Source organism: Barbatula barbatula, assembly GCF_947034865.1.
Source record: "Barbatula barbatula genome assembly, chromosome: 20".
Taxonomy (NCBI): domain Eukaryota; kingdom Metazoa; phylum Chordata; class Actinopteri; order Cypriniformes; family Nemacheilidae; genus Barbatula; species Barbatula barbatula.
The window spans coordinates 2,961,022-3,075,640 of record NC_136783.1 but is presented as its reverse complement, the minus strand read 5'-3'; the positions used below and the strand labels follow the sequence as shown (position 1 = coordinate 3,075,640).

The 114,619-nt window shown below is 39.7% G+C and overlaps 10 protein-coding genes and 1 long non-coding RNA gene across 12 annotated transcripts in view; 5 read left to right on the top strand and 6 right to left on the bottom strand.

Annotated features, from left to right (window-relative positions):
* The first annotated feature begins 3,758 nt into the window (after positions 1–3,758).
* isy1 (ISY1 splicing factor homolog) lies at positions 3,759–8,712 on the top strand. Its single transcript, XM_079482870.1, has 11 exons — positions 3,759–3,856; positions 4,335–4,357; positions 4,452–4,503; positions 5,023–5,088; positions 5,243–5,285; positions 5,376–5,488; positions 5,689–5,806; positions 6,517–6,639; positions 7,774–7,889; positions 8,002–8,091; positions 8,223–8,712. Exons 1-11 carry the CDS (start codon positions 3,854–3,856, stop codon positions 8,328–8,330), a joined length of 855 nt encoding a protein of 284 aa, XP_079338996.1. The 5' UTR covers positions 3,759–3,853; the 3' UTR covers positions 8,331–8,712.
* A 396-nt stretch (positions 8,713–9,108) lies between these two features.
* Positions 9,109–30,307, top strand: nuf2 (UF2 component of NDC80 kinetochore complex). The gene is made up of 18 exons (XM_079482873.1): positions 9,109–9,401; positions 11,630–11,833; positions 12,195–12,307; positions 12,568–12,661; positions 13,613–13,646; positions 24,897–25,024; positions 26,220–26,294; positions 26,379–26,455; positions 26,557–26,618; positions 26,701–26,798; positions 27,013–27,086; positions 27,174–27,267; positions 28,275–28,337; positions 28,436–28,573; positions 28,684–28,824; positions 28,947–29,122; positions 29,506–29,641; positions 29,733–30,307. Exons 1-18 carry the CDS (start codon positions 9,306–9,308, stop codon positions 29,838–29,840), a joined length of 1,911 nt encoding a protein of 636 aa, XP_079338999.1. The 5' UTR covers positions 9,109–9,305; the 3' UTR covers positions 29,841–30,307.
* Positions 19,602–24,027, bottom strand: rab43 (RAB43, member RAS oncogene family). Its single transcript, XM_079482872.1, has 3 exons — positions 23,100–24,027; positions 22,150–22,333; positions 19,602–21,141 (listed from the first exon to the last, which is right to left on the bottom strand). Exons 1-3 carry the CDS (start codon positions 23,286–23,288, stop codon positions 20,888–20,890), a joined length of 627 nt encoding a protein of 208 aa, XP_079338998.1. The 5' UTR covers positions 23,289–24,027; the 3' UTR covers positions 19,602–20,887.
* On the bottom strand, positions 30,194–35,972 carry mybl2b (v-myb avian myeloblastosis viral oncogene homolog-like 2b). The gene is made up of 15 exons (XM_079482866.1): positions 35,662–35,972; positions 34,989–35,085; positions 34,817–34,888; positions 34,623–34,715; positions 33,648–33,868; positions 33,294–33,441; positions 33,147–33,203; positions 32,721–32,921; positions 32,233–32,505; positions 32,001–32,143; positions 31,822–31,921; positions 31,588–31,698; positions 31,204–31,320; positions 30,983–31,120; positions 30,194–30,895 (listed from the first exon to the last, which is right to left on the bottom strand). The coding sequence occupies exons 1-15, from the start codon at positions 35,679–35,681 to the stop codon at positions 30,767–30,769; spliced, it is 1,920 nt and encodes a 639-aa protein (XP_079338992.1). The 5' UTR covers positions 35,682–35,972; the 3' UTR covers positions 30,194–30,766.
* A 1,471-nt stretch (positions 35,973–37,443) lies between these two features.
* Positions 37,444–38,558, top strand: LOC306909311 (uncharacterized protein). Its single transcript, XM_079482871.1, has 3 exons — positions 37,444–37,678; positions 37,758–38,377; positions 38,454–38,558. The coding sequence occupies exons 1-2, from the start codon at positions 37,654–37,656 to the stop codon at positions 38,366–38,368; spliced, it is 636 nt and encodes a 211-aa protein (XP_079338997.1). The 5' UTR covers positions 37,444–37,653; the 3' UTR covers positions 38,369–38,377; positions 38,454–38,558.
* ift52 (intraflagellar transport 52 homolog (Chlamydomonas)) lies at positions 38,552–44,873 on the bottom strand. 2 transcript variants are annotated; one of them, XM_079482867.1, is made up of 14 exons: positions 44,800–44,873; positions 44,294–44,453; positions 43,518–43,605; positions 43,274–43,403; positions 43,060–43,135; positions 42,575–42,646; positions 42,254–42,380; positions 42,076–42,159; positions 41,706–41,774; positions 40,344–40,498; positions 40,178–40,265; positions 39,695–39,803; positions 39,259–39,404; positions 38,552–39,172 (listed from the first exon to the last, which is right to left on the bottom strand). In XM_079482867.1, the coding sequence occupies exons 2-14, from the start codon at positions 44,410–44,412 to the stop codon at positions 39,128–39,130; spliced, it is 1,308 nt and encodes a 435-aa protein (XP_079338993.1). In that variant the 5' UTR covers positions 44,413–44,453; positions 44,800–44,873; the 3' UTR covers positions 38,552–39,127. The 2 variants fall into 2 exon arrangements, with proteins under 2 accessions (XP_079338993.1, XP_079338994.1); XM_079482868.1 differs by lacking the exon at positions 44,800–44,873 and having other exon boundaries at positions 38,724–39,172; positions 41,706–41,759; positions 44,294–44,547.
* Positions 44,874–48,480: 3,607 nt separating this feature from the next.
* srsf6b (serine and arginine rich splicing factor 6b) lies at positions 48,481–52,824 on the bottom strand. Its single transcript, XM_079483097.1, has 6 exons — positions 52,546–52,824; positions 51,666–51,835; positions 50,201–50,349; positions 49,810–50,012; positions 49,653–49,724; positions 48,481–49,575 (listed from the first exon to the last, which is right to left on the bottom strand). The coding sequence occupies exons 1-6, from the start codon at positions 52,650–52,652 to the stop codon at positions 49,041–49,043; spliced, it is 1,236 nt and encodes a 411-aa protein (XP_079339223.1). The 5' UTR covers positions 52,653–52,824; the 3' UTR covers positions 48,481–49,040.
* Positions 52,825–53,079: 255 nt separating this feature from the next.
* On the bottom strand, positions 53,080–55,284 carry acot8 (acyl-CoA thioesterase 8). Its single transcript, XM_079483211.1, has 6 exons — positions 55,125–55,284; positions 54,732–54,868; positions 54,426–54,651; positions 54,177–54,334; positions 53,853–54,044; positions 53,080–53,765 (listed from the first exon to the last, which is right to left on the bottom strand). The coding sequence occupies exons 1-6, from the start codon at positions 55,247–55,249 to the stop codon at positions 53,650–53,652; spliced, it is 954 nt and encodes a 317-aa protein (XP_079339337.1). The 5' UTR covers positions 55,250–55,284; the 3' UTR covers positions 53,080–53,649.
* Positions 55,285–55,301: 17 nt separating this feature from the next.
* On the top strand, positions 55,302–59,843 carry LOC306909480. The gene is made up of 4 exons (XR_013788082.1): positions 55,302–55,557; positions 56,788–56,920; positions 57,276–57,339; positions 57,423–59,843. It is a non-coding gene; the product is annotated as an uncharacterized lncRNA (long non-coding RNA).
* A 424-nt stretch (positions 59,844–60,267) lies between these two features.
* On the top strand, positions 60,268–106,646 carry phactr3b (phosphatase and actin regulator 3b). Its single transcript, XM_079483209.1, has 13 exons — positions 60,268–60,520; positions 76,596–76,757; positions 77,336–77,410; positions 77,564–77,713; positions 78,320–78,523; positions 79,413–79,608; positions 79,735–79,925; positions 83,014–83,167; positions 103,379–103,434; positions 104,899–104,960; positions 105,135–105,275; positions 105,573–105,649; positions 106,095–106,646. The coding sequence occupies exons 1-13, from the start codon at positions 60,415–60,417 to the stop codon at positions 106,108–106,110; spliced, it is 1,590 nt and encodes a 529-aa protein (XP_079339335.1). The 5' UTR covers positions 60,268–60,414; the 3' UTR covers positions 106,111–106,646.
* Positions 106,647–113,636: 6,990 nt separating this feature from the next.
* The window catches only part of ppp1r3db (protein phosphatase 1, regulatory subunit 3Db), a 1,955-nt gene continuing 972 nt past the window's right edge, over positions 113,637–114,619 (bottom strand). The window contains exon 2 of the mRNA XM_079482976.1: positions 113,637–114,619. This exon is cut by the window's right edge and continues 297 nt beyond it. Coding sequence (XP_079339102.1) covers positions 113,998–114,619 — 622 coding nt within the window. The 3' untranslated portion in view covers positions 113,637–113,997.

The following is a 114,619-nucleotide window of genomic DNA, read 5'->3' as shown; positions in this document are numbered from 1 at the left end:
TTTGATTTAGATCCCAATTTTCTACAATCTCGGCGAAAGACTGGTTTCGGTGTATACGTGTTTTAGATGCAAATATGGTTAATATTTAATACGTTAAGCCATTGACTTCCATAAGAATGGTGACGGGACATTTTTTTAAATGCATTGAGTTTCACTGCAATTGACAACTAAGAGTTCTGGAGAATAATATGCGCTTTCTAATCCTGGGGCGTGTTTCAGAAAGGAGGTTTGGTGGAATCTCTGGGTTTTCCGTTTCAGAATGTAAGGTATGTTAAACCCGAGAAAGTGGGGTAACTCAAGCCCGTTTCTAAAAGAGAGGTAACTTATACTCTTGAGTCGGTAACCATAGTAACTTACTCTGTGAACCTAACCTGGTCAGGAGCAGGTTTTCTTTGGTAAACCCAGAGGTTCTTTCCATCTCCTTCCAGTATTTAAAGTGCAAGTGGTTTACCTCATTCATGCAGTCATTCATGGGCTGGCACACATTTTGATCCCACAGGAGACCCGCTCAGTGACTAATATGTAATATGTGTTTCTATAGAGGATCCTGTATGTGAAGAGGCTGCATTCATTCATAGGGATGTACTTTGATTTCAGGAGAGCAATTTAGGACCCGAGTGGAATTTTGTCCTTTCCCTGAGCATTTTTATTTAAACAGTGAATGAGATGTATCAAAATATACATTACATCAAAAACATCAGCCATTGTGGCCGTGTATCACATAAGAGCATATTCTTTCCCTTACATGTTCTCACAAATGAAAGTTTTCTAATGCAGGATGAGAAAGTGTCTAAATAAATTCATAAATACAGACTTAAATGCAGAAATGAAGTGATAAAGGTAATAAACAATTAATTTAGATGTACACCCGTTTCTACCCAAATCTGCTCTGAGCAGGGTTTAAACCGCTGATCAGTCTGACTTTGACATGAGAGTCAGAATCCCTTACAAGTGTCCTACACACCATGACGTCTCACATTTATCACTAGAGCACTGATGGGGTAGTGAGAACATTTCTTTATTATTTCTATTTTATTTCTGTTGTTTCATTCATTTTCTGATTCATTTATTTGTTCATTTGTAGATATATCTATTTATTGATTTAATAAAGTCATTTCAGCACATAAGTAAATCCACTGTGTGCAGAGCTGAAAGTGTGCATCTCTCTCAGGTGTTTTCTGCCGCCATGTTGCCCCAGCTCTCTCAGTAAAAGAGTGTCAAATTAGATCTCATGGGACTATTCTTTGCAAGCTGGGATCAGTTTCAGTTCCAAGCATTCCCTGTAATACCCCAACGTAAATATAGCCAACCTATAAAAAGTCTATGATCTATCATTATTATTTTGCAGCTTTCAAGCTCTTCCCTTTTTAAAAATGTTCAAACATGTACATAGTTCCGAAATGGGACTATTTTTGTATTATGGCATTATTAAAGCATATTATATCATTATATTTGTTTAAAGGGATACTAAACCCAAAAATGATAATTCTGTCACCATTTACTCACCTTGCAGTTGTTCCAAATCTGTATTTGTTCTGATGAACACAGAGAAAGATATTCGGAAGAATGATTGTTATAACCAAACAGATTTTGACTCCCATAGCAGGAAAAAATACTTTTTTTATTATTTTTGGGTTCTGTTAAACAAAAGAAGATATTTTGAAGAATGTTGGACAGCAAACAGTTCCGGGGCACTTTTGACTGCCATTGTAATTTGTCCTTCTATGGGGGGGCAAAGTCTGTCTGGTTATACCTTTCTCTGTTTTCATCAGAACAAAGATTTGGAATAACTGGAAGGTGAGTAAATGATGACAGAATTTTCATTTTTGGGTGAAGTATCCTTTTAACTACAAAAACCATCATTTGACACCCGCCCTGTTTAGCTTATACTTGTTTTATTGAAGAGTAAGACGCTCAATACAGCAGCTGCAGGTATCTGATGAACTTGCAGGAGTTCTTTCTTTAGTAAATTATTGAACTTCAAATAACAAGATTTACGTAGTTATGTCTGTGTGCATGGAAACGGCTATAAATGACATATAATAAAAGTAGATTTCATCTTATTAAAAGATTTTTTTTTGGTGCTGCTTTCATGTGACTCTCATAGAAACTTTATTTTTAGATTTCTTGAAGCCAAATGGGATACCAAAGTAGCGTGAGGGGTGTGGACTATCAGGTTACCATGGATCAATAAGAACAGACCTTACAGAACTAAGCATAGCTTCAGTAACCGGAGCTCTTTCAGTACTGCAGTGTTCCTCTTCTGAAGAGCTGAATGCCCAATAAACAGTATCAAGAGTGATTTGATACTACACAACTGTGGCTGTCAGTGAACGGTTCACAACATACTCAAACTATCACAGGAATTTAAGCAAGTTCAACTGGTATTATCTTTAGTAGCAATATCCGTGTCTTCGGAAGTACTTTAAAATGTCGAGAATGATAACTTGACAAAGGTAGTGCATTTGTTCAGTGCATCTGTATACAGGGCTATCAAAGTTGAAGTAGATGACTGGTACCACATCAGTCTAGACAGTGATGCTTCATGCAAGATGTCTTAAGAAAATTTGATTATGTAAAAAGAGCAATCGACAGCCAAAGTTGCATGACTTCTACAAACCAGGATTTCTGCACTGAAAATTAGTAATTCAACAAAAAACCATCAAGGTATCCATGGACTACAATGAGACCACATATTATGAAAACCACATTATGTTATGTAGAGCAAGGTGCCAGTTAAATATTTCAATAAGAGCTCTGAAAGCAGCTATATGCAAATAGAAATGGGATGCAGTTTACATTTCAAATGCTAGAAGAAAAGGCTACTTCGACATCATCTGTCACCCGACCTTCAACTTTTTCAAATAAAAAAAATGTGCACAGAAACAGAACTTTACAAAGCAGAGCCTAGATCAGACTTTGACAATAGATGTTAATAATGATTAAACAGAAACGGACTGAAAAATAGGATCAGTGATAAATAAAACCAATTTGGGAAATCTTTAATTGAATGACATCACTCATGCTGCTATGGAAAGATCTTTTGTATTCTACATTAAATACAAAATTGCAGAGAACAGAGAAACACGAGGTGTCACTCACGGATTGAGAGGTGTAAAGTTTATAAGATTGTTGAACAAAAAATGTCTCAAAAAATGACCTGAATCCTGATAGGAAAGCACACGGTAGGCTTGCATATATCTTGGTTATGTTTTATTTATAATTGAATGTACCGTGTATATTGATTTCAGTTTAAAAAGATATATATTGACGAAAAGATATATATCATCACGAATTTGATTGTAATTTTGGTTTATTTTCAGTTTTTTCACGGTGTACATTTGATGTTTGTGATGTTGATTTCGCATGCAAGAAAGGAAGACATTAAAATACAGAAGACATCGAAGGCATCAGTTGTAGCGTGGTTTTTCAGCTAAAGGAGAAAACAATCAGGAGCCGTTATAGACTTAATCGGGTTTGACCTGTAAAAATCGCATTAGATAAGCAAATACAGCTTTAGTTTTAGTCTACAGTTGGAAGAGACCGCTGTAATACACAGTATGTAGTTTCATCTCTCACCACTAGAGAGTATAAGGACACAATCTAGGTTTTCGAGAAATCGTTCAATTTGCTTACAATACAAGTTAACATCATTCATATGAATAAATAAATAAATAAATAAATAAATTCACATGGATATATTTCACGTTTGTTTGGTCCGTCAACGCTTATGTTTTCTGTTTTGTTTGTTCAAACGTGATGCGCCGGAAGTTGCCGCAGTCTTACGTCATATTTACGCGACGAGCGCTCTCACCGTTGTGCTCACGCAGGATTCAACTGTTGAACTACAGAAATGGTAAAATGATTATTCTTACAGTTTGTGTTGTTTTACCTGTGTTAATATAAAGGCGAAGAGTCAACGAAAACACCAGAAAAAGAATTAGTTACCGCTGGCTTAATCATCTCACTTAAATATCTTTAATATCAGAGAGCTGTCTATAAAAATGTAAAAAACATGATTACTATAGTTAAACCATCGCAACCACAAATGAACCATGATTTTGCTATAGTGATCATTTTAACGATGCTATTTCTAGTAAAACTGTATAAAACAAAAAATGGTTAGAAAAATCCCGCGGCATTATTGAGATCTGAACTGCACATATATGGTTTTGCGTTAGTATGTTATGTTGAATAGGATATGTTTGATGTATTATGTTGGTTCAGGCGCTAATCTGTGATTCACACTCTTCATAACAATCTATCTGACAGATGACTTTTCATGTGATCACAAAAATGTGCCTTTTTAATGAAACGTTGGTGTTGTTTTTTAGGCTCGAAATGCAGAAAAGGCCATGTAAGTTTCTTTCTTCATTGTTAAGTTTTTGACAAGTTTAAAAATAATTACGTGTTCAGATTTAAACTTATTATGAATTGACTTATTTATACAGGACGGCCTTGGCCAGGTTTCGGCAAGCCCAGCTTGAAGAAGGAAAGGTTAAGGTGAGGTCAATAAACTGCAAAATATCAGGTTAAGAGTTGTCCTGTGATGTGGCCTGCTACACTTGATAAACTGTGAAAACGTAAAGGGATACATCACCCAAAAGCTCACGTTGATTCAAATCCTTTTAGGCAATCATTATACATCGACTTGATCATACAGGATCAGATTATTACTTCTCCGTTATTTTGGCCAAAATAATTGATGCTAAGGGTGTAATCATAATATCTGTTTAAATGTTTATCAGTCAAATGTATCTTTATTTTTGTGTTTTTGCAGTTTTATCCGTTTTTGGCCAACAAATCACACTTAACATTTTAATGTAGGCATTAGAGAGACAGAGAGCGGTTGTATCTATTGTGGCTCTTTAAACGAGTGCTGAATTATAAACAATATTAGTAGAATTACCACAAGATCAACAGTAATCATGGTTTTTAATATCACAGTTATTGCAAGGACCACCTGACATCAACTGCTTGCATAATAATTGTTTTGCTCTGGTCCAATTGATATTTCTGCAGGAAAGAAGACCCTTTCTTGCTTCAGAGTGTAATGAGTTACCCAAAGCAGAGAAGTGGAGACGACAGGTCTGGAAATGAAACAATTGTTTTTGTTCTGACAGATTTTGACAAAATACACTTTTAGTTTGGTGTCGAGTAAAATGTTGTATTAGACAATACGTTTTAATAAACATATAAACATGCTCAGAAGTGACTTTGATTTCACTGCAATTTTGTTTAGATCATCAGTGAGATTTCAAAGAAGGTTGCCCAGATTCAAAATGGTGAGAAAGTGTATGGAATATTGCTGCCAAATCTTAATCCTAACATCAAATGTAGTCTTCCTTTACTAAACTCTTGGATTCATTCTTCAGCTGGTTTAGGGGAATTTAAGATCCGTGATATGAATGATGAAATCAACAAGCTTCTACGAGAGAAAGGTCACTGGGAGATCAGAATTAAAGAGCTCGGAGGACCTGACTATAGGGTAAGTTCTTATTCCATTGATATTTTAGCTAATGTTTTTGTCCTTTTCATCTACAGTGTAAAGTAAAAACATTGTTCTCCACTGTAGTTAGTTACAGTGTTTTCATACTATGTTCTGTGATGTGCAGCAACTTCGATTTATTAAAGTGCTGTTTGAAACTCAACTGCATGGATCATGCCATTTTGTTTTGAAACTATTAGAGATTTGGACCTAGGATGTTGGACCACGAGGGTAAAGAGGTTCCAGGAAACAGAGGGTATAAGTATTTTGGTGCAGCAAAAGATTTGCCCGGAGTCCGAGAGCTGTTTGAAACAGAACGTAAGTTCACTAAATGATATCAGAATAGAAGTATTTAATGAGTCTAAGCTATTAATAACTACCTTTTTATTCAGAACTGTGATTGTGCTCTATATGCTTTGTGTTTTTATGCTAAGAGATCTGAAATGCAGTGAAGGGTGACCACCCGTCCCGCTTTGCATTGTACTGCACAGCATGTTCACCCCTGGTCCCGCATGTCGCATATTGAGACAATGTCCCACATTTTCATCAGTTTTTCACCAGTGTTGGTTTTTAGTTGTCACATTAAGAAAACATGTTCTTTTTCCCAAAACGGACCCGAGACGTTTGTTTGCGCCATTGTTTATTCAACTATTTAAGTTGAATTCAACTATTTAACAGAGCTGTGCCCAGTGTCCAAGAAGCTCATACTAACGTGACTATTTTCTATTTAAGTCTTAAAATTACATAAAACAATATATAAAAATGTTTTCATTCTGTTATTATATCAGTTTTACGCTACCTTTCAGTGGTGTCCCACAAAAAATAAAACATAAAACCTGTCCCACGTTTGGTTTGTTGGATAGTGGTCAGCCTATGCTATGCTATTTCTGTTGAAATATATGTGTTGACATTTTGTTCTGCCCAGTTTCTGCTTGTAATCCAAAATGTGTTGACATCTCGATTTTTAAGGCAAGATTTACTATCATCAGGTTTGTGTCTAAAATGAACGTACATTTTTTTCCTTGCAGCTGTCCAAGCGCCCAGAAAAACACGAGCTGAGCTGATGAAGGACGTTGATGCCGAGTATTATGGTTATAGAGACGAGGATGATGGCATTTTAGTCCCTTTGGAACAAGAATATGAGAAACAAGGTGATGCAAGAGCACTAGAGAGATTAGGGTGTATTTGAAGGGATTAGATTACACAAAAATAAAAATTCCCATCAGCCCATAAAAGAAATGAACAAAATTATTTGGGCTGCTTGTTTATTGACCAAAAGCATGTTAGAATCAGGCTTTGAGGCATTCAAAAGACTTAAAATAGTCTTTACAACTCAATATTGCCATATTACAAGTCCCAATTACAAGTAATTAAGTTATATGTTAGTTTTGTGTGAGTAATAAACGGTAATATCTTTCTTTGATAAAAATCTTCTTAACCACCGTAGCTCTCAAAAATAGCTCTCGAATTTACTTTGCCTTTAGATTTAACAGTAGTTTTGCATTCTTATTTAAGAAGGACAATTTATTCTGCTTAAATGCATTAAATATGTCAGAGATACAGGATTCATCCCTTTGACCCTAATAAAGCAGACTTCTCAATTTAACAGCATCATAAAGCATTAATTTTGTCAAATAGATGACCATTGCACCCTGTAAGATATGGGCTTCTTTTGCCTTCGGATGACACTCGCTGGCAACCATGTGAGTTCCTTAAATTGACAGAATCCTGCCCGACTGTCCTCACATTATTTGGATGAAGCTCTGCATTGTGTGTTTTTACTCTGGTACAGTCGAGGCATTGTGTGATGTTGTATTTTACCAGCGTGTTTCTCATTTGCGTCTGTTTAACTGAATGCTTAACGTGCAGCTGGAGGTTCGATGCGACTTATATGAAGTGCTAGGGTGCACCTGACTGTCCAGTGACTGCGACACATGACTGCTGCATTCCAATATTAATTGTATGACCTACTCTTGAGATTGCGGAAAGCTTTGGTTGCACTTTATTTAACAGTATCTGCACTTACCTAGTATGTATGTACAGTGACTTACCCAACAAGATAAAGGTTGAAACACAGACTAAATATGGGTAAGGGCTGGTAGGTCAACAGGCCATTGTCCCAAAATAAATCGCAACTGGCTGAAAAAGGATCCTGACAAGTTTGCACAGTTTTCTTTGCGGGATTTATTTTACAGTAACGACTGACTGGATGCACATGTTTACATTCATGTTAAAATGTAATAATGTTAATACAATATGTAATGCTTATTTTTTTGATCCTGCAGTTATTGCAGAGGCTGTTGAGAAATGGAAAGCAGATAAAGAGGCTCGATTGGCTGGTGGAGTTGTGAAAGACACTGAAGAAGAGGAGGAATATATTTACGCTGTCAAAGACGATGAGGTAAACATCCACGGGCGCTCTGTCACAGGCTATTTTGAGCCATTCTGTTTTTAACTTATTTCTATTTGATTTATTTCTATTTAATTGATTTGCCCCGACATTTTTCATCCAGCAGTCGGATGATGAAAGCCGAGATCAGATGGAGGGAGAAAATGGTGCCCAAGCATTTATTGCACATGTTCCTGTTCCGTCACAGAAGGAGGTGGGTTGAGTACTTGAAATATGTCAAAGTGTTTGTACACATAAGACGCTGCCCATGAAGTAAAATAGACTTCACCCAAAAATGAACATCCTGTGATTTACCTTTGTCGCTCTTTTCTGTGGTTGTCACAGATTGAAGAAGCTTTGGTCAGACGGAAGAAAATGGAGCTCCTGCAGAAATACGCCAGTGAGAGTTTGATGGCACAAAGCCAAGAGGCCAAAACGTTACTTGGTTTATAGTGTGCTGAACAGCTTGGGATGGGTCCTCTATTTTGTGTACAATCTTAGGGGGTTGTATTGAAAGTACGAGTATTGGATGCGGTTAAAGATGCTCTAATTTTGGGTTCAAATAGAAAACAGGTGAAAATATCTAAAATGCTTAATTTGATAAGGTCACTATGATGCATATTAATTGTACAGTTAACTAAGTTGACAGAATAATAAAGTGTTGTTGCGGGTCAAAAGATGATGGCGATTTTGTGTGTTATAACACCTTTATTGTATGCTTATGGTTTAAAGTTGTGTTCATTCAAGTTATTTGTTCTTCCACAGCACAAACTGCAAAAATGTCTGTAAATATTTTGTATACTGTTTACCTACAAGTAAACTCTCTTTTTTACAACACGTCTTATCTTCTCAGAAATACTTGATGAGACATATGTGCACAATCTCTCAAGCTTAACTCTTGTTTTTTATTTTATTAGTAGAAATAAAAGGTGACGCAGCAATCCTGATGTGACTAGAATCTCTAGTGGCACATATGTGTCGGTGACGTCACCATAGCGTACTTCCACATCTGCTGCATTGGGCAAGTGTCCTTGTCTCGATTCACCCCCTTCCCCCTCAAAACACACCGTTTCTCTAGTAAACATGATCTCAATATAGCAAATATCTGAGCATTCTAAGCCTGTGTCATAATATTCACCGCGAGCGAGCGAGGAGACAAAAGAAAAGCGCTTCCGGACCGTCACATGCACGAGCGCATCCGCTCATCATCACGCCATTCGCTTGCTCCCTTGCGTTCCGGTTCTCTCGCGGGGTGTCCGATTCCCCACTCGCCCCAATAGCGAGGAAGGGTGTTCGTTTCCTGACTCGCGGACCACCTCCTCTGTCGTCACGTCGCACAACTACAAAAGCTACATGGAGGAACCGGTCGCGGTCGAAACCGGCCAGAGAAGCGAAACGGAACGCGCCGCGTGAGCGTCAGACGCCAAAATGAAGGCCTTGAGTGCGCTCGTGCGGTCGGCGAGCTCCGCGTGTTCCCGGCGTGTGGAGCGCGTCGCGTCGGGGCGATGCGGACTGTGCAGTAAGGTACGGGACGCGTTACATTCCTATAGCCGCATCAGCAGCATCATGTGACATCTGCTCCATTGTTAACTAGATTTAAACATGTGAATAACAATATTACTTCTCATTTGTATTTCTGGCTTCTAGTTGTTGTTGCATCCAAGAAATGAACGGTATGAAGAAACACTGACGTTCATTTGCTAATTCTTTCGTTTTTATGTTGTTGTTTATGGGTGATCGAATGGGAACACGTCCTTTAGTGCGGCATCCGTCGCTCCGTTCACTTGATCTCTGTACATCATGTACACAGCTGTAGGCTTATTGATCCAAGTGCTTTCTTGGATTCTGACACAGTCCGCAGTGCTCTCGATTCTCATCAGGCTTTGATGCAGGAGATGTTTCCTCTCATTGAATAGGAAATCCACACGTGTGTTTAAGATGATGTACAACAACAGTGATGTTGTAACTACAATGTTGTTATAATGCGATTTAATGATTAGATGAAGCTAATGAAAGAGACACGTTTGTTATTTAAGACAAGTATTTTGATGGCATACCTCTTTAAAGGATAAATATTAATACATTTATTCGACATAAATATGCATATTGCCTTTAAGATTTTCTGTCATCATTTATTCACCATCATCTGGTTCAATTCCTGCACAGCAAAATCGCCAGTGTTAAAAACGGTCTAATTAACTCTCACAGTGTATATATAATAAACACCATTGGAGTTAATTTGACCACGTTTTTTGACACTTGCAATTTTGCTGTGTGTGTATGACTAGGGACGCACGATAAATTATCGGCCATATCAGTATCGGCTGATAAATTGACATTTTTAATGTTAACGACCAATAATAAAGTTTAGGGCGATTATATTATAGCCGATAAATACTTTTTTGAATCAGCTGCACGCTGCTCACAGTTAAAATACTTTCTGTCGGGATCATTCACTCACTGCTGTTAGCAAAACATTGTTGATGTAGATATTTGACCTGTGTTTTGACTTGCGTAACCATATATGTTTTGCTTAGTCAATAAGTTTTCTTGTACAGCTGCTTTGTAACAATGAAAATTGTCAAAAGAGCTATTTAAATAGACGCGACAGCATTCATGAATGTGTAAGTTATAGGAACTAAAGCATATTGTTTGGATCACACTGCTTTCTGTCTTGAGACCTGTTGGACTTGTGGCTGTTAAGAACACTTTTCTGGGTTGCTCTGGAAGAACGTCTATGATTTGTTGAATAATAATAGACCAGAAAGGTTTGAAGGTTAAATAATGTTTAACTGGTGTAAAGTAGGCTTGGTACAGGATGTTCAGGGGAAAGAAGAGAACTAACTTTTGTTTCAATCTTAGGAAATGTTATATTCATATATTGTATATCGGCCAATATATCGGTTATCGACTTCCTATGTTAAAGAATCATCGGTTATCGATATCGGACAAAATGTACATATGGGTGCATCCCTATATATTACTTTTGTCTATCACAAAAATAAATATATTTTGCGAAAAGTCCCTCTGGATTTCTGTTCATGCAATGGAGGTCAGTCAATAAGGGAGAATTTTGTTGGTTTAAAAAAGATCACAGCAACACAAACCTAGTTTTACGTGTCAAGAACAGAAATATTTGATATTATGGGTCAATGGCGTGTAACGTCTACTTGTCATTTGGTGTAACCAATAATATCCATAAGGAATGAAGGATTCCAAATTCATTTATATTCTGTTCGTTTCCATGTGAAAGTCATTCGATATCAAAAGTTCGCCTGCGGTTTATTTGTCATAAAGTTGTGCTTGTAGGTTCATGTGTGAACGTGTGAAGGTGCGTGACACACATGAGGAAGTGTGAACAAAAAGTCTCGAGTGAACTTACATAACCGTGCCAAGGACCGCAAGAACACACGTCAGGATTTTTGTGAATAAGGTCTTGTGAATGATCTGTATTATACAGAACACTTGGAATTTACCATTTGCATAATTTTAATTGTGTTTATGCGAATGTTTCGAACCCTATTGATTATTTTATCTCATCTTTCTACTTCATTTGCCCATTTGGAACGAAAGATTTGTGCAAAGACCCAATTTACAATTCTAATTTAATTCATGTTTTTAATATAATCCCCATCATCCTGATGAGGTGATGGGCGAATCTTAGTTCATGTGGCACAGGAACACTCAATAGTCATGCAATAGACTTATAGTTATTCAGGTAAGGTTCTCATGTTCTCTCCTTTGACATACAGATCCAGCCAAGCTTTGGATTGTTGTTTGACATCGATGGAGTCCTAGTTCGTGGAAAGACGCCAATCCCAGCGGCAAAGAGAGCTTTCCAGAAGCTGGTGGATTCAAATGGACAGTTTGTGGTTCCAGTCGTCTTTGTCACGAATGCTGGAAACTGCTTACGGCAGAAGAAGGCAGATCAGCTGTCTCACATACTGGGTGTTCCTGTGAGTTTTGTCTTTTTAAAGGAGTAGTTCACCTTCAAAATGACATCATTAACTGCCCCTGTTGTCATTCCAAAACCTTGTGACTTTCTTCTGCAGAACACAAAAGAAGATATTTTGTATAATGTTGGTTACAGGACAGCACAGCCTCCCATTCACTTCTATTGTAACCAATGGGCTGTTAACAACATTCTTTAAAATATCTTCTTTTGTCTTCTGCATACAATTAATTTATTAGTTCACACGATAAGTATTATAAGTATGTTATTTTAACATGTGATCTAAAAATGGAACAGAATATTGTTATACGTGCATGTTTATGCAGTACATGCTTACACATCATATCTGTTTGCTTTGCCTCTAGATAACGCAAGACCAAGTCATGATGTCTCACAGCCCTTTGAGAATGTTTAAGAGATACCATGACAAGTGTGTGCTGGTATCTGGACAAGGTCCTGTGCTTGACATTGCCAAAAAGTATCCTTCCACATTTACTGCAAGATTCTTCCTCCGGTGATCATCTGTGTCGTTATGCGAGACAAACACATCCAATTAAATAGCTTCTTTTTTTATTTGCATTTTACGTTTGCTTACATTTGCTTTTTATGTTTGTATATGACGCTATTATATCAGAGATAATACTTGTTTGGCCCTTTTACACCTTTGATGTGAAGGTATTTTGATAGATTTGAGGAGCTTACAGAATTCGTATGATCTGTCTTAACTCAGTCTGACAGTGTGGGCTTTACAAATGTGGTCAGTGTTGACATGCTCAGAGAATCTTTCCCCCTCCTGGACATGGTGGATCATAACAGACGTCCAAAACTACCGGTACACATCACTTGATGTTCACTTTTGATGTTTTTTTATCTGGACTCATCGTGAAATCTTAATGTTTTATAATGATTCTATACAAAAATACACTGAAGATCTAACACTTTAAAGTCTAATAGATGCTTTCAGCAGCAACAACATGAACAAACATTATGTGGCCCAAACGAATCTTCCAGTAGACCTCCACAAAGAATCAATAACCACAGAGTAGTTTTTATTTAATAAAATATAAATACAATAAAATATTAACATTAATGTGAAACGAATCTAAAATAAGTGGTTGTATTGTAACCAAACACAGACCGGAAGTTAACTTAAGGCCACCTGTGTGCGTCCGATGAAACCGTCTTTAGAATACTGATAAAAACATTGTGGTTTTATGATAGTAGGTTGAAAACATATATTTTATATTAGAAATGAATGTATTAAAACAATCAACACACTTTTATTATTTGAGGAGAATGTCAATGAGATCTAATATTTAGATTCACATTTCACTTCTGATTTAAATATATAGAGATTTTGAAGCTACGTCACGCCGTGTTGAATGTTCTTGGGAGGATCGCTGTTAGTGCTTTCAATGCAGGGTTTTGTTTTTCTTTGTTGATTAGGGAATATAACAATGGTAGGTTGGCCTTGCTGTGTTAAAAACTGAAATAGCATTAGTCGTTCAGGAAAAGCCTAAGGTTCTTTCAATTTCTCCATATATCAAACAAAACAAGTAACGGTTCATATCAAAACAATAACGGCTGTGGAGTATGATCCTTCCAAGATGGCGACGCTTCTGCAACATGACGTCAGCTTCACATTCTCTATTGAGATTGTCTATTATATGCTCTTTTAAATCAGTAATTTTGGAATGAATTCCGAAGGAGTGAAAGTTGTAGTGCGTTCTCAATTAAGATGATGAACAAAGACAGAAACCAGATATTTGTCTTATTGTTTCAGTCTTCTCCCATGATGAACCTCCCTAGAGTTGAAGGTAAGTTGGTCAGCAGATAACTGAATGACATTTTATAATTTCGGTATAATCAAACAGTTAAAAACATGAATATTAGACCGTGTACAAACAGTGTTTCCAAATGCAACAGCTCTAACGGTCCGTGTCCTCTTGTGTAATTGTAGCTGTGGTTCTGTTTGGAGAACCCATCCGATGGGAAACAAACCTACAGCTCATCACAGACGTCCTTCTGACCAATGGGAATCTATGTAACGTGTATGAGAGCACTCACAAATCTCATCTGCCGCTCTTAGCCTGTAACATGGATCTCATGTGGATGGCAGAAGCACATTCACCAAGGTGATCATTACTCTTCTGTAGAACGTTTAAGATGTAGATTCATTTTACTGTTATGAACTCAATGGTATTATGACACAGTTTAAAGCCTGCACAGGCCCATGTGTAGTGCTCTTAATGATGTTTTATACTGCTACGAACACAACGGTTTATAGACACCAAGTTGTCTGTACAGTTTATATGTTTATATAACATATTTGTGCTTTTATCAACTCAGTCTTGAGTTTTGTGTCTAATATGATCTTTATGAGAGTTTTATTGTTGCTGTAGATCCATTTCCTTTTGTCATGTCAGATTTGGTCACGGCACTTTCATGGTGTGTCTGGAGAGCATCTATAAGAAGATCACTGGCAAAGATGTGAAGTATGAGGCCCTTATGGGGAAACCCAGTGAACTGACGTACCATTTTGCCGAGTACCTCATTCGAGAACAAGCTGCAGAAAGAGGCTGGAGGGCACCAATCAAATCTCTCTATGCTGTCGGGTGAGACACTTACACATTTTGACAGGCATCATAGAGTTTGTTATATCTGACAAAGTTTGTAACTAAGGACACATTTGGTTACATCATCAGCTGCTGATCAAGAAATGAACCGATGCATTGCCACATATATGTATAAATGTATCATGTATACAGTATGTATCTGGTCTTGATTTTACTGCTTGTATTTGTCAACGGAATAAATGTGAAGTTTTGTTCATGTTTTGTTTAATAGGGACAACCTGATGACCGATATTTACGGTGCCAACCTCTACAACCGCTACCTTGAAGAACGAGCGGCTAGGAAGCCAAAAAGCAAAGCCGTAGCAAAGGTGGTGACTGGCACAGGGCTGCCCACCACTGTCCCTCAGGAGGTGGATATGGACAATGGTTGGGAAAGCGAGCTCGCTTCGCCCTCCGCCACCTCCTGCAAGTCTATTCTGGTTTGCACAGGAGTCTACAATCCCCACATGGAGTTACCTAAAGATGCAAACCAATGCATCAAAGAGACGGTCTTCCACGGGCATCGCGACTTCCGCTTTGACCCCGCGCTGGTCGAGCCGGAGAAAATAGTTGAGGACGTGGACGCTGCGGTTGAACTTATATTCGAGATGGAGAAATTTCAGACAGCAGTTTAGTTTCTGTTAGTATTAACAGTCTCAACAGTTTCATTTTTAGAACGTGTCCATTGGAGAAACCTCTAAGCACAATTCATAACTGAGAAAACAGGAGACAGTACTCTGTCAGAACAGATTTGTCACATATACATGTGACAAGAATGATACTTAGATGTGCTAGAAAACAGTAAAAACAATGAGTAAAATGAATATTTTGAAAGTGATGTGAAACTACACCATTGCCAACCATGGACGTTAAGGGCTCAGAGCTTGCCTTTAATGCTGTATACATTGTTACTGTTTCTTTTATTATTTTTATACATTACAGTACGTTTACATCTTAGACATCTTAAAGCTAAAATCTTAAACTTATTGTACGTTTTAGTTGTTTCATTGTTATTTTCTGTAGATTGGTTTTTGAAAAATGTTGTACTGCAGATGAATTAAACATGTTTAACTGTATTGTGCCTATACACATGGTTACATTCTCCATCATTTTTTCTACTTTTATGTTGTTGATGTTACATTAGGGTTAGTTTATCTTTTTTTTATCGGGAAGAATACAGTACAGATTTGCACTGAGAGACAAAACAACCGTATTGCTATTGTTTGACGACAAAGGGTGTTAATAAAAGTCTATTACTTCAACATTCATCCTTGAATTATCTGATGCGACAAAATAAGTTATTAGAAAGAAATAATATAGTTAATAAATACTTATTCTCTATATTAATAATATTGATGATTAATACATTCTTCATACAAACATTAAGGGTAATCAAATATGTAATTTGTAATATGTAAAGTGAAAAATAATTACTGAATTACAAAACACTGAATGGGAAAGGTTGATGTCAAAAAGTTAGGTTAAATATATTATATCATTACATACCAATATAAAATTCATACACTACTGTGTTACCTGCCCAAAAGGCAGAGCGGGAGGTGTTGCTGCACTTTACCGTAACTCTTTTAGCATTTCCCAGAAGTCTAATCCTAAATACAATTCTTTTGAAGTCATGGTACTTGATGCATCAATACCTAATACTAAGGACAAAACATCTTTAAAATTTACTCTGGCTATTGTATATAGGCCTCCAGGGTACCACACAGATTTTATTAAAGAATTTGGTGGGTTCTTATCAGAACTAGTACTGTCTGCAGACAGAGTCCTTGTTGCTGGGGACTTTAACATTCATGTAGATAATGATACAGATGCTTTAGGAATGGCTTTTAAAGACACTCTTAACTCCATGGGCTTTAGTCAACATGTGTCAGGACCTACTTACCTTCGTAATCATACTTTAGATTTAATATTGTCTTACGGTATAAACGTGGTCGACGTAAAAATCCTTCAGCAGAGCGAAGACATCTCAGATCATTATCTGGTATCATGCTTGCTTCAATACCCAATGGTGGCAAATCAAACTCCAAGTTACAAATATGGTAGAACAATAACTTCGACTACAAAAGGTGCGTTTCTTGATAATTTGCCTGAATTGTCTCAAATCTCAAGCATGAGTAATAACGTTGAAGATCTTGACTTTACCATTGAAAATATTAATGCCACCTTCTCGGAAACGCAAGACATAGTTGCTCCTCTGCGCTTAAAGAAGATTAAAAGTGACAGACCGACACCGTGGAATAATGAACACACTCAGGCTCTAAAGAAAGCGGCACGAAAAATGGAGCGCAACTTTAAAAAGACTAAATTAGAGGTATTTCGTACTGCCTGGAAGGATAGTATTAAAAAATACAGGAAAGCCCTGAAAACGTCTAGATCCGCCTACATTTCATCATTAATAGAAGAAAACCAAAATAACTCTAGGTTTTTATTTGATACAGTGGCTAAATTAACCAAAAATAAATCGTCAGCGACTTCTGATGCTGTATACCAGCATAGCAGTGATGATTTTATGAACTATTTCACAAATAAAATCCAAGATATTCGAGAGAAAATTATAACTATGCAACCAGATGCTAAACCCGCTGAACATATGACTAACTACAGCACCCCTAAGGAGAAATTATGTTTATTTTCTACTATAGATCACGATGAACTATCGAAAATCATTAGATCATCTAAATCAACTTCATGCATGTTAGACCCTATACCTACAAATCTTCTGAAAGAGATGCTCCCAGAAATTATAGATCCACTACTTAGCATTATTAACTCATCTCTGACATTAGGACATATGCCTAAAGCATATAAGGTGGCTGTTATAAGGCCCCTTGTCAAAAAACCCCATCTGGACCCTGGAGAACTAGTTAACTATAGACCTATTTCGAATCTACCTTTCTTATCTAAAGTTCTGGAAAAAGTAGTCTCAACTCAAATATGTTCCTTCCTCCAAAGGAATGAGATTAATGAAGATTTCCAGTCTGGATTTAGAGCACATCACAGTACAGAGACTGCTCTGATTAGAGTTACAAATGATCTGCTTATGGCGTCTGACCGAGGTTGTATCTCCTTATTGGTGCTGCTAGATCTTAGTGCTGCATTCGACACCATTGACCACAGCATGCTCCTACATAGACTTGAAAATGATGTCGGTATTAAGGAAATAGCTTTGAAATGGCTTAGATCTTATTTATGCGACCGTTTCCAATATGTAAAAATAAACAATGAGGTATCACGCAAATCGCAAGTCCAGTACGGTGTACCACAGGGCTCAGTACTAGGGCCTATACTCTTCGCATTATACATGTTACCCCTAGGAGATATAATAAAGCGACACGGAATAAGCTTTCACTGCTATGCTGATGATACGCAACTTTATATTTCCTCGAAGCCTCACGAAACACAGCAATTCCATCGAATAGTGAAATGCATAGTCGATATAAAAAAGTGGATGAGTAGCAATTTTTTATTACTGAACTCGGACAAAACTGAAGTGCTACTTATCGGACCGAAAACCGCCCTACGTAACAACCAAGAATACTGCTTAACTATTGATGGATGTTCCATAAAACCCTCATCTTCAGCTAAGAATCTTGGCTTTATATTCGATGGTACTCTGTCATTTGAGAACCAGGTCGCCAACACCTGTAAGATTGCGTTTTTCCATCTTAAAAATATATCTAAATTACGTCATATGCTGTCATCATCAGATGCGGAGAAGCTTATACATGCCTTTATGACATCAAGACTAGATTACTGTAATGCACTATTAGGTGGTTGCCCTGCAGGCCTATTACAAAAACTCCAACTGGTCCAAAATAAGGGCAGCTCGAGTTCTTACACGTACAAAAAAGTATGAGCATATTAGCCCGGTTCTGTCAACCTTGCACTGGTTACCTATAAAGCATCGCATAAATTTTAAAATCTTGCTTATTACCTATAAAGCCTTGCATGGTTTAGCTCCTCAATACTTGAGAGAACTTCTTACGTATTATAGTCCATCACGTGCACTACGCTCTCAGGCGTCAGGTCAGTTCAGTTGGCTAGAATTTCAAAATCAAGTGCAGGCGGCAGATCCTTTTCTTATCTAGCGCCTAAACTTTGGAACAGTCTTCCCTGCACTGTCCGGGAGGCGGACACACTCTGTCAGTTTAAATCTAGACTAAAGACGCATCTTTTTAATCTTGCATACACTACATTATCATAATATATGTATTTCAAAGATCTAGGCTGCACTAGTTAGATCAACCGGAACCAGGGACACTTCCAATAACAACTGATGCATTTGTTGCATCAAAGAGTGCAGAACAGTACTCTACTCTCAGCCAGTCTTGTCTCATTGTTCCAAGGTTACAAGAGCGGAGCGGGCAGGGCGCAATCCATTCCTAGACCTGACAAATGCTGGACGAAGGAAGTGACGTCCCTACAAAACTTCAGCCACTATTAGATTATTAATGATAATTTTAAATCTAATTTTTTTTATTTTTGCCTTGTTGTGCGCGCACTGTTGAGCTTGTGCAGAGGCTGCAGTTTTTGCCAGAGGGGAACTGGAATCCCCTGGTTAGGCCTGGTTTCCCTCTGAGGTTTTTTTTCTCCTCCAATGGAGTTTTGGGTTCCTCGCCACCGTTTGCATACTGTTTTGCACTGTTTGCCTGGCCGGGGGGGCTGCTAGAATTTGGTAGTCTTATTTAATTAACACTGCATATAGGAATTTATTGTGTGTCTGATATTTGACCTGTGTTTTGAATTCCATAACCTTTTATGTTTTACTTATAGTCATTTCTTCTTGTACAGCTGCTTTGTAACAATGAAAATTGTAAAAAGCGCTATATAAATAAAGCTGACTTGACTTGACTTACCCCATCTGTGAAGTCCAAACTAAACCTAATAATCAAATTATATGATAAGGAACATAAAAAAGGTAATGCGCGTTTATTGTTGCAATTTTGCCATTATCATATAAATTATACTGAAATTCATTATTTTAATTTATTCTGCATTTCATTATCTTCCACAAATCCTTAAAGTGAGCTTCCTTTCCTAAACATTGATTATTAAAATGTGCTTGTCAACTTAAAGTATTTAAACATTGAAAGAGTCAATCGTTCTTTGAATTTCCTGAAAAACTGTGTCAATATATAAAGTTTAATAAAATAACTTTATTTTGAATCTCCATTTAACACATAATTAATGCTGTGAAAGTTCTTTATCTATTGTTAAAATAATAAAAGAACAATTTATTACCAAGTACAACATTTCAATGATAGACATAATGCATAGTTACATGAAAACAAACTAGAAGGCACTGTTTTTACCTTAAGGAATCCTCATTCAATGTTATTTACCTTCAACAACACATCACACTAAAATACTGTCTCCGTTCCCTCACGCATAACTTTAGGCAAATATCCGGTACAACTACAAAAGAATGTGTGAAACTGTCCTATCATTCCCTACCATATACTGAATATACTGTACATGTTGATTTTATTTATACAACAATTAATGACATACAAATACTGTAAACATACCAAAGATCTTAACCTCAAGAAACGATTGCATGCTAATATAAATACAAGACATTGCATGTAAAATGGCTCTGTTTTTTTATGCCCACTTGAAACGAAACAGCACATTCTGCTATTTCCCAATTCTTCAGTGCAATATTATCATACATTAAACATGGTCCAATATTATCAGAAGATTTTCATCATAGTTTAAAAAGCTTTTTTATTAAATTATTTTATTTGAACAAGGCTTTGTGGTGGTTAAAATGAACCGAAGTGATATAAAATATATGCCCGCGTGGCATCTAACAAAGTGCCTTATAGAGGGTCCCGTAGCGCTCAAAACATTCTCAAACTCTGCTGGTTTATGTGTAGATTATCAAAGGAGTGTGCATGAGTATAGGCATCAAATCACATGACTACACCATTTATTGGCAGCTGTTTGTACAGAACTGTAAAGATTTTTTGAATGCAAATACTGCTGACCCCAACATTTCAATGGCACGAATGAACGCTCTATGTATGATATGCATTACTTATAGTCACACAATGTAATTCAAAGGATCAACTGCATTTTAGTAATAGCTTAATATGCATTTACGAGTCTGTATCGTAACATTACTTACTTTCAAACCAAAAATAATCATCAAGAAAATTAATTGATATACTGATTTTACAAAATAGGTCTGCATTGTGCAACAAGTCATGTGACAACATGAAAACTTTGCCCTTGGAATTGACAACTGCGTCTAGCCAGTGTCTTCACAGTTTAATCACAGTTTTCCTGTCCTGTGCATAATCTGAACCATTTCAGTTTATCCTTCCGGAAATGCATTAAACAAGCACTATGTGATAGTACCTGACTTACATGACTGGATGGTGATGACCAGCTTTTATTGCTTCATGAAAAGGCAGATATCAACAGCCACACCCCCAGCCCTCTCTGCTCACATCTTTGCTGTTCAGTTTGAAGCTGTCCGTCACGGTTTCATTGAACATGGGCCCGCCATGTCTGAGAATGAGCTCGTTGGCCATTTTGTTAAACGCCTCTTCTATATTAACAGAGTCCTTGGCTGAGGTCTCGATGGCGGAAAAGAAATCCAGCTGGTGAGCCATGGTCTGTGCGTCTTCCGATGACACTTCACACATGTCAGTCAAATCTGATTTATTACCTAACGTGCCCCCCCCCAAAAAAAACATTACATTAAATTAAATATAGGTGTCATAATAGTAACAGTCACAATTACATTTAGATTTAAGCATTTAGCAGGCAAACCTTAACCCAACAATCTTTCAAAAAAACGTTATGTTAATTACAGCAAGCAAAAATATCTTATTTAAAGAATGAAGTGATTTGTAGGACTCTCACGATTATGAAATTTGGCTGGTGAGTCATTGCAATTATGCTGATTAATTGTCGAATAAATCATTGCAATTATGCTGATTAATTGTCGAATAAATCATTGCCGTTATGCCGATTAATTGTTTTAGAGTTTTAACATTTAATTCTCATACATTTTTGATTCAGCTTTGAAACAACCATATTGTTCTGTTTTTTTTCTTGGAAATACAAATAATAAAAAAAATATATATATATATATCAAAATATATATTTAAGGTTTATGCTTTAACCTGTCAATAATACAACCGCCAAATACTTGTAAATTAATTAAATTGTTCAGGAGTGAATTAAAGCCACCATTAAAATGCTATCAGTCATAGAAATGCAAGATTACAATAAGATTTGACAAGAATTACTTTACAATAGATACACTAAAATATGCTATATGTAGGCACTACAGCACTTCCCAGTGTCTTTTACAGAGATGCGCAATAATTGCGATGATCTGAAACCAACGCTATGAGGCCAAACAATCTCGATGAGACAATTATTTAATAATCGTGACAGCCCTAGTGATTTGACCGCAAGTCTTGATCATTTTACCCTTTTAATGAAATTGGAAGGTTCATTTATATCGTAAAAGGTCATTAAAAGTTCTAAGATGACAAACACACTGATGAAAAAAAATGTAAAACGACAGAAAATACATCCATTCAAAATGACTTGCAGTGAATTTTATCAGTATGTGTGTTCCTTGGGATGGAACCCTTGACCTTTGCGCTACTAACTGAATGATCCACAGCTGAGCTACAGCACCTCAATACACATTTCCACTCACCGACCAAAAGAGAAACGATGTTGGAACCGCCGTATTTCTTTACATCCTCCATCCACTTGGGCACAGACATAAAGGTGGCTCTTTTTGTGATGTCATAAGTGATGATGGCACCATTGGCACTCCGATAATAACTCTGTGTGATGGTGCGAAACCGCTCCTGTCCAGCTGTGTCCCAAATCTGTAACTATAGCACAAAATATAGGCAAACAAGGCACAGTTAAAATCGAGCATCTCGGTATGAACTGAACAAAGAATACTGGCATGCTCAGAGAACAAAGCCTCAACCCTCACAATAAAAAGTTGCTGAGCGAGTGAAACAGAGACATTTCACAATGGACCAATGGACACACCGGCTGAAAGGCGATTATTTATTTAACAGACATTTGTTGTCGACTACTTATTTAAAGAGTGTTTTAAAGAAACACTATATTATATAGAGCTTTAACCTGTTTTTTAGACATTAACTTGGTTATCTTAATGTGGCTGTCCATTGAAACGGCTGAGAACTTTGAGCCCTACGTCAAACTTTACAATTCTTTTCACTTTTCTTTTCTCCACGTCATGAGTGCCAACGTTAACAGAGCTGACGCTCCATTACACACACTCACTGAACTTACCATAGTATTTTGTGTATACTATTATATTTTGTGAATACCACTATAATGGTATCTTGCCATTACTAGGTTACTTCTGTCATAATAGAAGTATGAAAAATACAAATTTCAATGTTTTGGTGGGGTTTCTTACACTCTTTAAAGAAGACTGTATATAGACATGACGTCTAGTTTACAGTAGTTTGCAATAAACTGTAGGCCTATATATTAAGCAGAATCTCCACCAGTGTCACCAAATATATGCAGATGTATGTATATCTCTGTAATGCAGGCGTACACATAACGAGTATGAAATATCAAGACACACGCGTGACGTGACAGGTAGACGTCACTAACCTTCACTCTCTTCCCCTGAACTTCCAGGGTTTTCATGGTGAAATCCACTCCGATCGTGTTCCCCTGTTTCTCGATGAATATACCGGTCTTAAACCGCTGAACCACACACGTTTTGCCGACACCGACATCACCAACCAGAACGATTTTAAAGACGAAATCGTAGCTGTCCTCAGACTCCTGTAATGACATATCTGTGCAGACTGCGATCACCCGACAACTGAAGCTTATGCGATGATGACGATGATGAAAACAACAACGGCGACTGACGTGGAGAAACACACACAAACACCTGTACGTGCCAATGCGGAAGACGTCAGGTGTTAGACACCATGCGCAGCTGCGCAGACTGTTTGGAGTATTACATAACGTGTCGCGAGAACGATTCAAAAGCACAACGTTCTGATCCCCGTCGCGGTACTTAAAGTCGAACGCTGGTTAGGTTGCGCAGCACCGCATACCGACAGCGCTGTTTTAGGTGTCCCAGAGCAGCGCCTGACTTATTTAACAGGGTAAACACGCAGAGTATGAATGAGATGCTCGTTTCACCGGACGGGGTTTGAGTATTTGTTTTTCTTTTACAATCAGCCGACGAGACACAATTAGAACGTTCCTAACATAATCAACGAAGCGAGTTTGCGTCCTTAAACAGTGACGTCGTCAGCCAACCGACCAATCAGAAACTTTGCTACGCAGGCGACGCGACGCTTCTGACTTTTTAAAGTTTTCAACAAAACCTTCGATCACATATCAGACAGATGTACAGTCAAGAGCTCGTGGAGCACAGCTCGAATTCCAACATATTTACAATTAAAAAATACTAAACAACTAATAAAAGCTAACTAAATAATTATACTATTGTAAATAGTTGTTTAATAAACGTTGAATGAACTTTGAAAGAAAGTGAGCTGTTATGAAGTTGTAAAAGATCAGAACACGAGTAACTTCATGCATGTTTTATTTGATAGAACGAACGCATAGGTTGATCAACAGGGGGCGCTGATGAACACGCATGCGCGGAGGAGCGATGAACGTTTGAGCGGAAGTGACGACGGAGGCGCTAAAGTTTAAATTTGCTTCAGTTGTCGGCGCGGGACGTTAAGTGTAAATCTGGTTAGTCAAATATTTCCTTTTGTTGTCTTTTGAAGATGTCTTACTATCTTCAGTAATGTCGGATCAACACTGTGATAAAGATGGTAACGGAATTTTGAGTCGTTGACTTCTATGATTCTTTAGGTTTTGTTGTTGTTGTTGTTGTTGACAGCACCTTCGCGTCGTCGCTTTTACTGGTGAACCGCACAAAAAACTATTGTTGGTCTCACAAAGTACCTATCGTGTTAATAACCGTAATTTTCTAAGGCGTGTGCTGCATGTTTATTTCACAGGTTTTACCGATAGTATCAAAATAACACCGGCAGGGTTTTGGGCCCATCCCTAATGTACCACACTGTATTCACCCCTTTATTCCCCAAGTGCCATAAGCCAAGTTAGGAATGAGTTGTGTAGTCCTGGATTCACCACACACAGACATTGAGATGTTTATTTATTGAAAGCATCCATTATGATGTGGGTGAAAACCTTGGTTACTGTTGATGGAAAACTAAAGTACAGTGGGAGACTTCAAAAAAGACTTCACTTGACATTTTACTGTAGCTAACACAATAATTCCACTGTCTGTGCTATTATCACCAGTCCTTTTTCAGTTATGTTTGTACCAGTATGAAACCTGCATCAAAAAGGGCATCAAGGTCTGGAAATGGGTTGCGATGTGATTGTAAAAGAAGTGTTTTGTCATTGCAGCAGGGATGAGCGAAAACACTTTCCCTGTGTATAAGGTGGATGTCATCGTGCAGTTCTACCGAACGGAAGTTTTGACGGGACAAGAAGCCAAACATTTTACAAAAAATGACATTACTCCCAACCCAAAGGTACATTATACAACTGGTAAACTGAAATATTTTTGTTACGTGGCATCTCTTCATTTCACTTTTCACTTAATATAATGTGGTCAAAATGGTTTTCTATTTAATATTGCTACCCAAAATGAAAATTCTGTCATCATTGACTCGCCTTGGAGTTTTCTGTATTAATATCTTTGTTGTGATGAACACAGAGAAAGATATTTGGAAGAATGCTTCTAACCAGACAGATCTTGCCCCCCGTTGACTCCCATAGTAGAAGATTAACTTCCTTTTTTGTTCTGTTGATCGAGAATATAGGGCAGCAAACCGTCCTGGGCCACTTTTGACCACCATTGTATTTTTTCTACTATAGGAGTCGACGGGGGTCTAGATCCGTTTGGTTATAAGCATTCTTCTAAATATCTTTCTCCGTGTTCATCACAACAAAGACATTTAGACAGATGATGAGTCACTGATGACAGAAGTATCTCTTTAATTCTCAAAGTTGTATGGTTCAGTCGCATCTGGATATCGCTGCTGTCCTTCTAAAACTTTGTGTATCCATATTTTGTGAAGGCTGTAAATCCTTATTTTTAGTCACCCTTCATATTTCTTACCGGGTTTTACAGATATCGAACCAATTAAAGGAATTAAAAAGTGCATGAAATGTAATCAATTAAAAAGTACCGTTTCAGGAAGACATCGACGATATCTCACCATTTTATTGGCCAATATATATTATAGGAATTCTCTGTATTCTGTACTCTATTGGCTCTTTGCTTAAGCACTGACTTGACAGGATTTGTCGTGATAAATAGAGATCCACCGATACAGATACCAGTATCGGGTCCGTTACCAAGCTTATGTGCGTGTACTCGTACTCGTAAAGAAACACAGATACTTCACGTGACATACCTGACAGAAGTCATTGAAATTTGTGCTTTAAAAGTTTGTGACAAGCACATAAAATTATGTCTTTTTTGACCATGTGTTTGAGGCACATTTGTTCGTATTAAAGAAACAGTTCTATTTTTATTAGTTTTAGAGTTTTGTGCATGGAAAATTGCCACCTCCAAAAAAAATACAGGTACAGGCATCTGTATCGGCGAGTTCCAGAAAAAATATGGGTACTCGTACTCCGTCTTTAAAAATGGTATCGGCGCATCTCTAATGATAAACTACTGTAAGTGGAATATTTACAGATACCTGTTTTCAATTGCAGTCGGAATCTATTCAGAGACTCTACATGAGAATATTACAGCTGCTATTTCGCTTTAAGCCCGAGTGCCATTACATGGTGAGTGATGCCGATCTGTTGACTTGATCAGATTTTTGGCATTTCACATAATTTGTGCATTTGTGAACTGTTGACCTTTCCCAGGTGCCGTTGTCTGAGAATATTCAGTACCCAATGCTTTATGAGTGGGTTACGCCGATCATGAGCGTTTACATGCGCATGTAAGTAACAGAGTTTTTATCCTAAGTTACTTTTTTATTGATGTAGCGAATAAACTGTGAGGTTTCTTGGAACTGAAATGGTTTGTATGTTTTTGTTTCAGGTGTCAGTTCTTACCACTCTGTCATGTGTATGACTTCTCATTGAATGACTTGCTTAACCCCAGTAAGTTGTTTTATGGCAATGTTTCACTACTTTTTCAAATGCATTGTAAACAACGCTAAATCATCTATCATCACTTTTACAGAGGCAAAGAGAACAATCACCATACTGAGTGCAATCCAGAATTTCCTTCACTTCAGAAAGCAGAGGCTGGAATTAACTGCCGCCCATCAGCAGAGTTTTGTAAGATTACCTTTTTCTATTTGAAGAAGCGAATGAATGTTAACAGTTGAGTGAGAGAATAATTTAACCAGTTGGGCTTGTCAGATGATGATTCATCAACCTATAGAATAAATGTATCATCATGTGATGCTGGTGTTGTAAATACTACACAACCGTATATGCTGCCACATTTTTCTCCATTCTTTGCATTTACGCCGTTTATTCCCTTCCCCAGAGGTCAGATATGGACAGACTCCAAGCATACACAAGAGAAATAAAGGAAGCTGAAAAAAAGATTGAAAAACTCTCGTAAGTGCATAATTGTTTTTGCATGTATTGCCTTTATCACAACTGAACCCCAAGTTTATAAGCATGAAACGTGTTCTCTGTGTGCAGCATCATACCACCAGAACAGCAGGCCGAGGCTAAAGAGCTGGCGTCTGCTCTGGCAGAGCTGACAACAAACACACAACATGAGTATCAGGATGTGGTGAGTAATATTTACATCTGTAGAATAAGCGGATTTAGTCAATGTGAATCCTTGTCCATGTGGGGTGAAAAGTAACTAACAATAAGAGTTAAGGGAGTGGAACGCAACAAAGGAAACATACAGGCACTGTACATTTACTCAGACTTTTACTGTGACTGTTTGTCACAGCTGATCTTGGATGCATTTTCGCACATCACACTTGGTGTGGTTTAAATGACACTTTAAATGTCATTTAAAGCCATTATAAGACGAAACAGAACGTAGCTTCAGATGTTCAGAAGCTAAAACGGCCATCATTTAGTTTTATTATAAGCTAAAATATTATTTGTATATAATTAGAGCAAAATAGTTTGGTTACCAATATTAAGAAATACCCTCATGTGGTTTTAAACCCGAATTGAAGATAAGTAAATGTAAATAAGCAGATTACTCGTTTTCTGTTCCAATTCTCAGAAGAATTAAAAAGTGCCGGTGGGTGACGGTAAATGTCATTAATACATTGATTCACTCCAAGAAACTTATTCATTTAGAAATGAAACCACGCGCAACACTTTTCCTGAGGCTTTATAAGTAATATTTTTGTAAAGAATTACAAAAACGGACAATGCTATAAAATATATCGTAAAAGTAATTTCTTATTTATTTAACTGTTGTATGAAATCAAAATGGCATGTGCACTCATAGTTTTCTGAATAAAAATAGCACTTGTATGATTTGTGCTTGTGTGATTGCATAACTAAATACATCTGATTCAGGGTCATAATTTTTGCACAGATATCTTTATTCATTTTAGGTTCTTTCTGACAGTACCCTGTATGTTATATCCCCAGTAAGTTGTTGCAAGCATGGTATTTGTCACCAATCAACTGTATGAAATGAAAGAGAACATACTTGCGCCTTGGGTGGGGTGGGTGCGTTAAATGCGTTGAGATTATTAATCAAGTTAATAATTATTGAGCGCTCATTTTTGTCCATTGTCTGATCCTCGATTTTGACTTTTCTTTTAGAGTGCAATGAATGAAAAGGTTGCACAATGCAAGACAGAAATTGCTGAATTATCACAGAAACTGGTATGTATGAATACAAATGTTTATTAGACTTGCACCCTGCCACTACAGAACTAACGTGAATGTGCGTCTGTGTGTGACACATGTTGTGTACTCTACAGAGTCAGCGGAGAGTGGAAGTGGCCACACTGAAAGATGAGATAGTCAAGCTCAAGTCTCAGATTGTGGAGTCGCCCGAAGAGCTCAGAAATGAGATGGAAAGGATGAAAGAGAACGTGAAAAACATCAAGATGTCCAAAGTATGTGCACCTATTATGCTATATATAACATGAGTGATGGACAAGGTACGCATAATGGGTTTCAGACTGATCTCTAGTAGTGATGGATTGGTTGACGTGTCTTGTGACAGGATCTGGCCGATGAGAGGCTCGTGGAGCTTCAGATGCTGGTGCAGTGTGCAGGTCAGGTGGAGGCAGAGATTCACGTTTTACTCAAACAACTGCAGGACCTGCAGAACAGCATGTGTCAAACCAACCAGCAGAAGGAGAAGGTGCACAGCAAGCATAAGACATACAAAACAGAAAAGCATGAATTCTTCATGATGTTTGCTGGACTGATTTGAATGTTTAATAATGTAAACATTTAATGTAACGCTGTTTACGATCGCTGCAGGTTCAGGATTTAGCAGCTATGAATGAAGCACTGCAGAAAGAGCTGAGGAGTTTGGGTACTGAGGAAGGCCAGCTGAAGAGAGCACTCGCCATGAAATATGACAAAGAGTCCAAGCATCAAATTCGTCGACAGAAGAAGAAAGAAGTGAAAGATCAGCAAGTCAAAAACATATATGGGTAAGAGAACAGTAATCATTTTATTAACTTCGATTTGACATTTCATCTTTGTCCTGTTAAAGTTTGCTTTATTAACTCATGTTTGGCACCTTTGTGTATGTAACATCATTGTTTATGGGTAAATTTAAAGATCTGCATTTTTACTTTAGGCCTAAGGTCCCTGCAGCCATCTAAAACTTCTTGTTTATAATATGCAAGTATTACAGGGTTTGTATAGTCATGAATTAAGACACTTAATTTAAAAATGACCATTTTCTAGTTTTGGGAAAGGATGAGTATTTGTTAAAAATGCCAATGTTACACAAAAAGACTTAACATGCCGTGACTGCATGGGTAGCACGTTTATGAACTCTGTTTTACTCGATGAAATGAACTTTCCTCAGGCAATATGATAAAATCCATGAGAAACGTGAGGAAGTTGTAAAATTAATAGAAGAAACCAACCGTGAAACCAAACAGTTCAAGGAGAAGATGCAAAAGCTAAGAGAGAAGTGTAACCAGCGGAGTCAGAAAGCCCAGGTGAGCTTCATCCTTTACTGTCTTAGTTTTCGGCTCTGTTTAAATGAACTGGTTTGGTGTTAAGGCAATGTTTTGTTTATTTCTTCTTTAGGAGATCTATGAACAGCTCCTTAATACTTTGGAGCAGTATAACAAGCGGATTGAAAGCATTGTACTGGAGACCAATGCTGACATCTCAAAAATGAAATCGCATTTCTAGAATGCTTTATTTTTCGCACCGTACCATTTCAAGGTTGTTGGATGTCAGTTCATCTTAAGTTTCATGTTTATAAATGGCACTTATTTATTAGTTCGGTCACAAATATGTAAAGTTAATGGTTGTTTCCAACTATACTGACAAGTGATATATCTTATCTGAGCGAATAGTTATTGCCTAGCCCCACACTCTATGTGATTTATGAGGTTGTTCTAAGGTGTACAATCTATTATCTGGCATTTGAATGTGCAAATGATTGACAGTAGATTGTTCACAAATAGTTACGCAGCCAACCAACTGTAAACATGTCTAAACAAATGTTTTTACCTAAGGACGACACCTTAACCAGTTTATTTGACAGTCAACAGCCAGTTTATTTCTTTAATTGCATATGAATATTTTTGTCATTAACATTTAGAAAAACATCAACATGTTTGTGCACATTGTAATAAAGCACCAGTTTCACATGCCTTATTCTAAAATTTGTTTTGGAAAGAGGCAAATTGATATTTACTTAACATTTTCTGAATTTAACACAAAGACATAAGAATGTCTACCACATTTAATATACACAAACTGTATATACAGCAAATTGACCACATGAGCTGAAAAATGCCTTATTCTTACAGAAAATGTAAAGAAAACAACCCTCAACCTGATCACACATGCCACTGAGCCGTGGCATTAAAACGTCTACATGTATGATTGCTGCCATACGTGCTGTCAAATACATAAGTTAGAGACACTGATCACACACAAGGTTCATGGAAGGATTGTTTTCTGTATGTGGGAATATATCATTAAGAGCATTATCAGCGTTAAAGTGTCTATTGATGCAAGCCTGGAACTATCGTTTCTTCAACTCGTGAACTCAAAGTTTCCACATTATTTTTGGAAAGATGCCATTTAAGGAAGCTTCATGCGTTGGATCAGGAAAGTATGAGAGCTCTGCTTGGGGCGTGACACTTTAAAGAGCGAAGGTAACGTCTTGCTTTCTCTGTCATGATTAACTGGTCTTTCGTCCGGCCACATACGACAGTTTCCCAGTCTGGAGTCATCTATCAGGAAAAGAACAGTACTTTGTGTAAATGAGTGTGTTAAAATAAATATGAAAACATGCTTTCTGATGATCCAAGGTCACTCACAGGCAAAGGAGAAAGACATTTCAATTCTGCAGACACACATGGGGTGGTCGGCCCGCTCTCATTGGGTCCAACAATAAATCCTTGATCCAAAACGTTTTCCTCTTTTTTCACAAGAGGAAGTGACCGTGCTGCTCGAACCTACAAGGAAATATAAAACTGTCACATAATGCATATAGTGATATTACACAAATGGAGAATTATTATTCGTCTGGTTTCTGTACCGTTTGATTGGCTTGGAACAAGGTTTTACATTGCTGTTTGCGGGCAGCAATGCTCTCGTTGCAGTCAATGACATCGAGAGCCAAAGATTTACGCACTTTCTTCATAGGAGGCCGGTGCTGTACAAGTAAAAAAAAATAGGAAATACAAAATATATCCCAGACTAGAAGCTTTCCTGTAGCTCAGTAGTAAGAGCATTGTGTTAACAACGCAGGGTTGGATTGCAGATACCTATGTAAAATGTATAAGATAATGCTATGTAAGTCGCTTTGGATAAAAGCGTCTGCCAAATGCCTAAATGTAAATGTAGAAGTGGGTACATATAAACTTTTGCCACAAGATCACAGATCTATCAAATCCCAGAGAGCAATGCGAGCATCCCTTACCACTTGTTTACGTTTTTTCTCAGTAGGAGTTTCATCCCCTCCTATCAGCTCGATCCCCGCCTCCTTGCGCAACACTTCTTTAAGGTCCTCCTCCAGATTTGGGGTCTGGGGCTTCAGATGAACAAAATCCAAAACAAAAATGACGTTCATGATAATGTTGGGTCATCGGTAGAATAGCGAACAAAAGATCTACAAAAACGATCAGTTGTGGCAATGTGATTGTATTTTTCTCACCAGTGGCCGCAAGGGGCCGTATTTCTCCATTGCGTTTTTAAAGGGAGTGGGCGTGCGTGGAGTTGTGTCCAAGTCTGACTTGTGATTTGGTGTGATAAACCTACAAGGACAAAAACTCAGACGGTCAGGAAACTGAAGCAAACGAGGTTTAATTGAAAGGGGAGGATTTGAATACGCACAGGGAGTTTTCCTTCTGAGTGAGTGGGGTCTTATCACGGTGAAGAGGTGTCGTGACGAGGGCCTTCTGATTGCACACAGGAGTGGATGTAAGTGAAGGATTCTCCAGGTCTAGAGTGTCTTGCTTGGTCCACATATTAAGGAACTGTGAAGCACATATTACAATAATAAAATATAGTTATAGATAATGAAATACATTTTCAGCTCGAAACACTACTTCAGTGTTGACCGTACCTGTGAAGGAGAGAAGGGCAGGATTTTCACTGGTGTGCTTTTTGGGGTCATGGAGTCGTTGGGGTCTGGGGAAAGGGCGATTCGCCGACGACTGCGTCGATTTAAGATTGACGGAGGTGTGGCTCCGCCCGGTGAGATGGGGATGAGCTCCCCTTTACTGCCCTTGCTGAGCTCCTGCAGGGTGCTTCCCTCCAACCGAAATTGCAGGAGCTCGGGACTCTGACTCTCCTCCGGCAGGTCAAAGTCTGACATCGTACACCAGCCTTCAAGATCCTTGCGAGAGTAAAATCACTTTTATTATCAAGCCTATGACAACACAGCATACCAGGTCCCAAAACACACAGACCCCAAAAGTAGATTCTAACGGATGCTAACAGGAGGACAAAACCATTCCTCTGAGAATGTCGTCAATTCTACCCCAAACCTTTTCACCAGCAAATTACGATTGAAGAACCCAAACCAAGATCACAAGTGTTTTTAAGCCTTACCCCGTCCATAAGTTCCATCACCTCCTTTAGCGTGGGGGCGGCCGAGGGTGAGAGGAAACCCGAGCTGTCCATGACCCAGGTGGACACGTTAGGGTCTCCAGACACATCCGCATCACTTACTGGGGTTTTATGAGCTTTGGGTGTCTTGGGCGATGCAGTTTTGGTAGGAGCAGTACTGGCTTTCTCATGTACGTCGGGAGACTTTAAATGACAAATGGTGTTAGAAAGACCAGTTATCCGTTTGGAGCATCAGACTGAATTTTATAGCAAACTTGATCTAAGTCAGTTATATTTATAAAGTGCTTTTCACAATTTTGCATTACAAATGTCCTCTCCGAACCCATAAGTCACTTCATTTCCTCTCAGGTGTTGTAGTTACATTGAGGAAACATGAACATGCTGGAGATGTGTGATAAATTCTTATACCCGCTTTATAATCTGGACTGGAATTCCCTCATTGGCTCCATCATAACAGTCTTCGACCTACAAAAACACAAATCAAACGTTCAACCAAAAACCTTACAACGGTTTAGATTTACAACATGAACTCATAAGGCATGTGGCTACAAATACCTGTTGTTGACTGGTCTCTTCAGATAACATCTCTTCATTCTCTGTTTGATGGTTCACATTAAGTGTTGTGGCCACCCCAGCATAATAACCCGTCTCAACTTTACGCTTAATGGTAGAGTTCCAGTGGTTTTTCACAGCGTTGTCCGTTCTGAAAAAAGACAACTTACTTAACAACACGTTTGTCCACATGAATTAAATAACTTAAAATATACTTTAAAAAAATACTGTTACAGATACAAGCCGCTTAGCAAAAAGTCACAGTGTACTAAGAGCCATAGAAATAAGCTTTTAAAACTAACAATAGGCAAGAGTACTTGTTAGCATGAATGTTAAGACCCATCCTAATTCAACAACCTTCCAGGAAGTAGTTTGGCAATCTCCGCCCAGCGGTTGCCCAGCACACAGTGAGACTTGAAGATGATGAGATCTTCTTCTGGGGTCCAGGAGGACTTCTTCACGTCTGGATTGAGGTGGTTGTGCCAGCGTTCTCTGCATTGCTTTCCAAGACGACCCTTCAGGTGCTTGGCCACCATCGCCCACTGCTTGTTGCCATACTTTTTCACCAATTCAATCACCTGGACACGTAACACACTCAATTTACATGCAGGGGTTTTAACCAATTATTTATTCATAGACTATAGGGATGCACAATTAATTATCAGCCATATCGGTGTCAGTCGATATTTGGTCATTTTTAATGTTATGGGCCGATAATCAAATTTAGGCCGAATGAGCGACCATCCACGCCTCATTTACGAATGATCGGTATTCATTTACATACACACTTTTTACTTTCAAACCTGACGTTTATGAAGCATTGGTGAATCCGGAGGAGAGTTTTCACGAAGCTTCACACTCAAATTTTTATGATTGTTTACTTTTTCTCTCTTATGCTATGTTGTTTTTATTGTAATTTTTTGTATTTGTCTCATGTATTTGTTGTTGTTGATCATTAATGAAATAAAGCATTAAGCCGTGAAAGCCGCAAGTAAACAGCCACTTTTTCAGTTTGAGTTGTTACATACAGAAGAACTCGTCATTTATTGAAATAATTCGTTCGGAACTGCGTATCACGCCATTACTGAGTTTTTTGACCGGAAGGGTTCAAGCTGACCAATCACAGCGCATGAGGTCCGCGTCGCATTGACTTGCTGTTTTTAATAATCCACCTTAAATTTCCAAGACTTCTCCAAACCATAGACACCAACGTTTTAAACCTTCCTTGGCGACACCGAAAGGGAACTGTGATCCGAAACGGCCCGAAACATTCAATCATGTTTTTGTCTGAAATGTACACATTGCTTTATTGCTTTTGTCTGTCCATCATACCTTCTCGTCCTCTTCTCTAGTCCAAGGTCCTTTGACAAGATCCGGATCCAATACCTTGAACCAGCGATGCTGACACTGATGCTCCGAACGATTCTGAAGAAGCAAGAGTCTGTATTTAAGATAGTTTCTTTGACAGCTGTAATTCACAAATGAGTGTCGATCTTAAATGGATTGTTGTGAAAGGAAAAATTTACAGGTAAAAAGCTCGCGATGTATTTCCAATCATTCGGTCCGACCCTCAGAACCAGTTTTCGCAGCTTGTTGTCCTGAAAAACACACGATAACATTTCTTGTTGGAATATTCAATTGGGAGCGATCAAATAATATGGCAAAACATAACAGAGAGACATCTGTAACTAACAATACCTCCTCTTGCGCCCACTTGACTTTCACTTTCCCACAATCCTTTTGGTCAGCCACATCTGAATCTGTGTCTTGACACATGGCCTCCTCTTCATCCTCGCTGTTAACACAAACACAACAAACTGTATTACGACTGTTGGCCAACACCGGTCATCCAATACTGCCAACAATGTGTCGAGGACACTCCGACACCATTCCTGTTTGCTAAACAATGTTGCTGCACAGGAATCTCGTTTAAACACGATGTAATGATGAATAAATAAGTTACACGGACGAATGTAAACGATCACATGCGTGTAAGACTCGTCATCTTGCGGAGCTGGCTAGTATGTTGCAAATACGTCATCAGAATGTGTTGCATATTTAGTTCTCTATAACGTGCAAACTGCGAGACTTCGCATTAACTCTCTTTACATCAAATCAGCTCTGAAGTTTGAATGATCGTATAATGTTGAAAACAGCGACCGCCGATGTGTCGCAAGCTGTCTTTTTGTTCCCCCGCTAACGTGAACTTAGGCGGGTTCAATGCAACCCATACAAACCGAATGGGTAAAGACCTCTACGGCTCTCTGCGTTGTGTTGAAGTCGCGTTCAGCGGCAACTGTCCCGGCGTGAACCGTGAACAACACGACCCGCATTCGATGTATGAAAAGAAAACATCACTTTGTGTACTTACCCGCGCGCCCACCACGACATTTCCCCCGTGTGTTTATCAATTGCGCCGATAAAACGGATCTTCAAGAGGATGTGATGCACAAGACACACGACGACACAAACATCTGTGATGTTATTAAGAACAGAAAACGCGTTATCATATAAAACCAGCGGCGGAGCTCAACAATATCACCGCCGCTCCTCGGCGCTCAAGTTCCTATCTCGCGCTTCTTTTCACAGCCATTCCCGCGGGTGACGTCAGAGTCCAGTTGGCTGCGCGCGCACGTTCAGAAATGTTACACTTTTCCTCTCCTCTCTGACCAGAGCAGTCGAGCACACACATTTGATCAAACCACATTATATGCCTTCTGTACATTAATCATATTTTTCGTGTTTACTAAAAAATCCGTTATATATATATCCTGTATATTTTCCCCTAAAGCTATGATCTTCTGATTTGTATTTTTTGTATTTAACGCTCCCCTAACGTTAGTACAAAGGTAGGGGAACGTTCCCCGAACCTACAGGGAACGTTCTATTAACGTCAAGAAGGATTTCCTGGAAAACAAACAGGGAACGTTCTGGGAACCAACAATTGTTTGCTGGGAAGCTGCTTGGCAACGTTGCAAAATGCTTGTCATTATAATCCATTTTTATTTAAATACAATTATATTTCTACGTGTTTTATCCAAAGTAACTTGGCTAGTCCAGTCAACTTTATTTATATAGCGCGTTTTACAATTTTCATTGTTACAAAGCAGCTGTACAAGAAACATATCGACTATAAGCAAAACATAAAAGGTTATGCAAGTCAAAACAAAAAAGGCGAAAACACAGACACAGACACACACAAAACACTCCACTCACATAATATGCACACGTACTAACACACGTAGACACACGCACGCGCGCACACAGTGGTTATCACTGAGAATCAGTGCTCGGCTTGAAGGGGGCCTGGGGGACCCCCATAACAAGTAAAAATAGACTTAGGGGTCCCTCAGATATTTTTATTTGAGTAAAAATTATAATGATATTGACAAATGTGATTAAATTCATGCAATGCATTTGGTACATTTTGTGAATTAATTATTTACAATAATTTATATTAAGTTTGTTTATGGGCTAGTCACTTTAAATTTGAAAGGCCAAACAACCGTTCAAATGTCATTTCTGTTCACCAAGCCTGTATTGATTTGATAAAAAAACAGTAAAAGCTTGTTCTTTTATGTAAGCCTGTTTTGAACAAATATAGTTATGCATATTACGAACCCCCACCCCCACCAAAAAAGTATTATGGTCGGGACCCCCCATAAGACTTGATTCAATTCCAGCACTGCTGACAATCGCACATTTAAGACAAAAGAGAGAGAAGCACAGGTCAAATATTAAAAAGACTATTGTAGATTCCTATATGCAGAATTAATTAAGTTCTATTGGATTTGTAACATATGTTCCCGACAGAGTTTTTATAAAAATAAGAATACATCGTAAGCCGTGTTAAGCAAAGTTAGACAAGAGAAATTGGGGTTTGATGAAATGGCCATTATACTAAATTCTCGATTTATGTATTTTACTAACGGTACTGTTTAGCGTGTTGACAAAATGTGATATCCTCTCATATTTCATTAACTTTGGCGTTTGCTAAATGAATAAATGTGAACGTAAACGTTTTCAAAGTTAGCTTTCGTGCGGCGCTGCGCAGACCGATCGACGTTTGACATCATAGTACCGCGATAACGATCTCGCCTTCACTTGATTGCTCTCGCGGTCATTTGATGTCATACGTGGATCGGCCAGAGGCGCAGTCGCAGAAATTGCTTACGGCACATTAAATGGTTACGATGCAGTTGATATTTGTAACGTTATAGCAAAAAACAACAACGTTCATTTAAAAACATATGTGTGTCAAGTGTTTCAAAAAGAGTTATTAGCCCGAAGAATGACCTATTAATGACGTAATCAGGCAGAGCTATAAAAACAAGCTGCATCCAATTAACTCCAAACCTTCCTCATGGATGCGGGACCAGACAGATCTGGTAATGGCTCAATTTATAAAACACTCTTAGTCGTGTATATAAGGTCTAAATGCACTGAATTGAACATTTTATTTTTTAGAACTGACCAGGAGCTATGAGGGCACATCACTGTCTGACCTTGACAAAGGCTTCTATACAGATCAGAGCATATCGCTCTCTGTGGTTTCATCAGATGGTCTCCTCAAACCAAGTAACGGTGTTGTGCTGGAGTATTTAGATCCTAACCCTCCAGTTTTACCGCGACTGAACTACTCCATGAATATTTTGTCACCTCTGGTTGCTGTCAGCAAAAACATTCTCTCCCCGGGCAACACTCTAAATACAGGGCTAAGCAGTCCGGTGGAAGGCAAGTCCTCCACACCCTATGAGAGAGTGAAATTTCAAAAGCCCATGTTGGCAGACTCGCTGGACCTGTCGTGTGTTGACCTGACCACCACGCACCCCTCATGGGAGGTGTCCTTTGTGAAGCCCATCGTGGAGAGTCCAAAGTCATGCTTGGAGTCCTCTTGGAGTCCCATTAACCCTTCGGCACCCCCTGAGGTGTCACTGATATGGTCAGGAACATCGCCTCGTCCACGCGCTTCAGAGGAGCTTCAGCGCTCTTGGAAAGAAATGGTGAGGTCCGGTCAAGTTCCTACGATCTCGGAGCTCCGAGATTTACAGCAGAGTTATTCAAACTTGGCGATTTGATTATTTTAGGTATGTGTGTTCATTTTCTGTCCATAAGTGATCAAATGTTCATCTATGATTTTCATTTTGATCTTTTTTTTGACAGGCAACATGATGTTTTCTTGAATGGTATCTAAATGTATATTAATACTAAATGTATTTATACTGCATGTAAATGTGTTTAAAAATAAAATAAAGTGAAGTGCAATTCAAACATTTGTTTAATGACATTTAAACCGCATGGACTGTACTGGCCACATGGGAATGTTGACACTAAATGGTAGATGTATTTAGCAGTACACGTTTTTTCCATTCCATCTTTGTCAATGTAGGCTGCTGAATACTGTTGGGCCCAAAAATGTGAACATTAAACTTAACAATAATCCAAACGGCATCTTTAATGCATTAATGGAAAAACAATGGAGCAAAAATCGTAAAATGTGTCGATGTTGGATTAGTGACCAAGAAAGTGTTGATTCTTCTTTTTATATATATATAATTCAAATACGTCACAAAAAAATTCAGGTTTAAATGACGTGCACATGTGTATACACTTTTTTTCAACCATAGAAAAATATCGCTTTTGCAAATCTGTATATATTTATTGACAAAACTATCAAAGTAGTTAATATGGCATTTCAGAGACTGAATTCTGATAAACCATGTGACTGTTGTTGCACTTAAACTGCAACTGTGCTAAATGCAAAATAATCACTGCTTTAGTAGCATTTTGCATATGTATATAAACAAAAACTGGTCACCGCCACATGACTACCGACTTCAGAATATGTTGAAGCGCGATTCTGTTGTGTCAATATCATGCTCCTTGAGAAAAGAAAGAAAAAAACAGTTTCAGTTTAAATCTGTCACGTCAGGACCTAATAAATAGACATGGAAGATGTTTGCCTCACTTCGTTGAGCTTCTTGAACTCCACCACCTGGAAGAAGATGTGTTCCAGTATGTGCTTTGCTTCTCTCTTGTCCTTGTCCAAGTTCCCCGTTACTCCCAAGATGTCTCCACATTTACGCACATAGAACTCAAGATCATCATCAGTACCTGAGGGAAAAATAAGATCCATTAATATTATAGGTAATATATAACGGGTGAGAAAGGGACTGTATGGTTGCAAAATACGTATTTTGTGTGGCCTAACTGCGTGCCGTATTCCTCGTGTAAGATACACGTCCAACGCAAGCTGAGAACTGAAAATACTTGTAAATGAAGACCTTTGATGTGACGGGACCTACGTGAAATCCTGTCATTTTTCACAGTAAGTCAATTGCAAACAGTTCTTTAGGCTCTGTACAGTCATTCCGAGATGGAAGACTGCCAAAAAGCAAACTCACATTTATTTGAGAGCTGAGCGAGTCTGACTTTCTCTGAAGAAAAAGTCTCGTCGAGGTCAAAAAGGTCAAGCATGGGTGGTGGCAGGTCCCGAAAAGCCGGTTGAAAGACCTGAACGCAACACAAAGTCTAAGTGAAGGTGGACTGTTTTACATGACAACCGTATAAACACAAAGATTGTATATCAGTGTTATCTACTGAACCTTGTGTTTGCAGCTTATTATACAACGGAAACGCTGCTTGTGCTGTATCACGTTATTCAAGACTCTCAATGAGTTCGTAAGCCTGAGTACCAAGATATTTTTTTACGGTAAAAGGAAAAGCATGGAGATTTGAAACAATGACATCATTTTTTATAATGTGACAACCAAATGAAAAAATATTCCCAGGAAATATAATGAAGGTTAAAACGCTGAAATTAAATACTGACAAACAGACATTCATTTCTTTCGCAAGTGTATGTGCGAGAAGGGAAACAAACTCACGGCCGGTTGCAGAGGGGGCAGAGGGGTTTCAAACTGTGGTGTGATCAGCTGCAAAGGTTCATGTTTGACATTCAACTGCTTGTAAGCACTAAAAATACAAATATAACAATAATTTACAACAGTGCAAAATGTCGACATGTGTTAGTGGCTGAAAGCAGGTTCTCACTCAATGACTGAGGGAAGAGTGTTTGTATGCAGCTTCAGAAGTGACGTGTCGAAGAGAGAGGTGAAATCTCGCGGGTTCTCGTCTCCCTCCTGCAGACACACCCTCAGTCTGTCGGACAGACAACCCGTGTCTGGCAGCATGGTGTAATCTGTGATCTGCTCGAAACAAAGACAAGGCTTCTGTTTCAGACGTGTAGCTCAAAGTGTTATGTTAGCCGTGCACAAACGTCATGGGTTGCCAGACATACTGAACACATTGTAGGTCACTTGGAATAAAACCGGATGCCAAATGCATAATGGTAAATTACCAATAACCTATCTAAAAGCATGTCAAAATGTAAGCGACTACATAGCAAATATTGAATGAAGCATCCAGTTTATGATTGGCTACTGCTAAACTCGCTGTAATGATACTCAAGAAAAAGGAACATATAAAACAAGAGTACAAATTCTCACAAAATGCATGCCATGTGTGTGTATGTGTTTTTCTCCGTCTGAACACAATATTCTCGATTTTTGTAATACTATTCAATGGTGTCCAACATCCAACAAAGCTCTCCCACCTATAAGTAATCTATAAAACAACGTTTTTTTAAGCGAAACGACAGGTTTGTTTAAGAAAGATATTCACGTTTCAAAAATAACAGTTGGCTTCAAGATAACGGTCGTCCATTCACACCCTCACTAGAGATTCGAATGTGCGACCCTTGACCTTTCACAAATATACACATGTTTTCAGCTAAAGAAAGTCTGGAATGACATGGGAATGAGTAATGCTGAGGGAATGTATATCATTCCTTTACCCCACAAAAACAATGCTGATTCTGCTTCATAAGAGACCTGACCTCAAGGTTAAATGATGTTACAATTTGTAAAATAAATAAATAGCAATCCATATATGTGAACCTTAACTCACAATTCATTCCAATATTTTGTAACGATAACTTTCTGGATTTTTTCTTTCTGAGAATTTGACAGAAACATGGCATTCTAGCAGGTCGTATAAATTGCCAAACTTTTGGCACAGCATTTGAATCAAGAATGGACCTATGATGTCTTAAGATGCTCCCTATATAGGCAGTGTACTTGGTTTAAAAACAGAGCAAGTGTCACTCACTAGTAATGTCACTTCAAAGCCCTAAAGCTGTTATGTGTAATAAGACTTTTTTCCAGCATGTATTACTCTTTCTTAATACAAATACAGTTGCTCATTGTTTGTTTATGTTAGTTTATTGTGCATGAACCAAAGTTAGGAAATACAACTTTTGAATAACAGATTCAAGAACAACAGAACAAATGAACTACTGTTAACATATAGAAGTGTACTGTAAAGTGTTAGCCAAGTAAGTCTGCAAATGCCTACCTCTGGGTCTTCTGCATCTATCTGGTTAAGATGAATGTTATCGGTTGTAAGCCACTGGAAAACAACATCCTGTAACATGTCATAGTTTTATTATCACACATTACAATAACAACAAAAGTAACATATATGTTTAAGATTTTTTCAAAGCCAATGTAGGAAGGGTTTGCCTGTGCACAACTGTATTTATTACTGCAGCATGTTATTGTGTGGTTGTTAGGGTGCGGCTAAGGCTTTTTGGGTGGTTGCTAGGGAGCTGATGGTGTGTATATTATCGCTGTCTATTGTGGGTTGATGGTGTATATATTAGGGCAGTTGTAGGACAGCTGTAATACTAATGCCCTAGCTATCCCTTGTTAACTATGAATCTTACCATTATTTTACTATTCTCCTCCTTGTCCAAGTACTGGTCACTGAACATGTGACATGAGCCAAGAACTGCCAACTTGCCAGCATTCTTTGTAGACAAAGTAAAACAAGAAATAAACACAAATGTATGTTAGAAGATTGGGGTCTCAGTTAAGCTACATGATCACACTGCGCGTACACACCTTGGCGTGATGGAAAGCAAGAACAGGCCTGTTGAGTGGAAAACACACGGAGCCGGTGGACAGGATGGCTACAGCAGGCTTTATCACGTTTAATGTAGCTCCATACGGGTATACGAATGTAAGAGCTCTGTTGAATCATACAAAAACAGACTGGGTGAACTTCATGAAATGGATTTCGACCTACCTATTGGAATATGCACACTCACACCACAAACATCTCGGTTACACTTTAAAAATGTGTTGCCAGATAGTAGTTATCTCTACAAACATTCTCAACGACATAAGCAGATACAGTATTTAAGAGGCTCTGCTCAAGCTTACTGTGAATTATTCCCTGTATTTTCTTCATCAATGACCCCTGTGGCCACTTTGCCAGCTGCACGACTTATTTCCCTGAAAAAGAGAAAAGCTACTAGTTTACACTTCTAAAAGGGTCCTTTATAAAAATATTATTGTACAATCAGTAGACATTTTAATGCTATATTGATGAATTGGAAATTTGTTTCTGTATGTGGTTCCATATGAATTTTTCTTGTATTATTTTGTCATTGATACTTGTCTATCTCCTCCTTCTTATGATAATGTTCAATATTTGAATATGTGTTTTTTTGTGTGTATTTTACATTTTTTATTTATTGTTTTTGCAGGTTTCATATTTACTGTCAGGAAAGCGCAAATAACATTAGATTCGATTAGCAATGTTAGGTCACAACATTTTTCAGGTGGATTTGATTGTTTTGTTAACCATACTGTTATTCTACCAAGTGGAAATTGTAACAATACAAGTATAAATGTGAGACACAAACCTGTTCAGAACACCGTTGGACACCAGCGCTTCTTTGGGATGAAAGTATTTGAAATAGGCATTTCTTACTACTGCATCTGCAAATGCAACATTAATCATTAAAGATTGATGATTTTCTTGGTCGGTATGGTACAATTATTGCCGGTTAAATTGTTGGTGGAAAATATGTTGTTTAATACCAAAAGTCCAGAAACTTTGACCATCTATACGCTTACCATTGTTGACCATAATGCCAAACTCTTCCAGGAGAAAATTGATATTCGTGTCATACTTCATTTCTCCTCCTTCTCCGAGCATCACAAGAATACCCCCACCACTGTCTAGATATTGCTTGAGAACCTCCAGCTGAATGAAACAGAACACAGCAGACATGTAGCCATAAAAATCATCTGGATTCATTGAATTGAAGTGATCTAGCTATATGACAGGGGAAATCTTTCCAATCACACACATTCTCACCTCAGCCAAAGTGAACTTTTCCCGAGGACCTGTGGTGATCCACAACTTTACTCCTTGAAGTTTCTCCAATGTGAGCTCCTCTTTGATGCTAAGAGAAAGGTAATGTTATTCATTCACACTGCATTGTTGAAAAAAAGCATATGCTGGTCAGGTAGATTTTAAAGCATGGTAGCTGCTTTGTGCTGGTCCTTAGCTGGTCATGTGCTGGTTTAAGATGGTCCTGAACTGGTTTAAGCTGCTCCAAACCTGCTCAGGACCAGTTTAAACCAGCTGATGCCCAGTTTAGGACCATCATAAACCAGCACATGACCAGTTTAAACCAGCACATGACCAGTTTAAACCAGCACATGACCAGTTTAAACCAGCACATGACCAGCTTAAACCAGCACATGAACAGCTTAGACCAGCACATGACCAGCTTAAACCAGTAAATTACCATCTTAATTACATGTTCAACATACCCAAGTGTGTATAAAGTTTAATATAAAGGTCTGTGGCTATAATGTCACCATTATAATGTGATATCTGCTGATCTATTTTAGAAATATGTATAGGATTTGTATTAAATCTATAATCATTGACTGGAATCGGTACATCAGAATCGATGCCGACCCTAGTGTGTGCATCTTACTGTACGATGACATACCCACGACAATCCATTAGTTTCTTTATGTCAAAAGGACGCTGACATGAACGACAAGATTTATTGTTATATAAATGGCCACAGCAGATTATTGCTTTACATATGTACACATGACTCGAGCGAGACGTTTCACCTTTGAATCTTCCATTGAGATCTTAGTTTCTTCTGCATGGACTTGTATCCAGAGTTGACTGTAAAGAGCTCTCGTTTGGATGCGTTGAAAATAATAATACTTCGCTGTTCTTTGTCCATGCTGGTATACAGGTCTGGATACACTATCTACACGTCACAGCCTGATGATGATGAAGAGACTGTCAGTGATGCAAAATCCATGTTTCTTTTCTTTTTTCTTACTATTGCCCAATATATATAAAGACAATTGAGTAAATGTTGTATTTGCTCGCAACAATCTGAACTATAGTAGCAGTAGCAAACACTTAAACATCCTATATTTCACTGGTAAAAGTGGCTAAGCTAGCAAGCTAACGATATCCGATAACACTCGAGGATCAGCTGTTTTCATCGGCTCGGACAGCCACAGAACTCCGTTTAATGAGGTTAATGACGTGACCCCATTAATAAAATGTAAATGCATCTAAACGGACAAACGTTACGGTAAAACTCAACATGTTTACGTGCCTGCTCACGGTGCATTGTGGGTATTCTTTGACAACACAACCGTAACCAGGGGCGCTTCCTCCATGGCAACGATCGGAGAGTTTTTTTTATTAACGCTTAATATACATTATTAGACGTAAAATAACTAAGCGATTAAATTGCCTTGCAGGGGTCCATATACAAAATATATCCAGTCATTTACACCTTTAATGCACTTTGTGTTTAAATATTTCAGATACAAAAATGTAAATTAAAACTTGTAATCAACATAATAGATGCGCCTGGAACTGTCCACTGACGTCACTTAAAGTTTGCCAAGGTACCAAACCGGCATATTCAATATTTTCATTGCCCTTCATGATTGCGCATTAATGTAAAACGTCGTCATATTGTAATTGCAATTATGTCTGCCTTAGAGAATTGTCAATTGTTAATATTGTTTGTTCAATGCCTATTTTTTATGTACACTTGTTTATTTGCTATTAATACAAATAAAACTGCATACTCAAGAAAGATTGCAATACATTAATAATCGATCGAATTGACCGTCAAGTAGCCTACATTTATGCATTTGGCAGATGCTTTTATCCAAAGCGACTTGCATTGTATAGTCCTATACATCATTTTTTATTCTAGGTATGCGCAACCCCCTGGGATCTCCTGGGACCCAACCCACTACCTTGGCAGTGCCAGTGCCATGCTCTTACCACTGAGCTACAGGAAAGCTTTTAAGTCAAATAAAAATGCTCAATTTTATATCCATAAATGCAAATATAGTAAAAGTAAAACTTGAAAAAGATATTTAAATGTACATGAACACTCAACTAATAAGGAAACCATTAAAACCTCTGTTATATGTGATTCTTTAACTATATTTGTGTGATGCCACACTGACTCTGCATGGGTTTTCTTCTGCATATATTGTAGTTTTGACTGTAGGCCTTTGACTCTGTCTATATTGTTTAATAAATAAAATACGGACGGGGGAGTTTTTCGGACTTGGATGCAGAATCACATTTACATTTCTTAACTGTTTATCCATAACATTTCTCCATCTGCATGGAGTAGGTTTGTAGGTAGGTTTTTATGTACACTTGTTTATCATTCGCTTTTTTGTGCTGCCTGCCTTGTTCATCTTGTTCTTCTCAGACAATGAATTTGGTTATCAGTGGCTGTCATAAAAATAGAAATAAAAAATACGTATAAGCCTAAGTCATATACTGTATTTGTCTTTTGGCAAGACATAAACACTGATGGTCTAGAAACACTTCTAATAATGTGAAGCTGATGTTTGTCTAAAACAAAGTCTTAAAGATGTTTGATTTATATTTCGACGATATTTTGATGGATTTGTTCAAAAGTAATGTTAAAATATTAAAACAGAAAGTGCTTCTGGACCTGTGTTGTTTCAATAGCAAAAATGGTCTTTGTGACACACTGAAATTTCCTTCTTGTACGTACATAGTCAGATATTTCTTGACTTGAAACCTTGTGTGCATGGTGCACTTGTGGTATGAAAATGTGTGTTCAACGTTAAAAGTTACAGTCTTGAAAGACATGAATAAGTTATAAAAATGTTCACATAATGTGACTTTGGATAACACTGTTTGTCTTTTTCTTTCAGGTGCCTGTAAAATAAGAGACAATGACTGACACTATTGAGGAAACGGTCTTCAGGCTTCTCTATCATAGTCTTGTTTATAACAGGAGAAACCAGCATCATTAAAACATAACCTAAGTAGTGCACATTTAAGGTGGAGAGTGAAATTGTGGAGAGCTCCACCTCATTGAACGAAGTGGGCGGGGTCTGAAAGGCTGTCACTGAGCTACAGTGATGTGAATGGTCAATCCCTGTTGACGGGCGGGGAGGATGGCCAGCTGCTGCAGTAAATGGCGAGATCCGAGCGGCATACTCTGAAAAACATTTCCTCCATTCAACTACAAATAAACCCCAAAGAAAACATGCTGCAAGGAAACACTGCACCAAGCTTTTATATGATCACGAAAAACATCAAATTCCATAAAACTGGATTTGTGAGCAACAATGTGACTGTTGATGACCAGACAGATTCGACTTTACTTGCTTTTAAATGAAAGATTGTATTTTTTAACCTTAAGTTTTGAAAACAGTCAGCAAGAAATATATGAAAATAACAAAAATACATGAAAATATTTGTATGGGGTCAATATTACCCTAAATAATTTATTTGACTAAAATTAGCAAATAACAGAAGGGTTAAACTATGAATTATATTCTGCATATCTGAAGTTATGCGGATCACTTATTCACATTGACTGTAGTTCAATTGTGAATCTTATAATGTTAGTTGATATCAGCATAAAGTGGATGAATATTTGAGCATTTAAAACAGCGCTTTTTTCCTTAATAATATAAAGTTTTAGAAATAAATCATTTGTGTTAATAAAACATTCATTTAGTTAAAAAATAACTCATCTGATTTTTTTTTCATGTTTGTACACTGGTACACTGTCCACTGGTGTTAAATGGTGCTCGTTCTTTTAAAGAAAATTATTTCAAGAGTCCTTCAAAGCGAAGGTCCTTCTAACCTGCCGGTTAACAAGCAACATATGCATACGTTAGAACCGTTTCATTCAACAACCCCTTTAGGCTCAGGCTTTAAGACTTGAAACAAGATTAACCGCCAAGATTGAATTTAGAACGTGCGTTGATGTCTTCCTGTTTGGAATGCATCGTCCAGAAGCAGCACTTTACAACTTTTGAACACAGCTGTTATGTTCAGCCTCATTTAATTTCACATTATGGGCTTCAATTTGATTTTACTTTATATTTTATTATATATTATTTCCAGAAGCCGATCCAACGAGAAGTGCAGGAAAAGTCTAAAGGAGAAAGGAAATGGAGAGCGAGCCAACCAGCTTCATCATATCGTAAAGAGCAAACTGTGAAATTCTTTAATGCCTTCAATTTTCAAATACAATCTACTTAACCTTTCAACAGTTTCATATGACAATAGCTCATAAAATTAACTCAACACTGACTTGTAAAGCCTAGTAAGATTTTTTGGGCTTGAATTGATTGCATGAAATTTTTGTCTTTGTAATTTATTAACTGTAATGTAGCATCTTCAGTTTTGAAATTTTAATAAATTATTAACATTTTGCAATTTAAGATCGAAGGTAAAAAACACAGCAGCCAGGATTATAATCTAGTTAAATTAAGATATTTGCAGCTTTAAAAAAATACATTACTGGTCTGCATCTCGAGACAAAACAATGGCACTGATATATTTGAAGAAATTTTGATGTCACATTCAATTTAGTCTGGGACTAGAAAGCTGTCTGGAAACTAGAGTTGCTGGATTTCTGTGAAAATACTTTTCTTTCCAAATATTTATAATTGGAGAAAGGCTTATTTTTGATTAAGTCAATGTGGTTGTCGAGTTCACTTCATGTAAACAAATAAATGATTAAACAACCTGAATGATTCATGTGTTGAAGTAGCAGTATAGAAACTTGGCAGAGTATTTCCAGTTCCAAGTTAAGTGCTATTAACTTTCAGTTACTGACAGAATTGTTTGGTTGAAAGATATACATTAATGCAAATACTACGACACTTAAAAGTACTTTATGACGACAAGTGAATTCAGGAACTGTCGAGTTTGTCAATCAACAGTTCAAGATTTGATTAAATATTTTGCAAAAAAGACAAAGGCAGCAAGATTGAAAACCAATTAAATGTTTATTCAACTAAAACAGTGGAAAATATTCAAAAACTCATTTAAAAATGAGATCAATCCTGGACGAAGAAATTAGGCTGAAAGTGCAGTAATGTGTTACACTTTATAAAACCTCAAGTAACATCACTAAGACCATTCAAGATTAAGCAGAAGCACTAACAGAAAGCTCTCGGGTAAAGAAAAAATGACTATACAGTGAGGAAGCATTGGTAGCCAACCACTCAATCGCATCTTAAACATGTGAACACATCACAGACAGCTGCTAAAGTTGACACTTATCCAATCAAGTCTAGTAATGTCATATCCTCCTCAAACCACACACTACAGCAACAAGCAATGGGTCTTTACAGACTCACAGGGAGGTGTGGGGGGTCTGGTTCGTAATCGTTTTCATGCAATGATACAATGCGAAAGAGCATGATAATCAATATTACATTGGGGTGCATCCTTTAGCATTTGCTGAATGCTCACACGCCGTGAATGACCAATTTAACACTGAGCTGTGAATTACAAACCATTTCCTGGAAACTAATCTGCGACAAGCTAGTCTTGCGAGGCAGACCTGGAACGTGACTTTGATCGAGAAGGGGACCTAGATGGGGAACGCTTGCCGGGTGATTCTGACTGACGACGATCCGCTTTAGGAGACGGCGAACGTGAAGCCGACTTTGCTCGCTCTCCATTTCCATTCTCCATCGGAGAGACGGAGCGGCTTCGAGACTTCTCCTTGGATCGGCTTCTGGAATCTCTCTCAGACTTTGCTTTGGAGCGGCTCTTAGATCGAGACTTGGAGCGGGACTTTGATCGACTCTTGGATCGAGACTTGGAACGGGACTTTGATCGACTCTTGGATCGAGACTTGGAACGGGACTTTGATCGACTCTTGGATCGAGACTTGGATCGAGACTTGCGAGCATCAGAACGAGAGCGGGACTTGTGGCTAGCAGAACGGCTGCGGGACTTGGACTTTCTGGAGCGGGATTTCTCAGGGGACTTGGAGTGGGACTTTCTCCTTGATCGAGAACGAGACTTGCGGCCGGATCTGGAGCGAGAGCGGTTCTTGCTTCGGGACCTTGACCTGAAACAGATGAACACCGTTAGATACGGCATACAAACTCATATTTGAGCCAAAGAAAAAATAAAAAGGCAACTCACCGTGATCTGGACCTTGAGCGGCTTTGTGAACTCCTGCGGCTCCTGCTGCGTGAGCGACGTCTGCTACGAGACCTGCGTTTCGAAAAGGCCGTTAGAGAACTTCCAGATCTCAGAAACAAGATTACCACAAATAAATGTGCTCAACCCAGTGGCTCACCTTGACCTGCTCCCAGAGTAAGAACGACGACGTCTAGGCTTGTCCTCTACAAGACGAATCTTCCTCCCGTTGATATCGGTGCCATCCAATTTATCCAAGGCTCTCTTCATATCAGAGTAAGAGCGAAACTCAATGACTCCTTCATTCGTCCGTTCTTTGTGGGCATCAGCATAGGTCACCTCTCCAGCCTGACGCATAAAGTCCTTTGGAAAAAAGGGAAGCAATCTTTCACCTGATGTCTTAAGTGTATAAAACTCCCATTAAGTACAAGTGAAACTCAAGGAAACCGAGCCAATATGACTGCATACACTAAATGTTTGCACAACAACACACTTTGATGTGATTATGTATTTTAAAGCCCAGAGTAGTTTTCGAAAGGGAAATGTGTTACCTTGAGGTCCTGCCAGCTACAGCGACTGGACAGGTTCTCCACGACGAGACGATACTCTGTGCGGACCGGAGGTCCGTATTTGTCTCTTCCAGTTCCACGGTTCCTGCTGCTGCTGCTGCTACTGCTGCTGTTGTTGTAACCACTACTGCCTTCAGACAAAAGCCAAGAGACAAAAAAACATCAGTACAAAATATAAGAGGCATTGCAAAGAGCGCACAGACCTCTTCAGACATCAAACAAGTCAGAAAATAATTTATTTTAGTTTTTTCCTTCCCATCCTATCCCATTGACCCTATCCTTAACCCCACCCCCAAAGAAAAGACCTCAGCACCACATAGTTATAATAGGAACAGTTAGCTTGGCTTTATAAAACCAATTCTTGGCAAATCGCCACCAATTTGTTTAATCAGTCCCTCTGAAAGGGGTCAAAGGTCGCATTGCTGGTCTTCACTCGACGGCACAAGAACAGCAATGCTGTGAACTGGAATACTGCTCCAGAGACACAGGAGGCAGGAATTTTAAAGATGGCGAACAGTGCCCTTTCCAAAACAAACAGAAGGAAAGTTACAAAAAAAACATAACCAGGATCACTTACAGTAGATGCTGCTGACACGTTACCTGTCTACTGACAGAACAGCGACAGCACACACACATAGCAAGGGAAGCCCATTGCTCTTTTTAATAAAGAAAAAGAAAAGGAAACTAGCGGGCAGCTACATGAATTCGTTTAACCTGTCCAATATTTCGTTCAACATAAAAACCAATGGGTTTCCTCACCATCACCCTGGTCTATTGGCAAAAGGCAGCTGTCATCATGGCTTCCGGTTAGGTCAGCCAAGGGTCAAAGGGCAAAGGTCACACACACATTGTAAGGTGAAAGCCAAGGCCAAACGGGACAGGCAGTCATCTTAGCCTCAATGGACTCGGACTCAGCCCGCACCGGACTCTTTTAAATTGAAACATCAAGGACTTTTGTTAATGTTGAATTCAAATGTAAACACAAGTCTCATGGTCACACGTCATACTGTTTACATGCCAGTTGAGGCTTCAGGATCACTAAATCTAACGGCTAGAATAGATGCAGTCTGGCCCAAAAAAAGACAGAAAAAAACAGCCCACCATCTGACATGTAAACATCTATAGGTCAAGTCTCCCTAACCATTGAAGATTACAAACATATTGCACATTGTCATGAGCCTATTTTTAATGGGCCAAAACTACAAAGCAAAGGCGTCTTTTAAGAGGAATCCCCGTTTAACGGGTCAGACAGTCAAGGACCACCTGTATTACATCAAAACCACGTCCTTCGATACCTCAGGCGCTGCAGCTTTTAACAAGAGAAGACGTGTTAGTCACTGGATGCCTGTGCACCTCGGTCTGTCCACTGCAAATAAGAGTTATTATAAAGCACCATCATCTCCACCTGTAAAAAGAAAGTGCCCGAGAGAGTGATGAGTGTACTTACTGCGGCCGCCTCCCCCATAACCTCCCCCACCATATCCGTCTCTGTCCCGATCTCGCCGGGGTCCTCTCGCGTGTTCCACGATCACACGCTCCCCGCACAGCTCTTTACCGTTCAACTCGTAGACGGCATCGTCTGCATCACGGGTGTCTTCGAACTCCACAAAGCCGTACCTGAGGAAACAAATGGTACATTGTATGCGTGAGTGATAAATAGCACACGGTACAAGGAAACCACTGAGAAAAACAGAAGGAAAAGAAACTTTGCTGTTGACATAAATGTGTATTTTGAAAGAAACGAATGGCTGGAAATGAAAAGCATCTTTTGTGCACTTTAGCGCCCCTATTGGCAACGCTGAGAAACGACCCGCACTTATCCTGCAATAAATACACGCAGACATTAGAAAGCACGTGAAATGCATTGCTTTGTGTGAACTCTGTCGGACTCGAAAACACTACACGTGCAAGGAAGTGTAAGAAACGATGCGCTAACTTACACAAAACGCTATTAATTGGCAAGCGTCAATAAAGCAATTAAGTGAAATAAACGATACAGGTGTGCAAATAGAAACGGTCATTCGTATTGATTATCGGTTTAGACGTGAACTTAAACGGTCTCTTTGTCATATTTAACAGTTAAATGCGCTGAACACAAAACCCCTCCGCCATTTTGAGCACGCGGCAAGCACCGCTGCATGTACGACACATTTCATCTTAAACTTGTCACACCAGCAGACAGAGAATCGGAGATTAACACGATGAAAGCACCACAGCAATGCGCATGCAATGAAAGAGTTACAATTCCATCACGCGCAAATTTAAACAGCTTGTGCGCGTTGTTCTCGAGGCCGCGGTGGCACAGCGCGCTAACCCTACAAACTCACCCGTTCTTCAGATCGATCTCTAAAAGCTTCCCGTAGCCGCTGAAAAACCTCTGGATGTCCTTCTCCCTCACGTGATAACTCAGTCTGCCCACGTACACGCGCGGCATGTTTCGTTTTTAGTGGGTAACGTTAACTGTAAACGTGCGGACTCTCGCAGCTTCAAACGCTGTCGGTCTCCGAATGGCCACGGCGCGATTATAACAGCTACGTCGCCGACGTCACTTCCGGCGTGCTAAAGACTTCCAAAGTCCTGTCAGTGGGGTTACAGATTTCGCGCGCACGCACAGACACACGAAGTGCTACATAAATTAAACAGAACGAACACATTTCTTATATTTCTTATTAGTTTATAAAATATACGTCTTGTAAACTTGAGGAAATTGAATGAGAGAAGTGTCTAAATGCTTGTAAGCGTTTCATCTAGGATGTCACAATTTCAAAGAATGTTGTAATTTTGTAAAATGTGAGAAATTAAGGTAAAAGGAGTGTGTGCGCAAAATGAAAGCATGTTTAAAACTAGCTACTAGTAATTCTGGGTTAATTTAATGTTTTAATAAAAATGTCAAGTACTGTATTCATGCCACCTGCACTTCATAAGTTATGTGTAACATGCATGTTCAGATGCTGACCAAATGAGTCACACACAACACAACACAACTGTTGGTAAATATTTATTAACAACTTAAAAAAAAAAATTATTAAGACTTAAAAAAGATTGGTTCAGAATATTACTTTACATGAGTCCTTACAAACTTACAATTGCACTTTTGTTTCATAAAAAAAGAGCAAGGCATTCTTAATTTAAAACACTAAATCACAGTCTTCAAATAAAAGTCATTACACTTTTACCTGTTAGTGCAAGTGACAAACAAGTACATAAGTGCTGTTTTTGTCATAATCATATGACACTGCAAGCCAATGTGCAATACAGCAGACATCATGACCTCTGGGAGGTCATTGCCAGTATTAGTTCATTTTCAAACAACTTATACAATGACATTGTGCATTTTAACATGACAAGCAAAAACATGAATTACAAAACGGTTACCAGACATCTCAGTTAGTCACTGCAGTATTATTTAAAATGAATATATGTTAGGTCCTTTATAATTTACTTTGAGACATGGCCTTGACTCTCATAACACCTTCCTGAGCGCAGGAAACTGCAAGCACACCATCCTGTCTCCACATGCGGCCCTGAACGAAACCTCTGCTGCCTCCTGATGTGGAATAAAACAAGAAAGATTATGAGAACTAAATAGATGGATCAGAACGTATGCAGGAATAGAAGAAAAACAGGTGCTGACCTGCCCAGGGGCTCTCACATTCATACAGCATCCATTCATCTGCTCTGAACGTGCTGTGAAACCACATGGCATGATCCAGAGAGGCTGAAAACTGAGCCCTGTACTTTGGGTAAGGTAACAACGCTGTGCCCAGCAAAAAATAGTCGGAAACATACGCCGCTACACAACAGTGCAGTTTCATGTCACCCTTTCCTAAAATACAAGACGATAAAAAGTCAAATAACAAGACAAATCTACAAAGTCGGGTTGTTACACGAACATATTTGGTGCTGAATGGCAGCGACTGATCATAAAGTATTTTTTCAATAAATTAATTGTTTTTACCAATATGTCCTCTCGCTCGTACCCAAAACAGTTTCTTTGGTTCCATGGCAGTGCGTCTGTAAAAATCAGGTGGATTGATGGGTTTGATCTCAATAGGAACTTCGTCAGCCAGTATTTTATTTAGTCCCTGTCGTGCATTGTCTGCCAGATTTGGGTCACTGTAAAACAAAAAACAACGGCGTTATTAACGCACGATAGAAACAATCATTCAGTCATTGTATAGTGAACACATCTGTGCTGCGACGACACCTGAGGTAACGCTGAATAAGTTCCTCTATAGTAAGTAGTGAATCGGGCGGGGGGACGGTGGGCATGATGAACTGATGCTCAAGTGGACTGGGCTGGATCATGTGAAAGGACGCCTGACAGATCAGTATGGGCTGACCGTGCTGAATGGCTTTAACGGATCGCACGCAGAAACTTCGGCCATCGCGAGTCCTCTCCACTTGATACAGCACAGGCACCGACGGGTCTCCTGGAACAAAGTCAAGAAGCAACATTTACACGCATATACACACTGTATATGGTTTTAAGTGATTGTTGGACTGCTCTTACCTGCCCTAACAAAGTAACAGTGCAGTGAATGAGCATAGACATTTTCACTGACAGATTTGGCTGCAGCCACCAGAGCCTGTCCAACAATCTGGCCTCCGAAAAGACGTCTGGTGCGAGGAATCCAGTGATGGGTCCCTCTTTATCCAAAAAGAATGCATACGTCAAAGAGTGGTATTACAAAGAATGTCATTGTACAGTAAGGTCCACTGTTTCATATATGGGCCATGTAAGCGTTGTTTAAACATTAGTTAAAAGGAATGATGAAAACCGTTGCCTTGGATGGTAAAATGAACATTAGTTAAGGATTACAGGCATTATGATCCACTAAGTACACATGGAAAACTCGTGGGGCAGGAGCACATTGACATACATTTTGAAAACGGAACTCTTTACCTGTATAGGTCGGTGTCGAGTTTGTCTAAATTTAAGACACTTGTAACTAGTACACTTCTGAGGTCAGCAGCCGAAGACTCAAGTTGCGGCTTTTCAGTTTGTGTTTCTTTACAGCTGTCAGCCATATTGAAAGACCACGTGACTCTGAGTCTGAGAAGACCCCGCCCCGTTCAACCTGAGACGGGGCGAATTTCAATCGGAAGTGAGCACACTTCTCGTGCCCTAGCAGTGCTCACTGCGAGTTCAGAGATCCAGAAGAAGAAACTCTGTAGGGACAAAGGCTATAGAATACCAACAGGCGAAACTCTGGTGCGTTTTGGGAAACAGCGCGGCCGCCATTTTGGGGTGAAAATGCTTGATAACTGACATGGTTTCTGGCGAGCCAAGGCTTTTGCTATTTTTGGCAAAGCAGCTGATATTGTCATGGCGACAGGTAAAAGCTATATAACACTACCTCTACTTTCAATATGATCCTTTTCCACAAGTGTACATACAATCTGTTACTATGTATATTCTAATACGTACTACACTGTACAATGTCTCTTATATGTAATTATCCCCCGTTTTCTGTACAATAGTCTTTTATTTTATATATGCATATTTTAGAATTTTTAAAAAGATTTTTACTGTAAATCTTATTATATTTGTATTGTCATTGTGTTGAATGTCTGTATTAGAAGCTTCCAACACCAAAGAATAGGCCTACTCTATGTGTGCAAGCACACTTGGCAATAAAGCTCTAGTCTTGTTAACTTATAAAGTATTGGTGCTACCTCTTTGTGTCTTGTCTTTGTGTTCCCAGATCTGCAGAAAATTCTCTCATAACATCCAAGCTATGATGATTCGATATAAAGGGTGTTCCAAAACACAGAAAGAAACTTAGGGCGTGTTCACTTGTAGTACGTTTCGTTTGGACCAAAAAAATCCTTGTTCGCTTAGCGTTCACACTGGCATTTTAACAGCGAACCAAAGATATCGAACCCGCTTACGTGTAAATAAGTCGCAACGTGATTAGACAGCTTTTATCATTTACATTTTAAAACAGAATTTACCAGACATCCAAAACAATGCTGTATATATTTTAGACAATATCTTTAGCACATCTCTTCATATTTCAACTTTTCCTGACGTAAATTACACATGTTTTCATTGTACACTATTTGCAGTTGCTCAAACAACAAAAAATGAGATGAAGTTATTTCGGATACCAGATGATGGTGTTTTTAGGTGCATACCTGCCCTGCCCCAGGGTGGCCTGCGGGCAAATGCCATGAAGGCGATAAGTGGGCCAGAGAAAGTTCCTTTTCTCATGCCGCCTTATTTGCATAGCTCTGGCAGTATGGTTAATTTGTTATGGACATAGTACGATGCATGCATCAGATCATACGATAGGGAATTAAGAGAGGAGTAGTTACATAATAAACACGCTATGCCGTGAATTATGTTAAACTGTGAATCATCCCAACGTATGAGTACAACAAAGCCTAAACTTGCATCATTACTGGTTACAGGCAACTTCAGATGGCAAGAACGCCAACACACAACAAAGATATTTACTTATATTTATAAAAAGGACAGTTTAGTGTAGTTTTGTCACAGAAGTTCCTCTGGCTAGCATCAGAAGGGGAACTGTGTGATATGTTCTTTAACGGCTTACTTCTAGCAAAAGGGCCTCTGGAACCCCTGGAGAGATGATGGTCATAAAACTTTGGAGAAGCACCAGGTATCTGGCTATTTGAAGCCGACTTCTCTCTCTGTGATCTAGGCGACCCCCAAGCAAGGTCTGCAAAACTCTGGTGAGGGGCACGTTTTATGACATGATATGATATAGCATTTGGCAATACCAGGCTCTACAATACTCAAAGGCACACTCCTTTCGACCTGTATACTGTGTTGTTATATCCAGATTCTATTTAAATTTTTTACATAAAATGTACTTTGATTTAACTTTGAGCAATTTTGGACCCAATTGGAATTTTGTCATTTCCCTGTGCATTTTATTTTAAATTAACCATTTTTCTTTACAGTGAATTAGATATATCATGCTGTATGTACACTCACCTAAAGGATTATTAGGAAGACCTGTTCATTTTCTCATTAATGCAATTATCTAATCAACCAATAACATGGCAGTTGCTTCAATGCATTTAGGGGTGTGGTCCTGGTCAAGAAAATCTCTTGAACTCCAAACTGAATGTCAGAATGGGAAAGAAAGGTGATTTAAGCACTTTTGAGCTTGGCATGGTTGTTGGTGCCAGAGGGGCCGGTCTGAGTATTTCACAATTTCACCATTTCTAGGGTTTACAAAGAACGGTGTGAAAAGGAAAAAACATCCAGTATGCGGCAGTCCTGTGGGCGAAAATGCCTTGTTGATGCTAGAGGTCAGAGGAGAATGGGCCGACTGATTCAAGCTGATAGAAGAGCAACTTTGACTGAAATATCCACTCGTTACAACCGAGGTATGCAGCAAAGCATTTGTGAAGCCACAACACGCAAAACCTTGAGGCGGATGGGCTACAACAGCAGAAGACCCCACCGGGTACCACTCATCTCCACTACAAATAGGAAAAAGAGCCTACAATTTGCACGAGCTCACCAAAATTGGACAGTTGAAGACTGGAAAAATGTTGCCTGGTCTGATGAGTCTCGATTTCTGTTGAGACATTCAGATGGTAGAGTCAGAATTTGGCGTAAACAGAATGAGAACATGCATCCATCATGCCTTGTTACCAATGTACAGGCTGGTGGTGGTGTAATGGTGTGGGGGATGTTTTCTTGGCACACTTTAGGCCCCTTAGTACCAATTGGGGATCGTTTGAACGCCACGGCCTACCTGAGCATTGTTTCTGACCATGTCCATCCCTTTATGACCCCCATGTACCCATCCTCTGATGGCTACTTCCAGCAGGATAATGCACCATGTCACAAAGCTCGAATAATTTCAAATTGGTTTCTTGAACATGACTATGAGTTCACTGTACTAAAATGGCCCCCACAGTCACCAGATCTCAACCCAATAGAACATCTTTGGGATGTGGTGGAACAGGAGCTTCGTGCCCTGGATGTGAATCCCACAAATCTCCATCAACTGCAAGATGTTATCCTATCAATATGGGCCAACATTTCTAAAGAATGCTTTCAGCACCTTGTTGAATCAATCCCATCTAGAATTAAGGCAGTTCTGAAGGCAAAAGGGGGTCAAACACACTATTAGTGTGGTGTTCCTAATAATCCTTTAGGTGAGTGTATGTGTTGTATGTAACCAGCTCTCATCCTTTCTCACCCAGAACAACCTCCTGGATAGCAACCAGTCTGGTTTCAAGAGCGGCCATTCCACTTAGTCTGCACTGCTCTCGCTCATTGAAGCCCTGAGACTGGAAAGAAGCGCCTCTAATTCATTCTTATCCTACTGGATCTAACCTTGCAAAAACAGAACTGCTTGTAATCCCGGCCGAGACAAAGACTCATCACAACTTCTCCTGTAGAGCCCTCATCTACAATATTAGGGAAATTAGACCTTTCCTATCAGAGCGTGCAACGCAAGTCCTAGTCCAGGCTCTGGTTCTGTCCAGACTGGACTATTCCAATGCGCAACTGGCTGGACTTCCAACTTGCACAACCAAACCTCTAGAGATGGTCAAGAATGCAGCAGCAAGAATGGTCTTCAGTGAACAGAAGAGAGCACACGCCACTGCTCTCTTCATTAAGTTACATTGGCTCCCTATAGTGGCACGCATCAAATTCAAGACTCTGCTCTTGGCCTTCAAGACCACCACTGGTTCGAAACCCCCATATCTTCTCTCGCTAATGCATTCCAGCCTTCCAACTTAGCTCTGTATACTTTGGTAGGCTATACGAGACCACTTATGCTTTTTGTTGTCCTTATGTTGTTCCAATTGCTTCCCTTGTTTACCTCATCTGTAAGTATCATAACATCTCATCCACCCAGATATTTTGAATAACGTATTTTGGGGCACTTTAGACCACTATTGTAATTTTTCCGATACTATGGTACTATGGAACAATCCCTTTAAGGCAAACTTGCACTTTACGTTCATCTTGCCACTGCATATTTGATGTATTCATAAAGTAAGTGTTGAATTTGTTAGACCTGTCTGCCTTTAATGTCATTGTCACTTTTCTCTCAAAATACTATGATTTAAATGTGTATCTTATTTTTTTTATGTGACCCCTATCCTCTATCACTTTGATCCACGTGCTCCTCATTATTTCCTTTGTTCAGTTCATTTTAATTTCAGCATTCGAAAGAATGTATCTATACAGTAACATACAGTATCCTACATTACCAGCTGAGGTATCACGATACCAAGTAGTAGGCCTTTATAATGCAGTGCAATGTTCATAATTCTACCCAAAGTAAACCAAACTTTCCTAAATACAAATATCTACATTAAAACACACGATGTACCACAGTAAATTGTATTATCCTGTAATATATTACCACTGTAAACATTTTGCAGAATGAATTCTATATGATCAATATACCGCATATATAACAAATTAAATGTATGCAGTATTAAATGAAGGGAAACATTAGGGTTGCTTGTAAATGTGAACCTGAAACGGCCAGTAGGTGGAGTCAGTGATTCATTCAAAACGGCCAGTATTGGGAAATTTAGTATCGCGGTGTTACCGGTATACCGTGCAGGTCTAAATCTCATGTTAGCTATTGATGTTAATAAAGTAATCTTTTCCAGTATATCTGATCTTTATCTGCATACTTAATACTTAACCTTATAGGCTACCGGCCAAAGGTGGAGGCAACATCAATATCATGATAAATATGTCCCCTATCAGTTAAAGCTCATTATTGCCCCCAAGTGGTGGCTTTTGTAGTATACAGTACACAACATAAGATTGGCACCTGTATATTAATAATGGCCCCACGCATGTGCCCACCAGAGGAAAAAATCGTAGAATCGCTCCGGTTACAGTATCGACACCTAATAGAAAACCACGAGGTTCACGTTGAATGTGTGTAATGTGCATGTCAAAAAAAGACAAACCAGACCACCACGATCGATACGTTTTATTACTCCAGATACTTGAGATAATCTTCCCTTTTCATGTGAGGTACATCAGTGTGGGCTCTCCATCAACACGCTCGCTCGCGCGCTCGCTCACACACGCACGCGCACACGCACCCGGGTCGTCCTCCTCCAGTGCGGCTGTCTCTGTCCGGCTGAATAACATCCATCGCTGCCGTACGGTCTCCGCTCATATATTTTAACAGGCAGATCGGTGTTTTATATTCCGTCCTCTCATCTCCATGGCCGCATCGGATGGTTTAGAGGATTGCATTGTGCAGAGAGGGAGATCTCAAAGTGACCCGAGCATCCTCACCGACACGCTTGTCATTTATACGAACAGCACAGGTGAGTGACACTCTTATACGTTGAAGAGAAATCATTGTTAAATCAACGCCATACTGTATATAAGTGCGATTTTCTCCTTGAGACAAGGTTTAGGGATAGACTGCGGTATGGAGACGCGCAACAGCCTCTGTTATACTAAAAATAAAATGTATTGCAAAAGACCGGCAAGACAGCAAGATGCAGAAAATGCATCACATATGTCGTTGATGATGTTGACGGACGGTGGAGGAATATGAAACGCAACTGTGCGACATTTATCGTTTCGTTATGGATAATGTGTTGAGTGTTGGTGCTGATGCTGATGCTGCTGTGACGCGCTGGGCTTCCCCGTGACTGATGAATGCTCTGAGACGCAGTATGTCCAGCATGATGACTTTATTCCCGTAAAGACCTTAAATGTCTCACATGATATAACAGATATGCATCTCTGTTTCACACTGACCTTGTTTCTATTGAGGAATAGACTGTGATTCGTCTAGAAGACGAGGGATGAGCCATCATTACTTCAACTTCTAAAAACACAGGACTCGTTGTGTCCATCACAAAGGCAGTCCGTTTCTTTCTCAGCTTTAATTGTTGAATGCTTATATATTTCATTGTATGTTGAGCTATTTGTTTAACTATTTACTGTAATGCACATGTATGTGAAGCAATGTCCAGTGACACTGTCATTTTTTGCTGCAGTTATGCAGCTAGTTGCCAATAACTTACTTTAGATTTAGATTTATCTCATTTATTGGCAACAGTTTGTTCAAAGATAAATGAACATTTAACATTAACACGTCTTTATCTTTACAGAAACAAACTAACAAATAACAGCTTTATCCATAGCATTCTGCAAACCAGAGATCCTCATAAATCTTTTTCAGTTGTTTTTTTCTAAATGTGGTTCCCAGAATGCTTTGCATGAGGCTGTAATTTATAGTTTTTTCTCTATGAAAAAAGACTAATGTTCATTTCTCTTTGAACAAACTGCTGCCAGTAATACTATAATTTCTACAGAATTTGTTTACAGTGTATGATTGTAATCGTGAATTACCAATAGTAAGAGCTGTTGACTTTGTCGAAACAGTCATTTACTTTGGTGTTATTTTCCATGCCAGTAAAACAGATTCAAGTATTTATTAGTGGAAACTCTCTCACCGTGGAAGGCTAATGTGGAATAAGAGATTGAAATGTGTTAAAAGCTCTTTGTTTGTACACAGACAGCTGGTGAACATTTATCCTTGGATTCAGAGTTGATGGCACTGTCCCGATAATGTACCGATGACACAAAATGTGTTGACGTAGTTACTTCACTAAGCTAACTGAAGCATGACTGGTATAGAAACTTTGAATTGAAGTGGTCTAATGTACTGCATACTTCACAGTTCTGAAGTGCGCAAAGCAAAGTCTGAATGTTATTTATGTCCTCTTGTCGGCAAGAAATGTATATTCGCTATCGTAGTGTAAACGAAAGAGAATGATGGCTATAGACTGCTGGATTGCAAACAAAACTGGCAAGTACTTTTTCAATCTGAAAAGTTGTATTGGCTGGTTTGTACGTGTGTAGAATGCATTGTAAATCGTGTTAAAATAATAAATTATATTATAACCTTACTAACACAGTGCATTCGTAACCGTTTAAATGACCTCTGTTAGTTTGCCATTAGTTGAGATGCTAAGAGCATCACTTGTCATTGTTGAAGTGTATGTAGTTCGCAAAGGTTCAAGGATTTGAGGAGATTTCTTTCCAAAAAGACACATAAAATGAGAGCAGGTCTAAATATTAACTGCATTCTGCATAAGATCATGCGTCACAGCACTGACTGTCATTGACTAGGCCTTTCTCTTGTGTTTTGCTGGTGAGACGGAACCCTTTCATCTCCGCAGCAAACCCTCCTCAGCTTTGTTCTCTCCTCTTGAGCCCGTACTTAAGAAACAGAGCCAAAAACCCTCATTCGGAAGAAAACAGAACAGATACAGGGAGAAGGAGAGGACATGTATGGAGTTACCTAACTAGACAGAGCATCAGCTGTACAGACTTGAATGAACCAAACAGAAAAAGGTGCGACGCAGAATGCTGTTTTACCATTGAGCTTGAAGAGGACTGCAAAAAATCTTTATAATTTCTTTTAAATAAAGAGTATTGTAAATTATAAAGAAAATTTAAGGGAGCCTGTAAAATATGGGGTGAAAGACAATAAGGTTTCTTAAGATAAATTCAAAGGAGAAGCCTGTTTTCACCTTAAGCCAAACACAGTATAATGTAATTGCAATTCAAGCTTAAATCGAACAATAATGAGTGAAGTTTATGTTTAAAACAAAAAAAATGCGATTTGCTAATCCCATACATATTCTATCAATTTAATCAGGTTAGTTTTGGTTGCCTTATGATGTTTTTTACTGCAAAACCGATCAAAAATCCTGAATCAGAAAAGGTTTTCTTCTGCACAGCCCACACTGACTGATCATTGACCTGTTCGTTGCACTGTTAGTTCTCTCAAACATTCATCACCGCTGACCGTACAGGTGCATATTAAGAGCCCTTCTTCCACACTGTGGTGGGCATCAATAAGCCGTTGAAGGGTCTTCAGTGGCAGCTCTGTTATGTACTCGACTCAATGTGGATCCTGACTCATCCTCTGTTCTTTCAGGTTGGTGGAGCAATACTTTGTGCAGGCCATGAGCTGTAATTTCCACTGAAATCCTCACACGTAATGGATTCTCTGAACAGGCTCATATTGTAATGATTTCTGTATTTGATATTCTAACCAGCACACGTCTACATAAATGGTGATACGGTATAGTGGTAAAACTCAGCTGACTGGAAACCCTGAGCTTACGGTTTGGATGGTCTCTCTAGATAACGTTGTTTAATAAGGCATCACAATTGCGTGCAGTATAGCGTGCAGTAGCCCCTCCCACTTTTACAGGAATGTTTTTAATCTGAACAAAAATTGCAGGATGCAGAAAGAAACATTTGTGACTGTCCGATGGCTCTAACTATAACCACACATATGTTGAACCACACAATTTTTATTGAACCGTTTAAAAATGTCGACATGACAAATTGGGCAGCTCATTCGTTAACTCCTCCCCTTCAACTGTCAATCAACTGTAAATTTGATTTCTAACTGAAACTCCCACTATTGTAGATCCTACCAATCTGGAGTGACAAGCACAATGGGGGAATACGAGACCTTGGAATGGTGCGACTAGACAATCAGATTGAAGTATTCCAGAGCGCCGTGTCATTTTAAACAATTCCTGTTGTTTTAAACAATAGCATTTATCTATCAACTACATGGCAACCTGGACTCCCTGGTAGAAGAGATATTTTATCTCAACGGGACCTTCCTGGTTTAAATAAATAAATAAAATCGAGCACCCTAGAAACCACATAGTATTACCCCAGCAACGACATTGTGGTGGTGACTTTGGTATGGACAGCCAACATTGTTCTTTCACTGTATACTGATGTGAGACCAGTACATCCACATTTGAAGGGTCCGAATGAGTCAAGTTATGAAGCTTTCCATGCTGACCGTGTTGCTCCAGGATGTCGTGATCTAGATTAGCGATCTCCTCTAATCCTCACGAACCCATTGGATCAGTTTCAGTCAAAACAAAGAAGACTTCCCCACTTTTACTCGCAGTTCTGTCTTGAAATGATCCACTTATTTTAGGACTGTTGGTTCGAGTAAGAATAAAGATAAGAATGTCAACCCTACAGTCTGAATCATCAGTATAAATGTTTCATTAATAAGGTGTCTATATTTAGCCGTTGTATGGTTCTGGTTAATATTCAGGGCAGTGATTAATTCAGGGCATGAGAAGAATGAGCTCCTCAAAGAGAACAGTAACCCTGGTGTCTGCACTTCACACGTCTAGTATGTATGTTAAGGCAAAAGTATAGTTCTGGCGGGACATGTACAACAGCGCATGCGTGAAAACATGTTGAATCAGCTGAGTCCATTCAGTGACATACTGCGCATGGGTCGAACTTGTCTAATTCATTCCCTGACTCCTTATACATTTGAACAGGTCCATGTTCTTAGTATTCATATACATTTTACATTATATAACTGAAAAAGACTAATAAACTAACATTAATTCAATGATATTATTAAATATTTGAAAGATTTTTATTTAGTTATGGTGAATGAAATGATGACTATTATACCGCCTGAATTATTATTGTGTAACTTTAACATTTGCATCCAAGGAAATTTCTAAATTTAACAAAATATGCTTTATTTTGATCATATTGTAAATATTATTCAAATTTTAAGACAAGTTTCATACTGTTAGGACACTTTAGAAGTCCAGCCGTCTTAGGTAAGCTTATAATAATATTCGATCATATATTATTTATTAATTTAGCAGACTTACAATTGAAGAAGTATTTAACATTTAGCTTTAAGAGCCAACTAGGTATAAACTGCATACAGAACTATGTTGTAGCATCACTATATTTTGCATTTTTTGTGCGCTGTATATGCATTCATTTTATGTAGCGGTACAGCTGGATATCAGGACATTAATAAATGAGAGTCATTTGACATTATCTGAGTCACACTGCGAAGTGTTATAAAAAAGCGACGGGTCTATAAAAAGGCACCTGCCTGTCCGTTCCCTTGAGGATTAAAATAATGGTGCTAAAGAGTGAGGTTAAGAGTGGAGTAACTCTGCCAGATAGATCTGCAGGGAGGAAAATGTCTACACAGCCTCTGTGGAAGTACTGCTGAGATGACAATTCATTCAGTTTGTCTACGCTGTGGAAAGCCAGAGAACAAACATGGTGTATGTACATGAGTTTTTGGTACCATCCCAAAACAAGTCGGACCTCGAACTTCAGAGGAATATGTGAAATCCGATTAGTCGTGAGGGAATTACGTCGTGTCATCCAGACTGTAACTACGGAGCATGATATCAAGGGCAATTGTTACCTGGCCACCTGGCTGACAGCAGGGGGTTATGGGTGTACTGTGCTTTGGGCAAGGTCACTGATGACCCATCAATCTTCAGTGACCTTCAGTGTAACTGTACGTGTGTGGGGAGCTTAAAGAGCAAGAGATAAATAGAGATATACCTTCACTTGTCACTTTGTGATTTAAGACAGCATAACTGTGCATTCACACCACCGGTGACTGTGTCGCTGAGTCACCAGTCATGTCATTACATGGCGTTAGAGACGGATGACCCCAGCTTCACTGCTTTACTCGCATTGGTAGTTGCTTCCGAAAATCGCAGATCATTTGCATAAAGAACAAAATCTGTATACATTTCTTTGTTCTGATGAACACTGTGTTCTCTGTGTTTAACCAAACAAATGAATTGATACAGATTTGGAACAACTAAAGAGTGAGTAATTCATGACAGAATATTCCTTTTTGGGTGAACTATCTCTTTAAATTCTAATGCGATGTGGCCAATTCAAGGATTAATACCATATTTATAGTAATAAATTATTTAAATAATGAACAATTAAATGAATCTTCCTTCATTTGGCGGTGATGGCCCGGCCTCCTTTACAGGGTGCTCCCCTGCCCCCTGCCTGACATGACTTGTTTTGTTAGTGGTGTTACTGTATATTCACTACATGAATAATACAGTTCTGTAATATAATAAAACCATATATTGCAAATTAACAATAAAAATAAAATGATATTAATCTTTAATCTTACTGATCTCTACAAGTTGGCTAACCAAAATGTAAGTCTGGCCTGAACATTTAGTATTTTGCTACATCACAGCGTGTGCTTAAAGGGCTTTATTCTCCAATGAGTTGTAATGGTTGTAATCTTTCACACTGACAGCTTGGACCCATATACTGGTGGCATGCAAAGATAACCCCACAAGTTCAACCTCACAGACAACCACAAGAGAATGATGCTGTCACTGATATGCGGTCATCGCCAGAACACAGATAAACCTCACTCACTCATTTCAAGCGGTTTGCTTTAGTGACAGTGAAAAGGGGCATCTAGAGAAAGTGGGAGTGTCTGTTTTATGGTGACCAGCTTGAAAAAGCAGACTTGAGAGAGTAGAGAGATTATCAACTGTATCTGTCACTCAAGTCTGTATCTGCCGCTCCTACACCCCTTGTATTGCCTTCACAAAAGGACAGTAAATCGCTTTCCTCTCATTGTCCTTCACAACTCCTTCCTGGTGGAACATTCTTCCTTACTCAATCCGGTCAACCACATCTTTCACAACCTTCAAAAAACGACTTAAAACCCATCTCTTCTGTGAAGACTTGACAGACAGATGAAAAAATACTCTCTCTTCTCTCAACATGTATCGGTCTGGCTGCTAACAGTAACCTGTTATTAGCACCTATTTTATTACTGCTCCTGTATGGCATATCGTTTATTGCTCCCTGAACTCTCTGTAAGTCACTTTGGATAAAAGCGTCTGCTAAATGACTAAATGTAAATGTCAAGTCTCTCTACACTTCATTAAATCGGCATCTGTGCACGCCGCCAGAAAGTCAAGTAGCTCAAAGAGATCCAGAGAAAGGACAGAAGATATGTTCTCTCTTTCTAGGACGCTGGTGGATATAACCGTCATAAAATTGCACTAATAGGGTCAACAAACCCCAATGATCAGTCAATGTTTGTCGGGGGAAAGACTTAGATTGCGGATAGCAGAAATTGTAGAAATGTTGGGTTGTTTCAACCTACCATTGTAACTTTGGTTTGAGAAGTGGGGGGGACACAAAATGAGGGAAAATGTTTTTTAATTGAATCCCATTTCCTGCATTTACATGCATTTAGGTACTACGGTGATACAAAATTCATGAAATAATGGATTTCCTGCATGAAATGAGCGAAGTGTGGATGGAGGGATTTTCTCCATATGGAATTCACTATTACAAACTCAAAATGCCTGTGTTTTGCATCGTTTTTGATTGTTTAAATTGATTAAATCATGAAACCGTGAACCGTGCACGTTGTTTTTATCGTGTAGCGAAAGTTGATGTTTATGAAAGGGGAAATGCGAGTATTGACTGAGAAACGGAGGAAAATTGCTTGTCACACAAGTTTCGTTAACCTCAAGGAGTTTTGTCAACTATGTCACGCTTATTTTTTTCTACATCTCCATAGCAATTTAACATTACCCTTAGGGAGTCCACTCAAAGACCATCATCCATGCAATCATGACTTTGTAAATGTTTCACGCACTGACCTAAATGCTTACAGAACTGAATATGCACATTTAAAATCCCACCCACCTGATCCTGCTCGATTATTCTGTATGAGAAACTCTTCACTGCACGAATTTATCAGAAAAGATGTGATTATTATAATGAATCGAGCCTAAAAAAGAGAGACGCTTTACATTTGCAATAGAGAGATTTTTCCTTTGTTTGGGAGATAATTGGGGCAGCATGCTGATGCCCAGCAGGGCGGATGTAACTGCTGCTCACCCACACATCAAAGAAAGCGTGAGAATGAGAGATTAAAACATTACGGAGCACGCTCATGGAGAGAGAGAAAGAGACAGAAAGAGTTCATGAGTCAAGACACATCATCATCATCATCATCATCATCATCCAATGATTGTGCCCAAATTTACACATAATTGAAAAACATCAGCATGCTACAGCAAGATGTTTGCCGGTTCAAATATATCTTCAATATTTTAGCTCCAGGAGGTCCCGTGTATATTGTTTAACTTTAATAATTATTTAAAAGTATTTTTAGCACACGTCTATACATGTCATTTATATCATGTTGTTTACATACAGGTTATAGCAGGTGTATTCTTCAGAAATGTGGAAAAACCATTCAGTTTCTCTCTCCAAATCAGGGATTTCTATTTCACACTTTTTGAAAAAGTTTTTCCTTTGCGTCTTTGAAATGTTTCACGTACACACGACAGAGTTATCAAAATGATCTGAATTCACATGGATCTGGGAAAACGAGTAAAAATGCTGTAGTGTGCATGCCAGGCCAATGGATGGTGCTGTTGCGCTATAAAGAAACCCTTTTCACACCCCTTTTTTAAGCTAAAAGCGTTTTTGGCTGCGTGTATGTGCGTTTATAGTTTGTGTATATAATACTATGTGTCTGCTTATTGTAGTGGTGCAGTAAATATATTTTTTGCTCTAGAATTGATAATAAGTATCTCACGCAGTAGAAACATATAGCATGGAGGCCGCCATTACTGTTTGGGGAATACTCGTGCATGGCTCTAGACTGATAGAATCAAAAACTTGCACTTTGAAACCCCTTTTCAAAAGTTTGTGTTTTCAGTCCCCCAAAAACGCTGTTGTCGTGTAAATGAAAAAGTTTTCATTCTCGTGTAAACAGCCTCTAAATAGACTACATTTACATGCGCACCAATAATGCAGAGTATAAACGTGTTGACATGACATGAGAACACCTCTTTGCTCCCTTTTACATGAATGCTTTATTAGTCTGATTATTAGCTATAATAAAGAGCACAAACATTGATCTCAGAAACAGTAGGTCTGTGTTACTAGCTGTCGTTTTAGTTTATTCGCGTCACATGCAAAACACCGTTATGTGGACGAAAAGTTTATGGTTATTCGGCAGCGTGATATAGAAATGTGATGGAAAATACCTCCGCAAAAGAGTGGTAGCCTACGCTGTTTCTGTTTGAAAATAAGTAGGCCTTAGCAAGTTGTGTTGACGGTAAAACTTCATACTGTCATGTTTACCATGAATTTGCGCATAAGGTGCATGACAGAAGCACACGCGCACCTTGATAAGAGCAACATAAATGCGATTAAGGTGTTAACATGCCTTAATATCGTGATTAAAAGCGTATAGCAAATTCGTTACTTCGATTATGCTCACTGTGAGCTCAATAGCGTTACTTAAATCTAATGAATTGCGTTTACATGAGTTAAAGTGTAATCGCAGTATTGCCAAAATCCTATTATAGTCGCATTATGAGGGTGCATGTAAATGTGTTATTAAGGGCTTCTGTACCACAACAATAGTTCCAGAACTATTTAAACTAAATATAAAGTCTCTCCTTCAAAAGATCTGAACAAACAAACCTGAATTGGCCTTTTCGTAATCACTGTTTAAACGTTTCCATTACACATTGTTTTAATCATTCCTTGGGTTAGGGGTTTAAAGGAAGAGTTTACTCAAATCATTTACTCACCCTCATGTCGTCCCATTTGTACATGACATGTTACAATATAAAAAATGTGATTGTACAATTCAATATGTGGGTGATCTGATGATCTTAAATCGAATCGTGTGGATCATGATCTTGTCTGTTGTCTTAAACAAGAGGTGTGTTGGACATCATTCAGCGCTGCAGAGATCCATTGGCGTATGACATTGAAGCACCGCTAGAGCAGAGAGCTCTGTATGCTTTACAATCACTTTTACAGTTTTGCAAGTACATTAGACAAGAACGGCTTGTTTGTGTGACGTTAATCGATGGCGCGTCGCTAATTTACATAGTTTTAGTCTATTTTGTGATTGAAACTTGTTTCCCGGCTGCATTGAGTTCATATAGCCTATATCTGGAGCCCACAGTGATTTCTGTGATGCAGACGCAGAGTCGTTGTAAATTGATCAACTGTAGTAATATTTAGTATAGTAAGTTTCAAACACACTATATTATAGTAATTTTACTGCAGTTTACTATAGGCCAAGTAAATTCTACAGTATAGGCTACTACAGTATTTGGATGTGGACAAATATACTACTATTGTATAGTAACAACACAGACCAATAAGACATTGGTGAACACATAAATTATATGGCCCCAATTGACCCATTTGCATATAACATGAATGTCCTTTGTTGTTAACCAGTCTATTATGTTATGATCTGTGCATTTGTGTTTATTAAAGATGATAACAGACGTTTTATACTTTTATACTGTTTGGCCTGTGCTACAAACCTTCAAACCTCTGTAGCACCAGTGCAATGGGCAACAAACTTAATGTACAGCCCTGGATTTCAATTCAGATTTTTGGATCGAGAATCTTTATTATGAAGATCGTGATATGCTTTTTTGGAAAGATCGCTCAGCCCTATTTACAATACATCGGCACGTAAAAGCCTTATCTTATATGAATTTATAGTCCGTCTGATATTTGATCTGTGTTTTGACTTGCGTAACCATATGTGTTTTGCTTATAGTTTACTTGTACATCTGCTTTGTAACAATGAAAATTGTAAAAAGCGCTATATAAATAAAGTTGACTTGACTTATCAACCACCACAACAGCCTAATATTGTGCCTTTGAGACAGTCACCCGCATTGGCTATTTGATCCAAAGGACTGTCCGGATTTATAAATACACTCACTCAAAGGTCAGGTCTGTGCTTCAGAAGATATTAACACTTTAACTCATGAAGAAAGTCACAGGATGGCATACTGTGTGGAGGAGTGAAACATGTTATGTACATTAGCTCACCAACAGTTCTTTCATCTCTTATTTTGACTTCAGCAAAGACCACACGCTACAAGAAATTGACTTTTTCTTTTGCATATTTAATGAGACGTGTAAACACTGTCGCGGTTGTGTTTGGACTTACACTCCTGAGCCATAAATATGTTGTATTCTGTAAGGTTTCAGCGTGGTTTATCTCAGAGTAAAATCAATCATAAAGCACTTTGTATTGCGCAGATAAAGTGCACTGTCCAGTACATGTTTGAGGGTTTGATTCATGCAGTTCATCTACGTCTATTCCCATAGGCACGTCAACTAATGAAGACTTTAAACAGTATTCATGTTACTCTGACCGCAATCGATCGTGCCTGTAATACAATATTTCCAAATATTGACTGATCTCCATCACACGTCTTTAGGGAAAGACATACCACTGTATCTGTCTGTGATATGGTTGTACTGTCACAGTGTCGCTGTGGTTCTTTAGTATAAATTTTCAGTTTAGAGGATTTTAATTGTATTAAACAATTACTCATTCCAGAGGAGACTTGGTACAAGCAACCACCATTAAATGGCAATTATGAACACGGATCAATGTGATGAAACATTTATAAAACAGACCACAACAAATAAATTTTACATCATTATCTATGTACTTCATGTCTACAATTTGTTAACAAACCCATGAGGTCACGTGAGCATCAGGAAACAAACAAACCTCTTGACATTTTCCTGTATACCATCAACCACTCAAAGATCTGCTCTCTTGTGTGCTTTTACTCTAATAACAAGACCTCCAATTGTCATGATGATGCCACAACGTAACTGGGGTGTTTTCAGACTATTACATTTATTAAAGATCAACATTGTTTTTATTTTTCACCCTTATTTTTCTGTTTTGGTAGCTACCGCTTAGTACATGCTTATGAACTTGTCTTCTGTATTTGATGTCGGAAAAAATACATAGCGTCTTTTCTGTTATTTTCACCGTTTATATTTCCTGCAAATAAATGCAAATAGAAACTTTTTTTATTTGAAATTTGGAAGAGGAATTGTACATCTTTTCACCTTAACACACACCTATAAAAAGTACATTTATAAAAACCGAAAATAATTTTGAAATGGTCTCTTAATTTGCTCTGCGGCTGTATATCGACTGTGAAGGATGAAAAATATTCCTCCGATCATTTCATTCGGTCTTGTTTCCTGTCAACGAACCTGTTTTTCAATGCTAGCAGGCTAATGTTAACATTTTTAAATCCCCTATTCCAATTTTAATAGTCAGCTCATTTGCATTTGATTCATTACTGTCTATTTTGAGATGTGAAATGAGTCAAATGTTGCTAATATGACATTTCAAACAATGTCTCGCAGTGTGACGTGTTATAGTTCATGTCAAACAATTTTTCGATTGAACTTTATTTTACAGTACATGTGTACTTATAGTGTACTTACCCAACAAAATACTAGTTAACATGGGTTAGGTTTAGATTCAGGGCTGATATCTTGTAGCATAATTATATAGATACAAAGAACATAGTACATTTACAGTAATATATGGAAAATACATGGAACATTTTAATATATAAAAATGTTTTTGTTATACATCAGGAGCAAACTAACTGTATAATTGGAGCCAATTTGCTAAAATGCATGTACACAAGTTTTGTTTTCTTTGGCAGTGGTTTTGTATGTTGGTTTCAAACAGCTTGTTAAAAACAGAGAGGTTTGGATATGCATCAGACGGCACTAATACACGTGTGCTGCTGTGGGTCACCGTAGGACAGCAGATGATGCGGTAGATACACGAGTGGTCGTGCTGACGGGATGCTGATGCTTCAGCTTGTGTCCATGCCGCTTTTGCACTGATCATTTTTGTTCTCATATACGTTGATAGTCACTATAACTATGCACTACACTGGAGCTACTGGAGTTACTGGAAGTTTCAGAAGTTACACGTAAGTGCGTTTGCTGTTCAATGTGCATGAGGACTCAAAGTTTGCTGACAGAGCTTGTCTGAGGTCTGGAATGCATTGCCTACACTTTCTTATCAATTGAGTTTTGTGTTGCAGAGGTGATTGAACACGTTTAACAACTGTGACAATTTAGTGATACTTGTCAAAAAATAAAACTGAAATAAGTTTATTGAAATTAAGGAAAATATCTTAATTTTGGTCAGTATTAAAAACTGTATACTTAAAGCCTGGGTCTCTCTCGGTTTCATAACAGAATTGACAGGTGTGGAAAACAGTTCAACTGGTCGCCTTGGAAATTATTCAGGGAATATTTCGTGAAAAGCCCCATGTGGGGTTCAATCCTGGGAGGTTTTGAGTCATGCATTTCCTATTTGCACCACGTTTAATATATATAGTTAAAAATGACACTTCATCTCCTACTATATTTTTAAAAACAACATCTAGAATAAATAGAGAGATGCCTGGTCTCTGTTCTGCATCACTCGCCTCTGATTGGCTATCGTGGGTTTCTAGTCGCTCTGCGTGGCAACAGCCTCCCCATCCACCCTGATGCTGTGCCTCTGAGGGGCTGTGCTGCAGCATCCGGAGGAGTAGCCATGGCAACGGCGCTCTGACCCTGGGTTGTGCTTTAGCTGCAGTACTTAAACGGCTTGACCTGGATTCGCACTACAGGTTTAGTAAGATGTAAACAAATGACCTTCTTCTTAATGTATGGAGTCTGTCTGACGGCATACTCGCAGATGTTTGGGAGACACAGCACAACGGCTTCATCCTTTTCGCTCTGGATAATCTGATAATGATATGCTGAGGTGTTCGCGTAATTACATTTCACAAAGGCACCAAGAATGCATGGTATAATATGAACATGTGTAGATGAACACAGATGATCGTGTCGTAAAGAACAGCTGTGGTGAGTGTGAATCAAGAGAGGAGTGAGGAGAGCTGAGCTGGAGGAGGAGTGGTCGCATCCACCACTAATATTACACTGACGCTTTATCCCATCACCCACATGCTGTCAGGCTAACCACATACTGTGCCTCATAATACATGCCATGGATTGGCAGAAAAGCACTTTTTGGATACTGATTTTGTTTGTTTCATTACTCATTTTTTTCTGATCCGGTACATTACATATATTGTTTGTCATTTTCTTTGATATTTCCTTGTAGCCGCTTGTGACTTGGTCTTGTGACTGCTTCTGATTGATCTTGGTGCAAGATGTTTGATAAGTGATTCACTATCATGGTAAAAATGTGCATCAGTATTTGTTTTATCAAAGCACGCATCACAATTACTATTGCTGCACATTTCTGTTTGTTGAAATCAAATCAAATACAGCCCTAAATAAGATGATAAGAAGATGATAATCAGATGATAATAATAATAACAAAACAATAATAATAATAATTAATAAAACAATAGAACCCGGCCCAAAACACAGAAATGTAACAGATTTATTGGTTTTAATTGACACCTAAATGATGTCTACTGTTATGTGATGGATGTGGGGTGTTATCTGGCAGAATAATGCTAGTGGAATAATGACCAAAACACACTACAAAAATGAATTTTGTAAAGGTTTTAACGGGAAAAGCCACTTGTTCATAATGACATTAATGTTGAAACCATTAGAATTTCCGTGTTGGTTTTTATTGTGCTGCATGTCAAAAGCCCAAAATTGCTACAAATGAAACAAAATGTAATATGATAACGAATGAAAATACACAATATTAATAAAACTACAGAAACGATGCTGTTAAACACAGGGAACACAAGGCAGATAGAACGAAAAGAAGATGCTATAGAAGAAACTTGAAAAGTTGAATATACAAAGGCTTTAAAAGGCAGATAATGCTGTTTTTATTCATTTTCATAAATAATGTTTTTCGTGTACATGAATGCAAAAAAGAAAAGAAATATGATCAAATCAGTTGTGAACTCTTCACATTCTGCCTTGCTCAATCAATATAGATGTTATACATTCACCTCCATCTTTCTTATTCCCTTTGTATGTCTCAGCTATAGACAGGTGTTTTTTATTTCATGGGGCTTTAGGTGCGATAATCAGAAGAAACCGACTGAGACAGAAGCTCTCAGCACTGCCCACGGTTCATCTGCAGTCTCCCTGAGGTGTCAACTCTCCATCTCAACCAGACTGTGTGGGAGAGACTATTTCTGTTCTCTCTCTCTTTCTTCCTTTCTGTCATCATTTACTCACCCTTAGGTTGTTTCAAACCTGTATGAATGTCTTTGTTCCGATGAACACAGAAAGATATTTGGAAGAATGTTAGCCATTGTAGTACATAGTGTATTTTTTTTCTGTTGAACACATAATGAGATATTTTGAAGGATTTCGGAAAACAAAGAGTTCTCGAGCGCCTTTGATACCATTTGACTACCGGGCTCTTAGTTCAAATGCAGAGTCATGTTTTTGATGGGGACGGATGGATTGACATATGGAAGCTGGTGTGGATTAGAAGTTAATCTGCAGGCTTCATTCAGCTGTCGGTGCACCGGAGAGCTCTTCATGCCTTGAGTTGCAGGAGCTGAACTGAAACGACTTGATTTCTGTATTTCAGGACCGCCTTTTAAAACAATCCATCGCTGTATGTCAGAGAAGACTGTCTGGTCTTCACCAACGTACTGGGGTTCAGTTCATACATGACAACATAGACGATATTTTTTATAATAACCTAACAACATTGACTTCTATTGTATGGACACAAAACACTGAAACATTTCTCAAAATATCTTTATTGTGTTCCATTGAAGAAAGAGTTAGGTCAGGTTTTCACGAGCAGTACTGTTGTTTTGGTGTGAGCAACAGCCTGATATGTATCGTTCACTAGTAAACTAACATTGAATAGTTTATTTCACATTGTCACAAGCTGCGGCATCGCTGTTGGTCACATGTCTTGTAAGAACCAAGAGTTTACGGCATCATTTTGATTTGATAACCACAGCAGATGCCTTCGCACCACTCGAAATAAAGAGTAGAAGAGTAGTTTATACTTTGTGTAGGATGAAAGTGGTTTCAGTTTTGGTTCAGTACAAATAACAGAGGAGATGGGAAAGCTTTGCTTAGACTGTTTTTCAGGCATTCTGTTGTTCTTTTAAATGAAGACTAATGTTTTGCCACCAAGGAGCGGCCCATATGCTGTTATACAGTACGTTGATATGCAAATTCTGTTGGCACAGCAAATGCTCACCTGTTTCTCCTGACATTCAGCAAAGACTTTCCTATAAAATATCATTGGCGCTCACAGGCTATATGTATTGACATCCGTCTGATCACTGTATTGACACTTGTATTTACAGCAGTACATCATGTTTTATGATCAAAATACTCACACTTTATTTTCTGAGTATTTTAAAACATGAGCTTGTTGTTACAAGAATAATCAAATCGATCAATCAATATTTATCTAAATGCCATTACAGTACACGAACAAGACTGATACCAAGATTCAGAAAACTCTTTTGCATAGAAAAACTAATAACAACTGCATGTACAGTACATCGTTTTTACTTTACTAAGGAGCAAGACAAATGGATATCACAGGTCGATAGAAATGAACTTTTATTTACCCTAAAATAGTGCTTTAATAGCAGGTATACCGCCATATAACGGCAGACCACATCACTTGTTTGTGATGTTAATATCAGTAAACCGGGTAACCACCAGCATTCTTTGAGAGCGTTTCTGTTTGTCTTTACGTTTCAGATGTGATGGATCATCAGAGAAATCTTCATTCCGGCTGTCTGGTGTCCGGTGTTCGCACTCCCCCCATCCGCCGCAACAGTAAACTGGCCAGCCTGGGCCGTATCTTCAAGCCCTGGAAGTGGAGGAAAAAGAAAAATGAGAAACTAAGGCAGGGATCAACAGGTAAGGTCGAACACATCACTACAACTAAACCACACCTCTTGTTTGTCGCCTGTGGTGTGCTCACTGGGGAGACCTACGTGCATATATATTCGTATTATTATTATGTAATAAATTATGTTCACAGTTGGAAACATGTGAAATAACATTCATGTGCTATGTTAGCATTTCTGTAAAGCAGCTTTGCAATTGAACATAACGTTGTCATAAAAATAGATATTTCCGTTATATAGCAATTTCCGTTATATAGCAACTCTTTAATAAAGTAATTAGGACTTTCATAAAGTCCTAATTCTCTTCCCTTTCCTTCTTTATAAAAAAATTAAATAAAAAAAATTACTAACCTGACTATTCTTAGCTTTTTATACTGTGCTAGGCTTTAACGGACTTGTTTGATGCACTTATGTATTTTGTTGCCTATTTTGTTATAATTGCTTCCAATGTTTCCTCATCTGTAAGTCGCTTTGGATAAAAGCGTCTGCTAAATGACTAAATGTAAAATGTAAATGTAATGTAAATGGATGTGATTTTGTAGGTTTGGTGTAGTGTTCAATGAAGTTTATATCTAACTCTATCATCAGCACTGGAGAGGAAAGTGGCCGGCAGGCAGAATCGTGATGATGGTGTCAGGAAGGGCCTGGCAGAAACCTGCACTGGTAAGAAAAGCTGCCGCATCACTCTTTTCACTGTGCCAACATCCGCTCTCTGTTACATTAACAGAGGCATACAGCATGTACAGTATCACCAAAGGCTTTATGAGGAAGTGATGAGAGCAGTTAAGACCGGCTGTTTTTGTCTCGCGTTCACAGAAATGGGCCTGGCCTGTGGGGGGAATACAGATGAGCCAGGAACCCCCACGCAGGAGTACTCTGATGAAGAAGAGAGAGAGGACGTGCCAATGGCGCCGCTGGTCAGTACTGTGAAGGATCTCGGCTCTGGTGAGGAAACTACATCTACAGGTGAGCCCCCTGAAATAGAGTATTAGAGACACTACTGTTATGAATTGTATTCTTTTACAGTTTCTTTTATTATATCATTTACTGTAGTTACTGCTAAACTTTATTTTGTTTCAGTGAAAATCATATATTATAAATCAAAAATCATATATGTGACCCTGGATCACAAAACCAGTCTAGAGTAGCACAGGGACATTTGGGGGAAAAGCAAAAAATGCATTGTGTGGGTCAAAATGGTTGATTTTTCTTTTATGCCAAAAATCATCAGGATTTAAATGAAAGGAAAAAACTTCAAAGGCAATTTTCTCAATATTTTGATATGTTTTATAAACCCTTTTCCCAGATTCCAGAGTTGATGTATTTTCATCAATAGAAAGCTTGTTCATTTAACTTTGGGATGATGTAAAAATCTAAATTTAGAAAAATTAACCCATCAGATTTTTTGTCATCAGGGTCACTTATTATACTTAATAATGTTATTTTAAAAATAACATTAAAGATCAGTTGTAGTCTGAGTCATAAAGTTGCTGCAAGGATGAGGATGTTTAGTTGGCACTAGGTGGAGACAGAGAACACAGGACCCACTTTTCTGTCCTCATTGGTTTTCAGTGCGGGACACTACAGATGTGACAGAAACAGCAGGGGAGGTCAGTCGTAGTGAGGATGAGGATAAAGATGCTTTGAGCAGAAGGGTCGGCGCTGAAGCCCCTGAGAGCCGTGAGGAGAGAAAAGAAGAACCAGTACACAAAGAAGTGCACACTCCTCCGGCCAAAACACATGCAAAGATGCTCACTAGACCAGGCAGTCTGGAAAGTCAGTATTTTATATTTCATATAAAACATTGTTCTGACGGGTCCAGTATTTGTTTAAAGTTTTTGGAAATAAGAAATCGTTGGCCAATTTAAGAACATTTAAAAAAATGTTTGTTGTGGAAATAACCTATTTAGTGCTGTATGTTATGGCAAGCGTCACTTTTATGAATATATATAATTATGATAAAACGTATAGTAGGTTAATATTATTACACACAGTATAAAATGTAACAATAAATTCAAAATAACTCAACAGAAACAAACCAGCAATTTTTAAGTGAAGCGGTTTGGTTTGTCCATATTTTATCCAACCAGGTTGATACAACCCAGCATTTTTTAGAGAGTAATGACTAAACTTTGGTGAATAACTCACACTATTTTGTTTATGGATTCATTGAAGACAATTGTGTTACCACTTTTATTAGTGATCATATTTATTTACAATTTTATTAAAACCTTAACATTTATGGTGAATAAAACATTTTTGACAACCATTTAGCAACCATAGAGTGTTTCCATAGCAACCAACTAGAGCGCTCTAGCAACTGCACAGCAGCATCCAAAATGTGGCTATTATCAGGCCAAACACTTTTATTGCCTTTATCAACAGCTCTTATTGTGAGTTACATCATTTTTCTGAAAATTTAAACAATTTCCATTGCAAACATTGTATTTCACATAACATTGATTAACCAAAGTTACCCATAAGTGCTATAGTTAAAAACCATAGTAAATTTGTTGTTACCATGACTTAACTCTATAGTAACCATATTTTTGTATCGTTTATAGTAAAAACATAGTTAACTTTCATATGGGTCTATTTATAAATAGTCTGAAAAATTATTGAAAAAAAAAGGCCAAGCTAAGAGAAGTGTTTTTATGTCCGCCAGGTACTCGATCACACCAGACTCGGCCTGCTCCAGCCACACTGCCCAGAAACTTCACCCTCCCCAAAGATGCCCTGAGGGGCCGGATGTCCACCCCCACCGGTTCCCCACACTTTGGTGTCATGCACCCACAGCTGCCCCCTAGCTGCATCATAGAGGAACTGCATCGAGCCCTAGCCTCCAAACACCGCCAGGACAGGTGACATTCGACAGACATTATTTCTCTTACACGAAAAATAGATTACAAACCAATACATCCAACACCTCAGATGCGTTCCCATTTATTTATCAGGCATTCTTTCTCATGTATATTCCTTTCATATAGTTTACGTGGTAAGGAGATCCGGAGTTCCCCCAAAAGGCGTTCGGATGGGCGGCTCTCCCGCGCGGCCAGCACTGAGAATGATCAGCGTGGAGAGGTGGAGAATAAGAAAGAGGCTGAGGAGAACAAGGAGAACATGCGTCTGGACGAGTATTTCAGCGACCAGGACAGTTGGAACGAGTCGGTCATCTCCGGTGCGTTTCTTACAGCAAATAATGCACCTTGTTCACATTATGTCAGATGTTGATTGTGAACATCAGCATTAAGCTGTAATAATTTGGTTAACATGTTATCCTTTTACCCTAGACACATTTGACAGACGCTTTCATCCAGTACTGGTTTTACATTGGATTTTCATTGAGCTACATAGAACAAATAGACTTAAAGAACAGCTCAGCAACTCATTATCAACATGCTAGAAACACCGTACCAACTTCACAGTAACTGTATATTCATCAGAAAGTGTGACAATGTATTAGATCAGATATTGGTCCTGGTAACTGCCTGTTATTATTGTTGCACTCAAAGTACTCATAGCAGCAATGAAGAGGTTGATTTGTCAGCAACATCTGGTGTCCTACTTCTAGTGCTGTCTGCCGAGAGAGAGAGAGAGAGAGAGAGAGAGAGAGAGAGAGAGAGAGAGAGAGAGAGAGACTTTTTTTTTACTTTTACATCTCTTTTATTTACAGTCACTTTTACATAATAAACATTAATTAAATATTAAAAGAAAAAGAAAGAGTAAGAGTAAAAAAAGGAGACTTAAAAATAGTTGGTCGCGCATCAGAAAAGTGCAGCTTTACAGAAGTTTGACTCTCAGACAAGAACTTGCAAACAACCGTCATAATCTATCTCACAAATACATTGGTTTACACACCATTTGAATCTGAACCCATCCAAGTCATCAATGGACTTGTAAAAAGCGTACTCTATATTAATGCGGGATTTTATCAATCCCCTAAAAACCAAGACAACATCTGTTAGTCCTGAGCCCAGTAGTTTCCTTTTTCGTGACAACCAAATTGCTAATTTTGCTTGCCCAAATAAAAAATTAAGTAAAACATGAGCTAGCATCCTGGTCTTTTTGTATTTAGGTCCATAAATGAAAAAGATAGGCGTAAAAACCTCCCCCAGCGTTTGACAGTATCCTTCCATTTGAAGCAAGAAAAGCTGCAGTCTTGAACAATTAAGAAAAAGGTGAAACACAGTCTCTTGCAACCCACAAAAAGGGCACCCCTCCCCTGTGGATCAAGGTGTGCTCTGTGTCTGTTTGTGGCTATTATACCGTGCACGATCCTCCACTGAAGGTCTGCGGACCTTTTCTCAATGGGCGGTTTGTACAGGGTCCTCATGCAACCTTTAAGGGAAGCACCTGAGCCAAAAATGTCCTGCCACTTGGACTCCCTCAGGTTTTCCAGCATCCGAAAATATGTCACTTTGATGCACAGAACATAGAAAACCTTTTTTTCCTGTGTCACTCAAAAAGCCTATAGCTGAGGTGTCGTGAAAGAGAGCAGTCCACCTTCCATTTCCTGCCATTCTCCCGTATCAGCTGAAAGAGTCAGTTCTGGAAAAGCTGTATTATCCACATCCGATACCTGTAGAGATAGTCCATAGTCCTCTGGAAAGAAATCTCTTATTTGAGTAATCAGTCTCTCTGCTACTCGAACCGACCTCATTCCCAGTTTTAAGGCTAAGGCCTTTGCAGGTATCCATCCATCTTCAGAGATTAAATGTCCAACTTTGGTGATACCTCCAGACCACAAGGTTTCTCTGAGGGAATCTGATTTTAAAATGTCCAAGTCCAATGAGGGTCTCAAAAAAACAACGGTTCTTCCTTCAACCAAAATCTCTGTACACCATTGGCTTCTCTAGAGAACTTAATAAGTGACCATGTTTTTAGCATTGACCTATAGAAGGATGTTAATCCTGTTAGGTTCATCTTATTTATGTTCAAGAGGAAAAAGGTGACGGTCCAGCCCCATGTTGCCTGCTCTCCATAAAAGGGCACAGGCTACTCCAGACCAACTTACATCCTCCCCATAGAGTAGTCTCTGAGCTGTCACTTCTGTACAAGTTTTCATAAAAATGAACTGCTCTTTTGCGTATGTCTGAAGGCTCAGTCAAAAGAAACCCAGACTCAGAACGTAAGGCATGTATAACTCTGCTCTGACCATTCTTTCTTTCCAAATTGAAAAAAAACTTGAATCTTGAGAGAGAGAGAGAGAGAGAGAGAGAGAGAGAGAGAGAGAGAGAGAGAGAGAGAGAGAGAGAGAGAGACAGAGACAGAGACATCAGACAGAGAGAGAGAGAGAGAGAGAGAGAGAGAGAGAGAGAGAGAGAGAGAGAGAGAGAGAGAGAGAGAGAGAGAGAGAGACATCAGACAGAGAGAGAGAGAGAGAGAGAGAGAGACATCAGACAGAGAGAGACATCAGACAGAGAGAGAGAGAGAGAGAGAGAGAGAGAGAGACATCAGACAGAGAGAGAGAGAGGCACAAGTTTACAATTGTAAAAACCCACCTTCATATTTTATGATTTTTACAAGAATCTACACACTTAGTAAGCTTTTAAAGTACCTGTGAAATAAAAAATGACAATGCCTATTTTTGCCTATGCCTCTATTCTCTTTTTAAAAATCGTGTGCCCTCATAATCTTTAGTTAAAATCTGTAAATGCACTTCCTTCCTGTAATGACTATCCATCTTAAAGGCGGTTTGTCCAATTTCTCTTAGCCGTTGTTGATGTTCAAGTCCCCAAAACAAACACACCCCTTGGCCATCTTTCTCTTTCGTCAGCGCTCGACTTGATTAATGTCCGTACTGTGCATCTCACAGCTGATTGGCTACAAGGTTGTTTTGGTACTCGGCCAGACTTTGTTTAAACAAGCGTAATTCGGAAATCGTACTCCCCGCCTTTGACTGATGCATGTTAGGTTAGACGGCTTGGGCGGAGCATCCGTTAACTCCTCCCCTTTAACTGTCTGTCTGCTGCCGATTCCGTTTCAAAATGCAACGGCTGTTTTTATACATCCAATCAAATCGTAGAGAAATATGAAAGCCACGCCCACTATTTGTCTTATTCAAAACTCACTCGAAAATGCGTCAAAATACGGAAGCACAAACAATCTCAACTTACGTTTCACGTTTTTCTAGGCATCGCTGGGAAGGGATTTCATGCATGCAAAGACATAAAATCACTCAATAAAATGTTTGTGAGTATGTTGTAACGTGTTGATTTGTCGTCGGGCATCAGTGTTGATGTTTGTGTGTTTTGGGGTCTGTACAGGGACACTTCCACGGCGAATGAGAAAAGAGCTTCTGGCGGTGAAGCTGCGTAACAGGCCCAGTAAACAGGAACTGGAGGACAGAAACATCTTCCCTGTGCGTAGCGACCAGGAGCGACAGGAGATCCGCCAACAGATAGAAACGAAACTTGCCAAGTGAGTCTCATTTATTTCTATATTAATGACTTGGCGGTTTGCTCCCAAATGGTGTCGTTTCAAAAGGTGTTTTGTATTTGGAGCAGTGTAGAGCAAACAGCTTTGGGTGTAGTTCAGGTCAGTTATTTCAGTCTGTTATAAATTGTCAAGTTTGTAATTAAATAAAAATGATCATAACCTGTGTTGGACACCGGTCAGGTCAGGTCACACAGTTTTGTTTGCAGGCTGGGTTTGCATGTATACCTTCACTGTGTGTGTTTAGTGCACTTCAACCAGTAGGGGGAGTCAGAATACATTTTTTCTCTGTTTTGAACGGCAGAAATGTTAGTGCACATTTCATGTAAACAAAAATGATGTCGACAATTTGTACTAAATGTTTTGGTAAATGTTGTACATATTTAGGGTGCTACAGATTTACAATGTGAAACCCAGATAAACCTCTTTATTTATTTCCTTTTTGTTAGCAACTTTAAAAGCGTTCGGGAGGATTTTAGGGTAGCCAGATGTCAGGACATCTGGTCAACCTACAGTAAGTGGTTTGCATAGAGAGCAAAAAACAATCATTCTTACAATGCTATTCGTGCATCTGCGGTACTTTATTTTTAATTTTCAGTTTCTTGCCACAGAGCTAGATTCCAGTGATTCAGGTGGTTGCATAAGCTCATGAATGCAGTGCAGCTTTCAAGTGTACGTTTGAAAACGGCTCATTATTTGACACTGTTCCTTGTGAGCTGAAGTCATCATCTGCGTCCTCAGTGACTGCATGGGTAATAAACAACGGTTCGTGGCGATGTCTCCAGCGCTCTCCTCTACTGCTGTGATTATCAGTGAGCTAATAAAATATTCATGCAGAGCATTGTGGGTAATCCAGGAGGCTTTAAATAACTGGAGAGTTGCAGGAGTAAGTGGAGCTGAGCAAAGACAGAACTGAAGACTGCTGAAGCATAGAACCGACTGATGTCTTGTGGATGTGTGCTTTGCTAATTTTCACTACATTTTACCGTATGATGAGCATCCCCATCTGCTGCTAGTCATCCACATGTTTAATCTGTTTTCTGTCTTAGACTCTTTTTCATAGATTCATAGATATTTAGGCTCACATTCAAAAAGAAAACCAATAATTGAGTCAATCATTTCTATAATAGATTTCTGACGTGACACTGTAAAAAAATTGAGCGGAAATACAGACATTTTCTTGCCCTTTTTTTCTTGTAAATTTGTCGTTTTTTACTGTTTTTCAGAAGTAGACTGTAAAAAAATCCTGTAAAAACAGACATTTTCTGGCAGCTGGGGCACCAGAAACATACCATGAATTTTTTATTTGCAGTCTTCTGTAATTTTTTTAACGTATTTCCAAAATCTGTAAAAAAAAACAGTAATATTCTGCACAAAACTAATTTTGTGTTGAATTTTCTAAATGATTCAAAAAAGTTGCAAAACATAAAAAAATTACGTGAACAAATATGTTCAGAATTCCCTTACATAATCTGAAGATTTAAAGAGGAAAAATCACTTGCAGTTACGTGCAGATAGCTAACCAATTTAAAATAGCTATTATATACACGTATAATGAATAAAACTGACATATTTGTGTCTTCCTAAGTATGATTTCTATCATTCATACGTGCATATTAATGGCCTGTCTATGTTGTAATATCTATATAATGACACCCAGCACTGGTTGCTGACTGTAAAGGTGGTTTCTAGGTTTCTTCTAAGATGTGTTTTTTTACCGTCCATATAAATCCACCCCATAGTCACCACAGCTCAATTCTCTGAATTCTGTTCACAAAAGTGGCAGTACATTTATAAGCCAGCCTACACAGAACACATTCTTCTTTCATTTTTGATGCCTTCATATAATCTTTTGTCCATCAATGACCTGGAATTTGAACGTTCAGTACTGAAATGTTTTCTTTACAAAAAGAGTAAGGTTGATCCTATGTCATGTTATCACAGGTGTAACTATACCAGGAACCCCTCTGGAGTTTGTGTGTGGGTTTCTGTAAGGCTTTCAGATGGCTAACTCAAACTCTACCAGGAGTCTGAGAATCAGACCACAACAGCTCTTCAAATGGGCCTTACACAAACAACTTACGTAAGGCCTCCTCTGAACCGGCTTATGAAACATAGTGCTAGGAGATCGATGGTTGAATATGAACTTTACCGAAAACTGAGAGAATGATCCCACATCAGACCTTCAGATTGTTGAGTCTTAATCCATAAGCAGAGAACAACATCACAGGCATGTCTGTCAAGTCAAGTCAGGTCAGCTTTATTTATATAGCGCTTTTTACAATTTTCATTGTTACAAAGCAGCTGTACAAGAAAAAATGACTATAAGTAAAACATAAAAGGTTATGGAATTCAAAACACAGGTCAAATATCAGACACACAATAAATTCCTATATGCAGTGTTAATTAATTAAGACTACCAAACTACTGTGGTTGGTCGCTGAGGGCAGTGGTGGTTCTACATTGAATTGCACCCCGGGCCCCCCACCACCTTTATAACCATTGCTCTTTCGATGACATATTGGTCATTGCTCCTCGAACTCTTTGTAAGTCGCTTTGGATTAAAGCACGTTTGCTAAATGACTAAATGTAAAAGTAAATAATCACGGCCCTACTAGAGAAAGCTCCTGATTGGCAGTGCGAATTTTCGCCAAAGTTCAGATTTTTCAACTCGCGCGGATCATGCGAACTCTCAATCGCCTCATTCGCGCGAATCGCGTCGCAAGTAGGTCATCGCGTCTTTGCATTGACTTAACATTTAAATCACTTGCTCTTAACGCTTCATTCGCGTTCGGTTTGAACACCTAGAGGTGAACTATCCCTTGCGTCCGCCCCTTTCCCCTTCACACACACGTGGCACCTTCTCATCGTGCAGGGTGGCAATTTGCCGATTCCCCACACAATGAATGAATGATAGATAATAGAAAACCGCTTCGCGGCGGTCCCGGGGTGTTTTTACTGCTCGTGCCGGTGCCGCCCCCCGTGTGACATGAAAAAATGCCGCCCCGGGCCTAAAACCGCTACTGGCTGAGGGGTTCTGGGTGTGTACATGCTGGCAAAACAAGCAAGTTCAATGAGATTTCATTCTATTTTGTCAGTCCAGTCACTTCTCTACAATTTGAGATAAATAATTTATATCTGTGTGTTCAAGACTATTGAACTCTGATCTATTTGCAGTTAGACACATCACCACCATCATTTTATCACCTTACCACGGTGTCCTGAATTCGTCTCACATCCAACCAGTGGCGGCTGGTGAAAAATATTCTCGGTGGGGCTGTGCCATACTTTTTTGTTTCCGTAACCATCGCAATAAAATTTAACACAAACTGCAGGACAGCAGTGCTCAGTGAAATAGTCAGTAATTATTTAATGCCAATATTAAAAAGTTGAGGCATTCGTACACAAAAACATAAACATCATGATGCACAAACACAAGCCTTTTATTTGCATTTAAACTGAACTTGTAAACAATTGACTATTTCTACATATAAGTAACATCTTTTGGAAAGGCTGTTGGTGCCATTGGTAGTAAATAGGCAACACAATATGCATGCTGTCAGAACAGAGTGGAAAGTGGACAATAACATTAAATTATTATAAAGTTTATAGGAATTCTTACACTGTATAAAGGATGTATAATATAGAAATGGATATCAAGTGGCTGAACTCAAACCTTTGACTGGAAGAATAGCATAAAGTATTTTATGATCAAACTAAATGTAACTAATTGTTAATGTGCTCCAGAACTGCAACAATTAATTGATACAAAACATATATACAGTAATATTAGCAAACACACTATTAACATTTTTTAGAGTACCATATATAACTGAATGATTTTTATGCTAAGGTCAACTATATACAAAGAAACGTGTGTGTGTGTGTGTGAAGCTACGGGAGAAGCCGCGCATATACTGCTTCCCTTTTTCGCTAGCCTGCTGTTTGACTGAGATGTCAGGTTGATCTGGGCCCAGCTCTTTCACCCGAACTTTCTCCGACAAAGTTCTCCTCTCAAACGGATCTTGGAGGAGAGATTTCACCGAGTTAGGGTTGGGTCTTGGAGGAGTAACGTCCGCGCTCGCCATTGTCGTTTAGTAAAAATGGCGCCCCTAGAGCCCAGTCCTTATTTTATCAGGGCTTGGGGCGATAAAATGATCGCCCTTCTTGGATTCTATTTAAGAACGCTGATTGGCTAAATTTTACGTCATACATTCATATCTTAAATTAGCAATTGGCTTAACTGCTACATAGACCCGCCTCCTTGGGGCGCTTTCTCTATCGCCCCAGAGCTGATGAAGCGGTCAGACAGGCAGAGGAAAGGTTGCAAATATGATTTTGTATCATATTTTACATGTATTACTGGGTGCATTCCATATTTAAAACACACAAATATTGACATACTGATGTTTTTCTCATTATTATTACTATTTTTGTTTTAATTGTTTTAATTTTTTTTTTTTTGTGGCTTAAGGGGGGCGGCGCCCTAGCGCCCTCTATTGGCCGGCCGCCACTGCATCCAACATTGTTGAATTCTGTAAACTGGAGCGTTGACCTTTTGTTGTGTTGTGTCATACAGGCTCACCCCACATTATGTCAGTCTGGACTGACAGACCGATAGCTATATTATTGACTATGTGCTCCGCTACTGGCCTGTATTCTCTCTGCTAAATTAAACTCAGCTTCACAACTCAGCTGGCAATGATCCAACACTCGGGATTCATGAGAGCGTCATAGCTACTAGATATTATAAGGACGTGTGATTTGAGTTATCCTTAATCTCCATTGAGTAAACGGCGAGGGATTAGTTACACAGCAAGTATTATACTCTGGGTTAGATCCTTAGGCCTATATCCGTAATATCCTATTTAAAACATAAAATACAGGGGAATGGTCGGGTAGATATGAAGGGGCCTTTATCAGTTTTTGATTACTGGTGTCAAAAAAAAATTTATGTCCAGAGCTCTCATGACCATTGTGAGTCAGCAGTGAGAAGCAGAAAGCCAGATCAGACCGGCTGTGTAACTAGAGCTCTTCAGGCTCGGTGGGTAAACACAGGTGCAGCTCCTCTGGTCGCAGGGGGGACGTGTGTACAATACACATAGTGTCTGCTGTCCAGTGATGGGGAATCATCTTTTGGCATGACTGGTCAACAGAAATCTGAAGCTTTGGTGTTCAGCAGTAGGCTCACATGCTAGGTGATCAGAAGAGTTTGTTCTTTCATGACAACCTCATATTTCTATGTGTGGGATTATTGCATGTTGGTCTGCAATAATTCACTCTAAAAAATGTGTGTTGGGTGTCACCCAGCTGTTGGCATAATTTTCTGACCCAATGATGGGCTGAAAATAACAGTATGTTTTTGTACACACATTGGCAAAAGTATATTCCAGCTGTCCGCATGCACATGTCTGTAAAAACTATTGGTTCACGGGGACTTTAAGAGCCTGTCATGGTGGAAGAACGGAGAGAGGCCCAATTGCGGTGAAACAGCTGGTTTTATTTACCCTGCCCACAGGGGACACAAGAGAGCATACACAACCCCGAAGGGAGAGACAAAAACCCCGAAGGGAGAGATGAATGACCCCGAAGGGAGAGATGAATGACCCCGAAGGGAGAACTCTCAGGAGATCCTCTATCGAAGCGTCTGCAGCACAGGTGGTTGTCACACCCGGAGAATCCGGGTTCTAGACGGCGGCTGCGGACCGCAACGGTAGAGGCAGGGTCTGGTGCTAGGCAGGGTATGCTGGGTCCCAGACGGCGTGGCTGGGTAAAGTCCCGGGGAGCTGGTGGGAGAGCTTCGTGAGCAGCCGATGCAGGGAGTCACTGGAGCGCCGGCGGGAAACTAGCGGGCAGATGAAGATGAGAAAATAATAGGAGGAACACCAAACTATCTAGGGAAAATAACAATACTAGAAAAACCTAACTAGACTAGACTAAATAAATAACGCTAATGACAGATAGAGGAAAGCTTGTAACGCAAGTCTAGACACGACTGGACTGGACAGGACAAGAAGTCAGCTAACGGTAGTGCTAGTATAAACACACAACGGACTGACGAAGAACAAGAGCACACGAGGGAATGAAATAGGAAACCTCTTAATTACGTAATGGGCAACAGCCGCGTAGCGCAACCCGCGAGCGGGAAGCGCTAGCGAAACTCGCTACAGGTGACAGGGTGATCAGCGGAGTCGTGAGGGAAACCCAGTGAGGGAGACACGGGGGCGGGGCTGGTGACGCAGACACAGAACACGCGGAAAACTGTCAAACAATTCCCCACGTGTTCAACATGAAACAAAACACAGTCACGCAGGCAAAAAACTGAACCACAGACCCAGAGTCATGACAGTACCCCCCCCCCCAGCTGCGCCACTGGGCGCTTAGGGAGGGGGCTCACCTCGTCGCCGGTGGAAGTCCACGATCAACGCACGGTCCAGGATGTCGCGAGACGGCACCCAACACCTCTCCTCTGCGCCATAGCCCTTCCAGTCCACCAAGTATTGGAAGCCCCTGCCACGACGGCGCACGTCGAGCAATTTCCTGACCGTGTAGGTCGGGGACCCATCCACCAGACGAGGGGGAGGGGGAGGGGAGCGGGACCCAGAAGGATTCAGGTGGGACACAAAGACAGGCTTCACCCTGGAAACATGAAAAACAGGGTGAACTCGACTAAGATTGGGTGGGAGCTTGAGCCGGACAGCCACCGGATTGACCACCTTGGTGATGCGGTATGGCCCAATGAACTTGGGAGCCAGCTTGCGAGAAGGCACCCGGAGAGGCAAGTCCAAGGTAGAGAGCCACACCCGCTGACCACACAGATAGGTAGGATGGGAAGACCGGTGACGATCGGCTACGGTCTTACTACGGCTAGCGGATTGAGCCAGGATCCTCCTAGCCTTCCTCCACGTGCGTTTGCAACGTTGGACGAAAGCTAGGGCTGAAGGGACCGAAGAGTCGAGTTCCTGGGAAGAGAACAGAGGAGGTTGGTAACCCAGAGAACATTCAAAGGGCGACATACCTGATGAGGACACGGGCTGGGAGTTGTGGGCGTATTCAATCCAGGCCAGCTGTTGACTCCAGGAACCGGGGCAGTGTGAGGTCAGGCAGCGGAGTCTCCGACCGAGATCCTGGTTGGCGCGCTCACATTGCCCATTGGTCTGTGGATGGAATCCGGAGGAGAGGCTAGCGGTGGCTCCAACCAGCTTGCAGAACTCCTTCCAAAACCGGGACGTGAACTGAGGACCCCTGTCGGATACAACGTCAACTGGTAACCCATGGAGCCGGAAGACGTGATCCACCATCAGTTGAGCGGTCTCCCGGGCGGAGGGAAGCTTGGGGAGGGGAACGAAGTGGACTGCCTTGGAGAAGCGGTCTACCACAGTCAGAACGACCGTATTTCCCCCGGAGAGTGGAAGGCCAGTCACAAAGTCCAAAGCGATGTGTGACCAGGGCCGAGAGGGGATGGGCAGTGGGCGGAGCAGACCAGCAGGAGGGCGATTAGAGGGCTTACTTTGAGCACAGACAGAGCACGCCAACACGAACTGCCCGACGTCTTTGGCCAATGATGGCCACCAATACCTCTGGCGCACCGTAGCCAGGGTGCCCCGATTGCCTGGATGGTTGACAAACCTAGAGGAATGGCTCCACTGAAGGACTTCAGGGCGCAGTGCAGTCGGCACGAACAACCGACCCGGCGGGCATCCCCTCGGCACTTGCACCCCCCGTCCGGCCTCCTCTACTCGCCGTTCGAGTCCCCAGGTAAGAGCCCCGACCACCCTCCCCTTGGGGAGGATGGACTCAGTCGCCGGCTCCTCCCCGAGAACCCCAAACAGACGAGAGAGAGCATCAGGTTTGATGTTCTTTGAACCGGGCCGGTACGAGAGGGTGAAGGAAAACCTGCCGAAGAACAGAGACCACCGAGCCTGTCGGGAATTCAACCTCTTGGCCGAACGGATATATTCAAGATTTTTATGATCCGTCCAGACCAAGAAGGGTTGTGTCGACCCCTCCAACCAGTGACGCCACTCCCCCAGAGCCAGTCGAACCGCCAACAGCTCCCGGTTACCGATATCGTAGTTCCGTTCTGCAGGGCTGAGGCGGTGGGAAAAGTAGGCGCACGGATGCACCTTCCCATCGTTAGCCGTTCGCTGAGACAGAACTGCGCCTACCCCAACATTGGATGCGTCTACCTCCACAATGAACTGTCGTTCAGGATCTGGAAGACAGAGCACAGGTGCAGAGACAAACCGGGACTTAAGATTATCAAAGGCTACCTGTGCTTGAGGATTCCACCTGAACAGAACCTTTGGGGAGGTAAGCGCGGTGAGCGGCTCAGCCACCTGGCTGAAACCCCGGATGAATCGCCGGTAGAAGTTGGCGAACCCCAGGAACCGCTGCAACGCTTTACGAGAGTCAGGGACAGGCCACTCAGCGACGGCCTTGATCTTGACCGGATCAGGTTCAATGCCTCTAGGGGAGATTATGTGGCCAAGGAACGAAACCGAATCGGCGTGGAATTCGCACTTCTCCGCCTTAACAAAAAGTTGGTTCTCGAGAAGACGCTGGAGGACCTGACGAACATGCTGGGTGTGTACCTGGAGAGAAGGGGAGAAAATCAAGATGTCATCCAGGTACACAAAGACAAAGCGATTGATCATGTCACCCAACACATCGTTGACCAGGCCCTGGAAGACGGCCGGAGCATTGGTCAACCCAAAGGGGAGAACCAAGTACTCGTAATGTCCCGATGGTGTATTGAAGGCCGTCTTCCACTCGTCCCCCTCGCGGATGCGGACAAGGTGGTAGGCATTGCGGAGGTCTAACTTGGTGAAGACCTTGGCTCCCTGTAACAATTCAAAAGCGGTGGACATGAGAGGTAAGGGGTATTTGTTCTTAACCGTGATCTCATTCAACCCTCGGTAATCGATACAGGGACGTAGGGAGCCATCCTTCTTCTGGACAAAGAAGAAGCCCGCTCCAGCCGGCGAGGAGGAATGACGGATGAGCCCAGACTGAAGTGATTCACGAATATACTTATCCATGGCCTCTCTTTCAGGACCGGAAAGGGAATATAGTCGACCCTTAGGCGGAGAAGTGCCTGGAAGGAGGTCAATGGCGCAGTCGTAGGGGCGATGCGGAGGTAGGGAGGTGGCGCGTGCCTTGCTGAAGACCGAGCGCAGACCGTGGTATTCCTCCGGGACCCCGGTTATGTCGGCCGCTTCTACCTGCAAAACAGGGGAGACAGAAACAGGAGACAGGGCAGGACCAAGACAAGATGCATGACAAGAGGGGCTCCAGGCCAGAATGGAACCATTAACCCAATCCACGTGAGGATTATGCTGTGACAACCATGGGTGCCCTAAAATGATAGGTGTTTTGGGGGACTCTAGGATGTACAGCTCAATCATCTCACAGTGGTTACCAGAAAGAAAGAGTCTTACGTGGGGGGTGACGTGAGTTATGGTGGCAAAAGATGGACCCGCCAGCGTCCAGACCGGGATGGGTTGAGTCAACGCTCGAAGAGGAATCCCCCATTGGCGAGCCGTGGAGGCGTCGAGGAAGTTGCCCTCCGCACCCGAGTCCAGAAGAGCTTGTCCACTGTGTTCCTGTCCCCCGTAGGAGACACGGAAGTCCAAGACGGTGCGTGAGGTCGGGGAGGAAGTAGGGATGGCGCCCACACGGATTCCCCGAACTACGGGTGGGCGCGTGCTTTTACTGGGCACTGGATGGCTTGATGACCCGGACCTCCGCAGTATAGGCATAACCCATGCAAAATCCGGTGTTCCTTCTGCTGTGGAGTGAGGCGGGTGCGGCCCAGTTGCATGGGTTCGGGTCCTTCGGCAGGAGGGGCTGTGACCGGCAGGGACGGTGTGTCGCGGATACGCCAAGGGGGTGGTGAGCGTTGTCTAAGGCGACGGCGCTTGAGTCGGCTCTCCACTCGGAGGCACAGGTTGGTGAGCGCTTCCATATCCTCGGGAAGGTCAAGGGTGGCCATCTCGTCGGCGATAGAGTGGTGGAGTCCCTCTAAGAACCGTGCCCGTAAGGCAGCTGTATTCCAGCTGCAAGCTGCTGCCAAGGTTTGGAACCGAATGGAGTAGTCAGTGAGGGATGACCTCCCTTGGGAAAGACGAGAGAGCTGGGACGCCGCTTCATCACCTCTGGCTGACCGGTCGAAGAGATGGGTCATCTCAGCCTTAAAGGCCTCAAAAGAAGAGCAGCAGGGAGCCTCAGCCTCCCAGACGGCAACTCCCCAGTCACGGGCTGGCCCGGTGAGGAGATTCAGGACGAAAGCCACTTTTGTGTCCTCCCGGGCGTAGCGGCGGTTCTGCAGGGTAAACACGAGCCCACACTGGGCCAAGAAAGGGCGGCAGGCATTGGGCGCTCCGTCATAGGGGGGAGGAAGATTGATATGAGGCTCCGGCTCCGGCGGGCTGGTGATGGTTGGACCTCGACCGCTGGCGACAGCCCCCTGGACCTCCTGCAGGGCAGCGCGCAGTTCTGTCATCTGCCCGGATAGGAATTCCATCCCCTGGGAGGCTGCGGTTAAGCGAGTTGCCTGTTGTCCCAACAGGACCCCCTGTTGCTGGATAGCCATCCGGACAGGGTCCGTCTCCGCTGGGCCTCGGGTTTGGTCAGTCCGTTCTGTCATGGTGGAAGAACGGAGAGAGGCCCAATTGCGGTGAAACAGCTGGTTTTATTTACCCTGCCCACAGGGGACACAAGAGAGCATACACAACCCCGAAGGGAGAGACAAAAACCCCGAAGGGAGAGATGAATGACCCCGAAGGGAGAGATGAATGACCCCGAAGGGAGAACTCTCAGGAGATCCTCTATCGAAGCGTCTGCAGCACAGGTGGTTGTCACACCCGGAGAATCCGGGTTCTAGACGGCGGCTGCGGACCGCAACGGTAGAGGCAGGGTCTGGTGCTAGGCAGGGTATGCTGGGTCCCAGACGGCGTGGCTGGGTAAAGTCCCGGGGAGCTGGTGGGAGAGCTTCGTGAGCAGCCGATGCAGGGAGTCACTGGAGCGCCGGCGGGAAACTAGCGGGCAGATGAAGATGAGAAAATAATAGGAGGAACACCAAACTATCTAGGGAAAATAACAATACTAGAAAAACCTAACTAGACTAGACTAAATAAATAACGCTAATGACAGATAGAGGAAAGCTTGTAACGCAAGTCTAGACACGACTGGACTGGACTGGACAGGACAAGAAGTCAGCTAACGGTAGTGCTAGTATAAACACACAACGGACTGACGAAGAACAAGAGCACACGAGGGAATGAAATAGGAAACCTCTTAATTACGTAATGGGCAACAGCCGCGTAGCGCAACCCGCGAGCGGGAAGCGCTAGCGAAACTCGCTACAGGTGACAGGGTGATCAGCGGAGTCGTGAGGGAAACCCAGTGAGGGAGACACGGGGGCGGGGCTGGTGACGCAGACACAGAACACGCGGAAAACTGTCAAACAATTCCCCACGTGTTCAACATGAAACAAAACACAGTCACGCAGGCAAAAAACTGAACCACAGACCCAGAGTCATGACAGAGCCACAATGGTTACACATTTGAAAAAGAGAAAACACAAAATAAAACTAAAAAATTTTTGACTGATAGCATTGTATTTTATAATTTAAATGGATTTTGCATACATTATCATGAATTATTTTCACAACCATAATCATGTTGTAAAAATGTTATATTGTGACAGCCATGTTATACACATGACAATGCGAGTAAATTTGGCTACAGTATAAAGTATAATACAGGATAAAGTTGACTTGATGTTGGATGTTGATATTTGTGACTTTACGGACCATCTCCAGAGAGCATCCCGAAAGTCAGACCTAGACAGATTTTCTGTCATAAAAATCCTAAATATTTCTTGGATTTACATCACATGGTTTTAAAATGTGAAAACTTTCTATGGATTTTTAGATTTTAATTCAATTTTGAATCCTATTCGTTTCAAACGAAACATACCAGTTCTGACTGATGTCATTATTTTGCAGCACATCATATTATGTAACAGATGGCTTTTCTTTTAAGCGGATCAATATCATTATCTCTCTGTCTGTATTGTTTAACTTCATGTGTTCTTGTGTAACGATGATTTCCGCACATCAGCATTTGAATTGTGCCAGACTGCACCAAAAGCAGAGCAGTGGGTTGGCTGTGAGAAGGGGGATCCCGCTCCATGCTATATTTAGACTGCTGCATTGTCAGTGGCTCTGAAAAACTGCAGCAGGAGTCCTGATCGATCCCCTACGTCACTGTTGCTACCTTCAGCGGGGAAGAACTCGCATCCCGCTCCCCCACAGCCCACCATACTGCCACACGTAGTGACCCACTGCTCCTCAGCGACCTTGGCTTGCCGCAGCGATGTTACATCGCGCCTGTAAGCTCTCTCACAGACAGAGCCTCGAGAGCTCTTCTGTGATGACCTTACTATTAATAGCCCCTGTCAAACATTGATGCCCGGCCCTCCCCAATCCACTGAAGCTGTACCTAAATATAGACCCGCGAGTTGATGAATTATTCATGACCATGCTTCCCCCCAACGCTCAGCCTTTATGGGAGTCGAGAGAAACGTGTGATGGAGAAACATGGCTGGAGTATAGAACGAGATGGCTGGAGTATAAAACGAGAACAAGACAGCTGGCTGTTTAAGGTCTGATGCTGTTCGTTTTGTGCCCAATGCTAAAACAACAAGCCGCCCACTCGCACATGTTCCTTCAGAAAACACGGACAGATTTACAGAATGATTTCAAGGAGAAATAGGGTTCCTAGCCTACTATACATGTGACATGTGAATGTTTTACAAAAAAAGAACAGAATGTGAATGTTTCATTTGAGTTTACTGGGGTTTGCCATAAGGAGAATAAGAAAAATTTTTAATAGACATCCTTCCAATTTTCATGAAATCAGCCTTTCTAGCTGTATTGTGGTCATTCCAGTCCAGTGTTTGTTGAATTTCAATGAAATGAAACGTCAGGAAGGACATCAGGTCACCCGACAGCAATGTGAAAGACTGGCAGCATGACAAGACGCATAAAAACTGTGATCAAAATCAAGTTTATCACAAAAAAAAATTCTGTCTTTTTCTAAACACATTTTTTTTTCGCTTAAAAGTAAATATGAACTTGTTTTCTTTGCAGTATTTGTGTTCTGACAAATACAGAGCATCTTTTCTCTTATGTTGACCTGTTTATTCTCTACATTTTCTTAAAAGGGGGAGAGATATTGTTAGAAGTTCACAGAATTAACAAAAATGATAATTTTTCCTAAACACATGCAGTAAATCAGCAATAATAGACCAAAACATTTTTCTCCCCACTTGATAACCAAATTCAAGTGTTTGTTTACAATAATATCACATGTGTAGTATTAACACAGTATTATTAATCACAGTTATTATTATCACAGTAATAGTAAATGTTCATGACACAAATCCTCCATTTAAAACCGCACTGTGTTTTCAATTAAATTGTTAAACAATATCACATTTTTATTATTTTATACAAATTGTTATTATCAGTGGACATTTCATTGGCAATGACAGGCTATATTTATTTCATAAGCAAATGTTTGAAAAGAAAGTTAAGGTCAACTAGTCACTATTATTTACAGTACATTAATGCATTTGGCAAACGTTTTTATCCATAGCAACTTACATAGCTATAGATTTGATCAGCATGCTTGTCCCCTCAGAATCAAACCCATAACAGAATGCTCTGCTAACACATCCCTTTATTAAATAAAAGAGTTGATATATTTCAAGCATATAAAAAGACATAACCGATGTACTTTAGTGCTAAAAATACATCTAGTTTTTTTCAGTAATTATTTCTTGATGTATTTTGAGAATTGAAATGAAACCCTGAAATAGGCCGCATGCAAACGGAAAGCAATTACCAGACACGTATTACACCTAATGTGAAATGTACAATACAGAAGAACATATCGCCTGAAATCGTGTCTTATAATAGCCTTTCCAGAAAACACCAGCGTGAAGAAGACTCCAATGTGAAAACCCAGTCTGTTGCTATTTTTAGATGGAACAATTTATAGCATCGGCAGCACCACCCCGGCACGACTCACGACTCGCCCTGTAGTTCAATGCATGAAGGGCTCATTACCGTCTCCAGGGCATTCAGCGGCTGCTGCAGTTGCTAGGCAACACAGACTAGTCAATAATGGGTAGATGTGTTTTTTAGTTCAGCCCGCACAGTAAAGAGACTCTCTCTCCTAGCTGTTGAAATATTCATCGAGGTTCCTCAGAAACTCTTTTTACAGTACAACCTACAAAGAGAGGCACGCACAGCCAGGCCGTTGCATAGTGACCGGAGCGCTGTCCTCGATGTGCCTGACTTACCTTTTGTTTGTTTCGCACAAGTTTTCTTCTCTTTCTATCTTGACAACAACAGACACAAAATGTTCAGTATGAACACGAGTCAAAGACACACTGTGTACAAGTACAGGTTCTCTGTACGTGGTTAGAGCAAATGCAAAAATTCAACTATATAAGTGGCCTTTGGTCAAAAGAGGCCAATCCCAGTTTCTGTAATAATCTGATCTCTAGATATGGCTTGAGTTCCTCTGTCCATCCACTTTATTCTTTGTCAGGCATAATAAAAAAAAGAAATTTGTGGATTGTATTAGTAAATCACAACTTGAAGTGTGAGCAATAGTAATAGTGAGACTTGCCCTATACAAACACCAGTTGTTGCATCAGCCAAAGTTTTGTTTGGCTCTGACATTTGAGTGTTTTTGGTCATATCTTTTATCAGAGTAAAAGAAGACAGTTTACATCAAGAACGATAGCTATAATGATAAATATATTATGCTGAGGTCACATTGGACTTTCAGCATGTCAAGTTTTATTGGTCACACATTTTTTCGTGGTACGCATTTGCAAAATTCACAAAAGGTGAAATCAAATTGGCACTTGAATTTAAGTAATATTAAACTTATGAAATAAAGTTGAAGTTGGTTAAAATAAATGTTTGAAATAATATGTTTGATGCAACTACAATTCAATTTAATAAAATTGTTGTTTAAGTGACTCGTAAAGCCTATTTGATTTCACATAAACATTTAGAGAAGCTTTTGAACTAAAGTTTTTAACACAGCAGTAAGCGCTTCTGTATTTTCAGATGATTCTAAACTGCAGTTTCACATATAAGATGCATGAGCACTTTAAATTCCAAAGGATTAGATTGGCAGTCAAAGTCTTCTGGTTTAAATGCTCTGAAATTGATCCCAACAATATTGTTTACTGTGTTGCCACGTGCATTCTCTCATGTTGGAAAGATTTAAAAACGTATCCTTATCCCAGTTATCTTTATATTTTGTATTATTTGTCTAAATTTCGCTGTAAAAAAGGACTGAAACATTCTGTAAATATAGTTTTTTGTACGGTGAAATATATCCAATAAATTGAGACTATCCCATATAATAACTGTAATTTTAAGTTTTTTTTTTCATGTATTTTTAAAAATACTGTCAAAGATTGCAATTTAAAAGAATAATAATTTAAAAGGAAAATTGGGAAAACATATAATTTTACAGGGTAAACTGATATTTTATTGTTTATTTAATTATAAACCTTTTGACAGTTTATTTTTGAACATACGGTCAAAAACTGTAAAATGACAGAAAATTTAACATGTGACTTTACAGGAATAAAACTTCTTATTTTAGAGTTTATTTCTGGCGCCCCAGGAAACGTCAGTTTTTACAGCATTTTTTACAGTGTCGCCTTAAGACTCATTATGTTTTCTTATAAAGTATTTCACATTTTATTACGCTGTGGCTCTGAATGTGTCAAAGATCAGGCACCTTCAGTTGTGTTGTGGCATACAGGCTCACCCCACTGTACGGACCGGCAATATTATTAACTACAGTATGTGTTCCTGGCCTGTATTCTCGGTGCTATTTTAAGCTCAGCTTCACAACCAGGCACTTGTCCATGTGAACGTCACAGCCAAATATCATGAGGGGTGCACATGACGTAAGCACCGGATGTTACATCGGATGTCCTAAAAAGCGCAGATCCTGAAATTACACGCTGTCGCCAGCCTGCAGCTGAAGCTCTATATTTATATCTGAATATACTTGATTATTAAGTCATCATTGGCACAATACTATACAGAACACAACGGCTTAAACAATAGTCCGCTTCACACCATTGTCTACATCCAGTTTCATCAGAGATACATGTTTCAGATAGTCGAAGCAAATCCCATTTCTTTTAGATCTTTTCTACTTTTCTTAAAGAAATGGATCCCCCAAAATAAAATGATTGTATTTCTTTTTTACGCAACCTTAATCCACAATTTAAAGTGAACACATCGTTGACAATAATAGCACCATTTTTGTAAACCGTATGAATACGTGTCTTTCGAAGTCACACAATTGAAGTTGTTAATCGATATTAAACTTGGTCTCTGCCGACGCTCGCATCTACCCCAGGTTCACATATTCACACATCATTGATAGCAACATTTTTATTTTGGGGTGAACAGTTTATTTAAACTTGAAATATGGGTTCAACTGTTAAACCCATCTGAAAAAATGTTGTACATATGTGGTTATAAAAGTGCTAATTGAAAAAGGGATGTTTTATAAGCACATGTTAATGTAATATACTGTAGCCTTGACCCGCCACACTGCTACGAATGGAAAACTCCCATGCACTTTTAGAGAATCGATTACTGGAAAGGGCTGAGTCGCAATGTAGGCCATATATAGAAAGTGCCCCATTGCACACATTGTTTCAACCGTACAACAAATCAATTTGTGTTCATTTCCAGTTCTGGCCACATGAGGATGAAATCTATTTAAGGAAAGAGCTGAAAGGGTCAAAAACAATGTATGGGACGATTCGTATTTTGACTCAATTCAATAGAATCTTTCAAATATTTAAAACATGCGTTTTTTTTCATCATGCTTTTAAAAAGCCAAGCACCTGTTCTCAAAACCCTTGTATTTAGGTCAATAAATGCTAAATGGACATAAGATGAATCATTTAAATCTGTCGCGCCACACAACTGTCATGTGTTTGTGAAGTGTAGAGAGTGACATCTCACGCAGCATCACATTTAAAAGTGACTGTAGACTCGGAGGCGTTTGAAGATCAGACCTCACGTTCTTCTCTCTGTGGGTGATGCTGGGACGGATCACTGGCTCTTTACTGAGACCACATGTTGCTTTATTTTAAAGAGCAGACTGGACATTTGATCAATTATTGACAGTGTGTCCAGAATAGAATCGCTTTAATGTCTGAGCCTTTATTTTCTTATATATTTATTGATTAAATTGTACATTACTTTAGACATGGCATTTTGAACGTTTTTTAAAAATGTATAGTTTCCAATTATCAGTATTTGTTAATCATCATTTCAGCCAAGAATCAAAACTAGTTCTGTTACAATACTGGTTTCGCACATCATGAATTTGACTGATCGCATCATGTTGTTGTTTTTCAGCCTCAAGAGATATTGCACTATTATTGCGATTGTAAATCCTTTTGGCCAGTGAAACTCTAATAGTGTGATATACCTATTCTAGATAGTACAAATTTTGAAATATAACGAAAAGTTATGATCAGGTTAAACCTTATTATCTTGACTCATGAATATTAATGAGCCGATTTAACAGTTACCCTATAGGGATTGCTGACGGTGGGTGCTGGCCATGTAGATTTAGTTGTGTGTTCAGTCTGTCAGCAAAGTCGTCGTTTAATGCAGATCTTTTTCGCGCAGACGAATGGGGGTCAAATTTGAAAAATGTATAAAAGTGTAAGGGACCTCCCGTTACAAAAAATCACAAAATGAAAACAACATTTTGATCATGCCAACATTTTTGAGTAGTAGTTCTAAATCAAAAGTCGACATATTGGATAGTTTGAAATAACAGTTTAAATACAGTTTTACCTATTCCAGAATAATTATTTCAGTCTTATACTTGTAATTTGTAGCACACACTCCAAAATGTCTATCCAAATGGAACTTGCAGCGGCACTCCAGGAGGAAGTTACATAAACGCTTAAACTATTCCTCATCACGGATGTAAACCGTTGTAATCATCCTTGGCATCCGTGGCCCTCCGGGTGTCTCGGACACACTTGGCTGTCAATCAAAGGCACAATGGCCACCCATGCAGCCAACGAGTGTCTGAAACTTCCCCTCATACCGATGGCTGGGTCAACTGTAAGAGAGTAGGGCATTAATGCACGGCTCGGATGGCAATAGCAGCCCGTGAAATCCCAGCAGACTCACAACCACTCGCTGACACTCCCATCAGGGTCTGTTCTTATAACCAGCTTATCGCTCTGACACACCGGTGGCTCGCTCGATAAATCAAGTCCTCCTGTCTCATAAGTGGAAGAAGTTAATAATCGACAGGAAGGAGCAAGACCTCAGGGTTATGGTTGCTTATAAGGCTTAAGAATTGTTCTGTGGTTAAATAAGTAAAGAGCGTTATGCACTGCACTTTACGGAGACAAATGTGATGGATGCATTTTGTATTGTGCAGTTTCTGATCTTGTGGGTTGGTTTTGAGCGCTTCTTAGACGTGATCGAGACAGACTACGGCGCTCATCTGTATAACCCCAATCATAAAGCTTATCTCGATAATGCGACCATCATTTGATCAATCTTGCAAAAAAGTAAGTCAGGCTGATTTTTGTCAAAAACAACACAAAGCTAAAAGATAGGTTTGCCACAACTAAAGTAAATTTGCTCCATCTGTCTTTTATTAGTAAAGTTTTTTTAATGGACTCCACTTACTGTACGTCACCACACTGAATGTAGTGTAAGGATTCTTTTATTTGTTGATTTATTTTCTATTATGCACGTATAAGCTCAAGAATATGGCATCACAGCAGAGTTTCCGCCCGGATGTGGCGCAGGTTTCCCTCCCCACACCTACCTCGGCAGGATCTGGCAGGATTTAAAAAAAAACTTTTAATAATTGGATCGCAATTGTTTAACAGCAGCTTGTGTGAATAAAGTCATTTTTGTCTCCGCGTGCTGTTCTGATGACACAGTCTTAAGTACAGCATATGAAGAGCGTGAGCACAATGTTCATTCCACTGATGTGGTGTTCATTTTTTTGAGAAATGAATTGATGACAGTGTGCTGGTGAGTGATAGGCTGTTGGCTAGTAACATTCAAACTGTTTTAATAATGCGATTAATAATTTCGGTAACAGGAAATTCGCTCATAAGAAAAAACAACAACATAACACCCTACAGTCTCCAGTCTGTTTCGCAAACAACATCAAGATAATAATGAATCTGCTTTCGAGTCAAATAAACAATGAATAAATACATGAATTAAGAATTTATTGGCAGGTATTTCGTTAGAATCCCCCTTTTATCTATGCAGTAATAACTGCATTTGTAAATGTTTTTTTAATGAACACATGTATAAACGCTTTAAAATGTAAAGTGTCACCATCAATTCACACGCTCTCATGTACAGTATGTCTGATACAGGTACAGACTTGTGGATTCGCAACAATAAGTGATTTGAACATATCTCAAAGACGTGTGGCAGTAAAATCAAAATGCTTTTGATCAGGTTTTATATTTGCATCCTATGACATTCTGTTATGGGGCGCTTGTGTTTGAATATGAAAGCATCCATCACATGTGTGTGTGTGTGTGTGTGTGTGTGTGTGTGTGTGTGTGTGTGTGTGTGTGTGTGTGGTTTCCCTGACTGCAGCATTATTATTATTCCTCCAGCGCGCGCACCGTGTGCGTGGGAATCTCTCTCGCTCGCGCCGCCCCCCCCTATAAATGATGCGTGAAGGATCTCCAGTATCACACCACTCTGAGACTTCACACGACTCAGGACCAGCATCACATTCTCATCTCTTTTTCACTTTTATATTCCCTTTTGATACAAACGCGCTTATCCTCGCCGATGAGTTTTTCGTGTACTCGCGCTCGGATGATCGGGTCGCGTCGTTCCGTCAAATCAGGGAGATAATAATAACAGCAGGCACGTTTGCCCGATGTGGAGGTGCTTCGGCGATGGTCCGTGGAGATGTTTAGACGCGAGATGGCACGCGGGATGCGCCTGTAGAACGCGCGGAGCGCGGGGGTCCCCACGCAGCTGAACAGAGACTGTTGCGGAGACTTTACAGACTGAAAATGGTCCAAAATGTGATTTTGGTGTTTTTCCGCAGGAGACTGAGCCAGAGACCAGCAGTCGAGGAGCTGGAGAGCAGAAACATCCTCAAACGTGAGTATCTCATATGGAGATAAAGAAGCGAAGAGCATCACTAGATCTATAAAATGCGAACTATTGATCATGTTTTATTTTATTTATTTATTTTCTGCACAATCTTGCAATACCTTTCACGCGGTGTAACAAATTGTTTTTGTGCACGTGTCTGTAATAACCGATCAAAATACTGCATATTTAATAAGGATGCAAACGTGTTGAAGCATGCACTACAGGGTACAGTTATTATAGTTCTGCGGCATCATGTCAATACTGGAACGCACCCTGTTGGCATTGTTATTATAGTTTCATGAACTCTTTAGCATATATAAAATATAGAACTGAATTCGGATTTTGATCATTCAGACAATAGAATAACCATATACAGAGAAAACTAACCGCGAGGTGTGTAAATGTAATTCCAGATGATTTGGAGATCATAGACACAATCTGTCTAGAGTAGTCTGACACAATGATAACTGAATACATCACAGACTGTGAGACTCCAGACAGGGTGGGATAGATTACACAAGTCTACACGTGATCACTATCCAGATGAAACTGAACTTAATATCAGCGTTTAATGTCATTGCTTCACAATTATGTCAAGGATCTTTTAAAGAGAAAAAAGGTCTGTTTTGCTCTTTAGTCTTTTAACTACGTTTGTTAATTACAAACATTTCCAGATTATTTTTAGCAAGCCAAGAAACCTCCACAGTCATCTTTCTGTTAGTCACGCAGGCGCTGCACTTGTGATGGGGTTTGTTTGTTTAGCTAAGCCCCTCATTCAGTCCTCTATCTTGGGCTGTGGCACCTGTGCGCTCTGACTCTGAGCAGCTGTCTGCTGACTTTGGCATCTTTCTTGCCTCTCTGGGCCACGTGCATACACTTCAAGCCGTTACTCTTAAAGAGTTGAGACAAGCCCAAGGGCAGGCAACAAGGAGATTGTCTTAAAGTGATGAAACTTTGTGGTTTATTGTAGTTTATCTAACGGACATGTGTGTCCTGAAGTTAAGTTTCCTAACAGAAGATAATCCCCATCGCACATATTTCACAGAGGACAAACAAGAAAGAGGAACATTACCCTGTGCTGTGTAAGGATAAAGACTAAATAAGAAATGGCCTTAAAATGTATTATTTGTTGCCGCCGTGGTTTGGGGGAGGGAGCTGGAGGGCCGGGCGTCCGGGTGGGGTCAAATTATGACAGCTGCAGACACAGATGTTCAAGAGACACGTTTCAAGGGTGCACAGCTATCAAAGATTTTATTTCTCCACGAGGACATTTTCTATTTAATTCTCACATTTATGAATCTGACGAATTCAAAATATTTTATGAAAAGTGAAGTTCAAAGAAACCGTCTTAAAAAACTCGTCTTGCCATTGCAAACGACTTAAAGTTCCTAATAGCTCTTTTTGCAAAAGATCTCTGGGTTTACTGCACATGTTCATGTTCTCACCATTTCTTTTATTTCATATTTGCAGAGAGGAATGACCAGACAGAGCAAGAAGAGAGGAGAGAGATCAAGCAAAGGCTGAACAGAAAGGTAAAACACATTTATGGTCAAAGATAGATGATTTAAAGTCAACATTTACTAAACATCTATGCATGTTAATCCATAGAGCAAAATGGTTTTTTATATGTTGTTCACCAAAGTATGAAAGCCTCACAAAAGTTGGCCGTTGTCTAATGAGCCCCTCTCCTTTTCTTGTCTATCCAGCTTAACCAGCGGCCGACCGTTGATGAGTTGCGGGACAGAAAGATCTTGATCCGCTTTAGTGACTATGTGGAAGTGGCCAAAGCTCAGGACTATGACAGGAGAGCAGATAAACCCTGGACGAGATTATCCGCCGCAGATAAGGTGCGTAAACCAGAACCCTCCTGATCTGCTGTGGAACATTTGCATTGCATAATACTGTACGGTCTAATTAAGTTGCCATAATACTTCATAGACATTTAAGAGTAAAGAATTGAATTCTGCAAAAACCCCAAAACAATCACAAATAGAATACAAAAGTATTCATAAATGTCATATTTATGATTCTATATGAACTCAACGTCCTGTTCCATTGGAATTGATTTTGCGCTTCATTCATTCGTTCACTGGCTGCATTACCGTGTCTGTTTGGGACTCATTTCTGTTGCTTATGCCTTGCAGGCGGCGATACGCAAAGAGCTGAACGAGTTCAAAAGCAACGAGATGGAGGTCCACGCGTCAAGCAAGCACCTGACGAGGTCTGTTTTCATTTAGGCTGTCTGTTTTTTTTTTCGTGTGACAATTCAAAAAGTACAGCGGATTGTTGCCGCAACTAATTTGCATGTCCTCTTGCATAACTGATAAAAGTGCAGGACCCATAGATCAATGCGAGAGGTTGTTCTAAAAATAGCCGCATCTCTCCAGTTATAAAACTGTAGGATTTGTAGAATCAGCACACAGCCGCGCTGGCCGACATGTATAACAAATGCTTGCTCACATTTGGCTTACGCATGTTTTACGTTAGACCTCGTTTCTGCAGATAAGAATAACACTAATAGCTGAGCAAGGTCCCAGTCCTGTTAGATCCACTGCGCTTGTCTGGAGCTCACACATCTTTCTTCTATTAATAAATCTTTGATGGATGATAGCAGGGTTTGTTTTGTCACATGGCTCTTACAGGTGTCTTCTCTCTTTGCACTGCAGGTTCCACCGACCATAGCGAGGTTTCTTCTGTGAAGAATACGCTCACGGTATCTCTGTAAAGTCAAAGACCTCGGGAGGCTTCGACCAGTGCCGGGTCCATGGGTGCTCCGTGGAGGGCCTGATATTTGGGCGCTAGTGAACCTTGGAGGCTATGTCTCTGGAGCTTCGGCCTAAAGAAGCCGAAACCCTCCAAACTCCACTCAGTCAAACTACTGCGTGTCTGTAGAATATTGAACCTTTATTCTTTTGCAGGGGGGATGGTGAAAGACTGTTTAAAAAAAGGCACTGACTTTTTTAAATAGACTGTTTTTCAATGGTCGCCTTTTGATGCCAATTGGAGGGAGGGGTCAAGCATGTGACTCATTCGAACCGTTTTCCTACACCAGTGTTGGTGCTGTAGTGATACCCTGAACCGTTTCTGGGCTCCTACTAAAACTTGAGTTTCATATCAGCTGTATAGATGTTAGTTTGAGGAATACGAATCATGTCTTACCTTTGCAATGACTATTTATTGTCTGTACAGTACAAGCTTTGGATTTTTCGAAGCAACTGTGTCTGTTGTCTTTTCTGAATGAATGAACGAGATTTAACAGAAAGAAAAATGTGTGAAACTGAACAGAACATCATTCTCTTTGGCCTCGCATAACAACGCAAAACCACATAAACATCTTGCAAAAACATTGAGCATGAATATAGCTTACATATATATTGTGGGAGAGATACTACAAATCATCTTGACACCAGATGGTTAAAAAGGCTCAGAAAAGATTTCCTATTTTAGTGGTTTGATATTTTATTTTAAAACAGTATTTATCAGTGTGATTTAGGTGGCCAGACACTTCTGTACTTCACATTTCTCTTTTATAGGCCAATAAAGTTTCACTTGAATTGAATTTAGATGATACCACTTGAAAGGGTATTTGTTATCAATAGGGAGGAGATTAAAATGACACCTGCTATGAAGCAAAAGCAAAGCAATGAATAGTATTTGTGTGGCAAGAATATTCGGGTTATGCATGGAGGGACAACAGTTGTTCCAGGCCCTGTGATTATGGGGCCAACCAAGTTTATGGCATCCATTAAAATTCCAATGCTGTTAAAAACACATTCATATTGATTTTTTCTAAAGCACATTCTGTTCAAATTGTAATTTTTAAAACGCGACCAGCTAAACATGTCGATGAATAAGTGTTTCTGTCACTGTGATCTGCTGGACCGGGTTGGCATTCTAGTTGGTCCCTGGAGTGGTAATTCTTTAAACAGCAGTAACACACCTCATAATTGAACTATCGAACTATACGTTTTATGCAGGGCACAGCAAAAAAATGTCTTTTTGGACAAGTTTATGAGTAAATTCCAAAACGCATGTCACGTGAACGTTGGTTATGTAAGTGTATCAGACGTGTGTTCTTTTCAACACTCTCACACATTATTCCACCTATTCTAAGTAGAGAGGCATTTGGATGAGCGCCACACGTCTGACAGAAGAACTGCATGTTCAGCCTGTCAATTATGTTATTTTCAACAATAAGGTGTGAATGACAGATGTGATGTGCAATAAGGCTCAGAGAAGCGGATTGGTGGAAAGCTTCGTCCAACCTCCACATGGACGTAAATCATTTGCTGGCTTTTGTAACAGCATGGATGTGCTAAACATACCGTACAACAAATGGATACGTCACTTTATGATGATATTTGCATGAAAAATTATTTCTGTTTTGTCTAAGTGAATGGTGTATATTTGATGCGGAAGCTAATTATTTGCATGCCACTCACCAAGATTAATTTAAAATGAAGGTTTTTGAAGCTCATGAATAAGAGATGATCGCAGTAGCTTCCTTTTAGCTGCTCCTTAACTGGGTCAGTCTCCTTTCATTGGAAAAAACCAACATCTGAGCCACGCGCCGAGGAACCTGGTGCAGCAAATATTTTCCTGGTAAACAAGTGTAGCTGTTGATTTGTTGTGATTTCACAAAGTGAAGATTATGTGATTGAGGAATCATCTGTCTTTGCTCTTTCCAACAGTTTTATGAAATTAAAAACGGGATACATCCAGTAATACTGTTGTGCATCACAGCAAATGACCCAGAGAGTCATTACAACACATATTCACCACAGCAAACTTCAGGATTTAGCATTGTAGCACAGGTGTAGCATTGTGCATGTTCTAAAGGTTCATATCTACGAAGAGTGTATGCTGTTTTTTGAATGCTCCAGACCTTGCCCTGCTTCTCCTGTGTGGAAACTTTGTGCACTACAGATGTTCTCATTGAGGCTTCACTGCACCATCAAGTGTTGAGTCAGGGTACTGCTTCACATTTGACGTCAACAACACAATTGATACAAATCACTCGGGAAAACAAGCAAACAAAAACGACATCATTATTTTTCTTTTACAAGTTTTTGTAGCCATTCAAACAAAGAATAACTTAAAGAATGCCATACACAAAAAATGGTGGGTTATTTTTAAGTGCTGGGTCAAAAAGTGAACCAAGCCGTTGGGTTAAAGGTCCCATTCCCCGCTTTTGCATTTTCAACCTTCAGTTAGTTTGTGATGTTGCTTTTAGAGCATAAACAATGCATGCAAAATGAAAAAGCTCAAAGCCAAGCCAGATGTTGTCTTTAACAGAATTTGTTTTTCAAGGACTACAGAGAACGTCTGGAATAGCACTACAGCCCTCTGCGCCCACAGGAATATGCAAAAAGGGGCGGGGTCTTCCTTAGAGAAGAGGAGGAGCCGCTGGAGCATTGTTTGGTTCTCAGAGATTGTAAACATTTGACTGAGCTGCGCGCTACAACACTTTCACTTTCATCACAGTCCTACAGCCAGGGCCAGATTAACACTTCACTGTACCCTGGGCAACAATATTCAAGGGCCCCATCATCACAAGGACACAGGATCACCATAATCTGGCAAAATACAGAATCAATTACAGTAATACAGTCAATATGCTCAATATTCCAAACTGCAATCAAGTGCATTTGATGTACAGATGTGCAAATGCTCATAGAACTACAAATGCACCACTATGTTCTCTGGTCAAGACCACTCAGTCATGATGTTATGAAAACAAAACACATCGGCATCAGTATAATCTGACAAAGTTTACCCACTACATAGTAACAAAAATAAATAAGCAACGACTTTCAAAGCATCCAATATTTATTTAACAACACCTACTCCAAACACAAATGCATAGAGTTGATCATCACAGAGGAAATTCAAAGACAAGACACAAACAAAAATCCATAGAATCCATCTCCTAGAATCAAGTAGCATTTTGGTCCTCAGCTCATTTTAAACAGAAATCACCGTCACCTCAGAATTCAATAGGACTATCAAGTTATAGCGCAATATAAACATTTTGAAATATGATGTTTTCACGCAACAACAATAAACAAACAAAATTAACAGCATTTTCATGGAGCCGCCACAAGGAAAATTTGATCAAATGCAGTATCATCTGCTCCTAAACTCTTTTGATCTTAGACAGAAAACAGAGCTAAAACAGAAAACAACCCGTCACATCACACTTCAACAAGACAGGCAAGGGTTAAAAATTTTAGTGCAATATAAACATTTGGAAATCTGTCAATTTATCTCAATTTGATAAAACAAAAAGAAAAGCTAAATAATCTGGCAACATACACAATTTGAATCCTAAATAATGGGGAAGAGCATGTTTAAATTTGAAATACTTGATGTCATTTGGCAAACACATCTTACACGAGCATTTTTCTGGACTTTGAATGTGAAACGGGCTGCTCGCAGACTCGACGAGCGGTTCAGATGGCGGTTAGACTCGAGACCCATCACCGCTTCCCTCAATGGTCGCACTCGCAGCAGAATCCGGGTCAGAATTCGGGTCTCGGGGCTGTGAACATTAGCTAGCGCCGGCAGTGAAGAAATGTTCTGGCAAGCTGAGCTGTCCTCGTTGACGGATGGTGCCTTAGCAGACTAGTTGCTAACGTTTACTAGCGTAAAGAAATTGCCTGCGTTCCTTAGATATCCTTCTCCCTTTTACATTTCCGATTAGCGCTCCCACTAAGCTACTCCGTGCTTGCATTTTTCGAGTTGTGTTGTAAGCGCTTGCCGTCACGCGACCGGCTCAGTGCAAGTTGATTGGTGTTACCGCCCGCGGGGCCCTTGGTCGTGGGCCCCTGGTTAATCCGACCCTACCTACAGCTGGTAATAAGAATTCAGCGACACACATTCGGATAACCAATAACCAAATAACAGCTTCCGTGACTTTAACATCGGCTGTGAAAGCGGTCTGTGTAACACACTGATGTGTGTGTCTCTAAAACACTTCTGCAACGTCCTCTGAAGTCCTGCTTGCACGTGTCTCCTGGTCAGATCTTGTTTTATTATCCAACTCGGGTCCGATATAAAAAGGCAAAACGAACGCTTCCGTTATTAGTGTTAATTAAAATAACTGTTCTGACGCCGTCGGTCGGTCCGGTGTCATTTCCCTCGCCATAGTAGGAACAAGTTTTGCGATCTAACAAATAGTGGTGGACGAAGTTCACAAACCATGTACTTGAGTAAAAGTAGAGATACCCAAGGTAAAATATTACTCAAGTAAAAGTAGAAGTGGTGCCTTTAAACTTTCACTCGAGTAAAAGTACAAAAGTATTTGCCTTCAAATGTACTCAAGTAGCCAAGTACTATGATTTGTTTTTATGGCTATAATGTCCTCTATCATCATTTTTGTCACAAGACTGCTTAACTCAGTCTATGTTAAGACACTAATGTCTTGGCACACCAATCTATTAATAAAATTACATTCAATAGTCAGACAGACGTCTATTTACATTTTCATAAGCCAAAAACCCTGAAGCCAAACAATTTCCTTTAGAACTAAATGAAATAACAGGACTTGAGAGCAGGCAGTTTCGGTTTAACATTTATTTGTAACAATCCACGTTTTTATTTAAACTTAAACTTGCAATGGAACAAAAGGATCGTAAAAACAAATATGAACTAATCGAAGTGGATTCACTGAACCGTATTACAGCACATTCTCGCTAAGTAATCAGACATTTCTCCAACTTGAATTCTTGAAAGCAGACTGTTAGTACACGATCCGTTCGCGCATGCGTACAACGACGTTGTAGAAAGCGCTCATGCGCAAATGATGATTTTGTTTTGCGACGATTTACGACACTGCACGATCTGTTCCACGCTTGCGCAGCTTTGTTTTACTTTTTTTAATATTCTTTACTGTTAAAGAAAATACATTACTTCGCTGCTGTCCACCTGGTCTCATTTCACTATGCGTTGTGTCAAGTCAGTTTGAAATACTGTAATGTTTCCCCTGACTTTGTAGTTCTTTCTTCATGTAAATTATAGTCTATTTAGACATACGTGTTATGTTCCTTATTGGCTTCTGTAAACGCCATTGAAGGGATTATTTTACTAATTTTGATTAAATGGATAGATATATTAGCCTATATAGACCCATAATAATAAATTACTACATTTAAAGTTAACTAGTATTATCAGATTTTAATTAAAAAAAACGACACAATCAAACCGTATTTGACAAAACTACTAACCACAGATCGAAACACGGTAAACAGACACGATACAGCAATGAATCGCAAAATGGAGTTTGGAGAAAACCATGACGTTTTCTAATACGTAATTACGCGCATGCTCAGAACGGATCGTGCAGGTGGAACGGATCGTGTACTGACACAGACTGTTGGTTATGTAAGTATCTAGCCCATCTTTATTCCTGATAAATGAGACAGGTGTATTCCTCCTCTCTCATTCTTTTAATTTAGAGAAGGCACTAAAAAATGAAAGACTCGTTCTTCTTTTCAACAATTTCAAAACAATCACGTAAGCCCATGGGTGTTGTGGCAAGTTAGATTCGGTAGTTTCTTCCATGATTTAACTTATAAAGACATCGGCAGTCAAAATGTTATGCTGTTGCAGACAGTTGCACTGAATCTGATGTGATGTTGAATCGTATGTTCGCCCTAAGTAGACAAAGCCAAGGCGACAACAGGGGCAAAACAAGTTAAAACAAAGCGCGCGATGTACTGTGATTGGTGGCTCGTTTCACCAGTTAAATTTTTACTGACTTATAAATAAAAAGGAACGACTGATTTTGAAAAGGTAAGATATTTGACTTTGACATGTAGTGGAGTTAAAGTAAAAGTCTGCCAAAATTTAAATACTTGAGGAAAGTACAGATACACAAAGAAATTACTTAGGTACAGTAACGAATTACATTTACTTCGTCACTGTCCACCACTGCTCACAAAGATTGACACTTGCACACTTCGATCGATCCGCATGTTTTTATCTGATACAGTGAAGTTGACGCCATTGTTACTTTTTATTGCTAAAAGCCAAAGTTTATGAATACACGGCCAATCACAACAGCCTGAAGCGGAAGCTCGCTGATATGGTGTGGGTGGGACATCTTCGTGCACACGCTCTAAGTGGGCAACCAATCACGACAGACCTGGTCAGCTTTACCAAGCAGAGCGTTTCTGAAGGAGGGACTTTATATAGACCGGAAGAAGTCCAGTGGGTTTGTTAGAAGAGACAGTGGTGAACAATAGACTTGAAATTTGTGAAATATAAAGCTATAAATATCAACCATTGTTAAACACCCAAAAAACATAATCAAAGGCTCAAAATCAGCAAAAGAAAAGGGCCTTTAAATGAACCCAGAAAATGGATTTAAACAAACCAGGATACACTGTAAATATAAATGTATTAAAACTGGGTGTAGTCATCCAGTGTTTTGTTGATGAACTATTGAGTTTCGGGAACTACGGCTATTTCACAAAGGACGCTGTACTACTGGACAAAGAAAAAATGTATCTCTTGTCAAAATATGTTTTGTTTTGGTTTGCAAGGAGCGCATATTTTTAGACCCGACCTCATGATAGATGTTATGATGCCATGTGCCCTTAGAGCTGTACTGGGTCGGATGCACATAGATTGCCTACCTCACATGCCATCGGCTGCCCAGAAAAATCTCAGTAGGGCAAATGTCAAGAAGAATGAGAAAGCCAACTTGCAACTTGAAAACATAAACAGCCTTGTTTTGGTTGAGATAAAATGCCTATAGTCCCCAAGGTATATACTGTGAATAGACAATAAATGCATTTCATGAATTTAACAGACAAGCTATACAATGTAAGTGCTTAAGTCAAATTAAATTATCTTGAAATAACATGTAGCACATATAAAGACAAACAATAACAAGTTTAACATATCAAATGCTAAAAATACAATAAAGGGATAGTTCACCCAAAAGAAAATTCTGTCATCATTTACTTAACCTCAGATTGTTCCAAACCTGTTTTAATTTCTTTGATCTGCTGAACACAAAGGAAGGTGTTTGGAAGAATGTGAGTAACCAAACAGATCTCACCCCCTATTGACTACCATATCCTTTATTTTGGTTGTCTCCTATGGTAGTCAATGGTGGCCTAAGAACTGTTTGGTTACAAGTGTTCTTCCAAATACATTTTTTGGCGTGAACTATCACCTTAATGAAAAAATATACAAAACCCAAGTGTAAGCATATTTTAATGTGTAGCTTAATAACTTTTAATGAAAAACAAGATTTTTAGAATAACAAAAACACACCATGTCTTGGGAAAAAAACAAACACAAAGAGAGAAGAAAAAATGACTTCTATTTTGTTAGGTCAAAGTCTCTTTCTGTCACAAAAAAGCTCTGCGGTGAGGATTGAGTGTTACATTGCTTTTGAGTTGTAATAATTCCAAAAATAAGATTTTTTATTTTAACTGTCATTTTTGTCAAATATTGAGAAGTTTGTGTAAAAGCTCTAGCTTTATATTTTGAATTCATGTAACTCAAGAACTTTCTGCCTACAGTAAGACTGTATCACATGACATCTCCAATGATGACTCAAGTAAAATGCACCAAGCTATCTTCACACTCTCTGGGGATCACGAGTTTGTACGTCTGGCAGCTCAGTTTATAATTACATCCATCATTGTTGTCCCAGTATTCAGATCCTCTGACCCGGAAACAGATAGCAAACTGTAACGTGGCCCCTGGTTGCAGGATGAACGGTGGTACAGGCAGGTGGAAACGAAAGACGTCTGACTCGATATTGGACTTATCTCTGCGCACGGTGGTGATCCAGGATGCTTTACTATCTGCGCTGCTTTTCCAGTCCGTGAATGAATAGCGCACCATAACCTCTTTCTCCAACGCCAAGTTCAGTACCTGCACAGTTCCCACGATTCCAAGCTCAGAGCAAAACACCTGATCCAGGCAAACTCGCTGGCGGCACAAACTCTTGAGGAAATCCAGTTCTGCACCCATGTTCTCAGGAAAGGACGGTTTGAAGTACGGTAAGGAGAGCTCAAGGTTTTTCTTGGAGGCGAGCTCTGAGCTTGCCAGCAGTCTAGTGATCACGTGGATCGGCACCAAAGGGTCCTCGCTTGCTTTGAAGAACTTCACATCTTCCAGTTCCAACCCGAGAGAATCCACGAAACGCACCTGCACGTTTCTGCATGTACTT

Bases quoted from the DNA above. Each gene is read 5' to 3' on its own strand.
- rab43 (XM_079482872.1), bottom strand. From the start codon at position 23,288: ATGTCATTACAGGAGTCTGAGGACAGCTACGATTTCGTCTTTAAAATC. The intron at 22,334-23,099 runs GTTAGTGACGTC...TTTGTGCTATAG, and splicing joins TTCAGGGGAAGAGAGTGAAG to TTACAGATTTGGGACACAGC. The intron at 21,142-22,149 runs GTGAGTGGAAAT...GGGGCACGTTAG, and splicing joins CATCGTTTCTCTTTTGGTCG to GTAATAAATCAGATTTGACT.
- acot8 (XM_079483211.1), bottom strand. From the start codon at position 55,249: ATGGCTGACAGCTGTAAAGAAACACAAACTGAAAAGCCGCAACTTGAG. The intron at 54,045-54,176 runs GTAAAAACAATT...CTTGTATTTTAG, and splicing joins ACGAGCGAGAGGACATATTG to GAAAGGGTGACATGAAACTG. The intron at 53,766-53,852 runs GTCAGCACCTGT...ATTCCACATCAG, and splicing joins ATGTGAGAGCCCCTGGGCAG to GAGGCAGCAGAGGTTTCGTT.
- mybl2b (XM_079482866.1), bottom strand. From the start codon at position 35,681: ATGTCGTGGTGGGCGCGCGG. The intron at 31,922-32,000 runs GTGCGTATTCAA...TTGTCCTTGTAG, and splicing joins ACTCAGAAGGAAAACTCCCT to GTTTATCACACCAAATCACA. The intron at 31,699-31,821 runs GTGAGAAAAATA...GTTCATCTGAAG, and splicing joins ACGGCCCCTTGCGGCCACTG to CCCCAGACCCCAAATCTGGA.
- LOC306909311 (XM_079482871.1), top strand. From the start codon at position 37,654: ATGGATGCGGGACCAGACAGATCTG. The intron at 37,679-37,757 runs GTAATGGCTCAA...TTTATTTTTTAG, and splicing joins TGCGGGACCAGACAGATCTG to AACTGACCAGGAGCTATGAG.
- phactr3b (XM_079483209.1), top strand. From the start codon at position 60,415: ATGGCCGCATCGGATGGTTTAGAGGATTGCATTGTGCAGAGAGGGAGA. The intron at 60,521-76,595 runs GTGAGTGACACT...TTTACGTTTCAG, and splicing joins CATTTATACGAACAGCACAG to ATGTGATGGATCATCAGAGA. The intron at 76,758-77,335 runs GTAAGGTCGAAC...CTCTATCATCAG, and splicing joins ACTAAGGCAGGGATCAACAG to CACTGGAGAGGAAAGTGGCC.
- ift52 (XM_079482867.1), bottom strand. From the start codon at position 44,412: ATGGACAAAGAACAGCGAAGTATTATTATTTTCAACGCATCCAAACGA. The intron at 40,499-41,705 runs GTAGGCATTTGC...TGTTTCGAGCAG, and splicing joins TAGATGCAGAAGACCCAGAG to ATCACAGATTACACCATGCT. The intron at 39,173-39,258 runs GTGAGGCAAACA...TCTTTTCTCAAG, and splicing joins AGTTCAAGAAGCTCAACGAA to GAGCATGATATTGACACAAC.
- nuf2 (XM_079482873.1), top strand. From the start codon at position 9,306: ATGAAGGCCTTGAGTGCGCTCGTGCGGTCGGCGAGCTCCGCGTGTTCC. The intron at 27,087-27,173 runs GTAAGTGCATAA...CTCTGTGTGCAG, and splicing joins AAAAAGATTGAAAAACTCTC to CATCATACCACCAGAACAGC. The intron at 28,574-28,683 runs GTATGTGCACCT...GTCTTGTGACAG, and splicing joins AAAACATCAAGATGTCCAAA to GATCTGGCCGATGAGAGGCT.
- isy1 (XM_079482870.1), top strand. The intron at 5,807-6,516 runs GTAAGTTCACTA...TTTTCCTTGCAG, and splicing joins AGAGCTGTTTGAAACAGAAC to CTGTCCAAGCGCCCAGAAAA. The intron at 8,092-8,222 runs GTGGGTTGAGTA...TGGTTGTCACAG, and splicing joins CTGTTCCGTCACAGAAGGAG to ATTGAAGAAGCTTTGGTCAG.
- srsf6b (XM_079483097.1), bottom strand. From the start codon at position 52,652: ATGCCGCGCGTGTACGTGGGCAGACTGAGTTATCACGTGAGGGAGAAG. The intron at 50,013-50,200 runs GTAACACATTTC...TTTTTTCCAAAG, and splicing joins GTAGCTGGCAGGACCTCAAG to GACTTTATGCGTCAGGCTGG. The intron at 49,576-49,652 runs GTGAGTTGCCTT...CATCTGTTTCAG, and splicing joins CGCTCAAGGTCCAGATCACG to GTCAAGGTCCCGAAGCAAGA.